Below are 143,788 nucleotides of genomic sequence, written 5' to 3' on the forward strand. Positions count from 1 at the left end.
TCTTCCTGAAGTCCACGATCAGTTCCTTGGTCTTTGCCACGTTGAGCTGCAGATGATTCTGCTCACACCACGTGACAAAGGAGTCGACCACAGCCCGGTACTCTGTCTCATCATCCCTGCTGATGCATCCAACCACCGCAGAGTCATCAGAAAACTGAAGATGGCAGGTCTCTGTGCAGTGGCTGAAGTCTGTGGTGTAGAGGGTGAAGAGGAAGGGGGAGAGGACAGTCCCCTGTGGTGCCCCCTGTGTTGCTGATCACCTTGTCAGACACACACTGTGGGAGACGTACATATTGTTCTTAATGGATGGTCGTCAGAATTTACACCCTTTTATGGTCCTCGGGACCCAAAATGGTCCCCATCCAAAAGGTGATATAGCAATGGATTTTATGAATTTTTTTTCATTTTTTTTCACATCAGATCTTTTAAACAACTTCAGACCTATCCACTGATATAAAGTTTTTCATAATTTTCTTTATATTTTTTAGGTTTTTATGGCTTTATTGTCATAAAGACCCCTGTTTATTTTTTATTTATTTATTTTTTTTTGGGGGGGAAACCCGTAATATATATTATAAATATATTCTCAATCACATTCACACCACTCTCTTATATCAGTTCCACTACATCGAGACTATTTTATGGTGGTCAGCTGTTTTATTGTCATGCATTTTGCATAATAAGATAACCATGTCCTGCATTCAAAACCACTGAAAATGTCTATGGTGGTGCTGTACCTAATATTGTGCTCATTGGATCCAAAACATATTTTTCCTTTATTTTGAAGCCTGAGGCTTAGATCCATTAGGTATTCACGAGAAAAAAATTATCACATGTCAGGATTACAGTATATCGAAAATATGTGATTATAATGGGAGTCAATGGGACCCAAAATGGTACGAGGACCACAGATGGTAACACTTATGTGAATCTCCTTTACTATACACAACACCATAGAGAGGATCAATGAATTTTAAAAATAATGCTAAAATGCACATCCTAGCCAAGTTTCATGCAACTAGTCTTTAAAATGACTGATATATTGAGAATCAAAAATCCAAGGGGACCCAAAAGGGTCCCTTTTTTGACTATGACCATCTGAGGGTTTTAAATGTTCTTATATCGAATATGAATGTTAATATTATTTCATATGCTGTAAAAACACAATTACAGTCTAAACAAATTATACTGTACACAATTACAGTGTTATACCATAAACCACATTTGCAGTACAGTGATACTATAAAACTTAATCACGGTAAGTCTTTCTAACTGTAAACCACATTTACAGTAAAGCTGTTGTTATACTGTAATATATGTTTACAGTAAAGTGGTTGAACTGTAAAACATCACAACAGTAAAGATACTGTAGATCAGTAATTCCAGTAACTTACTGGCAATAGTGAGGCCCCCCCGTGTGGTTCTGGGATCTTTGCTCACCGTTCTCATGATCATTTTGACCCCACGGTCAAAAGACCATCAGTGGTCTTGTATGTCTTCCATTTTCTGATGATTGCTCCCACAGTTGATTTTTTTCACACCAAGCTGCTTGCCTATTGTAGATTCACTCTTCCCAGTCTGGTGTAGGTCTACAATACTTTTCCTGGTGTCCTTCGAAAGCTCTTTGGTCTTGGTCATGGCGGAGTTTGGAGTCGTCCCCGACCTGCAGTTCCAACCTTCCCGACCTGCAGTTCCAACCTTCCCGACCTACAGTTCCAACGTTCCCGACCTGCAGTTCCAACGTTCCCGACCTGCAGTATGTTAGTTTCTATGTGCAATATTAGTTCTTGTCAATCCTTGTCACTACTGTATGTGTTGACATTGCAATCACCATTTGTCAAATAAAACAAAAGAAATATACAAAGGGGTTACCGCGTATCAGCTTGACTGTGTCATCGGCTATGTGTGAGTACGTGTGCTGTGTAATACCAAAACGTTCACAGACTCGGTTTATAGTACGTACAAGACAAACTTTATTTGGTTTCATGTACAGTCTGGGGTAACAACAGATGTGATCTTTCCGTGACCAACAGTGTACAATTATGTTCGGGAGATCACATTGACAAAATGGAGACATTCACTCAAACACAACCACCGTTCTGACTCCAGGGCTCTCCTGATCGGTGCTAGTACCAACGTGCACCCACACAGGTCCGTTAAGGTGAACCATGCCTGTTGCCGTTATGAAGACAGATGCATCTCCTCTGCATATCGTCAGCCCCCCACGGACCTGATCGGGGCTTCCCGCCCTGCGCGTCTTCACATTAGCTGGAGGTTGAAACCATTGTTTGCTCACAGGGTTAAGAGAAAACCAAAACTTGTCATATTGTAAATCCGGGGCGATGGGGCGTATGTAAAAGTCCACTATCATGGAGCCATCTACCTCATTGTTCACCCCAGTCTGTGGTTCGAGTTTCGTGTACCCAGGCCTTTCCATCACCTCTAGTTCTTCGGCCACCAATCTACCATTCGGTTCTATGAAGTTAGAGGCGATAATGCATATGCCGTGGTCGCGCCGATCGGGGTCCGCGCCGGCAGTGTAGACGACACAGGAGCGTTCGTCCTTGTTAAGGTGCACTCGCAGTTCATCACGTTTAGCTGGGCCTTTTGCAAGCGAGTCCAGGTTGTCGTTCACCACAACGTCGCCTTTTGCCGTAATGTGGTACGTGTCTCCCAAACGCACACTCCCACTGCATGTGGACACTACAATGTCGGTCGGCAATGAGGTGAGGTCACACCCGAGTGAACATGGGTAGGCTTCCGATTTACAGAGGTCGAGGTGGATTCCAAGCTCCACGCGTCCCTTGACGTTAATGTCATCTATAGGAGTATTGCAACCCGTACCTCTCGGGCATACTTTAACGAGGAACACATCACCATCGTATGTCTTGACAGGTACCGCGACCTTCGTGCCCATGGTTTCAGAACAATAGCAGCACTCACACAAGTCAGCAGCTGTTATATTCTTCATCGGCAACACGGCTGTGGGTCGGCGAGAACCGTGTTGTGGGTCGGCGAGGACCGTGCTGTGGGTCGGCGAGGACCAGATTTGCTGTGTGTGTGTGTGTGTGTGTGTGTGTGTGTGTGTGTGTGTGTGTGTGTGTGTGTGTGTGTGTGTAACATTGGCATTTGTTTACTCAGATCCAAGGCAGGCCAAATGTCTGTGATACAACCTACACGCAAAGGACACACATTCACAATATACGGGTACACACGTCTGTTTTATTTCCAAGTGTTTCAGACTTTACAGCGTTTGCAGACCCAGTATCCATCATCCCTGCATTTGGCACAGGTGAATTTCTGACATGTTCTCTTGCACCTGCATGACACAATGGAAGATCTGTGCTGAGAGTCGAGGAAGGTGTGAATGTGTGTCTTTTATATGTACAGGTCAGTCGATGTGTGGCATATAGATACGGCAGGCATTTCTGAAAGTTTTAACACAGAGGTTTGGCCTGCCTTGGATCTGAGCAACTCCGAGTGAGCAAATGTAAATGTGCCAGGCCTCAAGGATAATGGGTGGTTTGCACAACAAAAAACCGGAGGAGAAACAAGCTGACGACCTGTGAAAATCTCAGCATGGGTGATTAACACTTCGGGACTTGCACCAGAAAATAAAAAAGCCAGTAATTCTAGGGGGTGTTGGGTTTAGGGAAGTTACGCAAATTTGCGCAGGTTAGTAAACCTAGTGTTGAAGCAGACCGTGTAATTGATTGTGATTTTTTTCTCGAATATACACACAGGAGACCGCTTCGTCCAGTTCACACCAGTTCACACCAGTTCAAGCCCAGGATTCCGCTTCAGTTCCGTTCAACACACAGGTAAGAGTGTTACCTTTCCCACGTTGTCAATCCGTAATGCAGCCAACACGTCTCTCCAGTTGTAATAGAATGTAGGTTTGAAGCAGCACGCCGTGCCTTTAAAGCACACTGTGTAATTGTGATATTCTCCAATGTCGACTTGTGGTATTCCAAGGTCAGGTGACAACTTTATGTTGAAATAGTACACGGGTCCAGCTGGCGGTGGCTCTAGGTACAGTGATTCTGAGCTCAGCATGCGTGACACAGAGCTAGACTGGTTGAACAGCAAACACAATATGCAAGCCGTAGGGCTTGCTCCATATGTGTTCGCGGTGTCGTTGTCACACCTCGCGACGTCGGCGTACGCTTGAGGTGATATCAACGCTCTCAGCGGCCGGCGTTTGCCGTCGGCTGCGCTGACCAGCATGCCTTTGCAGTTATGTGCGTTTGAACAAAATGGCAAACGTTGATCGTTTAACATTTGCAGTAACAGGTCTCTATTGTACGTGTGTCGAACGAGGGCTCTACCCGGTATAGCTCTCTCTGCGAGAGACGCCATCAGGGGCTTGGGGTTCTTAGCCAGCAGTTCCATTATGGTCAGCACCGGAGTGCAGCTTGTGCACAGAGCCGATCCCTGAGTGGAATCACACGCACACGGCTCGGACGCGGCGTGCGTGTCATGAAACAATACTTTGATGTCAGATGGAGAAATGTGTCTGCTTTGCGACACTTTGCGCAGTACACGATGTCTGATCTCCTGTCTATAACGGTCCACTTTGCTCACGTCGCAAACGCGCCGTGTGTCATCCGCCGGGCAGTCCGCCGCAGATCTCGTCTTTGGCCACAACGTGCACATTTCACGACGCTTGCCGCGTGTAGTCTCTCGTGAACATTTGACACAAGGCTCGCCCGCGCTACGCCCGGCCGAGCATCCGGCACAGAGCCAAAGACAGCACACTTTTTCCACAGCATCCTGAAAGGTCGAGCATATCCCGCACACAAAGCGCGACATGACCTCACACGACGTGAAGTGCGGCTGACTTAAGTACCATGTAGGATTGCCTCCTAAACACATGCTGCAAACTCTCACGTTGCAGGGACACCGAAGCTTGACGCCTGCTCTGTGTCTGTCTTTGCTGCTTTTCACCAAGGTCACCCGACACACTAGGCACTTCGAGTCATTGCTGTTGTGTTTTTTGTGTCCGGGTTTACCCAGTCGGCCGCTCCGCGTGTCTTTGTAGCTCGTCGTAGATACGCGCCTGTACAGGTTCGTAGCTTTGCACACAGACCTGACCAGAGCGTCTTTGCGTTTCGTCTCGCAATCTCTCAGCAGCTCTTCTGGAACCCGAGTCGCGGACAACGAAGCGTTTTCGATGGCGAACCGAGGGCTTTGCTGTGCTCTATTCAAAGCACTGTCGCTGGAGCCCATGCCTGTGATAGATGACATGGTCTACGTCCCCGGGGCGGAAGGCTTCCGTCTGACTGAAATGATGTCGGCGGCCCCGTGTTCAGATCACAGGTTCAACTTTGCTCACAGCGTACACGTACTGCTGCAGCGGACCTCCGGTTCGGCAAAGGTACGCTGTCCTTGTGATCAGCGTACAGACGGCAAAGCCGGTGATATAGTGCGACGAGTCGATCACGTGAGACACGACCGGGTCTCCGCGAGAGCAGCAGCATATCGAGCGCGATCCGGAGGCAGGCCGCTGTGGGCCTTCGAGATGAGCCAAGTCGTCACAGCGTACAGATGGATATTGAACCATCGCAGCACGGACTACACCAAGTGTTGCGACGCTGTGGTTGTGTATCAGATACAGAGATCCAAGTGGCTGCCTCCGGGGCTTTACGTGTACAGAAGAAGGCCTACGCACTTTGGCTGCACAGTGGACAGACCCGTAGCTGTGATTGAACAATTCAACCTTAACCGAACAGCCGTCGACCCCGAGCTGCCGAACGCCATAACGATTGACATGTTCCCGGGCTGCGATAACTACAGCGCCATGTACATTGTGACGCGCAAACAGAGTAGGCTCACGCCCGAGTACGGCAATAGGATATTCGGAGAGGCCGCAGCGTTGGGTATCGTGGAGTCGGCGCATCCACCCGGATACATGTCAGCCTCCGAGCGTTACGAAGTGGCCATCAGGACAGAGAGGATGTATGTGTTAGACCTACGGTGGAAGGCGTTCGACACCAGAACGAGATGCGTCCACGCCATACCCAGGATCAAAGGCATGAAAGCCATCTTATGGTCTAACCACAACGGCGATGTACAGAACACAGAATGCAAAGTGTTGAGTTGGCTCTTTGGCCACTCCAACGAATTGCCCTCGGACGTGCAGATGGTAGACTACACTGCCGAAACTCTCGGAGTCCGGTATATACTAGTGGACATGGACACATTCACCGGCGTTTTACCGCAGCCTCCTCGCGCCGGCATGTCGTTTTTCACACACACACATTTCACCGGCGATTTAGCCACAGCTACGGCCGCAATCGGCCACGTTACGGGCCCTAGAAGCAGGATGGGCTCGCCTTGTCAAGGTAAACCGCTCGACGTCTGGTACACGTTACCCTCAATGGGTTCGTGCCATCCAACGCCTTACACTTGTGGCGATAGATACGCAGACGTGAACATAACAGATGAGATGAAGGCAGACTTGATCGAATGGACACTCAAAACAGACGCCGCTGACTGTCAAGGCCTTGCCGTTCAGCACACACTGTATTACCACTGGGAGACCGCTCAGTACAAGATGATGTTGTGTCACACTGTACCAGACGCAGACACTTCGCTTAACATGTTCAGGCTTTGATCGTCGTATTGTGCGATACTCTAAGCTGTCTCCTTCGTTTGGAAATTTGTGTGTGTGTGTGTGTGTGTATGTGTGTGTGTGTGTGTGAATAAATTGCCACTGCTGGGGCTACCATCAGACAAAGACTGAGGTAGTACACCATCAGGCAAAGACTGGGGTAGCACTATACACTATTTATAAAGCACACTATCATCTAGTCCATACTGTTTCATGCTTTGTATTTCAGGACAGTGTCATGGCTCAACAGGATTATGGTGTTACAGAGTGGAAGCGCATTGCCAAAGCGCTGCATTCTGGAGCCTTGCACAACGACGTGACTTTCGAAACGACCCAAGACGCTCTCAACCATCTGTACTATTACCAGGAGTCATACATCGCCGCGGTCAGCGGCCATGACCATGGACAGTATCGTGATTTCTGCTACATTCATAAAGACAAACCGTGTCGCACTCATCAATGTCAACTTAAATTGAGTGTGTTTTTTCCCGGGGTAGCCACTGACAATCGATGCGCATTGTGCAATGGCGTGACAATGGCCCCGACCGCCGACGGAACCGTCGCCTACGGGATCGAGAACAGAAGACCGTGGTGTGAGATGTCGGATTTGGAACAGTTGTCTCTGAAACACTTGGAACACTTAGCTGTGTACCACACGCCATATTTTGTGATGTTGTTTCTGGGGTCAGTGAAGAACAAACGACACGTGTTACACAGCGATCAGGCGAGCAGGCAGGAACTGGTGCTTGTCATCTACAGCAAGTACGGGCACGGAGAGACGCCATTGACCTTTCACGATAGACAGAATAAGGATATCACTTTCCTAAAGCTGTGGTGGAGATACACGAACCGACAAAGCTCTAAGGTACTGAATCTCAAGATCCCTTATTATCTTGAAATGCCCAACACCACAACCCACGGCACGTGGAACCCTGTACACGACAAATTTGCAGATAGAACACCGGAGCCCCTCTACTCGTTTGTCAAGAGTGCGTGCATATGCCGCGACGTGTGGTGCGAGGACGACGCGTACAACGCTCCGCTATGTTCGTCTCCGACATTACAAAGCGTCGCACGTGCAAACGACAACTCTGTCGTGTATTCGCTACAGACACCCGTGCCTAAGCTTCACATCAATACAGTCTTGGACGCCACTGTGACAACGTACAACACCAGAGATTGGGAGTCCTTAGGTATGTCGCTGCCGTGTTGCAAACCGCTCGCCCCCAGGCTGGACTCGCTGGTGTTGGAGGAGTCTGTGGACTGCACCGTGCTGTCGCTGCGTGCAATTGTATCACTACACGAGATCTGGATTCCTCTCGAGTCGTGGCTGTCGCCGGAACACTGTAACGACAATCCCATTCTACCCGTGACCAGGCACAGGGTTGCCGCGGGCGTGTTGGGCTGCTTCAGAGATATCTACGAGAAAAACACAGTGCCTCCCAGGCAACTGTATGCTACCCACCGAGACTTGATCAAGACGTTGCTAGTGAACACGCGCACGTGGGACGTCGTGTCTCTATTACCCTATGTCTGTATGAATAAGATGTACAGGGCAGTAAACAGTGCGGCGGACGAGACGAGCCTGAGGAAGGCCTGTTGTGGGATAATGGTGCAGATATTGCTACCCCTCACCGGTGATGTCGAGAGTGCAGTGGACAGTTGGTGGAGTAGTGACGCGTCGGACAGTGCCGATACTATCGAGTCGCAGTTCTTACTCTTGTGCAAAGAAGGCTTCCGTGATCTGAGCACTTGGGACGCGTTACAACCCGAATCGTTTGGCGTCCGATGCATGTCGATAGTGGACGGCGGCTATGTCTGGCTGGGCGACAGCGTGACGGACGACAGCGTTATGAGAGATCGGCTGTCGGAGATCGGCCTGACCGAACCTGTCCGCGTCACCGTCATCGAGATACCACCGAAGCAAACCGTGCCATCTGAAGGATCTCTCACCGCGCCGATCCACAGGCCTGGCACAAGAGTGCTAGAATGTTTCAGAGGACTGGCAAGTGTACTCACAGTGAATGCTATGTGTGTGTCTATGCCCAACGACATGATAATACGCCGACATGAATTCCGTCGTAGCCAAGCTAGTAATAATGCCTACCACGGACCCGGTAAGAGGCCCTTGGCTCCTGACAGCGGCAGCGATCCGCAGGACAACGGCAGCGCTCGACCTAAAATGTCTTATGTTGAAACGCACACCGATGAGCCCATCATCATAGAGCTAATGAACTTTCCCCATAACAACGACACCCACAACATCACATTTCCAAGTATAGGGGACAACGTTGTCCCGAGCGAGCCATGCCATTCCATCAGCTTTTCATTCGACAGCCGCTTGTTCGACACTGGGACCTCGCTGGCGGACGTCGATGATTTAAACGCTGGATATCCGCTGATGGCACACATCGAGGATCTCGATACTATAGACGCTTCCGCGCTGATGCTGCACAACGCCACAAATCATTCCTACGACATCGTTGCTCCAATGCTGAACATGGAGGTAGACGGCGAGGAGGTAGACGGCGAGGAGGTAGACAGCGAGGAGGTAGACGGCGAGGAGGTAGACCCCTACGATGTAACCTCTTTTGATGTCAACACCATGATCTCGAGCTTGTTTCCCAATGTAGCGGCCGACAAAATGCATGTTAGAAATGGCGAAGACTGTGACATATTGGCTTTGAGTAACACAGACAAACGCAAGAAGCAAACGGTGGCGCCACAGTGTGAGCAGATGGGTGGTTGCGATGACACGCCAGCGGGTCCGAGTCATGGAGACGACCAGCCAACCCAGGCCGTACATGACGTCCGACTCGAGAGCCCTGTGAGCGGTGACAGTGCACGGCGCGCCCAAAGAAATCCACTGCCGACAGACGACGCATCGGCGATCGAACTACCTGACAGTGTCCTGTACCCAAGCGAATACACATCGGACGAGCCAGAAGTACTGCGTGCTACAACCGAAGCCGATCTGAGGTTCTTAGATAAAGTGCCAAAATGGAGGTCTAACGGAGTGCAGTACAGTCACCTGAACGATGCACGCTACGGGACGACGCACTCGCCCTACTTCACAATGGCTTTCACGACAGCCTTCGAGATCCAGAAACACAAAGGCTATGCCACTAAGCTAATGCTAAGGAAAACCCCCGACACGCCTCAAACCAACCCCACCGTGGGCTTAGAGAAAGTCGTTTGCACGCACGGTTGCGATGTCAACGCTCAGCAGGCGTCCGATGTTTACAGAACAGCTGTCGAGGATATCAACTCGAACTACATTATGGGCATATACGTATGTTCTAGACTGACGAGAAAATTTACCCGTCCGAAGGAATTCACCTACACACGATCGGATATACCATCGGTGACAATAAACTGCAAGACGGGCGCTAGGGTATACTACGCAGTAGATCTATCGAAGCCACCCGAGCGGGGGTTTCGCTACGTGTGTCTACACGTCAACGAATTCCCGATCGGCATGAGAATAGATTCCATTCTCGACATCAAGAGCACAGAAGCCTTGTACTTGGGCCACGTACTGACTACACAGAACGTGGCCGGGCTTTTGATCCACAGGATTTTCTCCGAAGACGCAGAGTTATTGGAGACTGTACTGGACATGCACACGCGGTTGCAGATACACCCGTTTGTGGCAAGGACATTCGCCTTGCACCTCATGAAGATGCCCTTCACGGACACAGGCGTCACCGGGGCCTTTGTCGGGGAGCATGTGGGCGAATGGAATTTAGGGAGTCCAGACGGATTGGCAAATATGACCGACAGCCAAAAGTGTACGCTGGCGTACCACGTCACCACTTGTCTTATCAAAGCACAAATCCTCACAATGAGTATACTCGGGTTTCCCCTGTTGAGACTACACCCTGGTAGGATATGGAGAGACGGCGCGCGCTTCAAAGTGGATTTGCTGGCATGTCTGCTCGATCACATCACGTCCAAACTGATTTCGCAGGTCTGCGTGCGCAAGAACGCGAAAGAGGACTTTGACAGTCCCATTGCGCCAGTGCCGGGTGGTGTGCGTGCCATCACCGACACGCTCAGAACGTTAGACCTCGACCGATTTGTACCTCAGTGGGAAAACCTGCCCGACGATTACGAAAACGACGTTCCCGATGGCGACATAGAGGTTTTCTATAGTATGTATGAGCAGTTAACACAGCAAGACGTGCGGGACGTGCACATATTGTCTCTCCTGGGTGAATGCGAAACATATCAGCCTTTCACTGTACCGACGGCAAACTGCCGGTCTGCACCGTTTGCGCCGTTTCATGTGCAAATACACAATCAGTACGTCAAGTGGAACAAGGTCATAATAGTCGAACCGGTACAGGCAGCGGACGCTCTGCCACTGCCTACGTTGATCCCACAACGTTCATCGAAAAATAAACAACATTCTTCTTTGACCACACGGCGTCGTTCTTCGACCACAACGAGGATTCCTGCACGTGAGCCCAACGAAACCGCTCCTGCTCAAAGACAGCTTCCTGCGCCAAGACCATCCAAAAGCAGAGCCCCCCGCAGGTCAATTTCTACACCGACCCCAGCCGTGTCACAAGCACGAGCATCCCGCCAGAGAGCAGATGCCGTGTCGCTACCACGAACACCACCTTCCCTCGAAACAGAGCAACCTCCCCAACCCGCATCGCCCGTCCCTGACACTGAGCGCAATCATAGCTACGTGCACGCATTGAACTGCGGTGTTGACTATATGAACACACGTCACAGTGTTTATTACGACTGATTTGTCTCCCTGTTCACTTTGACCAGTACATGTATATATGAATGCCAATTTATGCGCGTGCACGCCTGTGTGTTTGCTTTAATGCTTTAATGAGTGCCTCACAGTGTTTATTACGACTGATTTGTCTCCCTGTTCACTTTGACCAGTACATGTATATGCCAATTTATGCGCGTGCACGCCTGTGTGTTTGCTTTAATGCTTTAATGAGTGCCACAACTAGTCCCTGCTGCACTGGGTTTCATTTGCTATATATATATATATATATCCACAAGTGATTTTTATTCTTGTCAATGTGAAAATGAACATGTTCATCTCTGTACATAGGGCAAGGGTTCTTTATTATACACACACAGATTACATTTGCTGTATGTCTACGAGTGCTTGGTTTTATTTTTTATTGTACATTCAAGGACCGCTCAGGGCATTGTTGCCCTAATAATAGGTTGGAAATGATTATTGTCAATGTGGAAATAAACATGTTCATCGCTGTACAGAGGGTATGAGTTCTTTGTTATGAACAGAGAGTTTTTCCCGTGGGCTAATAAGATGAATTGTACTTCTTCCACCGAAAGCCATCTCTCCGGTGTCATAAGCAGAGTGTACAAAGCGTTTTCACCGTCGACTTTATTGTCATTAAGGTACACTGTAAATTCTCGGTTCTGCGCTCTTTGCGCAAAGATATGAGCCGCCGTTTTTCGTACCAATATATCTCGTGCCTCGAATGAACATTCTTGCCCCAGGTCCAATAACACCGAAGCGGTGTGAAATCCACAGTACCCGTCGCTTTTCACCGGTTTCACTGCAATGTCATTCAAGCGAAGATATTCCTTCAAGGTGTCACCCACGGGTATCGATCCCCGTGGTGTAGGTTGATCGCTGATGACACACCAACCGCGCTGGGTCAAATGCAACGCACCGTGGGGCCGGTTTACATAGTGCGGATTGAACACGTTGTATTCGCTTCCGTGCGCGATCACTTGGATGTTCAGCCCAAACATACCTCCGACTATAGCCGTTATAGGGACAAACTCACGCTCTCTGTCGCAGATTTCACGCAGTTGCACAATATCGTTGCACACCGAAAGCGTACTGTGTTGACTTGGGAGTCTTTTCACTATCAAATGTACCATAACTGCGAGCGTTTCTGGTGTCCTGGGCTCGCTAGTAACATGGGACCGTTTAGTCGTGAGCACCCATAACGCTTGTATCAACCATGGATAAATGTTGTCGGCGTTCACGTCGTGGTGGTCCTTGGACCCCCGTACACTGTATGATGTCCGACCTATGTTTGTCATGCAGGGATTGTTTATCACGGGATCGTCATTTACTGTGTACTCCTCTTTGTTCGCAGGGGCCAGCTTCGCCAAGAACGCGTCCTCCTCGTCAAACCCCAGATTCTCGACGCTGTCGACCACAAGTCCCTTGCATACACAGTGTTGTCTTGGTACGACGCCCTGGGACACACTAAGGTTAGCTACACCCATTGTCAACATGTCCACCTCGACGTCAACATCGTGTTGACGTGTAGTCTCCTCACCGGTGGTTGTATTTGAATTTGTCGTCTCGTCGATCGGCTTGTCCGGTGTCGACACGAGACCCTCGTCGACTGATTCTGCAACATCCGTGAAAGTAGTGTCACCGTCCTCCAGTGTGCCACGGAGCGATTCTTCTGTGTCACCGTGGTCCGTACTACTACTGTACACGAATAGCGAATCGCACCACAAATCAAAGTCTCGGACGGTGCCGTCCACCAGCGACGTCGCCACGGGTCTAATTGTGTCTGCGCTCAGTTTGCCCTTAATGCTGCTGTGAAGACCGTACGCTATGTTACCCAGGTACTCGAACTTAGGCCCCGTAGTAGCATCGGCCTCGCGTCGACTGGCTCGACCGTGATGTTCGGCGAACCAACGGTCTCTGCTTTCTATAGCCATCTTCACGGTTGCCGGTAGCAGGGCCGTGCGACGTACGTAAGGCAGCTGTGTCAGCATCTCGGGCACGTAAAGCTGCACCAGTCTGAGGCGGGTGTGTTCGGCGAGCATGTCCCGAAACACCAAGCGCGTGGCCTTTGACATTTCCCCGCTCCTGTACTCCACGACTGAGTCGGCCGCGTCGGAAATGTCAAACGTGCGACACAGGCACTTGTCGGCGTCGGACCCCGACTGTAACAACTTGCTCCGTAACGTCGGGTGAGCGTATATAGCCGATAGATACACCATGAGATACCAAGCCGCGAAATATAACAGTCCTCCCGAAGTAACGCAGACCAAGTCGCACGCAAGAGCCGAGGCGACGGCCTGGCTAGACCGAGACAGCGCCGTGACCCCGCACGCGGCAAAGCTCAGCGCTAAAGTCGAGCTCAAGAGGCGATCGCACGAGCTATCGCCTCGACCTGCAAAGCAGGGCACGAGTCCGCGGTGAAGCGCTTCGACGATCGCCCCTCTGTCGCTCTCCGTCATCACCCCCAACGACACGAGATTCCCCAGTGGACCTAAGAAGTAAACGTCGTAGTGTTTGCGATCCACGTGCCAACACGGGCCTGCTGTCATGGGCAGGAACCGTTGCAGCGTGCGTTCGGGTAGGCCTCTCCAGCCCCTGGCCAACAGTTCAAGTAAGTACGCCGGGCTCGGGGCGACCGGAATGGCCAGCGCTCTAAATAACTGGTAACAAGCCCTGGTGGAATTCACAAACACGGGCCACAACTCCGTCGTGTAGCATTTTCTCCCAGGCGGCTCGAACGTCAGTTGATCTATCGCGTTTTCCGCGACTCTGGGGAAACACAACAGAATGGCTAAAGTCACGTCCTCCGGGTCTTGCGCTCTGGCTTCCATGGCAATCGGAGCCACGTCCATCACATCCACTGCAGTGGATATGTCGGCGTATAACTCTTCCGTTACCTTATCTGTGCGACGCGACAGCTTCTCGCCAGTGGAGTATCTAGCGTTTGCGCGTATTTTACTCTCGAGCTCGTGGTCGGGTTCGTACGCTTGACTGGACGACGACGGCGGCGGCGGCAGCGGCGATTCGTCGGACATCTCGCGTGCTCTTGTAGATACGTGGTCATTTGCGAACATAACCACCAGGGCCTCTGCGTCCTGTTGCTCTCGAGGCTTGTACACATGGTATCCCACGGAATGCGCCACCGTAGCCAGGGCCCAGTTTTTTAAGTTTTCATCATCGGACCCGGGGCACTCTCCAAAGTTTATGCCGTACAGAATCCAACATAATTCTATCACGGCTTCGTTTCGCACAAGCCAATCGCCTTCCCCAGACGCTTCTACGGCGGCACACTCTATTAGAAACGCACAGGAGGCCAGAAGACGAGCTCTGCACAGTCGACACTTTACCTTCGCTATAGCAACCTCTGCTACGCGGACAGCATGCACAGCGGACCAAGGCGTGTAACCCGACAGTCTCATTGAGCGGAGCACGAGGCGTGTGATCGCCGTGTGCTCGTTGCCGCACGCGTCTCCACAATCACGCAGATGCGTGAACATCGGGCATCCTCTGGCGTCTTTGGCAACGCATTTGTAGTCGTAGAATTCTTGCGCCCAACCTAACTTGAGATCGTTGTTAGTGTCCAGTGTGTCCTTGCGTTCCTTCACCCAGCTCGATCGCAAGATCACATGCAGCACGGGAGCCAGCATGGCATCGCATGCGAACGCACCGAACAAATCCACGGCCCAGGATAAATTGTCAGTGTCCGCCAAGTAGTCGCGAATCAAGCCTAGCAATCCGTCGTCGTTCTTCTGCTCTATCACCATTCTGTTAAGCTCGGGCAGAGCGATGCATGCCAAATACGCGCCCCGTAGCCGTAGAATCGAACGCAAGCATTCCTCGGGCGATGACAACCAGGTGCCGTTGGGTGGTATGTCTTGTAGATGTATGTCCCCTTTCAATTCAACCACAGTGCTGTCCGCCACGTACCACACGGCCGTGGTGGATGACTTCGCCACTGCCTCACCAGAAGCGTGCTCGCTGATCCCCGCATCTACGTAGGGTACCATGGCTCCGGCTGTGGCTTGGTCCAACGACACGCATATCGCCCCACCTTTCCATTCGTAAAACCCTTGTCGTATCGGTTCTTTGCATACTTCACAATCCACATCATCATCATCATCATCCTCCTTTGGCCCTTTAGGTATATCCAACACCAAGTAGTCACACTGACTGTCCATGATATCGTTGCCTTAAACAATCACATATACAACAGAGGGGTTATTAGTACATGTCGGTAACGTGATCTCCAGTACCGCTCGCACTTCCACTCACAGGGCGCGTTTCCACTGCGGCATTTCGGTCAGTGGAATTGAACGCAACCCTGAGTTTTCACCAATTTGCGTATCTGACACACAAGCAAATGTCTCTCGTGTAACAGCGTCTTGGCAGAGAGCGATCCCACACCAACTAACGTGTCTAGTACAGCGAGGTCGCTCCGAACGTCCAAGTACAGGTCAGACATGTGAGAATCCGAGGCGCATTGTTTCGCATCCAGGTCCAGTCTCTGTCGCATGTCTTCCAGCAGTACTTCGAGATCCTCTTTGTGAACACCCTGGTCCCGGGGAACGCGTGTCAATTTGAGGTTCAGAGCGTTCAGTTTCTCAGCGCAGTAATCAGCCACAGAGCGCGGCGCCAGGCGCTTCGACCTGTCGATTATGCGGCGTATGTACGCTCTGGCTTCACACCAGGGTTCTCCGTGTTCAACACCGGGTCTTCCCTCGGTGTAATTCAACAGTTCCATCACCGTGATGTCTTTGGACACCTTCGCGCACATTTCGCGCCAAACTTGTATGTATCGCACATACAGATCAGCGTATCTGTCTAATATCAACCTGAGCGCATCTGCGTCGTTGTAGCAGATGTTCAGGGCATCGTGTACCGCGGCGATGTCAGCCGTCGTAGACTCGCCGTAGGACTTTGGCGAGCAGGCAGCTCTCGTCGCGGATAAGCGTACCATTTCTCGAACTAGGTTATTGCGACCTAAGGCCGCCTGCACCATGTAGTACAGACGCTCATCGCTACAGTCTACTTTGAGCTCGGGGTATCTCTCCAAGACTTTCTTGAAACCCGCCATGAGTTCCGAAACGGTTTTCGTGTAGTTGTCTAACGTCCTCCTGTACTTTTCAGCCGATGATTTGCAGTGAGCATCGTAGGCCTTACACCGGTGGCACGCTACTTCGTCGTTTGACTTGCGCTCTCTGTGGTAGCTAGAGGTGTTATGTAAATCGGCTGGTGGCCACTTAGCAGGCTGCCACGCGATCTCAACGTCCCGATCCACACTTTTGTCCGGCTGATGATGCAGTTCGGATGGCGAGATGGTCATGGTTACGTCGCTGTCGCTGTCATCAAAATTGAGAAACGGTCCGCTTGCGTTTGGCTGCCCGTGTGATTCAGCTGAACTCATATCATCATCGTCATCATAATCATAATCACAATCATCACCAACATCAACATCATGAGCAGACCCTTGGTTGCTAAATGTCATAGACTCTTCGCATTCCGGCGATTGTCCGTCTGTTATTGACACTGCAGTTTCCTCAACCGCCAATTTGTATTTATGAAACACAGCATCAATTGCACTAGACAGCAAGGGTCGCAGCGACCCGGAGTAGTCGAAATCAGCATGTCGCTTCCAAAGACAAGCGGAGACGCCAGGTTCGGTCATGATGGTAGCGATAACCTGCCGGAGGACAGGAAACACAACTCTGTGATCATTCACAACGGCAGACCCCACAAACGGCCGCCTCGTATGCATGATAAATACATAACGTATGTGTACACGTGCCTAAAGCGAGGCAAGCTACAGCTTGTCGACAAAGAGTTGTCACATTTGTTTGGACCAAATAACACCGTGTACCCTAAGCTAGATCCCATCTGGATGGCGAGGTTTCTAACTAGATGCAAAATATTTTACGATGACTATGTCAGCAAACACATACGCTCGTCTAGCTCCGTGCTCTCTAGCGACGGATTGCTGCTGTACGAAGCGAGAACGGCCCGCAGCACCCACACCGTGGCGGATGACCGCGGGCGCATTGTGCGACTTCACAACTTTGCAGATCCTTACGAAACCAGAGAATTATCGTGTGAAGAATGCGCTCGTTTTGAGGAGAGCACAGTCCTGTTTGACAATGCGGCGTTTGTGAAGCGTGCCGATCGAGCGGTTTTGTCTCTGGTCCTATGTGACGGCTCGCATCGGTCCCTTCACGAGCCGTCTGTCGGTATCTCGTGGGATGCGCATTTCACAGTGAAGGAAAAAGACATACGTGGATTGGAAATGGATTCTGAGTTCGTGTACACCGCAGACGGCGTGTGTCTGTATATGATGGTGGCCTCGTGGAACACGTCGGTGTGTTTGGTGTTTGACAGCTCTTGTCGAACCGATACAATTCGGACACTGTGCGCTTTGGCCCTAGGCGATCCGGAGCTCGGGAGCGCTTTCACGCTGCGGTGCAACATACCAGAAGGAGTACGAGATTTGGACCTGAGAAGCATACAACCGTTGCGGGCTGCCGACAACACCCTAGTTAAGCCAAACATAGGGCACGTCGATCAATGTCGGCGTGGGGATGCGTCGAGTGTACAGAGAGGCCTTATGTGTTTAGAGGAAATGGTCAGGGTGCCGGCGGGATTCTCGATCGTAGCCGAAAACGAGCTAGTTGTAGTGTTGAGACACATACTACGAGACGCTGTCATCGTCGTGCCCAAGGACACTTGTTTGGAAACGAACCGGACCGCAGACTGCCCTGATTCTGTCGTACCCGAGGGTTGTGTAACGGAATGGTTTTCGTGCAATTACTCTTCGTTTGTGATACGCAGAGGAGTCACGGGCGTGCCTCCGCTTGCTATATCCACTGCGCAGATGAGCGGTGACGCTCCCACGTGTACCAACGGCACATCGGCTAAAGTGGCAACGCTACGCGTGTTCCCAGCTACACCTTCCAATCGTGTAGCACCAACAACACGCCGTGGGTTTCACGGTTATGCGTTTGACCACGCGGTGTGCCTGTTGCCAGGCTCTATGTCAATTGTAATCCAGAAACGATTGGAGATTCCCAGTTGCATTGCTATCATGTATTCAATTCTTGCGTTCAGAGGCCTGACTCTGAACGACAACACAGAGTTGTCAAACACTCCGACTGGTCTTCTCTTTGCCTGGAATGTAGAGTTAGACGAAGCTAAAGTTATCACGGCGACTTATCTGTCGTTATCCGACTCGTTTGTCCTGCCTACCGACAGTACGTTTGAACTAAGGGTGGAATCGCACGGGAGCTTGATGAAACTACGCAAGATGCTATCCGCTAACCCCAGGCCTTTGGTTTCGACCGTGAGACTGCATGTGCCGGGTACCGAAAGACCAATGGCACCTGACATAGAGCAAGGTTTGCTCGACGCACAAGAAGCACTGTACTTTGAAGGCAAAGAAAACGGAGACGCTACTACTACTACTACTACTACTACTACTACTACTACTACTACTACTACTACTGATGCCACTGCTGCTGCTGCTATAACGGCCGAACACGCTCAGGGGGCAACGGATCGCGATGAGGACAGAGCGTCGGATCGCGTTCTGCCTTTGACAACAACAAAGCTGAGATTTGGATCGCACATGATTCCGACGGGACACTGTGTGTTATTTGGCCATGGTGTTGATGACAGCAAGTGCTTTGCACGTGTGACCGTTGGTGTACGCACATTGGGTCTTTTGAACGTAAAGATATTGAGAGCGTGTGGGGTGTTTCACAAGAAGCACGGGAGCGGGAGAGCTGTGCTCCACATACCTCGGACAAAGGGGGTCGTTCCAAGACCCAAATGGCTGGGTGAAGACACGGTGTTAAGCGACGACCTGTGTGTGATCGAACTCAACGGGAGTCGCGCCGACGGCCTACCGGCTCCGTTGATGGAGCAAACGGGTTTCTTCTTTCAACTAAATTATTCCCCGTCATCCCCGTACGAGCGGGCGCAACAGACCGCATCGGAATGCCCGGAGGTGACGATGTCCAGGATCGAACAAGCTATATGCAGCGACACCGCCAGAGGCTACGAGGAACAAAGACTCGTACGCCTATTCAAGTCTGCGCACGCGAAATACGAACAATGTCTATTTGACGTAGAGACGGAAGAATGCGACGATACGTCGGCGTGTCGACGAGAGACGATGTCATGGATCGTGGCGGCTAAGAGACGAAAACCTCCGGGGGTGCGCGAGGAGAAAGCCGTCATAGGAGACGGTGAGTTTTTCCCTTTGATCCACGTCGCCGTGGACTCGGACCGCGACAGGATCGAGGAAGAGGAGCTGCTATCGTCTCCTCTAGCCGAATACAAACTCCACCTGTCCCGTAAGTCCCAACCGGGACGGCACGCGATGGCCCGAGCCGACAGATCCGTGGGCGAGTGCGGTTGCGCGTACGAGGCCTGTTTGGACGAGGCCGTGTTACTCGGACACTGCGTCAGGGTGACCGAAACGGCGGGCGCTAAAAGGAACTTCGACGTCAGTGCGTGTTTGACGTGTTTCTACAGATCGGTGCATCCCTGCGTGCCCGACATGAAAGTAGGGGACATCGTGCTCGATTACGAATTCGTGGTGCACGGTAGAGGCCGGCTTCATCCAGTGTATGCGCTTCTTAGTCATTTGGCTCAGAGTTGCAGGGTCAACTGCCTTCCCTCGTATAGACTGATAATCCTGAGTAGGCACAGGGGGGCGTCGGTATGGACCAGGGGCACGGACGAGACAAACTCTCGCATGTTGCGAGCCAACACGGTGGGCGCTTTCCTATGCGCCCAAGATCACAGATTGGCCACGTTACTCGCGAGATGTTGCAACCCGACGCCTTTGCTCTGCTCGGAATTCTACAACGGCTGCGGCCTATTGCCTCGCGGGGACGAAGAAGAGCTGCTTCGGGCAGCGTATTCCAGAACCCTAGGACCGGTGTTTGAATTTGAACAGGTCGACGCTTTCCCGGGGAAAGTCACCACTAGCTTGGGCGCGTGGCGTTTTCTGCGACTGACGACGAAATCCTCAGATGTCAAGCGGTTCCCGGGTATAACTGTTGTGGACGGCCACACCGTGGCGTTCGCCTCGGAGTCGCCGTTGTTCTACCTCAAAGGCGAGGGTCCTTTGGTGCAACACTTGGAATCGGTCGCGGTGATAGTGGACAGTAGCTCGCAGTACAGGACGGACGTACTGAGAAACGAGACACCCGACTGGCCAGATCCTACTGTCATACAAGACCCCATAAGACGTAGGCCTAAACACGCCGTCCTCGACGAGATGTTCATGCGGAACGGTTACAGGGACCCGTTGGAGGTATCTAGTGTGGAGCGAAGAGCGTGGTCTTCGCTCGTATGCGCGCAATGGACTTTTGTCAAGCGCCGCGACCGCGGCGGTGTGGAACGCGACTGGGAAAACGAGTATCCTGTATCTCAGAGCCTAGTCAGCGTAGGACCTAAGGACTCAGGTGTTGCTGCTATCAGATGGCTATGCGGAGCGCCACCTGAGCGTTTTTGCAACGGAGTGGCAGCGTTGCAATCCGAGGGCAGCGCGCTGGATCGCATCGAGTTACATTCCGAGATGGCTCGGCTCAAAGACCCGCTCGTGTGGCGAGGCTTCGACATCTTGTGTTCGCGCGTGATGGCCTGTCCTGCCGAAAAGCTGTGGTCCACGGGTCTCTGTACAGTATCGAACCACGCGCTGGATGCGTTCGACGAAAGATCCACGGTTCCCGCGGCGCACCTCGTAACGATAGTACACTCGAACGAATGGTACGCCCGTCCTTTGGGCACCGGCGACACGGCCGTCGAGTCTAGCCTTCTGTTTTCTGACGCGCAGGTTTGTTCAGCCGCGGAATTCGTTCACGCTTTGGCTCGTGTGATGCTTTCCGGGACCGTGCACGAAGAACTGGAGATTAGGTGCTTTCGCCAGGGAGTTTACGCGTACATTCAACGCTCTGTGGCTTGGTTCGCCAGAGCCGCGGGGCCGTTTAGGTCCCGTAACGTGACCGTGTTTACACCAGAAGCCGAGCGTGACACCAAGCCGTGGACGCATACCCTCCCCGCGGCGGTGGATGTTTTGAAGTCCAGCAGAAGCAGTTACATCGTATCTTGTACGTCTCAGTGCGCCGAGAGATCGGACGTGAAAGCGATGCTCGCTAACGGTGTGGCAACCGAGAGGGTGAACAGCTTCGGTAACCTAGTGTTGCACGCGGATCGCAAAAGCGTACAGCTCTCACGGCAACAGAGAGAAGCCGGACTGCATGTAGCTGTCGAGACTCTCTACTGTGACAACGCATCGCACGGCGCCGAAACCGGCGACGACTTGGACCGAGTGTACATTTACTGCGATCGTTCACTAAAGCGTTTTTGTGAATTCCACAATGTGCCTAAGGGGATACGGGGACCTGAACTGTGGGCCAGACCTATACCCTGGTCTAAGACCAACCCGTCGGCTTTTTGTTTCAAAGTATCTCAGTTGAAATACAGATGGGAGTCTGGGCTCGATGAGCCCACGCAGGTTCCCGTTCGCGACGCCGGCGCTGTCCATTCTCAGTACGAGACGCAAATACACAGGTGGCAACGGTGCGCCTCGGACGGCATGCTCGTCCCCAAAAAAGCTAGGTTTTGGTATTCGGTAGATCACAAAAGATCTTTCGCGAGAACGACTGAGCGCTCTTCGGTCAGCGAAGGCGAATCGTGTGAAAGCGAGAACTCCGACGGTCGCCCTCGGGCAGACCCGAGGCCCGAGGACTCGGATTCGGTGACGTTGGGCTGCGAGTGGTACGACGAGGCTGCAGCTGGTGTGCTGGTACTCAATTCTCACATTGCCATCGAGTTTACATACGCTACCCCTGCCACCGAGGGACACGTGTTCTTCGACCCCGTCCACAACAAGGATTACGCCGGAGTAGTGCAGTTGCAGGAGGACGGGAAGTTGATCAAGTTCTACAAGCCGTACAACTACAGATCTCTCACCTGCGACTTGTACACCGTTCTGATGTACGGATGCGGGCTAACGCCGGTGTTTGCGAAGGAGAGTGGGATCGCGCACTCGGATGCCGCGGCTGACAATGTGCTGAATCTAGCCCTGTGCGCCGTGGCGGTATCCCATCACATAACACCAATGGCCCGCACCCCGTGCAGAACCGTCGCAGTTGTTACGCCGGGAGGTCGCGAGCAAGCCCTAGCAATCGCCAGAGACATTAACCGTGTCGTCGTGGTGACAACGCCTCGTATTAAGCGAAGGGGAATAATAATTGCGGCGTACTCCTTCAAGCGGCTACCCGAAACGCTAGAGACTGAATTCAGAAACGTGGCTCTCCCTAGGGCTATAACGGCAAGGTTCAGCAACTGTCCGTGCCCCACGGATTTCCTATGCCGTGTCGGCGTGTCTCTGTACAGCAAACTGATGCAACATTGGCCGCATCTCGCCAAACGAGGTGACGTGAAACACCCTACGAGTTCGCGAGACCCGAGATGGATGGGCCTGAGTTTGTGTCTCGCCGAGTGGGAGAGGAAACTGTCGATAGCGGACAAGTTGGCTCCGGGGGCGATAGAGTGTGCGCTTCGAACGCTCCGTCGACCACGCTAGAGCTTTACGACATGGCCTGTCGAGGCAGAATAACGGGAACGATCGACCCCAGGCTGATAGATTTCACCTCGTCCTACAGCGAACCCAAGTCCTCCGCGCGTACTCCGGAGCAACCGACGGATAAACAAGTCGGCGAGTACACGCTGTGGCTTACGATCCAAGCGCTAGAGAGATCTCACTTCATGCTGTCGAATCAAGCTCAACCGATCACGTTGTCGGCGGCCGTGGACGTCTACAGAGCTTTACTGCGGGACTTTGTGACTTGCTCTATAGAGGAGACCGTGGCAACGCTGGACCTGTTACAGGGCTTTTTCATAATAATGCTACGGTATCCGTTCATGCCAGAACTGTCGGTGGACACCAAAGAGTGCCCCGAGTGCTATTTTGAAACCGAGATCACGATGGACTCGTGGGAGCAAGTCAGGAGGCAGATTTCCTGTTGTCACTTCACGCTCAGACACGAACACATACCTTACGCGCGGGACGAGGCGCGACAAGCGAACGTGAATTTTCACATCGACGGAAACGGCGAAATGTGCCGCCTGGGACCTCGTAGAACCATGTTCATAAATCAGGGAGCCGACGAGACGAATGAGGGCGAGCGCGTCGCGAACCCGGGCAAGTTCGTCGAGCAGATAGCGATGCTTAAGAGACGAGACGAAACGATTAAACAGAAGACGATGGGCAAAGAAATATTCCATCAGCTTTGCTTGCACACTCGAACTCTCCGGGAACTCGAGACGCCTCGGTATCTGAGCGCCTATCCCATCGCGTCGCTGTACAGGTTTTACGGCTCGCTGAACAGAAGCAGACAGAGAGCGCAGCTGCTCTCGGACCACTACGCACTGACACCCGTGGACAGGACCGCGGTGTCCGTGAAAACGGAGGACCTACGCATGAATCTAAAGTCCATCTCGACGACCGGCAACAACGACAAGCTACTGTCGTACGTGTGCATGGCGATGATAGGACCCCTGCGTAGATACAACCCCAGGTACGGATGCGTGGCCGACAGAGTCGTGCTATTCAAACACCTGACGGCGTCCGGCTTTCCCGTGGAAAGCGCCTCGATGCTGGTGAAGAACGTGCTATCGGTGAAGCGCTCGCTCATGGTCGAGTCGACCCTGGACGCGGCCCTGGAGTTGCAATTGCGAAAAACGCTAAATCCTACAAACTATAACAGAAAGGTGTCGGCTCTGATCTGGTTATTCTCGCACATCGCGGCGTATTGCACGCTTCGTCAGCTGGACCATGGACACGTGCGCATGGGGGACTCGCCCGACGAGATGGACGCCGACGGAATCTACGTGTTCGACCAAGACCACGTCGGGATTAGAGTGTCCGGCGGAACGCCGGCCGCAGCAGCAGGCGATCGACGCTCAGTGCCCTGGGCCTCGGCCTACATGCCCTTCTCACGCATTCTGGAACTGCTTGCGTTGCGGGATTGCGCTAAAGAAAGACTTTGTTGACAAGATATCGATGTCAGAACCCGAACATTGTTACGATACACTCGTTCAATGCGGCTACATGCCTCTGACCGTTTTGGTGAACATGAGATGGAAACGAGACGTGTTGGAGAAACACAACGCGGCGCTGGCGGAAGACCACGCCGTTCACATCGAAGACCTTAGGCGCGAGTACGAAGAATCGAGACAGTCGAGACGGAGGCGCAAACCTTCGACTGAGCGAATGAAAAACACCGTGAAGTGGAAAAGGCCGGTGTCGGCTGCCAAAACGCCTAGAAGACGGCCAAAGAAGAGGACGGGCCGATGCGGCCCGTGAGCCCCACGGATTTTGCCGTTGTGCATACCACCCCAATATGTATACATACTGTGTGCATGTCTAAGGGTGGAATTGTTGTTTGTTGTACTGTATAACATGTATATGAACATGTATATGAATCTAATGGTGATGACAATAAAGACAACAAAGAAAGTAAAAGACACCAGTCTGTGTTCATGACACGATGCTTTATTTTTTTTTGTCTTTTTTTTTTTGCTCACTCGCTCACACATCGGGTAAACATCATAACGTAACATGACATTACATAACATACGGCGTGAACTCTAACACGGCGTGTGTAGGTCGAGCATCCGACGCGTAACTGTCACTTTCTGTCCAACTCGCTCGCCCTCGTCCTCGTAGTATCCTCCGTAACACGGGCCTTTTCGTTTTCTCGACGAGAGCCTTTTGGTTTGCCGCTCGGTAGCACGGTCGGAGACGGATCCTTTCTCCGCGGTCTCCTCCGTGTGCTGTGAGCGTGGGTCGTCGCATTGTCCGCCATCTGCGAGGTCTCTGTCGTCCATCTCTTGCTGTAATACTGCGTTTGAAATGTACGTATCCAAGATCGCGCTGACCGCGGTAGGTAGCCTCTTTCGCTTGTCCGGGTTCGTCAGATGCACTCTCTTGGCGAACGCCGCGTCGTTGGCGTGACGATGCACGTGCGTGGATAAAGTGGACCACTGATTGTGCTTAGTTGTAGTTTTGTCAAAGAACATGATCACCAGATTTCTGTTGTCGAACATAGTACCCAATACACGATGCTTTAAATACGGGAAAAGGCAGAGGGAGACCATGGCCACCATCGTGTAGAACCCGGTGCGACTTGCGTGCTTGTCATTGTATTTGCCGGCCAGTTTTCTCATGAACCGGTTGATTTTACCCTCTTTGCAATCGAAGAGAGTCGACACGGCCACGGCGTTGCCGAACGCCGCGTCGCGAATTACGCTCAGATGTTCCCTCGAGCACCTCAGCGGAAAGGCAGACCTAAATGCTACCTCTTTGGCAAGGGACAGGGTAATGGCCATCCAGGGCGAGCACAACACTCCGATAGAGGTGCTGGTTGACCCTCTATCGTAATGTACATGGCGGTACTCGTCGGAAAACTCCCGGGTCAATAGCGTGGCGAAAAGCGCCACCGTCACCGGCAACGAAGCCGTCAAAATCATCTGGTTCAGGTCCGTGTTACGAGGCGGCGCTGTGTTCTGTCCGGACGTGTACTCCAGGCCTCCGTATCCCAATTCCAGGCTGAGGTCCCTGGACGGCATGTGGTACGAGGCTCTGAATTCCACTTGCGGTTTGCGGAACACCAGCAGTTGTTCGACTGGGCACTCTGGCGGAGGCAACCTCTTACGTTTCGTCCAGTCCACCATGTCGCGCACCAAGGTACACCCCGGGCCGGAGCACACGTGTCTACTACAGTGATCGTGACACACGTGTCCTAGGGCCTCGCTGCTGCTGAACGTGCATGCGTTTTCGACGCAATAGCTCACCCACTGGGGATCGTCTATTAACCCCATAGGTAGGAGATTCGCACCCGGATCCCTCGATCCCATCGCCGTCTTCTGTGTGTCTGCCCTTCTTTTCCTGTCCTTTTTTTCCTCCTGTCTTGTGTGTCACGATTCCTCTGTGACCGTTGCATGCACGTTCGCCGCGATTGCGATGACGCGCAGTTGGTTCTGATCGCACTTTGTCCGTGTGTTTTTGTGCTTTCGTTACAGGCGAGTAGGGGCCAGAGCGCCGATCTGATCTTGGTAGACGAGGTGGGATTCGTCAGCTCCAAAGTGCTACTAGCCGTTCTCCCCAATATAGCGTTCAGGGGACGTAAACAAGTGCACATCACCAGTCACGTCAACAACACCCCTTGGTTGAATAAAGTAGCAGACATCCGAGGGGACGACGGGGAACCCGCCTATCACGTTGTATCGCAGAGCTTCAAATGTAAACACCACGCCAGGGACCCGGACTCCACCTGCGTTTGCATGGGAATCTACTGTCCACAGCACATTTCCGTAGACAGCCATCTGAAGCAACTGATGAACATAATTGTGCCTAGGGGCTTCGAGAGCGAGGTGACGGGTAGCAGCAGCACGTCCTCTTCGGACACCAAGAGCGACACGACTACTCCGTTCGAGGCTTGTATCATAAACAAGTTCCTATCCAGCAACTGCGTGGAGTTGGAACGCATGGTCCAGAGTAGCGTGGCCAGGGCCTACATATGCATGGACCCCACGTTCGGCGGAGGCTCCAAGTCCTGCGCCGGAGTGTGCTGCGCCGTGGAGCTAAGCGGCGGACAATTGGCGGTGAGTGCGGTCGTCTGCTGACAAGCCCGACACGAGCAGTTCGTCGAACACGTAGTCGTAATCCACCTTAGCCCGTTGTTGTTGTCGTCGTCGCGAGTCTCCCTGTGTGTCGCCCTGAGGCAAGTCGTCCGCGTGGAGGTCTAGCAGTGTACAAATGTAAGCGGTCACCCTGGCCTCCGATTGTAACGTCAGCGAGGTTTCGGTATCCGCAGTAGAGCACGACACCATGTCCATCACCTGAGCCCACGTTCCGCACGTACACTCTAAACCTGCCAATCTCATCATCCACCCCGTGATGGCGGTGGAAATGATTACGTGCAGATCGCGTCGCCCCCGCTCTCCCTGACTTTGTAACACAGCCATGTATCTCAGAGCACCGCCGCGGATGCCTTCTACGGACGCGAAAGACGCCAATGTCATATTGTCGTAACTGAGAAAATTACATTGGGCTATGCAAACGTGCACGAACCGCTTAGGCACTCTGTTGCCCAACGCCAGGGTTATAACGTCCGACAGCGTACAAGGCACGGTGGGCCTGACGAGCTCCGCGGCGTGACGGTGCTGCGCCTTGTACGTAGACGCCAATTTGTCGATCACTAGGATCCTGGCAGGGGAGTACGAGACCAGTTGAGCATACATGGTCTTAAGTTGTCCCAAGTCCATGTTAGAGTAGAACGTCATGTTGCGGCGGTAGGCGGTGAACACGATCATGAATTCGTAGTGCGATATCACATAGTCCCACGGAGCAGCGAGCAACTGGCGGATGTCTCTTCTGCACATCTCACACGTATCGCAAAACATTGTGTGTCCGCAATCTACTCAGACCGACAATGATGTGTGTGTTGATGTCCTTTTCTTTTTTTTTTCTTTGCCCTTACAGGTGGTGGGCTTAGAGGAGTTGGAAATAGCGGACCTGGATCAAGTGACTCGCGTGTACTCGGCTCTGCTGTGCGCTCACGTCAGGCTATTGAAGGTGCTCATGCCCAGAGTCATGTGGAAGGAAGTTCCTGTGGTTATAGTATTCGAACAAAACACGTACGTCAACGCACTCGTGGACGTGAAGAACCTGATGGAACAATCGCTGTTGGGTTCGGGGTCTTTGATCAAATTCTACAGCAAATGGTCTCACGTCAACAACAAATACATGCTCGGGAAACACGTCAGCGCCAAGACCAAACTCGACATGGTGCTCAGCGCGGTCTCCGGCATATGCAAGGGTGCGCTTTGTTACTGCGACACCGTGATGTCTCTAGGCTGGGCCGTGCTTTCCGAGGCCACGAAGAAGACCAACGCTGTAGAAATGACTATGGGCTACACCAAGGGTGCCGGTTCCAGCAACCGAATGGGTTCGACTATGAACGTGGGCATGTACAAGCGATCTCGCAGGGGTGGCAATCTCCCCACAGCTATCACCTCGAGCGTGCTGGAGTCGCACGATGTGATATCGTTACCGGATCACAGGTTGACGGACAAAATGCACGCGGAGCAGGGCAAGTTGCTACTGGGTAAACTGAGAGAGGAAATGTCCATGGTCACCATAACAAAATCACAGAAGGGCTTGGATGTCGTGAGCACGGGCGGAAAAAGGTCCGTGGACGGTCAGTACACCAGAGACGACATGATTTCAGCTTTCCTTTTGTTGTGTCACACCAGAGAAGAGTTACAACAAGGGGGCGAAATGGTCCGTGTGCAGGGCGAAGTGTATTACAGGTGAACGATAGACTGTGTGAACCTTTTGTTGTTGTAGAGTATAGGAATCACACTGCCTAATTCATATGTCACATCGAAATAAAACGCTCGTTGAGCACATCGGTCGGTCTTGTTGTGTGGTTTGTTTTTTTTTGTTTGTTTGTTTTTTTGCTTGTGTGTCTGACTGTAGGTCGGGGATCCGAACTACCCCAACCCCGAACTACCTAGGTCGGGGTTGGGGAGGGGAGGGGGAGTATTTTATTAAGACTCATATATTCCGAACGGCAAAGACAGTAATAGGAGCCACAAGTATCACACGTTAACAATAACCTCGGTGAATCGACAGCGAACGATATGACAACGTTACGCCTTTCGTGTTTTTGCCGTGTTGCGATGTTACTGTGCGCCTTGTCCCTAGCTACGGCTCTCATTACAAGAGGTATGTAGTCACTTGCAATGTTTAAGTGCAATGGCCTGTATTGCACACTCTTGCCTTTGCTTTGCTTGAACGCTGTCCATTGCACGCCAAAAGTAAGGTTGTCACCTTTCGATCGTACCCCGCTGTGTGACTACTCAAATGTTTTTTCTTGCCATCAGATCCCAAACACGTAAGCGCGACGAGCGGACAAGATGTCGCTCTTCACTGTGAGGGTCTGAGGCGTACCAACGGCAACCTGATCGCATTGTGGACAAAGGAAGGACACGCCGCTGACAGTTACGTGTTTCACGTTTGGAATAAGCGTTTAAGGGAGACCAATCAACACGCAGACTTCCACGGCAGAGTGCGGCTGATGGACCCATCCATGAACAACGGAAACGTTTCTGTGATTGTAAGGAACGTCAGTGTGGCTGACACAGGGTTGTACTCGTGTATGGTTCTGACAGGTGAACTCAGAGACCCCACAGAGCTTGAATGCCTTGTCACCCTCACAGTCACAGAACACGGCGAGTCCGCAATGGATGAAGAGCTCACGATCTCAACAGAGATCCCGCTCCATTTCGACCCCACGACCGAAGGACACGGCGAGTCCACAATGCACGGAGAGCTCACGGTCTCAACAGAGATCCCGCGTCATGTCATGCCCACAACAGCAGCACACGGCGTGTCCGCAATGCACGGAGAGCTCACGGTCTCAACAGAGATCCCGCGCCATTTCGACCCCACGACCGAAGGACACGGCGAGTCCACAATGCACGGAGAGCTCACGGTCTCAACAGAGATCCCGCGCCATTTCGACCCCACGACCGAAGGACACGGCGAGTCCACAATGCACGGAGAGCTCACGGTCTCAACAGAGATCCCGCGCCATTTCGACCCCACGACCGAAGGACACGGCGAGTCCACAATGCACGGAGAGCTCACGGTCTCAACAGAGATCCCGCGCCATTTCGACCCCACGACCGAAGGACACGGCGAGTCCACAATGCACGGAGAACGCACAGAGATCCCGCGTCATGTCATCCCCACAACCGCAGGACACAGCGAGTCCGCAATGCACGGAGATGGTGCATATTCGCGTTCTACGCTATCCACACGAGGCTCCGTTGTGATAGCCTCCCTGAGCATGTTGGCGTTCATCCTGGCGGTCTAATGTTTTTGCAAATGTAACATAATATAGGCTTGCTACAGGAGCAGCTTGCTTGAAAGTATGGCAATTGTGTTATCACCAACCGCAGGACACAGCGAGTCCGCAATGCTTTCCTTTTGTTGTGTCACACCAGAGAAGAGTTACAACAAGGGGGCGAAATGGTCCGTGTGTAGGGCGAAGTGTATTACAGGTGAACGATAGACTGTGTGAACCTTTTGTTGTTGTAGAGTATAGGAACCACACTGCCTAATTCATATGTCACATCGAAATAAAACGCTCGTTGAGCACATCGGTCGGTCTTGTTGTGTGGTTTTTTTTTTGTTTTGTTTTTTTTTTGCTTGTGTGTCTGACTGTAGGTCGGGGATCCGACTCACCTAGGTCGGGGATCCGAACTACCTAGGTCGGGGTTGGGGAGGGGAGGGGGGGAGTATTTTATTAAGACTCATATAGTCCGAACGGCACAGACAGTAATAGGAGCCACAAGTATCACACGTTAACAATAACCTCGGTGAATCGACAGCGAACGATATGGCAACGTTATGCCTTTCGTGCTTTTGGATGTTGCTGTGCGCCTTGTCCCTAGCTACGGCTCTCAACACAACAGGTATGTAGTCACTTGCAACGTTTAATGGCCTGCATTGCACACTCTTGCCTTTGCTTTACGTGAACACTGTCCATTGCACGCCCAAAGTAACACCTTTCGATCGTACCCCGCTGTGTGACTACTCGAATGTTTTTTTTTCTTGCCATCAGATCCCAAAAACGTAAGCGCGACGAGCGGACAAGATGTCGCTCTTCACTGTGAGAGTCTACTCGAATGTTTTTTTTTCTTGCCATCAGATCCCAAAAACATAAGCGCGACGAGCGGACAAGATGTCGCTCTTCACTGTGAGAGTCTGAGGCGTACCAACGACAACCTGATCGCATTGTGGACGAAGGAAGGATACACCGATGACAGATACGTGTTTCACGTTTGGAATAAGCGTTTAAATGAGACCAAGCAACACGCAAAGGAGACCAAGCAACACGCAGACTTCCACGGCAGAGTGCGGCTGATGGACCCATCCATGAACAACGGAAACGTTTCTGTGATTGTAAGGAACGTCAGTGTGGCTGACACAGGGTTGTACTCGTGTACGGTTCGGACAGGTGAATCCAGAGACCCCACAGAGCTTGAATGCCTTATCGTCCTCACAGTCACAGAACACGGCGAGTCCACAATGGACGAAGAGCTCACGGTCTCAACAGAGATCCCGTGGTATTTCGACACCACGACCGCAGCACACGGCGAGACCACAATGCACGGAGATGGTGCATATTCGCGTTCTACGCTATCCACACGAGGCTCCGTTGTGATAGCCTCCCTGAGCATGTTGGCGTTCATCCTGGCGGTCTAATGTTTTTGCAAATGTAACATAATATAGGCTTGCTACAGGAGCAGCTTGCTTGAAAGTATGACAATTGTGTTATCACCATTCATTCTGTATCATGTGTTTAACGCATACTATTTGGAAATAAACAGTATTATGTGTTTTTTGTGCTCCCACGATCACTGTGTTCTGTGTCAGTCGGTCGACGTACCCCCTTATTCTCACAAACACACTGGGGGGAGGGGGGGGTCCATAGCTACATTACCCGGCCGACCTGGCTACATTACTCGGCCGACCTGGCTACATTACCCGGCCGACCCGGAGTATAAGACAATCCACCCAAGAAACAAAGTCTCATCCAACACAGCTTCTCGAGTTACACCTCGTACACAAGCTATGGCTGTGCACCATTACCTGACCATCTGGAACCTTGGACATTTGTGCGATCGGTTTAAAAACACGTCTTTCGCGACCTTCTTGGGCATGACGCGTCACCACGCTCTGCATCAATACGGTGAAGAATTTGCCGATCGCCATCAAAGATTGTGTAACCAACTTAGAAGCGTGTTGTATTCAAAACGACTTATGGATACAACGCACGAGAACTCTTTGCAAGCGTGGAACAAAGTCCAGGGCCGGACGACTGAGGCTACCTGCATTGAGACTACGTCTGCACTGGCTCAAGGGACAGGGGGCTATCCCACAGAAGGGGTCGTTTCACCCATGGCGCAGCTTGCCGTGTCGCCAGTGCCACCCAGAGCTCCGGTTAAAAGTCGTCTCGGGCTGAGACGTCGAGACCGGTCCGATTTGAAGCGTGCGGGCGGCAAGGACCGTATTCGCAGAAACCTGTCGTACGAGTTTGAAGCTGTGAATATGTACTATACGCCACGCAGGAATAAGCAGTACACCTCGAAGGGGACTCGGGTTCCTGTCAAAGCCAGACTGGCAGCCCCAGTGAAACTTCGTGAACCAAGTATGTCTCACCGATGTGTGAGACGAAGACTTGAGTTGAGAAGAAGACTGGACTTTACTTGTACAATGCAAGACAACTAATGTATGAAGATATTGTAACAAGTGCATATGACAGTTATTTGACTGACAACAAATGTACGACGATATTGTACCAACTGCGGCACGTAATAAAAAATTTTTATTGTCAACATTTAAACAGCAGTGCGATTCTGTTTGTTAATGTTCGAGTAAACATTGGGTCAAATGATTCACACATACACAAAGAAAAGATTTTATATATTTTATTCAGCAATACCATCAAAAATAGTGACTGTTAAACAGAGACGCGTAGATACATGCAGCAGGTACAAATGGGAGGCATCGAGATACCAAACGCAGCCTCAACGCACGACCCCGAGACAAGCACAGTAGTATTATTATGAATCACAGCATCTCCAAATAGGACGCTTGCAGTCCCTTGCAGGCCGTGTAACACTGTCTACAGTCACTTCTCTGCGCTGGCTGTGTCGATCCGCTAGTAAAACAGTGGTCTGTTGTTGGGCGATCCTGCACTGTGCTTGTAGAAACAGTCCGGCCCAAACACACAGTTGCCTTTGAGAAAATATTTGCATGTTATTTTGGACAGAATACTCGTCTTGTAGAGGCTGATGATCTCGTTCTTTTCGTCCTGATCTGTCACCCAGCATTTAGACGGTATGAAGTAAAAGGACACAGTCCGACATTCAGGGCATCCCTTCGCCGCGTTGTATGACACAACATCTGTCTTTCTTCTCCAGGTTCGTATACAGTGCAGGCAGAAGCAATGTTGGCAGTTTGGTAAGATGGCAAAGACGCGCTCCGAGGGATTCTGTTTGGTAAGTATGACGTCCATGCACACACCACATGTTCTGGCCAGGCTTTCGTGTACGTGGTGCTCAGACTTGACATACATTCCTTCACTGAAACGACCAACCTCGACCTTATTTCCTTGCAAAGCCATAGTTGTTTGACATTAGAGCTGCTTCTGTATGTGTGTGTGTGTGTGTGTGTGTGTGTGTGTGTGTTTGTTATACTGTTCTCTCTGTGTGTGTGTGTGTGCGTGTGTGTGCGTGAGGTAGAGAGAGCTCTAATCGTCATCGCTCTCCGCGGCGGACCGATAAGCTCCTCCGGAGCGACGCTGCACGTGGGGTCGTTTCCCAACAATAGCACAGGGCTTCTTTGGTGGGATCTCAGGGTTGACCTTGTGTGTCGAGGTGAGTTGTCTGTTACGTTCGGCTGCTGTTTGTTCGTGTGCTAGAGTATGCCGAAGTGGGACGTCGCCGGGGTTATAGAGTTGCTGCTGTCGATGATGTTGTTGCGGTGTAATATCACGGAGCGTCAAGTGTTCCTGAGCATGTGTAGCGGTATACCTCTGTTCGTGTTGATGGGTACTATTCACCTGTGTCATTCCACTAGGTTGAGGCTGTTGCTGCTGGCGCACGCCGGGAACGCTCTGGTGTGCGATCATCATCGGAGGAGCGGAGGGAAAATTCGTGGATGTCACAGATTGCATCCAAGACGTTGGGATGTCCGTAAGATGCAGCGTGTGCTCTTTGTGAACTCTGCCAGCCGAACCGTGCTCCGCTGCGCTGACACAGTAACGGAAAAGGAGATATATGTAATATCTAGCCAGTTTCCTCGCGTCTACTGCAATACACTGAGGGATATCCGGAGGGTGGGATCCAGCGCTCTTATATTCCATCGCATGCAGGGATTCTAAGTCGGATTTCGGGACGTACAACCCATCTACCTTTGTCCACATGTCCCTTAGAAGCTGTAGGCCCATCTGAAGTGTCCTCACATCCCTGAACGAGGCGGCGTGCAGGTAGCCCGTGGCAGGCGAGCCGCTCATCACCAAACACTCAAACAGGTTGGCTGTCGCTGTACCCGAAAACGTGATCTCTCTGCGAGAGTTCATATTTATTTACCTGTCGAGAGAGAGAAAGGACGGAAGATTAATCTGAATTCGCTGTATTTCAACGTCCGACCCGCAGCTCTGCCAATGGCCGCCCCTGCGCGCTCCGGCAGGGGCAAACGATACTGCGACTTGCTTTTGGATCTGGTCGAAAAATACAGTCCGTTTCACGTGAGGACGTTTCGTTATAATGATCTACAAGGGATACTGTCTGTCGTCTCGGAGACCGGCCGAAGCGGATTCGTGCCAGGTCCCAGTTGCGACACGGTGGCCGAACTGGAAAGATATATACGAGAGGAAGATCGGAGCGATGTGCAGCTGTTAGCCATACAGGAGATAGCCGTACAGGAAGAGGTTAAAATCAGCAAGCAAACAAAATACCTCCTGGTGTACATAATAAATGCGATATCCAGTAAGTACAACTCTGTGGTGGTGTTTCTCATGACTAACCCTAAGATTACGGCCCCGTACTCTAAGAATGTCAGCGACCTACTGGACAATACAAACCGGCTGATCAAAACAAACACCAGACGCACTTCGTTCCTACCCACGTTCACCGCGCAACCATACCAACAGATACATCCGAGGATCCAGGGCGATCACCCGATACTCCACGTGCATCGACCACAAAGCTACAGTTCACCCGCGAAAGAAAGAAAGCGCTCCAGCTCGCTAGACAGTTTCCATAGAGAGTACGTCGACGTTGCTGACTGTGAAGCTACTACGGTAAACCCTTGGTCCGTGTACAGCGGACTACCCAGTAACCTGCAGTGTTCCATTGACATTCAGCAGTCAATGCAAGATCCCAGTATGCTGTTGGGCCGAGGCGGGTTCGGCATCATCGTGGAAACCTCCAACGTGCAAGTTGCAAAAGTTAACATGTTCCCAGAAATGGCAGACTGGAGCCTGCCGTTTATAGAGGATCAGTTTTACCGATACGCGCACATCGCCACTCAAGTGGAAGAAATCGCCATAGGCGTTTCGATGAAGCACCCAAACATACTACGTACCTTTGGAGGATATTGGTGCGACATACCGCAGTATCCGTTAGGCGGCAGGGCCGTGATCGTGATGGAGAGAGCCCTATTCTCCTTACAGGAATTCATGGCCAGGATGACCAACCTGCAGAGGCCCGAATCGAGCACCTCCACCGACAGCGCCGTGCACCTGGCGCTGATACCCATTGTGGAATTGGATACATTGAGAGGACTGGAGTACCTACACGCGAGACATGTTCAACACCGAGACCTGACGTACAGAAATATCCTCGTGTGCCATCAACCCAATAGAAAACCGGTGGAGCTGTCGTTTAAGATCAGCGACTTCGGCACAGCCTGCAACTACTCGACTCCAGACCAGCAACGGGGCAATCGAGTGCACACGGCCCCCGAAGTGCTTTGGTGCCTAAATTCCACCACGGCCAGCGATGTGTTCAGCTGGTATTGTGTCATGTGGGAACTGTACACGGGATCCCCGTTGATAGAATACAGGCGTGCTCAGACGCCGTCCGAATTCTGTAAGAAGACCTACGGGGATAGCCTCTCTAAACTCGTCGGCGTGTACACGCCTTCAGACCCCACGACTGCATTTCAAAGCAACTACATGAAAGCGTACGACGGCGCGACGCTGTACGGCAAGTACGGACACTCTAGGCCCACCACCGCAACCATTGGGCGTACGCTGGGTGAAATGGGCCGCAATATTCGAGACAAAGCTTTCGTTAACATAGGCGTGCTTTGCATCACCTTGTTTCCCCAAGAACGTAGCACGCCCGGCGAGTTGTTGAAATTGAACCGTTACACGTATTTGAACGATGACGTATCACACGCCACCTCGCCGGTTCACGTAATCCCCAGTAATATGCAGGTCGGCCAGTACAGAGCGACGGATGCCATCGTAGCAAACGACTGTGTCCCCGACCAGTTCCGCATACTAGTGCAAGAAAAGAAGCTTGGGGTGTATACACACACGAGCAAAAGGTACTACGGCATAGACTTGATACGCTTATCGCCGGATTTACAACCCAGTCCGTGGTATAGAGAAAAAGAAACAGCGCTGTCCGATTGTGTCAGAAAGGCATGCTCCGAAAAGCGTAGAGCTGGCGAATCGCTGGAAAGTACTCTGGGGACGCTCTGTGCTGCAGATGCCGACCGCGTAGGGGCGTTTCGTCCGTGTGCAAAACGAACACAGGCCGCCGCGCAGCCGGGTGCGGTGCCCGGCTTTCACAATGTCACGGCGGACGCTGCCCTTAGCGGCCAACAGCCGAGCGATGAAACGGGGGGGCGAGCGCCTACGGGTGTCGTTGCCGCGGAGGACACGCTTACCCGGGCACCCTTGGTCCCACAGGTGCCAGCTGCGTACAATGTAGCCGCTGCGGGAAACCGTCAGTCGACTAGGCCGTCTCTCAGTCAACCCAGTCGCGTCAAATGCCTTGTTCGTACTAAGCAGACCAAAGGCGAGTCCGACGTCACCATGGTCATTGTCACGAACCCCACGGAGGACGACGTTGCGTGTTTCCAACGCGACGTCGTGGAAAGAGCATGTCGGCTGACAAAAGAACATCCCTCATTGTTTGCCGGACCTAGGGAATCTGTGTACAAGCAAGCTAAGGCTCATGGGCTATACGTGTTTCAATACGGTCAGTTCTTCAGATCCACCAAGATGATCAACTGGGTGTTGCAACAGGGAGAATCCTTTTATCCGTGCTTGATGCAAGTTCTCTTGACATTGAAAGCTGCCGCCGAGAACAACGTGCTACCTACGAACATGGCAACCGAGCACCTACTACTCGGCCGAGGGGCTGTGATGATCGACATAGTGGGTTATTTGAGCGCTCACTTTCCCCAGCCGGACCATCAACAGTTGCTAGGTGCCCACAGCCGGAGAATTACATCTGTGTGTTTGGAACTACTTAGTAAGCACGAGCCGGGATCTCCCGCTGTGCCATTTCTAGAGAAATGTCAGTCTTCTTGTTCAAATAGCCAAGACATAGAGCGTTTGGTCACAGAGTTGAGCCAGCGGAATGTTGCCAGCGCTATCACAAGAGTTCAGCCCGTTGTGTCATCGCTAGCGCACACGCACTTTACGTTCAGAGAATATTTGTCCGACGTACCAAATTGGGTAGGCTCGAGGGTCGGCGAGGCCAACTTGAATAAATGTACAGCTAAGGTTCTGGTGTGCGGAAACCCGACCCGTCTTCCGTTCACGAGGTTTTCTAAGACCGCGTGCCGGCCGGACTCGGCCCCCGGCGCGGCTGATGCGACACTTCACCACAGCGGACTCGTCAAAGACCTTGTGCGAAACATTGTCTTGAGAGTAAAGGCTAAGGCGCTATGGGATAACGCGCTCGCAGTTACCACTCTGGACTGCACTCAGGGTCTTACTAAGATCACACTAAGACCTAGTGCACTTTCAGGAGTGCCAAGCTTGGACGAGCTGAGGCGAGATATGTTTGAGTCCCTCGATCTACTATGCCTGTACACTCACGACAGGGCAGCGCTATTGGATTGGGCTCCCGTTATGAAAATCACAAAACATGTCACGTTGACTCCCCTGTCAAACTTCAGCTCGTATCACTTCAAGATAATTATACTACTAGTGCATATTGATGCAAAGGAGACTACCAAAGGAGCAATCAAGACACTGGACGAACTGTTTAGGGGTGTGCCACTTTACTGTACGACGGACTATTGAGCATTGTCTGCCGCGCGCAGCACGCAGGATAAACAACATGAGAGGGCTGATCAACGTTGGGTCTCACTGCGCCGTAAACAGTGTATTGCAGTGTCTGTATGTCACAGATGACTTTAGGATCACGCTGACCAGATCTGATGACGACGATGATGATGTTGTTGTTGTCGATGATGTCGACGACGCCGACTGCGATAGAGCCAGCTACAGCACCGTGACGAGCGAACTGACGAGTGTCTTACGGGACATGGACCGTAACACTCCGGGAATGCCGCCGTGCGATCCGAATTCACTTGTGGACGCGCTAATTCGATACAGTGGCATGACATACGAGGTTCAACAAGATGCCGATTCGGTGTTTAAGTGCGTGCTAAACGCACTGGCGGACGACGGCGACCCTCGATGCAAACAAGCATCTGACCTGTGGACTATACGGAAACGACAATCGGCAAAGTGTTCAACGTGTAACGCGGAATGCGTCTCGCACCATGCGGCGAACAACGTGATTGTATATATTGGGGAAAACGAGCCAAGTAAGCTACAGGACTACATGGACGACTACTCTGAGTCCTTTAGAGTGTCCGACTACCACTGTGGCACCTGTCAAGAGGAGACGGAGCTGAACGTCAATACGGATATCACAGAGCTACCCGCGGTCCTGTGTTTCACCCTTGCCAGAGGGCAGCGGTGTGTGCAACACGGAGAGCTTATGGTCAACGCCAGTGCGATCGACGTACCAGAAGAACTAGACTGTAGCAGGATGTCTGCAACTTCACAGCCTACAAAGTACGAACTGTACGGTATGATAACTCACACAGGCCCCTATGAGTTCGGTCATTACGCAGCCTTTGTGAAAAAGATGTCCAAGTGGTATTTTGTTGACGGCGATGTTGTGAAACAGTGCCCTGTATTACCCTTATCGTACTACAACCTGCCTGCTAATTTGTATATGTTAATGTACAGAAGAATCTAAGTGCACCCCAGCGGGTTGTTGGTTTGTGATTGTACAGTCTGTATGTGTTCACTTTGACGAGATGTATGTCTGTCATGTATATTATTGAATGTGTTATACGGATGCAAAATAAACATGCGATAAAACAAGACAGCGTGTGTAATGTTTATTTGCAACTACAGTCAACAGGCGAAATCCAAACGTATTTATTTTGTATCCACCACAGTTAGGTCAGTCACATGAAAACTCTTACTGTCGGCCCAGTGTTACACGTTGGACAAACCCTGGTAGAACAACCGCAGGTTGCATGGCCACATATCATTATGTACACCCTAGGCTTATTGCACTCTACGCAGACAATGTCCGGCTGGACACTGCTCGTGTCCACCGCACGACAAAAAGTCCATTCCGCTTTGCACAGAAAACACGAGCGCTTCTTCGTCACCCTGACGCCCTGGTCGATGCATGCCGAGCAGCACATGTGTCCGCAGCTCAACATGCACATTGGCTTCCTTTCGTAACAGCAACAACACGCCGGCAGATCAGCCCCGCGAGATCCTGCAGCCGCATCCGAGTCCGAGTCCGAGCGTTCTCCAGCGTCTGCGCCAACAATTACACCCGGCGGACCACCAGGCCCGTTCGCTTGCAAGCGACCTGGATCCTGGGTAACAAATGTCAACCGGCGTTCATGTTCAAGGTCCGGCGAGGCGAAGCCCTCCCATGGTGATCGATGATGCGGCTCCCGGACTACAGGTTGCATTCGGCCCACACCCACGCTGGGAGCTCCCCTGCATCGAGCCATCTCTTCTGCGGTCAAGGCGTCAGTGTACTTAGGTTGTGTTTTCATAGAGTCCCACACCCACCACGGTACATGCGCCTCCTCGTACCTTACAATACGTGCACCGAATGTAATAGCGGAGTCACTTAAGAGTTCTCCACGGCTGACAAAATAGGGCCAGTTATTGTCAGATACGTCCTGGGCGAAGGCGCTTGCAAGTGATGTCGTTGCGATCGGCTCGTTCGGGGCGTGAGATGTTATCCAGCCTTCAAAACGTGCCTTTAGTCGCAACGAGTATTGCTCGAATTTATCTGCAGGGATCACCGCATGTATCAGAGTTAAAGTCGTTTCAATGATCCTACGATCCAGGGTACGCAGACGCCATTTGCTCACGCGATAACGTCGCACGTATGAACTAACAGGAGGCGCTTGTCTCACATCAGGCCTCCCTCTGCGGACAACGCCGGCGATTATGTGGATCTCTACAGAAGACATGGCTGTATCTGGGATGCCAGCTTCAGCGATACCTTTACCGGCAATGTCAAACACCCCAAAGCAAGCGTTTGTGTGGCCTCTCAGGTTGTGTCGTATAAACCACGGGACAGTTGTATTGTAGGTTTGCGGCCCGTGCCGTAGGTCGGCCGGTGCCGTAGGTCGGGCGGTGCCGTAGCCAGGTCGGCGAGCTTGACACCCCGAGGCACAGTTTAAGTGGACTTCACGCATGAGCACAAATACAGCTACACCGTAGGCTTGAGTTTGACAAGATGGAGCCGATTGCTAACATTTCACACCGTACCATCGTGCGGTACAATGAGACAATCAGGCCTCTGCTCAGCCGTACACATAGCTGTGACCGAAACGCAGCATACAACAGCAGTGCCGTGTACGTGCCTGTTATCCATGGGGTGGTGATGTTACTGGGCTTGTTTGCGAACTCGTACATGTTGCTGATACTTCATTCGAGAAATGGAAGGAGGAAGAGGCCTGCTAACATCGATGTGTATTTTACCCAATTGGGGATCTGTGACATATGCACTCTGCTCACTCTGCCTGTGTGGCTTACCCAAAGTGTGTTACACGGCCGCTGGATATTCGGATACGCAATGTGTAAAGTCTTTAAAGGCCTGACCACGGTATGTGCTAACATCGTAGCTACTACAGTACGTTTGACGTGACACCGTGACTTGGACATGTGTAACACTCACTGTGTTTTCATTTTTTTTTTTGCCCACAGCTCTTTTTCCAGTACGGGGTGTGCCTGTTGGTCTTCGTGAACGTCAACAGATATATGAAGATTGTACACAATAGAGGAATGAGCGCGTCCCGCAGAAGCAGAAGCCTAGTGAGTGCTATATGCGGATGCATACCCGCTGTATCTGCTACGGTGGACATGTTTTACTGGCAGACTATTCGGTTATCCCCAACGTCTCCCATAATGTTTTGTTACAACGCCATGCCACCTATGATGAAGGACCTCAGTTTTTGGCTTAGGATGACCGTGTCTTTTCTTTTGCCTACAGTTGCTATCATATACTGTAACAGCATGATTGTACACACTGTAAAGAATCACATACAAAATACCGTGCTGGGCAAGCGCGTAACACGCACATACAGAAGGGCGAAGATATTGCCGATGGTCACTGTTGCATCGTTCGTGTGCTGTTGGACACCGTGGCTCGTCAGTGTGCTGTACTTTCGTTCACATAGACATTGCAACGTAGCTACAGTGTTGAACATTTGCACGGGTGTCGGTCATTTATATTGCCTGTCAAACCCTGTGTTGTATATATTCGTCAAGCGAAGGTCCAACGGTACTCTGCGTGCTATGAGCAAAAGTACCAGTTTCTAGCTACCAGGGAAGCGGTGTAAATGTGTATATATTTGTGTAAATAAATTCACAGAAAGCTTTATTCTGACTTTTGTCTTGAATCTAATTGCTTTTGAGGTATGTTGGTCTTCTACACATTCCTGTCCTTCTTCTTTGTCCTGCACCGCACACTAGCTAAAAAGAAACAAACTAGATGTGTATAGTAAGGAAGCAGCGACACTTTATTTCATGGAAAGTATATACAACGACAACAACAAGACACTTTATTTCATGGAAAGTATATACAACAACAACATGTACGTGCACAGACACATTCTAATCACAAGATCTGTGTTTCTTGGACGATCCCCGTTTCGATCCGTGAGATCTCTCCCGTTGCGAAGAGTGGTGCGATGGCGTCTGTTTTCTTTTTTGTGAACGTTTACCCTGTGGTGCAGCATGCGAACATTGCGTTGGGTCACTACAATCCTCTCTCTGTCCACCGTGTGTAAGAGGTGTGTGTCTCCGCAACGCAAGCGCCGTTCTACCGTCGTCTGGGTCCCCACGACAAGGCCCCGAGCGGCGATAATCGCTGACCATTGTGATCATGGTCGCAGCGTAATCTCGTTTCAACATGTCGACCGTAAAAATGTCATCTTTGAAAACGTGATTGAACACATCACACGCATCCTTCCACTCCCAATCTTCTTCCAATTCGAAGAGGTAGTCCCTGTCCACTGTATCGTTCGTCAGAAGCACTTGATCCTGATGATACGTAGTCCTAGTTTTGCAAAACGAACTCATGTTCTTAACCGGTACACCCGCGTAGTCTCCGGAATACACCGTCAACCTCGGTCCGTGGAACGTGTGCCGCGGGCCCACGTTGGCTTCTTTGAGGTGGCTTTCGTTGTAAGCCAGATGGGGAGCCTCCTCGCCCAGCGCTTCGAGTAAAACAGCTCCGTAATACAAAGGCGCCGAGCACTGAAACGTCTCGCCGCCCAGCACACATCTGTGGAAGGTTAGCTCGTCCAATGCCTTCACACCGGCTGTAGCTTCCAACACCAGCGAGCGAAGCGGGTCCTCTGTGAAGTCTAGCGTGAATGACAACCTAGGACACTGCGGAGGTCGCTCGTTCGCGTTCTCGTAACACTGACCCATAGCATTCTCCCATTCCTCCTCGTCGGCGCTCTGCTCGTAAGACTCCACCATACCCGATGTGACTTGAGACCAGAATCCAGCATGAGAATCGGGGGCGTAGGTCGCTAACATGTCATACAGCATTTCAAGGGACAACGTGACAGTGCTCACTTTTTTATTCACCTTCGCCCGACCTCTCTTCACGTGCGAGGGAAGCTGGCTATGGGACAATCTGTACGTGCACAATTTACGCGTCTTCACCTCGCTGTCGACAGCAGACCTAGCCGGCACTTTACACGTCGAACACAACATGAGCATCTCGTGCGCAGTGCCATTGTCGTCCTTGTTGTGCTCCGCCGAGAAAAACATGTCCTCTATCCCCGAAACAGACAGGCTGCCGTTTTTGATAGTCGTCTTGAGTTTCTGTTCGTACACCTGTGTTAAAACGTATCCCAACACCTTACACGCAAACCTTCCCTGCGAGTCGAGGGCGCGAGGACATATATCCGGCAGACAGGCCGCCGTGCACAGTTTGTACACGGCGTTGGTCTCTAAGCATATTTGTCCGAAGGACAGCTTGTTCAGCGCTCGCAGTCTGTTTTCGTTCAGCGTCCTTGTGAACGATTCGCAATCCGGGTAGTCGGCCTTATCGGGAATACGAGTCCAGGGAGGGATCCAAATGTCAAACACAAAATGACAGGCCAGCTTCATCGCCTCCGCGAACACCAGCTGGTTTATGCAGAAAGCAACCCTCCGGCCCACCATCCCCGCGCACTCGATGTGCGTCTCGTAAAACGCGGCGACGCACGCGTCTCTAGCGCTGTCAAACCGGACTCCGAATTGCACGACCTCGGAGTCCGCGATCATCGTAGCAGACTGTATTAGATTCTGTCTGTATAGGCAAAGCGCTGCGATGCGATCCATCTTCCGCTTCTCCACCACATCCCTAATTTGTACAGTGCTTCGAGTGCGACTGACCTCTTTAGGATGTTCAGATTCCATTATCAGACACCTGTCCGCCCAGGCGTCGCTCATGAACCCCATGGTGTTTGTGTTCCACACAAACCCGCAGTTGTGAACAGCTTGGAACTTCACTGTGGCAATTTTGCCTGTCATGGGGTCTTTGGTCACGACGTCGCTTTCTAGGGTGCTGGTGTCCAACAGATTTTTGAACGTGTTGGGGATGACGTTTGATTCTCTGTCGATCGATTTGGTGTTTTTCTCGTGTGTTATGTGAGCGTCGTCTATCATCACCACACAAGCGTTCCTCTTCTGCTTGTACTTGAAGGCCTGCATCGTGAACGAAGTTAGCCTCTCGATGCAATTCCTCACCGCGCGAAATTGATGCTCCAGCACGTTGTTAGCGTAACTTTTACCTTCCCCGGGACCGGTGATGTTCAACAGCATGATACGTTCGATGGTGTATCTGGGTGCGGTGTTTGTTATGATGTAATTAAAGGTGGTCGACGCTTGAAACAGTCTAGTTATTGCCAAGGTGTCACAGAACAGGTGTTTAACCACTGCCGCGTCGTACACCTTTACGCTGGCGTACTCCCGTTGGCCGTCGTCGCAGACTGTCCTGCATAGCTGTGAATGTATGTCCGGCAGGTGGTGTCCGAGAGACAAAGATGCGTTGCCTCGACTCCCATCTACAACTTCGTGTAAACCCATGTATATTGCATCTCGTTCGCCAAAGTGCCGTCTTGTCAAGATTGTAAAGACCATATCCGCTATGAGCTCAAACTGATCCCTGCCACCGTACTCCTGTTTCATTTCTTTGCTCATACGCTCGACTTTACCCAACTGTGGGAACAAGTGTGCAAAACAGTAGCTGTGATCGTTTTTGCTTGTGACAAATGGGTGCGTTTCTGCGTGATTGTAGTAGCAGGCATACGCCGCGTAACATTGTCCTCGGCACGGCATGTTGTCGCCACTCCCGCGGCTACAGTCGCAGCGTCCGCTGTCTAACATGCGCGCGAGATGTAGAGTTCTGCGCTGGGTGCGTATTTTGCGCAACCCGACATCCACGACACTCCTGTTCACCGGTACGTGTTTGTGAAGCATGCTTCGAGTGAACAAGTCTGGGGTGTCAGAATCTATGAGGCTGTCCAGGGTGTATCTAAACACAATCAGTCCTCGCGAGTCGACTCGCGATTGCGATCCCCGCGCCAGATCGCGGGTGAAGGCCTTGAGTTTCTCCACATGTGTCACATCGCCAGGCACATCTGGATTATATGTTGACATGACGCTTTGTTCGAGCCACCGCGTTGGTCCTAAACTAGCCATCAGTGCTCTGAACAACGTCTGGCCTTCGCCTCGCAGGCAAATGTCCGTCATCGTAGATATCGATGTCTCGAGGGTCTTAAGCTTCAAACGAGTTATGCTCTGCGGCAACACCACTGCAGTTTTCCCAGACTGACACACCGGTGTGTACAAAGATCCCTGTAATTCTTTAACTGTTTTCTTGTCCAACTGTTTAGAGTTCAACGCGTCCGAGACAATGTCCACCCAATGGAATATGGCTGACAATTCAGCTTTCTCATCCTTCATCGCTACCATTGCATTGTTTAGCGAGGAGAGTTTCTTCCTGACCAGCTGCAGTCTCATGAAGGCGCTGAAGGCTTGTTTGTGCAGCTCCTCGTCGTCGTCGTCCTCGTCGTCCTCGTCGTCCGATTGCACATCGGCCACGTCGTCCTGGCCAAACACGTCTATACCAGCGTCCATGTCAAGTAGATCCAGTAGATAATTACTAGGTGTGTATCCCACCTGCGAGGAGTCGGGTTGCACTTGCGTACTGCCGTCTCCACTTGATACTTCGTTGTCATTGTCCATATTTAGAATAAAACAAAACAATCTTCCGTGAGCGTTATCCTCTCGGATAGGTGGCGACATGGACACGAAGTCCGGGTCCTCTAGTGTGACTTGAAGCACTGTACCTTTGCAACAATACGTGAGATATAGAAGCAGTTGGAACGTAGCTCTATCGGCGGTGGACAACGCAGAGAAGGACAGTTCGTCCGACGGACTGTCGTGTACGACATCATTGGAAACCGATAGAAATAAAGCTTTCCTTTTCCGGGGCACAGTGACATTGTCAATCACAGCAGTGTCCCTGTCAATATCAGGCAGGTAACATTGTCCAGTACTAAGCACGACCTTGGGCCTGTCGACCATGATATCGGAATGTACCGATAAAACTAACTAACTAGCTGCTGCTACTACTACTACTACTACTACTACTACTACTACTACTACTACTACTACTACTACTACACAGTATGGACCATTGCCATCTTGTAAATATTACTCGTAGTCCTGGCTGCGTGCAGTAGCTAGGAACTTCACCAGTAAGATGCGTGAGTGACTAGATTTTGTGGCTTCACAGCTATGATTCTATCAGTCATGTTCTTGGTTGTCTACGAGGTTTATTGGTCTAACAGGGTATTGGTTAACAGAATTATACAACAACACAACGGGTTGGGAAGGTTGTGCTACAGGTCGGGGGCTTTGGTGCTACAGGTCGGGAAGGTTGGAACTGTAGGTCGGGAAGGTTGGAACTGTAGGTCGGGAACGATGGAACTGCAGGTCGGGAACGATGGAACTACAGGTCGGGAGCTTTGGAACTACAGGTCGGGAACGATGGAACTACAGGTCGGGAGCTTTGGAACTACAGGTCGGGAGCTTTGGAACTGCAGGTCGGGAACGATGGAACTGCAGGTCGGGAACGATGGAACTGCAGGTCGGGAACGATGGAACTGCAGGTCGGGAACGATGGAACTGCAGGTCGGGAGCTTTGGAACTACAGGTCGGGAACGATGGAACTACAGGTCGGGAGCTTTGGAACTACAGGTCGGGAGCTTTGGAACTACAGGTCGGGAACGATGGAACTACAGGTCGGGAACGATGGAACTACAGGTCGGGAACGATGGAACTACAGGTCGGGAGCTTTGGAACTACAGGTCGGGAGCTTTGGAACTGCAGGTCGGGAACGATGGAACTGCAGGTCGGGAACGATGGAACTGCAGGTCGGGAACGATGGAACTGCAGGTCGGGAACGATGGAACTGCAGGTCGGGAGCTTTGGAACTACAGGTCGGGAGCTTTGGAACTACAGGTCGGGAAGGTTGGAACTGCAGGTCGGGAACGATGGAACTGCAGGTCGGGAACGATGGAACTACAGGTCGGGAACGATGGAACTACAGGTCGGGAGCTTTGGAGGTCGGGAGCTTTGGAACTGCAGGTCGGGAACGATGGAACTGCAGGTCGGGAACGATGGAACTACAGGTCGGGAACGATGGAACTGCAGGTCGGGAGCTTTGGAACTACAGGTCGGGAACGATGGAACTGCAGGTCGGGAACGATGGAACTACAGGTCGGGAACGATGGAACTACAGGTCGGGAGCTTTGGAACTACAGGTCGGGAGCTTTGGAACTGCAGGTCGGGAACGATGGAACTGCAGGTCGGGAGCTTTGGAACTACAGGTCGGGAACGATGGAACTGCAGGTCGGGAGCTTTGGAACTACAGGTCGGGAGCTTTGGAACTACAGGTCGGGAGCTTTGGAACTGCAGGTCGGACACTTTGCAATTGGTGTACTGTGAACATAATACAACTTTCACAAGTAGTCGTCTCTTGTGTGTTTTACATAGTGTTATGGAATATAGTTCTCAGGGTAGGGTGTAACACTCGTGCATTTTGACCACCAGATTACTCTAAGCTATGTGTTGATGTTCCAGGAACAACATAATTTGGACCTGTGTATTCTCCGGAAGGCGTTGTGCATCCAAAGAGAAATACAGATCCTTAGTTTATGTGTGCACACCGTGCTTAAGAGGATCTCAGCTCGTTTTCACTAGGGAACATGGCAGAGTACTATGCACCATACCAATGGCGTCAAGAAAACGACAGCGAACGGTGTGGACCCGTACGACCACCAGGAATATCCTCTGTTTTTCGGAACGTGCAGCGGCGACGAGAATACGAGAATAATAAGACACATCGCATATACAACAATGAAAGCCGACCATGCGGTCCCACGAGCTCAGGTCATCGGGTGAGAGAATCGACAACTGTGAATCGCACCCATTCACGGCAGGAATATCCATTCTACACCCCAGCTAAACAGAGACGATACAACGTGGAAAGCAACCAAACCGTTTCGTCTAGATACCAAGGGCAACAACCACAAGAAAAGCACCGTCAGCGCCTTACGTCCCGGGATACCAATACCACACCTATGTCAAATTCTAGGACTGGGTATAAACAGAAGCGTCTGGATGTCACACCAAGTCGCTTAAACAATAAGCTCGCGGGACAAGACAGGAATCGGAGCAATAGGCAGAAGGACACCTCATACCTACCCGCTAAGGCTGCTCAACCACATCACGACAAACCAAAGCCTCTCCGGGTTAAAGGAAAGCCCATCACCTTACAACGTGCGCCTCTCAGTTCTACTGGGCGCGATGCACAAGACATCAGACGCCGCGCTATCGGCCAAGAGCAGCCTTGCAGTTCACACACTGTGCCCACCCAACCGTCTCAATCGACGAGACAACCGAGTCCGAAGCAAACGCCACCGCGAGTGAAAAGGAACAACAGTGTGAAAAGACCGTGGAGGAATGCTAAACTCACTCGCACCCCCGACTCAGAAGACTGCGACTCTGACGAAGACAACAATGCCGGGTTGACACGCAGCACGGAGTATAATTATGGAGCTGCGCCTCAGGAGGAAGAGAACACAGAGATCCAAAGACACTCTTTGACGAACGGCCAAGCACTCCAGGAGGGCAATGCCGATGATGCCTCATCATCCGATTCCAGTGCGAGTGATGCAGAATCGCATCACTCCGGGTCGTCCGGCTCGAGTTCATCTGGATCGAGCGCGACGCCGTCTGCTTCGTCGTCATCGGACTCATCGGACTCATCGGACTCGGAAGACGAGGTGGCATTACCCGAAGAACATAAATCAAACAGTCAGCGCGCAGCCTCCACGAAAAAGGCCAGTCTTACTACCGCCGCTGTTGCAGCCACCAAAGGGTCTTCTCCAACCGTGGCAACGACATCAAGACAGGTTCATGGTATTGGAAAAGGATCATCTGGGACACGTACGCGGGAGCATGTCGGCGTCTTGCCGCGTAAACAAATGTCTAATCAACGCAACACCCACCACAAGCCTCAAAGCGGCAGCAACAGCTCACTCGCTTCAGAGCAGAGCACACGGCCAACCATCACGACCCAAACTAAGGTCACATCTCCAGCAAAACCAGGTGAAACGCACAGCCGTTCCACTCCTCCTGGCCCTCGAACGGCGATGCAAACGCCGCACCACAAGCATAGGGCTCGCGGGCAGGCAGCGAGAACGACTCCTCAACGGAAACGCAAGCCTGGTGTCGTGAACGGTCAGGAAGTACCCAATGGTGAAAAACCCAAGCTTGATACACAACAAACAACGCCAGACCTTCGTGTTTTATCCAACAACCAGGCGCAAGATATTAAATGTCGGTGGGTCGCCTCAGTACAAGTAGAAGAATCCAGCCAAAAGGCCGCTGAGGCAGCCCTAAAGGAAATCAGTTCGAATCTGCGCTCCCCCGCCAAGCCTATGGAAGCGGAGCCCCTAGAAACAATCGAAACAATCGAAACAACCGACGCGTGCCGGCATCTGACATCCATTACCGAGCCTAGAGAAGAGGAAACAATCGAAACAATCGAAACAAGCGACGCGTGCCGGCATCTGGCATCCATTACCGAGCCTAGAGAAGAGGAGCCCCTATGCCCGACCGAAGCAAGCTCACAGTTGTTGTCCTTTGATGACTCCGATTCTACTGTGGCCGTGGTGAGCCTACAGTGTATGAGAGACATGTGTAACACTACTATAAAGAAGAACACAAGCGACGAGCCCGCAGAACAGCCGCCGCAAGACGAGGTGCCAAAATACCAAAACCACAGCGAGTTGCCTCACGAGTCGCCTGACGAAACCGTCGACGATATCCTTCGGTACCTAGATGTTGTACCGGCCCCAGCGACAGCAGACAATGTTGTTTTATATCAGGGTGCAATGCAACAACAACACAGCACCAGCCCAAGATTAATTGGCAGCAAGAGAAGCAGGGAGACAACCGAGGTTCCTGCGGCAAGGTAAGTGTACTATATCATCTACATGGCGAGGGTCCCACAGTCTGTGTGTACATCGCCAATCGTCTTTCTAAAGCACTCACATCTAATTTGTACACTGTGTTTGTGTACAAAATAGGTTCGCGGACATGGAGACAGCCCAAGAGTCTGCAGATTACGTGAATGCATTCAATGGTGACGACGACCTTGGGTTTGCCCCGGCGAGATTGTGGACGGACAATGGCAACAGAAGCAACAATGAGCAAAACGTACCAAATCCCAACTATGTGTTGTCATCGACATCATCACATAACGGAGAAGCCGTCACAGGCCATGGGTACTATAGCAACTCTAGTGTTTCAGATCGCAAAGACGATCTGAGCTATACCGAAGAACACGCGATGGTAGCACACGCAGCAGATACATTATCCTGCGAACGCGTGTCGCCTGTTAGTACGCCAGCTGTAGCTCCGCCGCAGCCGCCGACACTGCACGTAAACCCAGAAGACGGAGAATACCGCGAAGCACTCAAGTCTATACTAGAGATAGTTTCCAACGCTGTGAAATGTACAGTGTGTCAATGTGCATTTAACGCCACTGTGCTCTGTGTCGACTACACGATTAAGCTAAACAGACCCCTGCAGTGTGCCTGCGGGTGTGTCATATGCTCTGTGTGCTACACGAAACACAAAGGGTGTGCCATACACAAAGTGCAGTCGAGGCGCGCTATTGTCAATGTCACTGTCAACCAGCTAGCTAGCGTGGCACACGTGCAGTGGAATCTAGAGCTAGACCAAACGGCTGCTTTCAGGACCGAAGGGGACGAAGGTGTGCGTACGATCATGCATCTGCATTGCAGTGCTCCGACTGTGGACGAACTGAGAAATGGTTGGTTCTGCGCACACACACACACACACACACACACACACACACACACACACACACACACACACACACACACACACACACACACACTGCATGGTTTCACAAGAGCACACTACGCTCACTTGAACATTTTTTTTTTGTCTTCCAGCTTTCGAGAGATTAATCAACAACCGAGACGAGATGGCTTTCAAGTACTGGCTGAACTCGCCCATGCCGGAGGCGATGGCCTACAGATTTGTGTGCATGCCGCACATTCCGGGCTTTTGGGATCACATCGCCATGGGTTGCCACACGCCTAACACGCAACTCATGTTGTCGCCCGATGTGTACACGCCACAACTGTTCGATGTGAACATGGGCGGTCTGCATTTCCACTGGTGCTGTTTTGTGTTTGTTGACCAGACTATACTGGCCGTGTGGTGCTCAGGGCAAACCAACACTGGTTTGGCAGAAGTTCTGCCTATCACAGACAGAAGGGACCAGAGAGTACGCCAGTTGACGTCGTCTAATGCGTTCAACTCTATGCTATATTATCTACACAGATGGATCCGCGTACACTACGGTAAAGGTGATGCGGATGTCGTTGAGGTTGTGTTTGACTGTATGCCTTCCGAGAGCTCAACCTTTGCGCATTTCATCTCTATGCTGGCAGCTAAAAGTTTAGCCTTGTCCGTGTTCTCGCCTGCGATTACACAACGCAGGGCGCAGACAGATTTGCATTACACCATCGACCACAGATACCCAGAGCAACTATTCAGTCAACCTCCAAATGATTTTGACGGGGGTGTCAAAATTGACATCAGACAAGAGTTTGGATGTCACCACGACGTGGAAATACAATCGAAGCTTTACTTTACTTCTAACGACCACAGGGTATACACTTGACACTTTCGTGTAACATAAGTGTTGTAAAACCATGAAGCTAAGTCTTTCTCACTGTACTTTTATATTTATATTTATATTTATATATATATTTATTCGTGTTTTTATATGGTTTTTGATATACATGCACAACATGTGTTGTAAACCATAAAGTCTTTCTTACCAATGTGTATCTGGTATAATTGATGAAGACAAATGCTACACTGAAGGGAATGTTTCTCGCCATAAAGTCTTTCTTACCAATGTGTATCTGGTATAATTGATGAAGACAAATGCTACACTGAAGGGAATGTGTCTCGCCATAAAGTCTTTCTTACCAATGTGTATCTGGTATAATATATGAAGACAAATGCTACACTGAAGGGAATGTGTCTCGCCATAAAGTCTTTCTTACCAATGTGTATCTGGTATAATTGATGAAGACAAATGCTACACTGAAGGGAATGTGTCTCGCTTGGTGCCTAAAGCGTTATGTGCAAAAACGCGCATGCTACTGGTATTGTGTCTCTTATTGTAATCGCTGTTGTTTATATACACATGTATATAGTACATTCTGGTTTGCTGTGTAATCAAAGCGTAATCTACAAACGGGTGAGTTTGCCCATGGCAAGACAAATAAAATGACGATAATATCAATAAACAGTTACTCTGAACTTCAACAAAACATCACGTCTCCTGTCGTCTGTACAACAAGCAACTGCTGTAGCCCCGACAGCTCCGTGCTGCAGGTCGTCGGCGGGCTCTGTGCTACAGGTCGGCGGGCTCCGTGCTGCAGGTCGGCGGGCTCCGTGCTGCAGGTCGGCGGGCTCCGTGCTGTAGCCCGGACAGCTCAAAGCAGGCTTTATGTTGCATCTGAATTCAGTGTAGCTTCACAGCAGTCAGAACTCCTTCTCGTGTTCTGACATGGAACTATCATGGCATTTCCGCATATCTTATTACCTGAACAAAGAACCGTCCGCTTTTCAGTGGTTGGTGAAAACGCTCAGCGAAGACACTGAGTTCGTGTACGAAACCCGACAACATCAAGAGATCAAACGCGTCTTGGAGAAATACAACAAGACCGACGGGCACCCGGAGTGTCTGATCGTACTCCTTTGTCGGCATTTATGCTGCGATGTGACGAGAGAAACAATCGAAGCTTCGTTCCGAGCTATGAATCCCGACGCGCTGACAAACGACAAGCATTACAATGCGACATGTCCAACCCAACTGGTTCTGGAGGACGTCGACCACGTTCACGCCCAGCGCATGCTTTGCCAGTTGATGTGTGAACTCAGCGGCAGTGAAATCCGTAGGGTTAAAATGCTTCTTGCTTGGAACATTTTGGATAGTCGCGATTGTCTGCGCATTCCATATGGTTGGATGGAAGAAAAGAGCATCTACGAACTGGCCCCCAAGATTTTAAACTACTGTAAAAAATATTACAAGTGTGTCATGTTTACAATCCTGAACCTTTTGGACCGTAGGGATCTGCTGGTCTACCTGGGGATCTCTTCTGAAACGGTGTTGGCCTTGTGAAAAGGCACCACTGATTGTATGTTGTACCGCTCCTATGTATCTGTGCATACATCTCATTACTAATGATGCTTTTTAATAAAAACAAGCTCTTATACACATTGACGCTCCTTGTGCAAGACTGTGATTTTTGTCTAATACCACCACACATTACACGACCAACCATGAGCGGTCACAACGATTATAGCCCATATTGGTGGTGGACGGAGAACGAGGACTGGCTTAAGGTCACAGTTATAGCGGCTCCGGTCTTCATTGTCTTGGGGTTGGCACTGATCAGCTACAAACTGTACGAAAGACGAACCCCTTCGTACATTTACAAACCGGGGGATGGCACCGCAGTATACAACGCCGTGTACAAACCCACCACCTGTGCAATGGACGACGAGTGCTGTGACGGTGGGCACTTGGTCGTCGTTGGGCCACAGAGTCCATCGGTTATGACCGTGGTAACCGAGCAAGAGGAATCACTGCTGAAACATCATCATCATCGCAAGACGGTCCAAGACTGACACTGCTGGACAGTGTGTCTGTCGCCACACTTTTTGGTTAGAAGCAGCATTTGTGACACAGGAGGTCCGAGGAGCCCCGGGTCGCGGAACAAGCCTTCTTTGTACTTTTGTGTGGTTTTTTTTATTATGAGTATGTGCAAAAGAAGAAGACAACAATGTAATGTGAAAATGTTTTTGTCTTTATTTCATGTCTAACACAAAAATTATATACGAGTGCTATGAAACCTGACGATTCGCCTGTGTCTATTTCTTTCGACGCAAAGCGTACACATGCAGTACGCACCATACACAAGAAGTAGGACGGACACCATCATTACAAGTATCATAGACCATGTACACCACATATCCCGGCGATGAGTACACGTCGTACTGTTGTTCAGCATGGTGTATGCGGCTGGATTGCTAGATGAGCTTGTGTCTGTAAAGCCAAAGGAGAGTGTTCCCAGCCGACGCTTGTTTAGCCGCTCCTTTAGAGTCTCCCGTGCCTGTGGTGAGGAAACACAAAAGTTTCACAGAGAATTACTACACTTGTTACCGCCATTTATGTTATGGATATGACATGCAATCCCACGCCTGCCCACCGTGTTGCCCACCGTGTAGTCGTGTACGAACGCGATCAGACGTGGCATCTACTGCACAGTCGGCATCACTTGCGTGGACGTCCAAGGGTATAGTAAGTTGACATTGACATGCGTAGCGACGAGGACCCTCAGTGAAGACAAAGTTATATTTGGGCAATGGCCAATTGGTCTGCTGGCAGATTTCCTGTTGAAAGAGGCAATACGATGTGTTATATGTACAGCATATTTGCAATTGTAACGTTATGTGTGTAAATACACACAAGCAGCCTGACACACCTGCAGTTGTCCAATGTGATTATCAGACTGTTGAGGGTAGTGTTCCTTTGACCGAGGTGTCTCTGTGCAGTCGTCGGGGTCGGGTTGACTTTCTTCACACTCGGATGCTTCTAGGTCAGTCCGTTTTCGTTTATTATCGAGTACCGTGTACTCATGGAAGGGGTTGCTACACTTGCGTGCGTTGTCGTCGATTTGCTCTTGAAAAGGTTCGGTAGCCTTGGACGCCGTTTGCCGGTCGATCCTGTCCTGTAGTAACGCATAGAGCGCTTTAGCTGCTGTGCGTTTGGCCTCTTTCTTTCTCGAACCACGGCCCGTGGCCTTGAGATCTGCAGCGTTCTCCACGTGTACGTTGACAACGTGGACCAGTCTGTGTTTCACACCGGTCACGCTTTCCCTATACACAAGTTTAAGACGCATGCGAGCTGCCCGCATTTGTAATGTGGAAATCCAGTCGACGTCCATGATTCACAAAGGCCGTAGTTAATTAAATGTGTAGCACTGAGAAATTGCAAACGCTACAAGGAGCACGAGGCCTAGTTGAGCGGGTTGCGGTCTGGGAGTGACACACTAACTTGGTGACTTTTACTCTGCGCCCAGCAACAAAGCTGCTGTGAGCAAAACAAGAAGTGCTGTAGGTCGGGAACGTTGGAACTACAGGTCGGGAACGTTGGAACTACAGGTCGGGAACGTTGGAACTGCAGGTCGGGAACGTTGGAACTACAGGTCGGGAACGTTGGAACTGCAGGTCGGGGACGTTGGAACTACAGGTCGGGAACGTTGGAGCTGCAGGTCGGGGACGTTGGAACTACAGGTCGGGAACGTTGGAACTGCAGGTCGGGAACGTTGGAACTACAGGTCGGGAACGTTGGAACTGCAGGTCGGGGACGTTGGAACTACAGGTCGGGAACGTTGGAGCTGCAGGTCGGGGACGTTGGAACTACAGGTCGGGAACGTTGGACTGCAGGTCGGGAACGTTGGAGCTGCAGGTCGGGGACGTTGGAGCTGCAGGTCGGGAACGTTGGTGCTGTGGGTCGGACAGGCATTTCACGTCACCGTGTGGAGTGTTTTGTCGTGACTCAGAGACATTTCACAAGAGTTGAAGATAAGGAGAGAGCTTATCCCACACAGCAATTGGAAACATCTCGGTTGGAGCAAGAACATAAAGCAGGGGCATTGCTTTCCCTTGTACATCAGAGCACTCACACACGGGACGAATATGCAGTTCGTGGTGACCGACAAGCCTGCCTGGTACTCAGATGAACAAAAGGACAGTCGGGTGTTCACATGCACCGACACCGTTGGTTTATTCGACCAGGTAGCCGAAGCCATGACAGTGAAAGAGTCTATGTTATCCGAGAAAAGCAAAGCGTTTCAACACAAGACGACACGGAAAATCGTCAGAGACATGGTGATCGAAGACATCGGCCGTTTCAAACAAAACCCTTCCAAGTCGCTTTTGACTGCTTTGATGGATATTATGGACTTGCGAGCCGATGGCTTAGAATGTATGTCAACCGAAGACAGGGCCGGTATGAAACAGCTAATGTTGGCTTTGAAAAACTACACCCTCTTTTACATACCCTCTACAGCGTTGAAGTCCGTCGCAGAGGACCGCGTTGTCATACCGGTCGTGACAATGTGGTCCCAAATGGACAAGGAGTTAGAGCTACGGTTCTGTGACAAGCCCAGATCGATGTTGGGCACGTACACGGTGAATTTGATGAGCGGGAGCGCTGCTTATTTCATGCAGCAGGTCCTAATCGTGCCGGGTGTCCAAAGCTTAAACCTGTTAAAGGACATAACGGGCGATAGATATGAGTTCTGGGACATGTCTCTAGAAGTCCCCACTCATCCGGATGCTCTCACTCCATCGTTCAAGCACATACAACCGATGCAGTTGTTACGCAGCGGAGAGGACAATGACAGAACGTCTGCTACGCAGACGTATGGGGAAACCGGAGACACCATTGCTGATGTGGAACCCATGTGTTGTGTACTGGACACTGAGTCAGCTGACCTGCAAGTCAGTAAACGACCGGGAAGCGTGGACTGTTTCTCGGACGTGGACGTGATATGCGATCTGTCGAGATTCACGTGTCACGCCGGCGTGGCCAAAACTGTGTACTTCAGACGCACGGCACGCGTGGTGGGCCGTAAGCGAGGTAACATGACACCGGTGGTTTCGTTGCGCGACCAGCAGAAGGACAAGCGAACGTTATACATATCTACCACCGCACGCTTTTGCAGGGCCTTGAAACACTCCTGCATAAAAGGTAGCGGAGAGCTGCTGCAGTGTTGCTACACACTGCTAAACGAGCTCAGCGGCAGAGAGACTTTCCTGGCCGGACCCGAGTTGCATCAGGACATAACCAATCCTGCGCTTACCGCGTTCCTAAAACGGGTGAGCCCTCCCGCCAGCAACTGGTGTAACTACACCCCAAAACACGTGGCCTGCGCGATCGAAGAGCCGATAATGTGCGAGATAGTGGATCTGGGCATCAAGCTAATGGACGACAGGGTGCCCAATGCGTTTGCTGTTGCAGAGCTGTTACTGTGTAATACGCAAAAAGCCAATCAGTACGTTCGAGCCTACGAGTGCTACAACGAAGACGGCGCGTATCGCGCGCAGATTCATAGGAACAACATTGCTTTACTGCAGCAACAGTTCAAGGAAGACTGGCGCGCCCTGGCCAGCATCGACAGGCGGATTAGAGCGTCGAACAGCGGTGTCATCAACAAAGTGCAAAGGCATGCAACGAGAGACCTGTTCAGGAACTTGGGCACCCACAACATAAACGACACCTTTAAGAAGTGGCAACAGCTGATAAAAGACACACCGGCTCCGAAAGACACTGCTAGAGGCAGAGATTATAGCAACATGAAAGTGCTCTTCCACAACCTGAGGGTGTACCACAACAAAATTAACAAGCTGAAGAAGAACACCAAGACCGCCGACGATATCGACGACGACGACAACGACGACAACAGCAACACGCCGCCGGACGACGGTAACTCCAACCGCAAAGCGTCGAACGTCTCAGTCGGATCTGCCTCGCCTAGGTCAGAAAAAGCGTCGAGACGCGACGTCGACGTCGCAACCGGACCGGTATCACCGTCCCAAAAACCCTGGTGCTTTTCTATGATCGTGCCTGACAACCCCCCTTTGGGCACGTGGGTCAGAAACATAGGGACTCTATTACAAAGCGCAGCTTGGTTGTACGCAGATAACACAAGACGAGAAGCTGTGTGCAGCGTTCTCGGCTTGGAGAAAACGCTGCTGCACGAGAAATACAGTTCGGTGTTGGAACAATGGGTGTCTAGCAATCCCATCGTGGTAGAACAGCTGAACGCCCACGGTTTACAAGATAAACTGAGTTTGGCTCTGATCGACCGCTTGGGCGCCATATCGACCAAAAACTGGATAAGCAAAATCAAACGAGCTTTCACGCGTGCACCCGCAACAAAGGCCACAATTTCATCCGAGGCAAGAAAAGGCAAACGAGCTTTTGCGCGTACGCTCGCAACAAAGACCACGCTGGTGGACCGTGATCAGTGCAACAAGAAAAGCAGAGCCAACAAAACGTCCCGCTCCAACGCTGACAGAGAAGAATTGCTTTGCCAGGAAGCAATGAGCTGCGAGGATGACGCCGATGAGGAATCTGGCCAGGACGAAGAAGAAGGGGAGTACGATTACACAGCGGCCCAAGGCGAAGAGTTGCTGGCCACGGAGGAGTATGACAAGGATGAATTGTCGGGCAGATACGATGATGACAAGCGTCTAGATCAATACGACTTGGAGGACGACTTCATTGACGACAGGAGCGAGGACGATTACAGCATCGTAGAGAGTGACTCTGACGCTTGCGGCCCTGTGAAACAGATAGCCTTCGGTCGAATTGACCGCCGCCGTCGCGCTGACGACTCTGACGCTGAGTCGGACCACATCCCCGAACACTCTGGTGTGCATAAAGGCGCGTTATTTTCCTCTGACTCCGAGGAGGAGGAGGAACCCGCCCCGGCGAGAATAGAAAAACGACGACGCAAACACCACGGCGATGAAGATGACACTGATGGTGACGATCGACCGACGACAAGTGCAAAGTTCACTAGCAAGTCGCCCGCAAAGTCTCCTACAAAGTCACCACCTAGAAAGGTAAAGGAAACGCCGATTGATCGCTTAAGCCGTAAGACAACAACCAGCAGGAAGAAGCAGCACAAGGGCGATCGAGCGAAAGGTCCAGGCAAGCGTCGGAGAAAGTCACCTTCTTTTCATTCGGATTCGGACGCCAGTAATCCCGAGAGCAAGTGCAAGTCTCCAAAGATTAAACGCCCAAGACTGAGCTCAAGCACGGACGACGGGTCCAGTGCGTGTAAGTCTCCAGAGATTAAACGCCGAAGAACGAGCGCCCCTACAGAATACGAGTACATCGAAGACGAGTACATCGACCACGCTGCTGTGGATTCACATCGCCCTGCGGAAGACCCAGTGGCACCCGTAGAGTCCGACGGTGATCTAGAGGACAGCGTGGACTTTTGTGGACACATCGTTGCTATGTGAGCCGGGTCGAGGTGTGTAACTACAAACGCCGATTGCCCCTGTGACACCGTGGCCACTATGTCAGCCGTGCGCAGAAAAGAAAAACCGTGCCCTGGTCCTCAAAGTAGCGTCATGATCAAATATTTAGAGTCGCTGGCAAAAGCAATCGATGTCAGCCAAACACTGCAACCTTGCTCTGACCGACCACCCCTCGCAACACATTCTGATCATGGCGAGCCCGCCGCGAAACGTACCCGTGTGAGCAATAGCAAAGGTACACTGTTGAAATATTTTGACAAGAAATGACATTCGTTTGTAGGCCATGTTATGTATTCAACACACGTGGATCATTGTACCGCTGTGAAACTGTGTATGTTTGTTGCCATGTCACAATGCTCTTTGCTCTTTGTGTGTATTTGAAACAATGAAAAAATAATAAACGAACACGATCACTTTGCTCAGTGTGATATGTTATTTATTATACATATAACCACTATATGTTACACCTAAAGCACTATATGTTACACCTAAAGCCCCCACTCCTACTCCAAAATAACAAGGTGGCCGACCTACGGCACCGGCCGACTTAGTCAGCCGACCTGGATACATTATGCAGCCTACCCAGCCACATTATTCAGCCACATTATTCAGCCTACCCGGCTACATTATCCAGCCGACCAGGCTACATTACCCGGCCGACCAGGCTACATTACCCAGCCGACCAGGCTACATTACCCAGCTGACCTGGCTACATTACCCAGCCGACCTGGCTACATTACCCAGCCGACCTGGCTACAGCGACCGACTGGGATTTACACACAAGTTGCTCCATAATCCAGATATACCAGCGGCTAGTAGACGGCATCATCAGCCTTATACAGCCGTCGCACGAGTAGCCGATTGAGATAAGTAGCCAGCTGAGACACAGTAGCCGACCGGGAACGAGTAGTCATCACAAGCTTTCTAAGGCTAAGCTTGGATCGCGAACATGAGCCTAGAGAAACTCGAAGCGTACAGGCACGACATAGCCGAGTGCTACGAATCGTTATCCGACATAGTTGAGGACGCCTCGGAAGCGTTCCAAGGCTACCGCTTGGAGTGCAAGTTACTCTCCACCCCGAACCTAGTGAGGAAAACCCGTACGATCATCGATCACTGTTTGGAGAACGAAGAGCGGGCCGCTAAGTTTCTTCGTATAGTGCAGACTAACAACAAGGAGTTGTACGAGAGCATGGAAAAGCACGGGACAAAAGGTCCCCCAGGTACTATAACTCGCAAGATGACACGTTACACGCTGACTTTTAAACGTTAAATGCTAAGTCGCCCTGTCTGTTGCTTTCCACTAGAGCGAACCAAAGCCACTCACACCTTAACGGAGGACGCGCAGTCAGCGCTTGGAAGCGGACTCGACCGAGTATCGAAAGCCCTCGCCGACTACAGCTTCTTACCCAAAGTCACCGAGATCCTGGCAGCCGTGGACCACATGTTCGCAGAACGCGTGATACTGACAGAAGAATACGAAGACTTTCACGTCGTGTTCCGCAGGGGCAATTCACGGCTGCTGGATATTCAGTTTACGTGCTACAAGTGGCAGACAGTTTATCAACATGATAGAGAATACATAATTGATGCGTGTGAAAATGCAATGCTGGACATGATTCGCATGCTGCTCCATAATCCGGATATACCAGCGGTTACTAAACACAGCATTAGCCTTATACTGCTCTCACACAACATGCACATATACGGCCTGGATGACTGGGAGGCGAGCACGGTTTGCATGCGGATCGACTGACTGCTGAATAAGAGTACGGAAAACGTGACCCTGAAAGTGTGTGTGATGTTTGCTGTTATTAGCTGCCTTTGTAAAGCATTTCGAGTGTTGTACGTTGGAATTGATGATTGTGAAATAAACAGAAATTACACACACACAAGTCATAGGCTCGGTTTATTCCCAATTTTATTAGCACACAGATACATACCACCCCCCCCCCCATGTACATAAACACACAACTTTCATACGTAGCACAACGCAGCCACCCCAAAACTTACGCCGTTTCGGCAAAAGTCATAACACTGTTCTCGTCTACACGGAAACCATAAGCTTCGCTTCCTTTTGGATGCGTCAAGCTCCACAGGTCGTACACATATTTCATGGTTCTGAACGTCAGCGACGATCGCGTCGGAGTCCAACTGGCTTGCGTTTTGTCAGGGATCTTAGCCATGAAAGCCAATGTCTTATAAAGAACGTGGTACTGTTCCAAAGATGCGGCGCGATCGTCGTTATCCCACGCAGCCTTTAGATCGTCACACCAGCTCGCGAACCGATCGTTCGCACCAACCTTTAGAAGCCCCTTGGGTCCGAGTCCTCGGAACGTGCGGGTGTAATCCGTACCGAACAGGATAAGAAGGACGAGGAGTTTATGTTTTAGCCGCCGGTACTTCGCGACGTCTTGCTTGACGCGAACGTACAGATGAGAGCCCATTTTGGTCAGTCGCAGGTACCTGCCGTGACTGAAGCGAGGCACCTTGCCTTCCATGTACAGCTTGCTAAGTTTGTTCATGCGTTCGAGTAGTCGCTTTGAGCTCGCGACACACGCGTCGTCCTCCGCAGTGAGCTCTCCCCCACATCGTTTGTTATTCACAGCAGAGCCCTCAGAGGCCACGGCGTCGTGACATGCGGGTAACAACTCAAAAGTGTCAACGAATGCCGATTTCGATTTCAACCCCCGCGGACCCACCACGGCAAGGCGTGCTAGTATCTTGCGCGCAACTTCGGCTTTATCCGTTGCATTTAACTTGAACACTCTGGTGAGAAATTCGCCGTACACGGAGCCTCGTATTCCACTCAGATAGAAATACCTAGCTAATCGTTGCGGCAACGTGGAGTCTTGGTCTTTGTCCGCCACGAGACTTTCCCACTCTCCGTGCAGGAGCTCGAGCTCTTCTTCCCCGAGGTGATCGTCGTCTTCCGCAATGTCGTACAGCGTACGGAATCTGGGCCTGCGGGCTTCGAAGTCCGCGTCAGTTGTCCGTAAACCGCCAACCGTGGGCGCCTCCGCGAGCAGGTCGCCAAACGCGGAGCTGTGCATCGGTCGATTGCTGTCGTAGCTCGTGTTGGCCAACCGCAGTGTGAGCCCTTCGCGCCCGCAAGCCGTGAGCACGGCTATCACGTCTGAGTCTGCCGTGCATACCAGAACAGTGCCCGGAAGAGCGTTGGCCAGTTCTACCATCAGAGTATCGGCCTCTGTGCTCGAGCTCTTCCGGCACGCGCCGTCCAGAAACACGAGGTGTCCCTCCAGAGGTCGATTCGCAAACGACGCCACGTACGCCCCGTGGACTCCGGGCGGTCTGGCTACGGTTCCGATGCCGTCGACTTCATTTTTCAGATGCAACACCACGTCTTCGTTGTTAGATTCACACAAGATGTCACGGGAAGAACCCCAGTCCCGTCCGGTGACCAGAAACACTGCCTTTTTTGCCACGTTGGTGTCGCGTAGCAGTTTCAAGGTGAGATAGTCTATAGCGTCCGCGTTTCGTCTACAGAAATCCAGGTGGGGCGCAAGCGGGTAGCGGTCTCTGGTTTCTCTAACCGCCGGCTTTTGCGCTCCCCGTCCGTCCTTTACCAGAATCAGACACTCTGACGTCCATCTGTCTCGATTGTAATGTTCCGCCAGTGTTCTTGCCATGTTTTCGATGGACGCTAGCCGATCTCCTTCCACGTAGTCGCTAGCCTTGACCTTAAATCTCATTATCAAATGGTCGATTAACATCCAGTCGTATCGTTCCGTGGGTCGCTCTATCACATCGAACGGCGATAGATGGGGATTCGCGAGCATAACGTGCAGCGCCTGGTTCTTCAGTCCCATTGTCAGACGTCGTCCTATCAACTCGTCGCGGCCTGACTGGCGTTATTATAGCAGCCGCACTCACGGGCACACACACGGGCACACACACACACACACACACACTTCAGTGATCAGGCACGCGTTGTGTCGGCTGCTGCGGAGGCTGTTGGTCGGAGTGCACTTTGTCGCGTTTAAGTTTCTTCTTTTCTTCGTTGAAACATATGTTCCTGTGGCTTAGATCTCCCGGGTTGACTTGTGAGCAAAGGTCCTCCGTGTACATAGTATCGCTTCTGTTATATGACCTCATGTGCACACAAGTAGGAGCTAGACAGTTGAGAACCTGTGTGCAGAAACATGTCAGCCAAGGGAAATTACGCCTCATGCTTTTCGATACGGTGGGCTTGGTACAGCTCCGTATTCTAACCAAATTCGTCCCGGGTCTCACTATGACCAAGTGGGCGCCGGAGCGCTGAGCCGCGCTGGGGTAGGTGACGGAAAACATCACCCACGTCAGCCACAGCTGGGTGTTATAACGCCATAGCGTCGCTTTATCTAGAACGTCGCTATGCCTGGTCTTGAGCTCTAGCAACGCCACTGTGTTTGTGACCGTGTCGTACGCAACCATGTCGATTTCGGTGTAGAACCCCCAGTCTGGCTGTATGCCCTTACACCCGGCTACACAGCGGTTATGGTACGTGTACCGCTTTTTTGCACCCGAGCAGCGGTCGGGGGATGGTATGCCGGCCACTCGTAAGCCTCCGCAAATCGGACGCAGGTGCAAGGCCTCTAGTTGCGTGAGGATAAGTTGGGAAACTGGACCGACCTGGGGTTTGGTTTTTTTCCCGTTGAATACATCTTTGCAATCTGCGTCCACCGCCACTCCGATGTGCGTTGACATACGTGTTTTATCCCACACCCGTCTACACGCCGCTACGCTAGGGACTTTGCTATACGTAAATATCCGCAGCACACCAGCCTGAAACTCTGAAGCCTTGCTCTCGGAGACGTTCAGTTGTTTGATGTAGTCGACGACCCAGTCCAACTTACTTTCGGGGTTGCTGTGTCGGTCTTGCAGCGCTCGTGTGAACACGTCCATGTTTATCAGGTTATGGTTTCCTCGCCTTCTATGCTGAGCCATAGAGTCCAGCGTTCTCGTTATGCCTTGCACTTTGTACCACCGATGGTCATTCGTCGACTTCGCGTGCAGGCAGCCTGACACGGTCTTGAATTCGATCGTCGCGTTTCCTAACATCGTCGCGCAGAGCAAAACTAACAGCGGCCAGTTCGGCAAAGCGTTGCGTATCGGCCGACATGGTGTACTAATAGTCAGTAGATACTAAAAAAAAAAACCCCGCACGTTCGCCAGACACGTTACACGCAACGACGATGAACCGCAAGAGAATGCCCGCGTTAAAGTCGCTCGTGTCGAACGGCAAAGACATGTTCGCGGCAAAATTTGCGCCCGTGTCGGGCGCCGCAGCCTCGTCCATGGCGCGATTCACAGGCCGCCTCGGAAGCTCGATTGCTGTCATAACATCTCTCATCGTGGGTTTCCTGACGCTACCAAATAACATCATGTATTTCCTCGACCATAAGCATTCGTCCAAGCTGACGTACGACAACGACGACGACAGTAACCAAGAGCACAGATACGCTTACATTCACGCTGGGATTGCTCTGGTCGTCCTAGGGTGCCTTGCCATGGTGGTGAGCATAGTGCTAAGTTACTTCGCCGCAATCAGCAAACGGAAGGTCGACGCTTCGGCCGCCACTTCTACCAACCCTGTCACACGGAGCACCATGACTGTGTACGCGTGCTTGGCGATGATGAACGTGGAACTGTTTATGGCCGTGATCGCCGGGTGCATGGAGTTGCTATATCGTCCCCTCACCAGTAACGAGCATAGGTCGCATAACGTCGAATGTGCTATTGCGGTGTTCAACATCATCATATACGCGATGTACGTGGTCACCATGATACTTACGGCGTCCGTACTGCGAGGGAAACACGAAAAAGAACACAGTGACTCTGACCCCTCGGATATGACGGACGTTGTGACCAACATGGCAGTGCCGCGGGAATATGTCACCAGAAATTCAAACCTGTACAATTCACCAACTGGTTATATGATGTAGTGCTATTCTGTTGTTGTTGTTGTTGTAGTGTGCAAAAAAAAAAACAGCAATAAAGATTCACGCCTGTGTAGGATACCAAAGTCTCTTTTTATTGTTGTTGGTTTAATATCAATCACAGTGTTGTAGATCAAGTTCAAATTGTAAAATGTCCAAAGACACACCAAAGACAAAGATCACATCTGTTGTTACTACCGCAGACTGTACATAAAACCAAATAAAGTTTGTCTTGTACGTACTATAAACTGAGTCTGTGAACGTTTTGGTATTACACAGCACACGTACTCATACATAGCCGATGACACCTTTGTGGGTTTTTTGGGTTTTTTTTTGTTTTATTTGACAAATGGTGATTACAATGTCAACACATACATGTACAAACATCACAATGCAAGCAAACACACGCCCATTCTCTTGCTAAAACGTTGTAGAGTACAGGTGCGCAAGACTATGTCTAAGCGTGACACATGTTACACTTAAAGATACAACCTGACCGTTTCTCCGCGTACACATTCTGAACAAACAGGATTAGGACATTCGCAGCTAGCGTGACCGCAAGGCTTGATGTACATCTTAGCCTTAGCACAATCCGAACAGATTACATCCTGTGACACGCTACTCATACGGACGAACCGGTACCACGTCCACCGGCTTTTACAGTAGAAACACCTTCGCAACCCTGACACTGTCACGCTTTTCAGGATGCAATTCTCACATGCAACGTGTCCACAGTTAAACACACACATGTGTGTCCGTTCGTAACAACAGGGACACGTGTATAGGTCCGTAGGTCTTCCGATTGACACAGAAGGCGTAGAGGACGTTGACCGTTGGGGTTCGTTGAAAGATGCGTCGATTGTCGCCTGCAACGCGGACGGTCCGTCCACGTCGATTGCCTCCTGCACGGATGGTCTGTCCACGTCGATTATTACCTCCTGCGACACGGACGGCCCATCCGCCCTGTAGCTCCCAGGCCCAGCTCTTTGTGCCGCGGCGGGCACTGTAGCAGAAGACACAAGGCGGGGAGGTAGCCCCATTTCACGTCGGGTGTGATCGTCCATGACAGGTGCACGCGTGGTCTCCCACGAGTTAGGACGTCCAGTGGGCACGGTTCCATTGTAGCTTTGGATCTGTAAGCCGAATGTAGGCTCGGTGCAAGACCTTTCGGCGTAATCCCTATCACTCGGATCGGGGCCGGTGAAGTCTACGGTGTTGATAAAGTAAACGGCCCCGCAATCGAGTTCGCAGTCCAGAATGTCTTGAAGCGATAACTTTGAACACAAATTCTTGTTGTACGGTGGTAACCAGGAGAGGAAGGTTCTTTGTACCCTTTGGCAGTAAGCAAATAGCTTCCTTTCGGGCACCAATGCGTGCACCACCGCCAGCGTCTTGGTTTGCTGATCCTGTACGCATTTCCATTTGCTTACATGGAAACGCTTCATGTACACGGCCCGCGGTAGTGCCCGCTTGGCGTCCGGGGTTGTGGGGCGTACAATGCCGGCTATGATGTGCTTATTTGCCAAGGACATGACTGTAGACACAGCACAAGTCTGCTACCCTGTGCTGTTCTGTTAAATAAGCTCTTGTTCTGGGTAGGCCAGCCCAGAGTTACAGGTTGCCTGGAACCCTGGGTCGGCTGGAAAATGTAGCCAGGTCGGCTGGAAAGTGTAGCCAGGTCGGCTGGATACTGTAGCCAGGTCGGCTGGATACTGTAGCCAGGTCGGCTGGAAAGTGTAGCCAGGTCGGCTGGAAAATGTAGCCAGGTCGGCTGGATAGTGTAGCCAGGTCGGCTGGAAAGTGTAGCCAGGTCGGCTGGAAAATGTAACCAGGTCGGCTGGATAGTGTAGCCAGGTCGGCTGGAAAATGTAGCCAGGTCGGCTGGATAGTGTAGCCAGGTCGGCTGGAAAGTGTAGCCAGGTCGGCTGGATAGTGTAGCCAGGTCGGCTGGATACTGTAGCCAGGTCGGCTGGAAAATGTAGCCAGGTTGGCTGGATAGTGTAGCCAGGTCAGCTGGATAGTGTAGCCAGCTATTGCTATATCTCTCGAATAACCATCCGCGTATACAGATACACTGCCACCCCACGTAGGATACAGTTATGGCTGTGGAACAACTCAGGCTGTGGAAGCATGACATTGCGGAGCGGTGCACTCACCTAACCGAAAGTATTTTTGACAGATACACGGACGAGGACGATGCCTTAGACGCAACTGGTATAACGGAAATACCAAACCATGTGCATCGCCTACGTGCCCTAGTCGAATACAGCTTGCAAGACGAGGTGCGAGCCAAACTGTTACTGTCATTGCTTTGTGAAATCAATCCCTACATTTACAAGGACCTGGTGCAGCAGGGACCAAAGGGAAAGACAGGTACTGTATCTTCTTTTCGTTGCAATAATCATCGTGTTTGACGGACACCTTGTTGTTTGTATATTTATGTCTATTTCTCCGCAGAACGAAAACTGACACAGTTCAAGTTAACCCATGCGGCCAAGCGCATGCTCGACTCCACGCTGCCCACGTTTATGTTCCATAGTGTCCTCAGGAACCGCAGCCTGCTGGACATCATCACGACTGTCGACGAGCCTCTCGACATCATGGTCCGGCAAGAGCTGATCTTACCCGAGGAACAATATATGCTATATCACATGTTCAAATCCACCGAGGGGAAGGCTCGTGCGCTCGGATACCTCTTTGGATGCCCTACGGTGCCCGACGAGACCAAGGCCAGCATTTTGCTGATTCTGGCCGTGTACAATCTACACGTCTTCGGCATCTCCCCCGACGACCCTTATAGCTTGTTGGAGATTGATTGTAACTCCTAAAGCTAGGGCTTTGGCTGTGTAGACATGTGGTGTATTAGCATGGGTGTAAAGCGTGGTGTTTGACTGTATGTGACAATAAAATGACAACCATTACACATTGCAGTACTTTATTTGCCATTGGCGGTGTTTTCCTTTTTGATACATGATACCAACACGCACATATACACAAACCTTGACACCGATACATTTTCATTACGTGGTCAGACTCATACATTGGAACACGTTTCACCCTCAGGGGTCTTGCGTTTTTGGTTTGTGCGGATCCACACTACAACACACAACACGGCGATGGCGATCAGCAACAGGATCAGGGTGGCTATTACACCGGGGCGGCCTCTAGGTTGTGGAGAGTGCGAAAAAGGAGCCTTTGTGCACTCTGAGACTGTGAGGTTGACACGGCCCACAGTTGTTGTGCTTGTGGCTGTAAGCTCACACAAATATAGCCCAGTGTCGGCTACACTGACATTCCTTAGAATCACAGACCAGTTCACATTACTCATGGACGGGTGGAGCAATTGCACTCGGTCTGTAAACATGTCACATTGGTAGTTGTTGTAAGAACGTCCATGTTGAAAGAAGTAGAGGTAACAATCACGTAAGGGTGGTTTCCGCCACTCCACCAGGGTAATTGGACCCACTGCAGTATTCTCACAGTGAAGAACCACATCTTGTTCACATATCGCGGTTACGTCTGTGTCAGCTAAACGAGAGAACACATTTGGTTAGTTATTCAAATAAAGGTTACAACACTATGTTTGATGTACAATGGACAGTGTTTCCAGCAAGGAAACAAACAACATTCAAGCGGCTTGGGAGAAATGCATGTACACAATCGTGTTTTGGGAGTGACTACGAACCATTTGTGATGACAGACAAAGACAGGAATGTAGAGCACATCAACAACCACAAGGACAACCAGCTTAACGTGGCCATATTTTTCAATGCTCCACCGAGAATGGCCCATGCGAACATTACATGCACTTCACCACAAGTTGGAACCTCCGACCGAGAGCGACAGTAGCCAGGTCGGCGGCTCCCGACCTACAGGTCGGCCAGCTTTGCGCTGCAGGTCGGCGGCTCCCGACCTACAGGTCGGCCAGTTTTGCGCTGCAGGTCGGCAGCTCCCGACCTACAGGTCGGCCAGCTTTGCGCTGCAGGTCGGCGGCTCCCGACCTACAGGTCGGCCAGTTTTGCGCTGCAGGTCGGCGGCTCCCGACCTACAGGTCGGCCACTGTGTGAATCTGTTGGGAACCTGTTCGTTTGTCAGATAAAGCTACCCTAAAGTCGTACGAGTAATCGACAGTAGCTATTGTTATAGGAACACGGTACCGTTATTATGGCTGTAGAACAACTCAGGTCGTGTCAACATGACATTGCAGAGCGGTGCACTCACATAACCGAAAGTATTTTTGACAGATACACCGACGGGGACCAGGACCTAGATGCAACTGCTATGACGAAAATACCAAACCATGTGCATCGCCTACGTGCCCTTGTCGAATACAGCTTGCAGGATGAGGTCCGAGCCAAAGTGTTACTGTCAGCGGTCCATGAACTCAATCCCTACTTTTACCAGGACTTGGTGGACCGGGGACCGCAGGGAAAGACAGGTACTGTATTTCTTTTCGTTGCAAATAAAAAAAAAAAACATTGTGTTGAACGAACACCTTGTTGCTTGTATACTTATGTCTATATCTCCGCAGAACGAAAACTGACACAGTTCAAGTTAACCGGCGCTGTCGAGCAGATGATCGGCTCGTCGCTGCCGAGGTTCCGACGTGCAGTCAGAGAACGCAGCTTCCTGGACAAAATCACGACTGTAGATGACGCAGTCGACCTCATGGTTCAAGAACAGCTGATCTTACCCGATGAAGAATATATGCTATATCACATGTATGAAACCACCGAGGGGAAGGTGGGTGCGCTCAGATGCCTCTTTGAATGCCCACAACTACCCGACGAGGCGAAGGCCAGCATATCGTTGATTCTGGCCGTGTACAACCTACACGCCTTCGGTATCTTCCCAGAACGCTGGTTGGAGACTGTAACCCCCCAAGCGGGGGCTTTGGTTGTGTAGACATGTGGTGTGTCAGCACGAGTGTGAAGCGTGGTGTTTGACTGTATTTGACAAATAAAATAACAACCATTACACATTGCAGCACAGTGTCTTTATTTTTTTTTATACATGATACCAACAAGTACCTCTGCAAAACCCTTGGTACAGATACATTTCATTACGTGGTCAGACTCATACATTGGAACACGTTTCGCCCTCAGGGGTCTTGTGTTTTTGGTTTGCGCGGATCCACACTACACCACACAACACGGCGATGACGGTCAGCAACAGGATCAGGGCTGCTATTATACCAGGGCGGCCTCTAGGTTGTGGAGAGTGTGAAAAAGGAGCCGTTGTGAGCTCTGAGACTGTGAGGTTGACACGTCCCTCGGACTCTACGTCAATCTGGCCAGTTGTTGTGTTTTTGGCTGTAAGCTCACACGTATATAGCCCTGTGTCGGCTACACTGACGTTCCTTAGAATCACAGACCAGTTTGCGTTTCCCACGGACGGCTCGAGCAGCTTCACTCGGCCTTTAAACATGTCACATTGGTAGTCGTCGTACAAACGTAGATTTCGAAAGAAGTACAGGTAACAACTGGATACGGTTGATTTCCGCCACTCCACCAGGGTAACTGGACTCGCTGTAGTATCCTGACAGCGAAGAACCACGTCTTGTCCACATATCGCTGTTACGTATGTGTCAGCTAAACGAGAGAAACGCATTTGGTTAGTTATTCGCATAAAGGTTACAACACTACGTTCGTTCTATGTACAATGTACAATGTCTTTCATCCAGGAAACAAACGGCGTTCAAGCGAGTTCACAAACATGCACGTCAACAATAGTGTTTTAGGAGTGACTACAAACCTTTTGAGTCAAGAGACAAAGACATTATTGGAGTGCACAACACACACAAGGACAACCAGCTTAACATGGCCATATTTTCTCAGTGATCCACCGAGAATGTCCAATGCGATCATCACACGTTCTTCACAATGAGATTATACCCCAGGTCGGCTGGATAGTGCAGCCAGGTCGGCTGGAAAATGCAGCCAGGTCGGCTGGATAGTGCAGCCAGGTCGGCTGGATATAGCCAGGTCGGCTGGAAAATGCAGCCAGGTCGGCTGGAAAATGCAGCCAGGTCGGCTGGATAGTGCAGCCAGGTCGGCTGGAAAATGCAGCCAGGTCGGCTGGATAGTGCAGCCAGGTCGGCTGGATAGTGCAGCCAGGTCGGCTGGATAGTGTAGCCAGGTCGGCTGGATAGTGCAGCCAGGTCGGCTGGATAGTGTAGCCAGGTCGGCTGGATAGTGTAGCCAGGTCGGCTGGATAGTGTAGCCAGGTCGGCTGGATAGTGCAGCCAGGTCGGCTGGATAGTGTAGCCAGGTCGGCTGGATAGTGTAGCCAGGTCGGCTGGATAGTGTAGCCAGGTCGGCTGGATAGTGTAGCCAGGTCGGCTGGAAAATGCAGCCAGGTCGGCTGGATAGTGCAGCCAGGTCGGCTGGATAGTGCAGCCAGGTCGGCTGGATAGTGCAGCCAGGTCGGCTGGATAGTGCAGCCAGGTCGGCTGGATAGTGCAGCCAGGTCGGCTGGATAGTGCAGCCAGGTCGGCTGGATAGTGTAGCCAGGTCGGCTGGATAGTGCAGCCAGGTCGGCTGGACCCGTGCTAATATAACCAGATCGCTTGGAGTCTGCTCAACCCCAGATACATTTAAGTTTCGTAGCTTAGAGGTAACACAGTGTGTTTTCAGCTAGACTCTTTTGTAGTGCAACAAACCCAAACACCACAGTGTAGCCAGGTCGGCTGGATAGTGTAGCCAGGTCGGCTGGATAGTGTAGCCAGGTCGGCTGGATAGTGTAGCCAGGTCGGCTGGATAGTGTAGCCAGGTCGGCTGGATCCCTGCTAATATAACCAGATCGCTTGGAGTCTGCTCAACCCCAGATACATTTAAGTTTCGTAGCTTAGAGGTAACACAGTGTGTTTTCAGCTAGACTCTTTTGTAGTGCAACAAACCCAAACACTACCACAGGCTGTTTCCCCACTTATAGCTGGCTGACAACCATGGAGTACATAACGTTGGCCATTCGATGGTGCTGGGAACCTAAAGCTCACATTAATGTGTGGTCGCCCGAGGATTCAGGTGTTAGAAAGTGGAGCCTGACAAGATGGGAAGCAGAAGCCTATCAACTGCCAACTCAACATTTGACGATAGTGTGCATGCAAATCGACACCCTGTCGGCTAATGCCATCAAGAAACAACTGCTACGCCGAGCAAAAAATCTGTGGGTAGACCCTAGTTGTGTCGTTATGACGGAGGGTTGGTTTGATACAATCCTCGACTCCTATGTAGACGCAAGCAAAACAGTGTCACATACCTACACTACACTGACGACTCCGTGCTCCGGCTCGTCGTTCTACAGACACGTGAATGACTGCAATGCCCTTGTCGCTGCTAAGGGTTGGAAGAAGGATGCCAAAACAACCGCCTGTGATTCTCACACTATCTTCCAGCTGCATTGTAAACATGTAAGGTGGTTTTATTTTGTGTCGTGGTGCTGTTGACCCACTGTAAGCTATGTGTGTCTACATAATAACAACAATGATGATAATGATAATAATAATAATAATAATAATAATAATAATAATAATAATTACAATGTATCCCCCTGTGCAGGAGCCCCATAGCGTGACTCTTCTCGTCAAAAGCCACTCGGGCGATACTAAGTTGCTGCAAATCCGATGCGATGAACCTATGTGCATCCGAGACCTGCTGAAGAGATACGACATACATTGTGATACGGTGTGGAACGACACCATGTCCCTGTCATCCAACTCTCCCTGTATAGCCTTGACTGACCATGGCATGGACCTCATCTACACGGAGGCCACTCCAGGTATGATAACTGGCCGGTTCACAGCGGGGGCTAAGGACACGTTCGATCATCGCATGAAACACCTGAAAGTTCGCACAAAGCACCGCACCATGAAAAACAAGCCGTACTCTATACATACGACACCGCAGAATGTACCGAGAGGCGCGTCGCTCCTGGACGATGGTCTAACCCAAGAGGACTCCAACCCAACCTTACCCACCGTGTTATATTACAGCGACCCGCTGTCCACGATCGCCGATGTGCTGAGGAACGACGGTCGGTTTCTCGCTGATTGTCGACTCGCCGCATCTTACGATGACGGCCATAACGTGCACGCAGCTGATGTCGCCATTTCGGGAGAGTCGCCCATTTGTCAGTGGCAGCACAATCAGCTGTGCATTGTGGGTAAGACACTGTGTGTGTGTGTGTGTGTGTGTGTCTGTGTGTGTGTGTGTGTCTGTGTCATAGTCGCTTACAGTTGTTTCGTGTGCTCGGTAGGTACAACAACTCCCCCACCTGATGAGGATCACGTGTTCACATACCCTTACGAATGCACGGTCTGCCGAGAGGAAAGCGACGTCTACCTAGAGTGTGGCCACCTTTGTTGCCAAGCGTGCATAACCTCTTTGGGAAACAAAGAGGCCATGCTGATTACATGTCCTCTTTGCAAGCAACACGTTGGCAAAAAAACCATTACAACCGCAGGCGTAACCTCCAGGACTTGCACATCGTGTGGAAAGGACAAGTGTTGGCTGTCGGATTGCGGTCATGTGTGCTGTGTTTCTTGTGATACTACCTGTAAAGTCTGTGCCCGCTGTGTTAAAAAAGTTCTCAGAATGTACATGTAGCATTGCTTGCTTGGATGATCCGGTTATCGGTTATTGCCCACACAGAGTTGTACGTGGATCGCCGTGGAAGGTACTCACAGCAAAGAAGCCTTGGTGTACGTGTATCAGGTGATGATTTATTCAGCAATAGACCAACCATGTGTACATACAAACTGTCTGCGTGTATTTCATTCACATCAATCCAACAACAGTGTACGTGTATCAGGTGATGTTTTATTCAGCAATAGACCAACCATGTGTACATACAAACTGTCTGCGTGCATTTCATTCACATCAATCCAACAACAGTGTACGTGTATCAGGTAATGTTTTATTCAGCAATAAACCAACCATGTGTACATACAAACTGTCTGCGTGCATTTCATTCACATCAATCCAACAACAGTGTACGTGTACCACCCCCATGCTAAATAATACCGTGCTGTCCAAGCTATCGGTGTGTGTTTTTGAGCGTAGAATAAATGACACGAATAACACAATAGAGATTTACACTTTTATTGTAGACACAACACATGTATACTGCTGCGTTATATAGCGTTATACAGTAGAGGTAAAACACAAGTGGATCAGTTGGATCATCTTCCACATCTGGTTGTTATAGGAATCCAAGTTGCATAATCGCTCCAGTTACTCCAGAACTTTCCAGGTTCACGCTGTGCTCCTCTCTTTCTATGTAGTGGCTAACACACTTAAGTCTCAATATAACAACCACTGAGAAAGACGAATCGTCCCCACGGGGGACGTGGGGTCGGCGCCTGCCGACCTGTGAGTCGGCGCTTGCCGACCTGTGGGTTCGACACCACCGACCTGTGAGTCGGCGCCTGCCGACCTGTGAGTCGGCGCTTGCCGACCTGTGGGTTCGACACCACCGACCTGTGAGTCGGCGCTTCCCGACCTGTGGGTCGGCGCCTGCCGACCTGTGAGTCGGCGCCTGCCGACCTGTGGGTTCGACACCACCGACCTGTGAGTCGGCGCTTGCCGACCTGTGGGTTCGACACCACCGACCTGTGAGTCGGCGCTTCCCGACCTGTGGGTCGGAGCTTGCCGACCTGTGAGTCGGAGCTTGCCGACCTGTGAGTCGGAGCCTGCCGACCCGTGGGTCGGCGCTTCCCGACCTGTGGGTCGGCGCTTGCCGACCTGTGGTTTCACTGTCTTTTATTTCGCAGCGTGGTTTCTAAATTCACACATACATTATATTAATGGCTCGGACACAGCAATTCAAACAGCACTAAATACAATCCCTGCTAGCACATCATATAGTCACAAAACGCAATTGAGCTGTGATACGTTCATTCAGAGTGCTTAGGTGGACCGACCAAAAGGACCTATAGATAGAGCAGGCAACTGAAGCGACCATGTCTTTGAATATCGCAAACCGTAAGCGCGCAAACGCGCAGCCCGTGGACGACATGACCGGGAGTCTGTTGCCACCCAAGAAAAAGTGGCGAAGAGCGACGTTGGGCAGACGGGATTGGGACACTGGAAATGCCTTTACTATCACTTACGATGTCACGAGAGGTCTCCCCTGTGTGACTTTCATGAGTACATGGCCAACCGTGAAGTCTGACCATAAGGTTCTACTCACGGTTGACAGCGCTGGTGAGCAGCTGTTTGCCGATAAAGTGGTCATCCCGCTCAGGGTCTTTCTGGATTTACTGCATATGCATCTCACGCATAATGAAGACAAATATCTGTACTTGTACACCGATGCCTTTCCTAGTACGGAAAACCCCGACGAAGTTGTAAAGAACATGCCTGCTGCTATATATAAAGATGCAGGTTGTTACCACACGGTGGTAATAAATGGTCCTGCTGAGGACGACGAGGAGGATGAGGAGGAGGATGAGCACGACGATGAGGAGGAAGAAGACCCCGACGGCAACATCGCCGATCGCATACGCATGCCTCAGGATGAAGAGGGGAATGACAACAACTGGCCCAAGATCCCCGAAGTGTCAAAGGAACACTTAAGATACACCGGTGTTCCAGGCGTATGTTGCACTATAGTCAGACAACCTAAAGGTCCACTCTTTCTCACCACCAGTCGCTGGCACATTCGAACCGAGGATGGAGAGAAAACAACCATGATGCCCGGGGACTGCGAGGAGACCGAGTATGTGTTTCCGTTATGCCACACGGAACAACTACCTGGGCTGGTGGCTGTTGTTCACAAGTGGTTGGAAACAGACTACCAGAAACTGGGCCTATTAGTCACATGCAACGTGCCGAGCCACATGACGCTAATACCCACGCCCATTGAAGCGCTGGATTATCAGTATACCCTCGCCAGCATGGACCAGTACTGGCCCCTTCTCTCCAACCCAAAGGATATGTGGCACACCTCGTACGAGGATACAGTTGTGTCCGTGGAACCACAGTACGGTATATGCCGAAACGCAATGATCGAGTGTCCTCACAGCAAGAGACATTGTCCCAACAAGAAGCGTCCGCGTCCTTGAACATAGGAGATATTGAAATGCGATGCCGGTGTCGGCAACAATAAGAGCTGTGTATTAGGAATACTCATCACCGCTTCAATGTTTACGCTGTTTTTCTGTATGTAAAAATAAAATAAAACACATTCAACTCTACACTGTTTCTTTGTGTTACCTTGTCATACGCGCGGTCTAAGTTTATTATATATATATGTCAAAGCGTTCTTTCTGAAAACACACAGACACACACACGGCTAACACACTTAAGTCTCAATATAAACAACCACTGAGAAAGACGAATCATCCCCACGGGGGACGTGGGGTCGGCGCCTGCCGACCTGTGGGTCGGAGCTTGCCGACCTGTGGGTCGGCGCCTGCCGACCTGTGGGTCGGCGCTTCCCGACCTGTGAGTCGGCGCCTGCCGACCTGTGGGTCGGCGCTTGCCGACCTGTGGTTTCACTGTCTTTTATTTCGTAGCGTGGTTTCTAAATACACACATACACTATATTAATTGCTCGGACACAGCAATTCAAGCAGCACTAAATACAATCCCTGCTAGCACATCATATAGTCACAAAAACGCAATTGAGCTGTGATATGTTCATTCAGAGTGCTTAGGTGGACCAAAAGGACCTATAGATCGAGCAGGCTACTGAAGCGACCATGTCTTTGAATATGGCAAACCGTAAGCGCGCAAATGCGCAGCCCGTGGACGACATGACCGGGGGCCCGTTGCCGCCCAAGAAAACCTTGCGAACAGCAACGTTAGGTCGACGGGATTGGGACACGGGAAACGCCTTTACTATCAATTATGATGTCACACACGATCTTCCTTGTGTGGTGCTGGTGAGTACACATCCAACAGTGAAGCCAGGACAGAAAGTTAAGCTTACGGATAATACCCAGAACAACCAAGTGTTCGCCGACCGAATAGTCATTCCGCTCAGGGTCTTTCTGGATTTAGTGCACATGGTTCTCACGCACAATGAAGATAAATACCAGGACCTTTACTCGGATGTGTTTCCTAGCAAAGAGGACCCCGGAGAAGTGGTAAAGGGTATGCCTGCTGCTTTGTGTGCAGATGCAGGGTGTTACCACACGTTGCTGGTATTCGAGGACGGTGATGCTGCCCCCAAGCTTCAGGATGCCACCGGTAACAATAACACATCGCCTAAGATCCCAGAAGTGTCCAAGGAGCACTTACGGTTCACTGGGACTCCAGGTATAGATTGTACCATAGTCAGACAACCCGAAGGTCCAATCTTTATTTCTACCAGTGGCTGGGGCATCGAAACTGACGACGGAGAGAAGACAACCGTGATGGCCACAGAGTATGTTGAGCTGGAGTATGTGTTTCCGTTATGCCACACGGAACAACTACCTGGGCTGGTGGCTGTTGTTCACAAGTGGTTGGAAACAGACTACCAGAAACTGGGCCTATTAGTCACATGCAACGTGCCGAGCAACATGACGCTAATACCCACGCCCATTGAAGCGCTGGGTTATCGGTATACCCTCGCCAGCATGGACCAGTACTGGCCCCTTCTCTCCAACCCAAAGGATATGTGGCACACCTCGTACGAGGATACAGTTGTGTCCGTGGAACCACAGTACGGTATATGCCGAAACGCAATGATCGAGTGTCCTCACAGCAAGAGACATTGTCCGCGTCCTTGAACATAGGAGATATTGAAATGAAATGCGATGCCGGTGTCGGCAACAATAAGAGCTGTGTATTAGGAATACTCATCACCGCTTCAATGTTTACACTGTTTTTTTTCTGTATCTAAAAAATGAAATAAAACACATTCAACTCTACACTGTTTCTTTGTGTTACCTTGTCATACGAGCGGTCTAAGTTTATTATATATATGTCAAAGCGTTCTTTCTGAAAACACACACACACACACACACACACACACACACACACACACACACACACACACACGGATATCTATCTGCACATACAACAGAGATTACCACCAGACCGCACTAGAGGTTCGACATGGCGACATTAAAACGCACCATCGACGACGAGGTGCCCTCATCGGTTATCGCAGCTCCGAAACGACAGAAAACACAGCAAGATCCCCCGGAGACCGTCGACCGGCACCCGTGGGTATATGTCGATATAGGACCGAGGGAGTGGAAGATCGGACATTCTTTCACCGTTCAGTACATCACACCGACAATTGGTGTGCCGTGTCTGAAATTCACCTCCCTCACGGAGTCCGTCTCGGAGAGTTGGCCTTGCAAAGTGCACGCCGAGGCGCCCCTGGGGTATTTTGCAAAAGTGCTATGCATGCCCCTGAGAGGTGTGTTGGATTTACTACATGTGCTCCTAACAGGGAATATAGAGTTGGTCGACTGCGTTGGTTACGACGCCGCTTTCCCTAAACCCGATATGCACAGTGACGGATGTTACTTTAACCTAGCGGCAATTGCCTGTAGGTTAACTGGTATGATGGTCCCGGAGCACATGAACATCTCGGCGAGACACGGCGATATCTCACGGAGTGTAACCGGATACTGGGGCGTGTACAAGCAACCTAAAGGCCCGGTGTTCATCAGCAGTGACACATGGGTTGACCGGGAGGACGAGTCGCTAGAGTACGGGGAGAATGCTGCAATCGAAGATCCAGTGCTAAAGCCGCTCGTGGGTGACGCTCAGGCCTGCGAAGACTCTGGGTTTTTTGAGGAAGACCGTTGTGAACTGATAGCCGAGCGCGACTGCGATCTTGAATGCGGCGATGCAGACCGTTGTGGCATGCAGTACGACGAAGAAGACGACAGTGACATACGGTACGACGAAGAAGACGACAGTGGCATACAGTACGGTGAAGAAGAAGAAGAAGAAGAAGTAGAGGACTATGACATTCAGTCCGATGACACAGGGGACGACGATCCCACCGATGAGTCTGTGTTTCCCTTGTGTCACAGCGAGCAACTACCAACACTGATAACCGTTATACACACGTGGTTGGAAGACATGGACCACAAAGCGCAAGGTCTTGTGGTGCGCTGTAAAGTACCTGATCGTATAACACTCGTTCCACAGCCCACAAAGGAAGCTGGTTACGAATACACACAGTTCAATTGTGCTGTACACTGGGTACATTTGACGGACGACGAAGTTGCGGCCATGAATACGGTCACCTACAGCGGTATGTGACAGAGCAACGGCTCACTTGTAAAATGTGATGTTGATGACGATGATGATGATGATGATAATGATGATGATTTCAATTTACTTGCTTGGCCATACTAGTGTTCACTTAACAGTGTTTCAGTGTCTTTTTTGTGTGTGTAATTGGGTAACCGGATAAATAAAGAGAATGTGTGCAACATCGCATCGTCTCCTATCTCCTGCTTGCTAATATCATTCAATGTAATAACTGCTAGAATCACAGACACATAAACAAAAAACTTGGGCAGAAATCAGAGTTGACATTAAAGTTTATTGGGGTTTGCTGTTGCCGTTGCATACACAATTTTGTAGCATACATTCAGAAAAAGCAAGCTGTCAAATACAGTCAGACTAGATCACCAGCATCGTACGCCACAGGCGAGATGCGGGCGCTGTGTAACGAGGATCGTTGGTGTCACACCAGAGCATGCATTCTTCGTGCTGTAACTGGGCACGATACACATCGCCCAGAGCGGGTAGTTTGCCCAAATGACCCTCTATGACATTGTCAAACTCCTCCGGGTGTTTACGGATCAGTTGCACCCTGCTATCCTCGAACTCCCGGTCCTCGTACAGTCGTGTCACATCGTACGCCGCGGTCTTTGTGACGCCTCGGGGTAACCAGCTGCGACCAAAGTAGTCCTTGTAGGCTCGCCACAAGGTCTCCACGAAACGCTCCGCGTCGACCTCGGTCTTGTCGGCATCTGCCAGCATCACGTGGAGCCGCCAACAGCTATTGGGACCTCGGTCCACCTGCATATACCACCGGCCCCAATCCGGAGTGCAGCTGATGCGATTGTTCATCCAGAACTCCGCCATGTGGAACCCGAGCAGGCTCTCGGTGTTCAAATCGGCCACGTCCAAAACGTAGTCAATGTAATGACCTCCTTGGCAAAAGCGTAGCTCCTCACCCGTGAATTTCTCTCTGATCTCGGTGTGTAAAACGTGTAATGCCATTATGTCGTCTGACCCTTTGTTTGTGAATCGAGATACGGTGTCCACCTTTCCAGGCCATACGGCCTCCGGGTGGGAGAGTGTAATGTGGTAAGCTGAGGGCATTGTGTTCTGGTGGATCGAATGGATCTGTGAGTCTCCTTTCTAAACAAGTTGAGCTTTTATAGTATCTGACAGCCCAGGTGTGTGTCGGTAGCCTTCCGATGGTGCGTCTCCCGTGTCACCGCCGGATTTCAAATGTGTTGTTTATGTTTCCTGCGAGGTATATATATACACAGACACTGTCACCACACACATCGCACTACATGCATACCGTCGTTACAATGCCAGGTACTCATCGACTCACCGTACGCCATCCCAGGGTGGCGTTCCCCGACTCTAAGATCGACAAACTCTCTAGACTCTACAGCCCCAGGCTAGACAAAATTATGAAAAGGCACGTGCTCTCGAGCTCAATGACGACCAAGATGACCGCGGACGAGAAGCCTAAACTGCACACGTTACTGCCGTATATAAAGCTTTTGGAGGTGGAAGACCTGGGTGCGCTGAGCACGGACGGGTTTCAGCTGTGTCAGTTTTGGTCGAGATATTACACGAACAGGGATTACGTGTGCTGGCCGTGGTACGTGCAAGTGGATCGCACCGCTGACTTAGGGTGGACGTTGACCCTTTTGATGGAAGACGACACGATGGATATAGAGCGCTTCACTGAGCAGTTGTGGAAAGCTTACAAAGAATACTTCACGCTCAGCTGGATACCAGGAGAGGCAGATCGACACACCGACTGCCGGTTTGAAGACAACCGCTGGAAACTCGTAAGCGCGGCGATCGACAAAGACCTACGGGAGTTGGTGGATGACCGCTTTAGTGTGGTGCCTCGTTTAGGTGATGTTTTCCGTGAGACGGAATCGCAGCAAGCTACTTGCCTGCTGTGGTGTGACACCAACCAAGACGCCTTGAAGTGGAACACCTTTTTGTTTTGGTATCCAGAACGCCAGAGATGAAATGGGATTCAGTGAGGCGTGTCCACAATTGAGCTGTGCTGTGTGTAACATACAACAACGACAACACCGGCTACGGTGCTTGTGGAAGCGATGATAAACCTACTAAGAATGTCCTTTGTGTAACTAACATGCAGTGTACCTACATGACTTGTGAACATAAACATCGGACCACACTAATAAAAAGAAACCACACAAACCCTGTGTGTGTCACCTTGATTTTATTTGCTGTTGCCAACATTCACATTCACAATAACATCGGGAGCGACACATATACATTTCACTGGTTACGGTGCGCAGTCTACGAGTCTGTAGCTCGAAACACTTTATAGCCTTTCCATTCGTCCGTCAGTCCGTATATGTGCATGTTATGTGACATGAGTATCAGGCCAATACTGTGCTTTGTAGCAACTGGTATGTCTGGATCACTAAGCATCTTGCGAATTGTGTTTTCCTGACACGACATCTTGGTTGCGAGAACAAGCTCTTCGTATTCCTCGGTCAGGATCACGCCTTCTGCCCACATGTCCTCAACGGCGTCCTGGATTGTGGTGACTCTGGATAACAACTGGTGTAGTTCCATGTCCTCCATTAGTTCGGCGCCGTTGAGTCCCTTCCCTTTCCACCCCAAGGCAAGCATCGCTGCAGGGGTCAAGGTGTGAGTGGTTTTGGTTCGCTCTAGTGAAAAACAAAACAAAACAAAAATAAAACGTAAGACGACATGATACAAAATGAAACACATACGACACCAACAGACCGTCTCCAGTTTCTTTAAGTTGTGCGTTTGTCAATGGTACCTAGGGGGCCTTTCGGGCCGTTTTCTTCTAGCCAGGCGTATAAATGCTTGCAGTGAGTCCGTACTATACGAAGCAACGCCTCGGCGTGCTCATCGTTGTCCAGACAGTAGTCCACGAGTGTCCGGATTCGCCTCATGGCGTTCGGGGTCTCGAGGGCCATGAATAGCTCGGTGTCCGGGTAACGATAAAAGAACTCCTTGTATATTACAGGTTCATAGCACCAGCAACCTTCGATGATGTCGTGCCTGTACGATTGCAGTTTGTACACGCTCATTGTCATCAACCCGAATGTGGATACGCTTTAGAATGCTAGGTTTGCTATGTTATTACATGCGGGGTCCTATGCTTCTAGCAAGGCATACAAATGCATGCAGTGAGTCTGTAGTATACTAAGCAACGCCTCGGCACGCTCATCGTTGTCAAGACAGTAATCCACAAGTACCCGGATTCGCGTTACGGGGTCCGTGGTCTCGAGGGACCTGGATAGCTCGGTGTCCGGGTAACGACGAATGAACTCCTTGTATATTACAGGTTCAAAGCAGCAACTGTCGATGATGCTGTGCCTGTGCGCTTGCAGTTTGTCCACGCTCATTGCTACCAACCCAAATGTGGATACGCTTTAGAATGCTAGGTTTGCTCTATTATTGCGCGGTGTACTTATGGGAGAGCAGTTGTCAGTTGGACACTCTCGTGGCTATGTCGGCTGCTCCGTGCTGCAGGTCGGGAGCTTTGGAACTGCAGGTCGGGAACGTTGGAACTACAGGTCGGGAACGTTGGAACTGCAGGTCGGGGGCTTTGGAACTGCAGGTCGGGAGCGTTGGAACTGCAGGTCGGGAACGTTGGAACTACAGGTCGGGAACGTTGGAACTGCAGGTCGGGGGCTTTGGAACTGCAGGTCGGGAGCGTTGGAACTGCAGGTCGGGAACGTTGGAACTGTAGGTCGGGGGCTTTGGAACTGCAGGTCGGGGGCTTTGGAACTGCAGGTCGGGAGCTTTGGAACTGCAGGTCGGGAACGTTGGAACTACAGGTCGGGAACGTTGGAACTGCAGGTCGGGGGCTTTGGAACTGCAGGTCGGGAACGTTGGAACTGCAGGTCGGGAACGTTGGAACTACAGGTCGGGAACGTTGGAACTGCAGGTCGGGGGCTTTGGAACTGCAGGTCGGGGGCTTTGGAACTGCAGGTCGGGGGCTTTGGAACTGCAGGTCGGGAGTTTTGGAACTGCAGGTCGGCTGGCTCCTGCGTCTAGGTCGGCCACTGTGTGGATCTGGTTATAACCCCTTTCATTGTCGGATAAAGCTGTCCTAAAGTTGTACGAGTAATCGAGAACAGCTATTGATATAGTCATCCCATTACCACTCACGTATAAACACTCCTATCGCCACATAAGGTACCGTTATGGCTGTGGAACGACTGAAGTCGTGGCAACATGACATTGCAGAGCGGTGCGTTTACCTAACCGAAAGTATTTTCGAAAGATACACGAGGGAGCTCCCAGACACACCAGATATGACGGATATACCAAACTACGTGCATCGCCTCCAAGCCCTAGTCGAATACTGCATGGAGGATGAGGTCCGAGCCAAAGTGTTACTGTCATTGGTCGGTCACATTGATCCCCGCCTGTACCAGGACTTGGCGGAACGGGGACCAAGGGGGAAGACAGGTACTGTACTTCTTTTCAAAGTACCATCGTGTCCGACAAAACACTTTTTTTTTTTTTTGCTCGTATACTCATGTGTATATCTCCGCAGAATGAAAACTGACACAATTGAAGTTAACCGACGCTGCAGAGCGCATGATCGGCTCGACGTTGCCGAGCTTCCGGCGTGCAGTCAGAGAAGGTAGCTTCCTGGACAAAATCACGACTGTTGACGACGCAGTCGAGATCATGGTTGAGGAACGGCTGATCTTACCCGATGAACAATATATGCTATATCACATATATAAAACCACCGCGGGGAAGGTGCGTGCACTCAGATACCTCTTTGGATGCCCCACGGTACCCGACGACACCAAGGCCAGCATCTCGCTGATTCTGGCCGTGTACAACCTGGACGTCTTTGGCATCTTCACCGACGACCCTTATAGCTTGTTGGAGATTGTGTCTATTCCCTCAGTGGGGGCTTCGGTTGTGTAGACATGAGGTTTAACATTATGACTGTGTATAAAGAGTGATGTGTGATTACCTGTATTTCACAATAAACAAAAACACCATTATACATTTCTGTGCAGCGTCTTTATTTTGATACATGATACCAACGAGTACCTCGGCGTAAACCTTGGTACAGTCCCCGGGTATGCTGATATGGTGCACGGCCGGCAGAGGCCGCCCTTACATCCCACGGTATGTTGACTGAATGTACACACTAACACAACGTACACAGAAGAAGGGACTAATGCTGCATGCTTCTGTTCATGATTGTTTTATTGTTGACAATAAACAAAGACTGCAACATTGTATGTGGGTTGTTTGTACGCTCGGTGAACAAGGTTATGCTAGAGAGGAGGTTAATGCAGAGCGCCGCGTCTCGCTTTAGCCGGCGTTCTGAGGACTTTGCGATTCCTCAGCTGCAATACGTTGATGTCGTCGGGTTCAGCGGGCGTTCTGAGGACTTTGCGATTCCTCAGCTGCAATACGTTGATGTCGTCGGGTTCAGCGACGACGGCTGGCTTGTCAGCAGTAACGGTGCTCTGAGAGGCAGCTTGGTTCAGCTGCAATGCGTTGGTGTCGTCGGGCTCGGCGATGGCCGGGTCGCCTGCGGCGCCCGTGCTCCGGGAGGCAGCTTGATTCTCAGCATTGTCGGCCGAATCGGAGGCCATTAGCTCTGCGCCCAGAGCGTATAGGCAGATATAGCCCGTTACCTCCGCCATGATATTCCAGACCGGGTCGATGTCCACAACGCCTCGTCTCAAGACGCGAGCGGTCTCGCTGGGACACTTAGCAGTAGGCTCGACCTTGACTCTCACCGTGAAGTCGTGGTCCATTTCAAGAGTGAACCACATTTCGTAATCGTCCTCGGACAAGCCCACATTGTTGTCGTGGCCTGCGCATTTGGGATCGCCCGAAGCCTCGTGTAACTTGTCCACAAACCTTGCTATTGTCCTGGCGGTGACATACAAATCCTTGACGTAATCGGCGTGGTCGACGGGGTGTTCGTGCACGTGACGGAGCATAGCCAGACACCAGCTGTTGTTCCCCGTAGCACTCAGCGAGTGTCTATACAGAGACATGTTAGACATCATGACCTTGAATGTTAAAGTAAATGGCTCGACCGTCTTGGCGAACTCTGCAAACGTGTCCAAGTAGACCTGCCGTTTTGCGGTAGAAGTCGCAGACGATTGCGCACCGTCCAAGAGCACTAGCTGGGCGGTCGGGTTCATCTCGGTGTATTTGTATTATGTTGCTATCCTCTGCAAAGTTCCTACGTCTTGGGTGACGGTGTGACTTGTTCGAATGCCGGTGAACATAGAAGCAGGGGTTCGGTTTTATGTATTCTGTTTAACCATCGGGTAGTTGTAGGGGTAGGGGTAGGTGGGGGTGGTTTACGGATTGGCTGTGCGTGCAGGCACTCCAACTTGCGACTCTCGTTTCTGTTTATGCTGCAAACAAGCGGTGAAAAGGAACGTTATCACATATGAACGGCCCATAATATAATCATTCTACCAATATGTTTTTTTTTTTGTTTTGCACATCGGACCAACTCACGAGATGTTCAGCGTGTGCGCCTACAGTAGCTCACCTTTCCCAGCACGATAATATCCGCTTGCCTCTAACCCCCCCTCAGTGGACATGCACAACAGCTGGGCAGAATGGTCAGGGTTTATTATCCTGGTGACGCTGAGGCAAGAAACGTATAATATCATGTGGAGCGGTCGTACAGGACAAGGTGTCTCTTACACTTTGTCTTTTTACTACCAGCAGACATGCAGCAGACATGCATCACACAGTGGCGAGCGATAGAGCACGTGGAAACAATGTTTCTTCAAGAGAGGATACATGCAGCAACCCAGGACAGAGCACCTTAGATGGTGGACATAACATGGGGAAAACACCGCGTATTAGATACACACGTGCACCGAGCGTATCTCGGTGCAAAGCGCGTGTCTTACCCAGAAAATGGCAGAAGTCTAAAAATTAACAGTGCCGGGGAGTCTGTGTCACACATTGATTGTCATGATGATTATCAGTGGTGATGAGAGTTAGGCAAAAATGATACAAGCGACAGCTACGTTTGTGATTCTCGAGTCCCAGGGAGGGGTTTCGTACATTACAACGCGCACATAGTTGCAAAAGAGCCCTCTCTACAGACTCCGTGCATATACGCGGACTTGACATGGATTGGTACGACGGGGTGCATTTGAAAGACAGGACTTTTACGGCGCACGAAAGGGACTCACTCGAACGGCACGCTCGTGTGTCGAGTGTAAAAACTAAAAATGGAGAGACGATGGGAGTAAAAGGAACCGTTGTCAAGAGGCCAATGGACTTGAAGTTAACACATTATCATCACATGAATGCCTTGGTGGCTTTACTCTCCTGTCACACGGACCAGAGTTGCGAGTCTATCATTTGTTACCCCGGACGAGAAATACGGAGCGGTAACCCAAAATGACACGGAAGACCACACGTGTACCAACTGTACCTCCATCGTCATTCCTGTCAGATACACGCAGAGGGAACTGCTGATGTAAAAGAACAACAACTTGCCGTTTTACGAGAAGACAAGACTAAGAACTTCTTTGAACGATTTGATGTGTCACCGTGACTTTTTGTGCCGCTGAATAGTAGTAATAATGCGATGAATCTTAATGTCCTTTCCTTTTGTCTTTGCGCGGTGTTAGATAAAATTCGAACATATTGCTTGATGTTGTCAACTGCTATGCCTGAGTTCCAGTGTCTGTGACATTTTCACATTTCACGAGTACTTGTCTGTCTGACATGAAAGACCCCAATAAACGTTATGGCTTTCTCCACTTTGGCGATGTTGGTGCTTTTTGTTTTTTTTTTTTACAACTTTACAACAGTGACAAATGTTGAACTATGCCTGAGTTCCAGTGTGTGTGTGTGTGTGTGTGTGTGTGTGTGTGTGTGTGTGTGTGTGACATTTTCAGATTCTATGACAACTTTTCTGTCTGACATGAAAGACTTCAATGAACTTTACGGCTTTCTCGACTTTCGCGGAGTTGGTGCTATTTGTTCATAGAACTCTACGCCAGCGAAAATGTTCAACTTGCGATTCATACATTTTAGATATACTCAATGTCCAAACCTAAAGGCCTCTGGGTGTGATTTATTTTTATTATTATTATTATTATTACTGTGATTGTGCAGCTTTACGCAGCGCATGTCGGTTTCGAGGCCTTTCGTCACCATTACCAACATCGAAACCGAGAATGTCCGTAAGGCGAAGTCGAGCTTTATGCGGGCCGCCAGGACAGCGGGAAGACGACTCGAGCGAGAAGAGCGATCGGTGTCACACGCGGGTAATCAACAGCCTGAAACGTGAACTGCTAGAGCTTCAAAACACCTTGGAGTTGGAGCGTACGCAACGCCGGGAGCGAGATGCGCGCGAGTCCGAGTCAACGTCAAACAGACCCAATGTGCCGCACCAATCCCACCGACTGGCAGCCGACCTTGAATTGTGTAAGAAGGAACTAGCGGCAACCAGGCAAGCTTTAGACGAGGCGTGCGAAGAACGGGAGGCCCTTAGGGTCCAACTGTCGACAGTTCAAACGGCATCATCGTCGGCTACCGAAGACGCCGAAAACAAAGCGGACCTCGAAGCCCTGCTTCGCTTGGACTGGGTAGGCAGCCATTATCTAGCGGTGACTCTTCCCGAAGACCACATGTTCAAACCGGGAGAGCCCGTTACTCCGGCGGGGGTCTTGCACAAACTGTACGAGATAAGAATGGGTAGTAGACTGGCCACCGGGTTCACCGTGCTGCTGGAAAATATAAACATTATGCTCTCGCACACGGACCCGCAGTGGTACGCGAAACACTTTGGTTTTCGCTCCGGAACCCGCACCCACGGAAACGACTACATCTCCGCGGACAGGATAGACGCGGACGAATTCGCCTGGCTGCTGTTTGAGTACGGGGCACACGCCCCGCTCGTCGAAGTGTTAGCCGGGCTTCAGACTGTGTTGAGCAGCACAGGTAAAGGCGGCGTGACAACCGCGGCTCTGTGCACAGGCAAGTCCATGTACACGGCGTACGTCGTCTTGTTCCGCGACACCGTGTCTAAGGCCTTTGAGCGATTCGAGCGCGTGCGAGACAGGGCTTACAAGGTTCGAAAGGAGCAAGGTGTGTTGTACATGTCTCTGACTGCAGGATTGGGCCGCGATCTCGACGCGCAGTCGTCATCCTCGCAGGTCGTCCGTAGTAGGGCCTTGCGATCGGTCATCGAAGGCATAGAGGCCCCTTCTCACGTGAACAACCCCGCTGCGGATGGTGTAAAACACGCAGACGACCCCTTCAGAGTAGGTGACTCGCTGTCGGATTTTCTCAGACGCAAGAGCCGGGTGAACGACCAAGGCAAAGCAGGGCGGGTCCCTGCATTTACCAGCCAACAAGCTCTCGCATATAAGTCTCAACAGGAAAGTGCGGCCAGAGTACACAAACGGGTGGTGTTCGATTCGCCGTGGCCGTAATCGCAACAAATAGCATGGCCGACAATCGACCCGCGGGCAACGCTGCAGGCGAGCCGTCTCGGAAAAGACAACGCGTGGAATCGGAGCAAAGTGATGTGGATAATAACAGACGCGCGGCCATGTTAGCGCTTTCTAGATATTGCCAAGAACAATGGGTCAGGGCTATGACACGCTTGCACATGTGTCGAGGACGCGCGCTGACAGTGGCGTTGCTCAGCGGTGACGCCGGGTGTGGCAAATCGTATGCAATTTCGCTGCTGATCGCGCAGCTGAACAAGATGAACGTGAGCGTGGCCGTTAGCGCCCTGACGAACAAGGCCGCGGGAACCCTAGGGGAAATGTGTTCTATCAAGGACGTGTATACGTTACACAAGCTCATGGGATTTCGAAAAGGACTACTGGATAACAACCTGTCGCTGGAGCGGTTCACCGAGACGTACCGGGAACTGCACTGCGTCGCACTAGCAAAGTTTACGAAAGTGTACCGCTCTAAGCTAATGGAAGACAAACACCTGAACGAACGACACTCGTGCGTCACAGCGAGCCCCGAATCGTGTGCGACCTGCAGTGCTTTGTTTCAAAAACTAAGGGTGTCGACCAAGCCTTCTGAGCAGGCTCCCATGCAAGACGCCCCTCCGTTTCTCGGTGTCAATGTTATCGTGGTGGACGAATACGGCCTGATGACCGCGGACCTGTTGGAACGTACGTTACGTTGCATGGAGTTGTTTTACGGACCGGGAAAGGGACCGTTGGTTATTTTCTCGGGTAGCGTTTCGCAGCTACAGCCGGTGGGTTCTTCTACACGGATATGGGAAGACGGCCGATTCGAGACGTTGTTAGCGCACCGCACGCCGCTGTTTGTCAACAGGAGGCAGTTCCAAGACCCCGAGTACGCCGAGGCTGTGACATATCTTCAATTCAACACTGTGACAGAGCAATCCAAACGGATATTCGCTAGCCAAGCGACTGTCAGCGAACGAGACACGATGGACCCCACGTACCACCCGGACAGGCTGCGTGTATTTCATCAGGATAAACAGCAGAGGGAGTACACGGCGGCGTACATCAAGCATTACACGAAAGACGTACGTACCGGAGACAGGTTTCTCAAGGTTACACGTTGCGGCGCCTCGCGCGAAGGCCCAAGAGCCTGGTACGACGTTCTGAAACAGGCCGCTCAGGCACTGCCGAAACTGTTCTCGCTACCGCCGTACCGCCCGGGTGTTCGGCCCACGGAGAGGGATTATCTCACCGTGGATCGACTCTGGATCGGCTGTAGAGTGAGGCTGATATGGCACATGGATTCGAACGGGATACAAATAGCAAGTGGCCGAAGGCCCAGCTCTCTTCTGCCTTCCAAAGAGTCTCTGCGACAGGCGAACGAGGCAAAAGCCAGCGACACCGAGGGCGTGATAGTCGACATTAAATTAAAAACGAGTGAGGGATTCAACGTGTTTCACGTGAGGGGAACACAGAGCGGCACGGTCTACAGAGTGAGTCCCTCCGAGTGGCGCTGTCACAACTGGGTGGTGGCCACCCACCCGCTGGCGTGTTTGTTGGCCATGAACACATACGACTGTCAAGGCTGTACAGTTCACGGTCAGGTGCTGTACCACCCCCCTAAGTACTTTGCGAGTTCACCTATTAAACCCTCGGTGTATGTGGTGTTGACCAGGGTGGTGAACCGAGAAAACCTACGGATGACAAACTGTAACTTTGCTAACAAGGTGGGACGTGTTGATTTTTATAACGACAACCTGGTGATGTATCGTAAGAGAGTGGAGATGAACTACTCGTGCTGAAAGGGTGCTTGTGTGGGGGTTTTTTGGTTTTTTTTTTTTACAAGGCCGAGATGGATGGAGATTGTTGGCACAGACTGACGTTGGAAGAAATGATACTCCTGACATGTTCGACCGGCTCGCGGGGAAACACTGGCGCCGATAACACGGTTCACACCGACCGGCTCTTCGCGGCTAACAACACACCACCTAAGCGGTTGGCACAAGATGACTTGGAGACGTACATAGTTGCTCGTTGGTGCCCTTGGTTCTCTCGGTCGTTTGGACCTCTGTCTGATTGTGACATGAACACGCTCGCGGTCAAATTGCTCAGATCGTCAAAGTGTCGCAACAGTACGACTGCACTAGAAATACTTACTGCGGTGGCAATCGTATTGACTCGGCCTAACCTTACACAGCGACCGCACAGCTGCGATCGCACTCTGGCTAAGAGGTTGCTATTCAAAGATTGAAGTGTCCACGAATAAGCGCTAGCAAGCCATGTCGTCCACGCGAGTACATCGACCTATACGGATCTACACGCACGGTCTCACTGAGCGGAAAAACCCCTCCAAGGATGTTCCTTTCGGCAGTTACAAATACAATTCAGCAAACAACGACTTGCCCGGGGGGTTATTCCACTTTGTTCGCGACGGAGACCTATATGTGCCTACGCTACACGGACTGAACGCGGAATACATTCAAACTCTAAAGGATGTGGCCGTGTGCTCCGCCAACAGTTCCATGGCCAGTAGGCCGTTTCTCAACGCTCCTCACATGTACGAAGTCGAACTGATCAACACGGGCCACGAGCAATTGCAACAAGGCGACCGATTCACCGTTCAGCTACCAAACCAACGCGACAGGGCCGCTCAGTTAGAAGCGCCCTTGGACCCCGGGTATGATCTGCACGTCAATAAGGGCATATGGGGAGGATTGCTGGCCACTAGGCGGGTGAACACCGAAACCGGAGGAGACTGCGTCGAAGAGTTGCTACGCGCTATAAAGGACGACGAGGCGTTCGACGTGTTCGAGCTCATGTCGCCTTACACGCCAAATAGCACGCTATCGATGCTTACCCTGGTAGCCAACGGAGGTGGCTACCAGCGTGTACCAGACCTGTGTCGTGCGAATGCAGCGGACGCCGCGAACGGAGAACTCAACCAGACGAACGTTGAAGCAGTTATCGACGACGGTCACGTAAAACAATATCTGAGAACTGTGATACGCCATGCCCTGACCATAGTGGAAAGCGTCCAGGGGTTTGCCTGCGGACAAGTTATTAGAGCTTGTAAAGGATACACAACTAGTCCTATTCATACCGGGGAGAGGTTCTGCGCACAGCTGAATGTAAACCGTTGGCTTTCGTGACAAACGCGTTTGTGCAGTACCAATATAAATGTATGTATGTGTGTGTGCGTGTGTGTGTGTGTGTTGATCTCAAGAATAAACGACATGAAAACAACCCACATGTGTTGAGTGTACTTTATTCACATTGCGAGATACACCATCCACTTAGCGTGGCAAGTCATTTGAACTGTGCGAGTACTTCTTGACGTAAGTTGGGTCGAGTCGATAAGGATGACCGTGAGACAGCCGATCAGCTTGTAGGGTTTTGCGATGGCTTTTCAATTTCTGTTTCAGGCGGTGTTCCACAGACCTGTCCTTTGTCACCACCGTTTGCTCTGGGGGTTCTCGGCGCTCCGAGTCGCCTGGGGTATCCTCTTCGATTGTGTTCTTTGGCCCGCCGAGTTCGGAATCCTCTGAGGGTTCTCTGCCGCTGCTGCTACTGCTGCTCCGCAGATCCCCTCGACGGCCTTTTGTGTCCTCTGTGTGTAACGCTTGTAACCATCGAGATGTCGGCGGTTGCGTCGCGAAACCCCGGCGGTGTAATCGCACTTTGTCTTTCGGGGTCTTAGAATACCAGGGATTTAGGTCCCAGGGTACGGTTTCGTCGTTGTCGTCCAATATGGTGGGCCTGCATCGTAGTCCAGTGAATGCGCCGCAGTTGCGGCAGGGGGAAGTGATGCCCAGGCGCCACCTGCCTTTCTGCGCGCCACCGGTCATGACGCTGGTGTCGCTCTGAACGCACGTACGTACAGATAGCACTTACCGAACCACAGCATAGTATTCGCCAATACCAGGGCACGCAGAGTTAATGCTACCAAATCCAACAGGGTCTCCTTGTTGCACTTTCGAATGCCACTGGCCATGGTGCCGGGCGGCGATCTGTAAGCACGTACTCGCAGAAAAAGTACTCGACGCCCACACCAGGGGCCCGCAGAGTTAATGTAGTGTAATCCAAGAGCTGCTCCGCGGTCCTCGTGAGCGCAGGCTTCAGATCACACGTTATCCGGGCGGTTTCATTGTAGTAGTAGTACTATCTGCGTGAATCTGATGAGCACCACGTACATAGCAATCGCTGGGATCCCGAACAACAGGGCGGATGAATCTGTCACTGGATTAAACGCCAGATGAGCCGTATTGTAAAGCAGTAGGAGCAGCGATAGGATAACCCAACCGAGAGGGGCCTGATTGTGCTGGTGTCGATTTATTATCGGTATCTCCTTTTGTCTACCAAATGCGTCGTGCTCACGTCGGTCGTCGAAAGTGGTGTGCAATGCACGAGCTTCTCTGCAAAGTGCTAACACCTCCGCGTTGCCCGTCGTCGCTACGGCAGAGTACTGCAATTGCCTGAGCGTCTCGCTTAGCACCTTGAGTTCCACGGTGCAGTAGGACCACACGGCTTTCAGTTCCGCTAGAAGAAATAGTATCCTATATCCGTAGTACCAGTCGTCCAATGCTGGAGCGGTTGCCAATGTCCACAAGGCATGCAGGCTGCATAATCCGATGGCGCACATTTGCATTTTTACCTTAACTCCCATTATCGTGCTCTCTTGTCGTTTTTCTGTGCGTAACGCACGTTATATGTGCCTAAACAGCCGGACGAAGCCAACCGCGTTAATCCACACAAACACGCCGATCGTCCACGCGTACAGGTGTGACTCCGCTGCGTCTGCGGGAGTAGATTCGCCTTCGTGGCGGGTCCTCGAATGCAGCCACGTGCACATGTAGGCCACCATCAATTGAAAGCACAGTGCAAACGAAGATGTCTTAGATACGCCGAAATCGGGATACAAGCGGCCTTTACTGTGGTCGTAGTCGGTTCGTCTCGAGGCGCACGTGGCACCGATGTACAAACCCCAAATCAGGGTCGTGCACACCGATAGCGACCAGATGGCAGCTACTCCGCTCAGCGACTCCCAACTGTACAAACGCAGAGCGTGGGCCACTGTAGTGATAAGAATAAGACATGTCGAAAGTAACCGTAAGGCCATGTACAACTTCAGCTTCCAAAAGCGGACCTGTTCGTGCGTGTTATTTATCCAACACACCACGGGAGGGAGGTATAACGGATGAATGGCCGAAGTCGTCATGTTTTTATTCAGTACGACAGATAGCACTAACTCCTGATCGGGCAAATGCGCTCTGGGAAGCATGGTCGTTCTCGCAATGTACGTTTTTTTTTTTTGGCGGCGTTATCACCGTGAATTAATACCGCGTTGACCGCAATCAACAGGCATGCCTTAAGAGTCTAGCGGAATCTGCTGTGTTGCCGGATAACTCAGAGTCCTGGCAGCGGGATACCGCAGTATCAGCTACAGCGACCATCGTCTGGAATCCTACGTGATCTGAGTAACGCCACACGCAAGATCCGTTGCATCGGAAGGTATGGCCGTGTTCGGTCCCGATGTGCACGTAGTAGCATCGTCCGCTATCTCGAAGGTAATCGCAAAGGAGTTCGTCCTCGTCTACTGCCCACACGAGAGCGAGGGTGACACCCGCGTGGTCTTCTAGGAGAACGCGCTTCCCCGAAGAAGACGATTTGGCCACCAGGTACAATTTTACAGCCGACGGAGCGCCCTTGTCGCGGGGCACGGTCGTAGCCTGAACCTCGCCCGTGTGACACATATCGCCGAGGACGGATCCGATCGAACCTACCAGCTGTAGCACCTCTTTCACCAAATGCGGCCTAGCTACAATACAGTGTATTGCAAACCAAAGGTGCTCGCTTGACACCGGAACGTTTTTGTATGCCATGCTCATCACGTTACGCATCACCGCAGCTCTGCGGATTTCCAGAGAGCGAGCTGAGCGGGAAGCGTCGTCGCATCTGATCATTTCGTGGAAGCGACCCAACGATTTGTTCCATTCTGACACCAGCAAGTGTATCGGCATAGCGGGAATGTACAGCTCTTCCATACCGACGTACCCGCTCATCAACCTTTTTGCCATCACGCTGCTGGGTTCCGCGACGTTACTGTTGTACAGGTCCACGATACCGCAGTGCCGCCCGTCCCCGGGTGTGACCGGCATGAACCTCACACACACGTCTCCAACCTTGGGCCGCGAGGAAACGCCGTCCATGATCTGGGACGCGACGTGCTTGAAATGGATGGTCCCCATAGCCAAGTTGTTACAGCCACCGCGTAAACTCACGGTCGGACATATCACGTCGTCATGCCAGTCGTCCTGCGGAGTCCTCATGACTCGGCCATTGTTCGACGCCGCGCGATGAACACCGGGGGTTTTCAGTAGAAAACAAAGCGACTTTACGGCCATGTCTCTCTATTCTGTTGTGCATATGGTCTGTGCGCACAGACTACTACTGTGGCTTCGCCCTAATGCGTAAACAGTGCAGATCATCGTACACTGTTGTAGTACGTGTAGTTAGTTATTTGCAGTTCTTCTACCACCGCACCCACGCGTCGTGGAAATGAACCTGTGAATGCATGTTGTTGTACGATATGCTGTATAATCAACTGGTTGTTATGTCAAATAAACACACACAAACAACAATACACAAAGGAGTCGTGTTCTTTTGAGTTTTATTCTGCAATCTGTCTCGCGACATACACGGCGTTAGAATGTTAGCCGTTTGGGCCCATTGATATGACACAAAGATTACATTTTACATTTGCCTCACACTCAACAAGGAGCCGGACTGCCAGCAGTGTGTGCTCTCACGCTCAAACGTTGGCCGACCTGGCCCCCAAAAGCCTACCGACTTGCAGACAAACGTTGGCCGACCTGGGCCGAAAGTTTATTAGGCTGCGTGCTTATAACTTTCGGCGAACACAAGCAAGCAAGCAAGCGACAATGGCACATGCTGGATTTGCAGCGGCAGTTCTGATCATCGCCCTTTCAGCGGCATATGCAAGCGTAGCGATCCGGGGCCCCTTACAAGATGCCCTAGTCGATACTCTGCAAAAGCACCCAAGTGTGCGTAAGGTCACTATCGGTTCACCGGAGCTGCGCAGGGGTGTTCGATCGAAACATGTACCTGGCCGGAAAAAGCCTTCGCGTCGCAGAAGCTGTAGATGGACCATGAGAGCTCTGGTCGTTGGGGACTACGACGCCGACAACAGCTTTGTGCACATGACAACCGATGACTGCGGCCGGTACAACGAGTCCGACTGGGCTGAGACATTCCCATGTGTGTTTGACAGAGAAACTCTGACTACCACATGCAACGGCCCGCTACCACGGGGCACGAGTCAGCAGCAATGGCAAGTCGGAGCCCTTATCGTAGAACCCCAAAACATCAAGGTCCCCCGTAGCCCCGCGCCATCGCCGAGACCCATCGTGGCAACCCCCTTCACAGCAGAGCCGACGCTCGACAGTCTAGGCGGGCTGGGTTTAGCTAAAACAATACAGTGCACCGGGGTGTACTCTGGGTCTGTCAAACTAGAGTCGAGTTGGTACGGCGGTGACGTTCACGTCGGCGGCGAGTGTCCGGAGCTTTACTTTGGCATGGACTTTGCGTTCGATAACGCATTTACAGCTAACGGATCTCAGGAGACTCGCTTGTCATGGTACGCTTGGGTCCAGGGCGACAAATTGATAGTGGACATGCTGTACGTCGACAAAGTTGCCGTCGTACCTACCCCGCCTGACACACAAGCCGCAGACGCAATGCGTGGCACTCGCAAAAGCGTAAGCTACAGCGCAAACGATCTGACGTCCTCAGACATCACAATAGACGGTAACGTCTACAAGTACAGGTCTAACGAACACGGACGATCGTCTGCCATGGAGCCTCGACTGTGTCCGGTTCTCACGCTGGCCACGGCGTGCAGCATCGCTAGCAATTTGGCCGAGACAGACAAGGAGCGGCTCGGTAACATAACAGGCTTTTACCTCACGTCTGCTAATAGGGATTCTGATCACTTCTACATTGCCGGGAATGTACTGGGGACCAAAGGACTGCTGAATGTAAACTACAGAGCCTCTGTACTCGATCGCAACGATCCGGCGTGGGTCGAACTGCCTATGTACACACTATCACAATGCGCACAGAGGGTCTACGATGCTGAAGAGTGTCTAGAAAGTCCCGCGTCCGACGGACCTCAGGTCGGTCCTCTGGTTTACGCGCAAAGCTACGACTTGGAGGGTCAACTACACGACATCCGTCCTGTGTTTATTGCATTTTAAGGGCTGGTGGTAATTCACATGTGTGTAACCTTATATCGATGCATATTTGCAGTGTTAAATCAAAAATCCTGCAGTAGCTACATCACTGTGTACCTACACCAACCATAAATGTGTTTTTGTGTATCTTGAAATAAAAAGGAAATCGTAAGCAATCTGCCACGCTGTTGTTCTTTTTTTTTTTTCCTTTGTGCTACCCACCACCTGTACGCGTTATACCAGCAACTAACTGGTTCGACTTGCATTGTTATGTTTACCACTGCCTTTCGTGTCCACAAAGTCCATGAAATGTCGAATGAACAAAGTTCAGGAACACATAACACGTACACACACAAGTGGATATACAACACCGTGTTTAATCACAGATATATATACAACATTTGATTTAGCTCTACATGGTCAGTTTGCAATAACGCAGCTTCATCAGTACGCAATCCTTGATCTCATTGCAATTAATCCTATGTTGTTGGTTCGAGGTGTAGTGTGCCCCGTAGTCAGCGGTCGCTGCACAAATGACACAGCGATAACGGCCGTTTAGTTCGACGAAACCGTAGCTGTTCTTAGCCAGTGCCTCAGGGAACGCGATCTGGCCTCTCCTGTAACGCTCGTAGCCTAGGATGAGACGTAGGTTGGCCCACTTCCCTCGGAATCTATCCTCGATGTAAGGACAAGAACCGCTCTCGTTGTACACATGGTAGATGTGCTCGCCTAGCAGCGTGTCGTTTTCAACAAAGTCCTTTACTAGTATGCCGCACGCGTCGCACTGGCGATCTTCCACGGTGCCCGATACGTGACGCATATTGGCGGGGTCCGCCTGGAACACGCAGTCCGTCCAGGATGCAGATTCACGCGTGGGTTTAAATTCCCCGGTTCGCGTGTGACGGAACACGGGGCCGTCGGTGCCGGATGCATCGAGAGCTAAAGTTTTAGCCTTTCGGGTCATCATCTCGGCCAGGGTGCTGCAATTTAAGAAATGTCCGTTCCCAAAGGTATACTTGGTCGTTTCGGCCATCGAACATATTACGCAGTGCCTGCGACCGGCAACGGTGACATAGCCCTGGTTCGAGCACAGGAGATATTGCGGCAGTGCCACGAGACCCTTGTTGAATCGCACACCTCCGTGCAAGTCGATCAAGTGGTTCTCTCGACCTCTGAATTTAGCTTTAATGTATCGACACCGAGCGGACCCCTTCCATATGTGCTCTTCCAAATTCACTGCGCCACTCTTGTATCCTGCGAGAATCACATCACAGTCATTACATTTGTACGTGTCGTAGCTGTGGGGCACCGGTGTCATTATGGCACCGTCCGCCAGTATCTGTTCCTCCGATGGATTGTTGTACCACCGGTTACTATCCGTGTGCGTTACCACAACGGGTTCCCCTTGTATTATTTGAACGCGAGGCGCATGTGGAGCGTTGGCAGCGTACGCGCGCTCTCCGGCCCGTTTCTGGGCAATCTCCTGCGCGGACAACCCTCGTTCGTCCCAGCCGAGGCCAAACGTGTCTTTGTGGAATGCGCAGGCGAACAACGTTGGGCCGAACGTTGGTTGTGACACAAGGGGTTCCGTTTGAGACTCCAGGCCTGGGATTTCCCTTTCCAGTTGATGCACAGTCGCGATTGCCATAGTCGCACCACTCTCGCCAAGCACTGCGTGTGACTCAGCCTAACCGCCGACCAAACAACTAGTACTTAGAGACCTTGTCGTGCTTACAACACTGAGATACCAAAATCTGTTTAGTAGCGTGTTGCTGTCAGTCTAGAAATGAGGACCTCCGATCGCTGGAGCCGTGATGTCGATGCCGGTGATGGCATCGGTATCCAGAAAACAGCTAACACCACTTTGTTGTTTTTTTTTTACACACCGCTAGTGACCTCCGATATTGCATACATACACAGGCGGTGGCTGAGACCCGAGTGTCCACACGCAAGAGCCTTTGACGCATTTGAATCAAAATAAACCAATTGAGCTTGTAGACACTAAAAAAAAAAAGATCAACACACAATGGAAATATATGAAGCGATGAGACTTTTTATTCACTGCATAACTTGCACACTGTACAACTGGAAAACATGTAGGGTGACAAGAGTAAAGCAACAATGACACACAACACAGCCAACACATCGTGTGTCATGTTCCCGCATTTGAATCAAAATAAACCAATTGAGCTTGTAGACACTAAAAAAAAAAGATCAACACACAATGGAAATATATGAAGCGATGAGACTTTTTATTCACTGCATAACTTGCACACTGTACAACTGGAAAACATGTAGGGTGACAAGAGTAAAGCAACAATGACACACAACACAGCCAACACATCGTGTGTCATGTTCCCGAGTCCGCGACTCGGTGATTTTGTGTTTTGGAAAACAATATCGTGGGTTACACTCAACAACAAGATCGCGTAAAAACCTTCACATCTCAAATGATTATACAGCCTTGAAGGCGTAATAGAAGAAAACAGAACTCGGTGATTTTGTGTTTTGGAAAACAATATCGTGGGTTACACTCAACAACAAGATCGCGTAAAAACCTTCACATCTCAAATGATTATACAGCCTTGAAGGCGTAATAGAAGAAAACAGAAATGAACATACAGCCTTGATGGGCACAATGAAAGAAAATAAAAAAAATAATATCGTAGGTTGCACTCAACAACAAGATCGCGTAAAAATAAAAAAAAACAAACAAAACCTCCCAAATCGTGTGGGACGACACATTGGTTACAATCACATGGCCTTTATCGTTTTTTGCTGTTCACCGGCTCACACTGCAAGCTTACGAAGGCCTCTTGCGAGGGATTTCACGTCTGGGCAGCACGACGGTATAGCCCTATCCATGGTAATAGGCGCCCAGGCTACATATGTGCCCGTTAGAGCGTGGACGGCGCGGCGAAAGTCCATCAACAGCTTGAAGTCGGTATCGGTGATGTACTGTTTGAGAGCGTTGAGCACGCACCCTGCGAACGTGCGGTTGCTCTCACAGGGAAAACGGATGGTTTTGTACCTACCGAGCCAATCTACAGCAGTGTTGAGATCCTCTTGCTTTCCCCTTTCCAGTATACAGGCCAACCCGTCCACGACGGCCTCTATGACAGCCGGCTCGTTCATTTCCGCGCCGCCTTTGTGCTCTGGGTGATGAGGATTGCGAGCGTAGTGGTGATAGAATCCCTGGTTCGCCATTTTGGTGAGAACCGTTTTTTCGTCGACGTGGGCATGCTGGTCGCAACCCGCTTCCGCCTCCATAAAGTACGCCATGATACCCGAGTAGGCGGCGGATTCTATGCCGCTCGTCTTACTGGAGTCGTGAATCAGTAGGTCTCTCACGTAGTATCTGTCGGCCAGTAGATCCGACCAGGGACTGTCTGCGACGCCGACGCTGGCTTGCTCCAAGGCTCTGGCCACTATAGTTCCGACCATGGTCACGAACATGGTGTGCGTTAGGAGCGCCACATGATGTTCTCGTATAGGCAGACAGGCTTTCACGGCGTCTTCGCATTCATCCGCGCCGTGGCGCTTCTCGAGTAACCTGCATATGAGGGTTACTAAATTGGCGGTTTGGTAACCGCGCTCGTTCGTGACGGGTTCGAACTTCATACGGTGCGCCTTGGAGATCTGCAACAGCTTGTTGTAGTGCTCCTTCATAAGCGCCTGGTCGTAGACATACGCAAGCCTTTCGGGGATGAGGGGAGCTGGAAGTTGTCCAGCTCTGCCTCGCGTGGCTCCTTTCGCCTGGCTCGCCGGCGTCGGTGAGGGCTTATCGACCGGTGCCGTGGCGGCCGATGTACCTTTGGCTGTCCTGGGTCGCGGAGCGGTTGTTTTTCTTGACGACATGGCGTGTCCGGAGACAATGTGTTCTAGCTGCGCGCAACGGGCATTGATGTTGAGAGTATAGTATGGGTTACATGTTAATAGTTAATATTGGCGATGATAACACAGTGTATCGTCCACGGAGGAAGGCGACTTGGTATGGCCGCGGGACGGTCGGTTTGGCGACACCACGGGTTGTCCACAATACAATATTGCCAGTGGCGTACAGTGCAACAGAGACAGAGTGTGCGTCGCGTTACATGTTGATAATTAAGGTGGTAATGGACATTAACCACGCCAGACCACAAGCTGTGAAAGAAGGCGACTTGTTGCTAGATTCAATCGTTGTTACAGTAGACCTCGGCGACGTGCACCGGCACGGGGAGGATGGGGACATTTCCACAGTACAGTTCTTTATTTTAAAGAGCCAACATTGGTTCTGCCGGCCGACCTTCGCCCAGCGTCGACACACATAGACCCGGTCCTGTGAGCACGCCTCACGCTCAGTTACACTGAAAGCAGTGCTATTTGTGATATTGTACATCCCCGCTAGCGAATGACGTGTGGAATATGTAGCCAGGTTTCCGCCGTTGTCAATGCGATAGATCCCTCGCAACACATCGTTGTTCGAGCATGTATACCAAGAAGTAGTCGCGAAATGGTCCGCGTTGTCGGTAGGACACGCCAGCCGTACCCATGTAGCATTGTCTCTCGCCTGAGTTGGCTGTCCGTAATCGATGGTCGCGACCTCCTCGTCGCCAGCGCTGGCAGGCCGGGACGTGACCGCTGTAGTCAGCGCGAGCTCCTCGTCGCCAGCGCTGGCAGGCCGGGACGTGACCGCTGTAGTCAGCGCGAGCTCCTCGTCGCCAGCGCTGGCAGGCCGGGACGTGACCGCTGTTGTCAGCGCGAGCTCCTCGTCGCCAGCGCTTGCAGCCCGGGACGTGACCGCTGTTGTCAGCGCGAGCTCCTCTTTTCCAGAAACAACGGACTCGAGGGTGTTAGCCGTTACGTTGGCCGAAGGTCTACGTGATTCCAAGGGCGAGCCTCGACACAGCGTGAGGTCGAGAAACAGCACAACCGCCAGTGTGTTCAGCACAACGCTTGCCATGGTAACCCTCGCTGGTCGTGAGATTGTGATTCATTCGTCCAACGGTATGCGAGGCTAATATATAGAGTGCTGGGTGGGTGTGAAGCAATAGTCGTGCACGCGCATACGTGTGCACGTTACAGCAGCGGGAATTCCGCGATATCCCTGCGTCTCGTGATGGTAAGTTCGACCGAGGACCTCATTCTTGTGCAAATGAGAATCAACAACGGACATGTCAGAATTGACAATGCGACAGATAGAGAAGCCATAACGTTCAGACGTGCGAAGGACTGCTGGTAATCGACTGTCAGCTGTTCGCAGTGAGACCGCATAGCTCGGTCCACTTTGTCCATATACTTGAGGCTTTGAGTTTTTGTGTCTTCGATAAGACCGTGCACATCCTGAGCTCGCTGCCACAGACTCGACGTGTCCACTGTTATGTCGTGGATGTAGGCGAGGGTCTGGCGTAGGTCTGCGTTCGAAAGGGAGTGCGCTCGGGTGAGCAATCTGGGCTTTGCGGTGCGACTGAAGCCGTGCTCGGAGGCTGACGTTTCCTGGGATGTAAGAAGACTGTACGTCTCCGTGTGCGTATCGTAACACACCGGTCCGTTGCAACGTGCTCCGCATTGTATCGGACACAGCAAATCTAGCGTACCGGCGACAGAGACCTCACACGAGGGGATCGTGGTCTCGTCAAGTTGCAACGGGTCGCACAATCCCCTCGAATCGCAGTAAGGCATTTTGTAGTTTTTGCTGCCGTCCGTAATCACGGAACTAGTCAACCAACACACTCTGTTGTTTTGCGAGGTGTCAACGAACGACATGTACCACCTGGATAACGACAAAGGCTCCCAGGTTTCCCGGTGTGTGACCAAAGTCAGTTTGGACGCAGACACCGATTTGCTCGCCACCGGAGTGTCCGTGTGAAACTTTACGCTCAGGTTCGGCTCACAGCCGGTCATATCCGATCGCACTACGCCTTCGGCGCACAGTATCAGCCGCCGTTCGGCCGCTTGGATGATTGTGACCATGGTGGTCAGCTGCGTGGAAAGCGTGTACACTCCGATCTTCCACGTTTCCAACATGTGTGACAGGCGAGTACTGTTGTTGCTGAAACGCGACGCCGTGTCGGTTTGCTTTGCAGGTAGAACTTTGGCGATCTCGCTCAGGCCTCCTTGTATCGCGGCCCTGTAATATTCCAAGACATCTATGATTCTCGGTGAGTTGTACTGCTGCGAGCCTACGGCGGCGTGCGTTCGCGACTCGGCCGTGTGATCCGGCATCCTGTTCACGATGTGAGTATCCAGTATCGCGGCTAGGTCATTGTAACTGGCGTCCAAGGACTCTACCGCGCGGTCGTATCCAAGGAGCGCGGTCCGGAGAAGCGCGTCGACCTGATTCCAGGTTCCACTCAAACACAACGAGTTGCATCCCGTGTGATATTCGACAAGTCCTTCGCACGCGATCTGTGCACACGAAGGGTGTGCGATTCGCGACTTTGAGAGATCCGCCGGACCCAAATCGAAGTTGTACGTTACGTATATAGGCGGGTCGCTTCTTCGTATCTTCCACTGAGCGGGAGTCAATACGACCCTGTGCTCCTCCTCATCCGTAGTTGTGTGAGCATCGGTTGTGGCGTTGGGTGCGATTCCGCCGGTGCCGCTGCAGCAAACGCGCACCAGCGCGCAGAAGCATAGTAAGGCGATTGCATCGTTCGCCGTCATTGTAATTTTCTATATCGGTGTTCTCTGGATCGAGGGCCCGAGTACACACAATATAGCATCACGATGCACACCACGTTGATTAATAAAGCCAGTACAGTAGCAACCAAAGAGAGCGCTGCGACGCGACTCTTGGCGGCAGCCACACGAGGCACGTTGCTTCGTAAGCGCGCCTCAGCCTCGTACGAAACTTTACCAAAGGCCACCACCGTGGCGTTCGCCTCAGCGGCGAGCCGTTCCGTTGCAGAAACACAGTCCTTCGCCCACATCGCATAACCCCCACGAGATCCGTCATCATCGCCACACGTCTCATTGTGACACAACCCTTCTGTAATGACGCGTGAAACGCGTGTGTTGATCGATTGTATCTTTCCGATCTCGGATGCGACCCGATCGAGCAACGGTCTGCGTTCGCGTCGGTAGTATCCGCTCGCTTGTCTGTTGACCCTGGTGTCGTGAGAACCGAAGGCGAACGGCTTCAGGTCGCAGGACAAAGTAACTGTGAGCGCTCCGTGGTTCGCGACGACGATCATTTTTAGCACCACTCCCGCTTCCACCTCAAACCCCCGAACGTCTACGGGGTACCCGGTTCCACCTTGAGGCCAACCGTTCTCGACCACGTTAGCCAGCGCGAGGCACGAGCTGGAGCGCTGCAGACATTGAAGGACGAGGGAAATCGCGTGCGTTTCCGCCACCGCACCAGCCTCTCGCTTTGACTCGACAGAGCTGCGCTGCTGTTCAATGTCGGCCGCGTGAGACAACCACATCGTGTCTTCGAGCGACAAAACGGGCTCGCTCATCGATCGGCGTATAAGCCGTATGTTTTCAAGTAGCGTCTCTTTCTCCGTTTCGGTCCGCGCGGGCAATGTCACCGCGAGCCTAGTGTGCCGACGGTCGCCGGGTACGCTTTGAACGCACCCGACGCCCAGTAGATTGCGCTCCGCGTGTTTGACGGCGACGCCAAAGGGCAACGTTCGAAGCGCTGCCCCCGGTGTTGTCGGTGGTGGAACGTGGTAACATATGACATCCCTGTCTGTGTCCACAAACACGACAACTCCGCTCCGATTCACAAGGACCGTCTTTGCCCCGTACGGTATGTAGCTCATTTCTCGTGCGGCGCTGGCCATTGCGAGTTTGCTGATAGGCAAAGTGGAGCCTACGTTCATATCGGAAGACAGCCCGAATTCCAACTCGGGCACACCGGGCATCGACACGAAGCTTTTCACTCGAGGACTTTTGTCCGATACGCGTCTAAAAAACATTCCTGCCTCTAGCTTGTACACGCCGTTGACTTCTACGGACGAAAACCCCCCGTCGCCAAACGCGAGGTTCCTCGTGTAGCGGTAGTGTAACGTCCTGAAACGGGTGGCGGCTACCTCGACCGCGTTGGCCAGCACGGTGAACAGCGGCACGCTACTAGCCCTAGCGAACGTATAGTCGAGGTAGCCTAAGCCATACCGAGAGACACCCCATCTGGCCATGTCTAGTGCGAGCACAGAGAGTTCTTGTTCGCTGTACATCAACGCGTTCGCCGAGCGTGCGTTGTATCTGTTTGTCGGATTCGGCGGTTCTACGCAATCGGGTCCCAGTTCGTACGCAGAAGACGGCAGAGATACTATTATGCCGCCTCGATTGTTCGAGCGTCTGCTCAGCTCGTCGAAGACATAGAGGCCCGACAGTTGCAGACGCCTAACGTCCGACACGTCGACGATGAGCTCGTGCTCGTCGGAATACCCTTCGGCTCGCCATATCTGGGGATTGAGCGTATCGCAGCAGCGCTTTTCGAATGGGACGCGCACGTTGGTCAGATCTAAAAACGCACCGTGTCGGGACACCACACGTCCCAGCGTCCGTAACGTGTTTTCCGCGGAGGTCTGCCTGGGCGTCAGTCCTGCGAGCAGTTCGGCGTGAATACCCCTGGCGAGCATTAGCTCTGCCAATGCGCTAGAGGTCAATCCCGGTTTCACGTCAAACCTAGATCCGTACGTTGTGCTGACGAGATCCAAGTCGAGAAGCGCGCCTTCCTCCAAGCTCGCGTCGATCACGACAATCTGAACGTCGCTCCTCGAGAGCGCCAGCCAGTCTAGCGCACCGGACAGTTCTTCCTGGGTTGGGGTCGTCAGAGCGTTACTGCCGTTGTGAAATCGGAGTTTCACTCCGATTTCAGTCCTCCACCTTTGGCGATCGATGATCGCAATAGCGTGCTTAACCGCGCTAGGAACACACAGCTCGCCGTTCGCCAGAGCCCCCTCGAGCGACCTCACCGGTACACGGGTGCACTTAGATGATGCCCTCGCAACGCTGTCTTGGTCCGTGGGCAGCACGGTCGCGTCCCCCCCGATTGTGAGAATGTTAAATTCTAGCAGCGTGACATCGCATCGCATCAAGTCCAAGGGAGCGGAGGGTGCTTCTGCGGTCGGTCCTTGCCAAGATGAAAAAACCGCCGGTGTCACGACGCAGAAGATCTCGGTGTTTGGTTTGACGGATCCGTGTACGACTCTGCTCCGTCCCAGCGTAGATTCTGCACGATTGTAAAAAACCTCTAGCTTCCAATCGTTGTTGGTGCCGGGCAGGCCTGAGATCACGCGCGAGAACGGCACACAGCTGGGTGAACAAGGCCCGTCGCGGTCCGTGTAGTCCGCCGTGTTCGCGCAATGGCAATCGGCGTGCCGTTTGTGTTTCCAAACATATTTCAGATGTATTCCTCGTGTGATTACACTTTCTGTAACGTTGCCGTCAGGGCCAACCCGGTCGTACCACAACTCCACTTCCAAGTGTCTAAATACGTGGAGAGACGGAGACTTGACGATCAACGAAATGTCAAACGCGTAGACAAAGAAGCCCCGCGCGTAGTCCTTATTCCACTCGGCACCCTTGGCGATATCACATCTGCGATCCACGCGGTTTACGGTCGAGTCGGTCGCGGACACCAATAGAGGGGCTGTCGTTTTCATAGGCGAGACACGTTGCACTCCGTACCACATGACGTCCGCGGATCTGAAAATGCGCTCACCGCCCAGCGGTACGGTTGCGCGGGCCTGTACGATTAGCGTGTCGCCGGAAACGTCCACCGCTAAAGGGTCTTCGTGTGTCGATTCAATTTTAACTCCGGTAGGATCCAGTCCGGGTGACATAAACGGTTTCAATATGTCTTTGTGCATTCTAGCTGCCGCGTCGAGCAAAGACAATGCGTTTAGGGCAGAGTACAGATGTTCGGCGACCCTCGACCCATCGGCAAACAAACGGTCCGCGACGATCTTGTCGGATATCGTAGACGGTGAAAAGTACTTGCGTAGTTTCATAAACTCTTCCTCGGTCAGACCCGCCATCCAGAGTTTAGTCAGCTCGTTCAAGGTGTCGACTAATGCCGTCGACGCGGGGGGTTCGACTAACGTGCGCATAGGTGTGTAATCGTCCGGCTGGCCGCATATCGTATCGTGCCAGAGGGAACCGGGAAGGATGACTTGCTGGTTCGAAGGACACGTTTTGTGCAGGGCGCATGTTTGGATGAGGGTATCTTGGCGGTCGGCCGCCCTAACGTGATAACCGTTAGGGCACGCGTCCCCACATCCCTCAAGCAGAAGAGGTCGCCCCAGCGGACACCGATATCTGCAGATCGGCCTCCTGGTGTTGTCGCAGTGGAGTATGACATGCGTCGGGTTTGGACAGCCGACGGCGTTATGCGTACAGGTGCTCAAATTAGACGCAGCGGGTACTACATACGCAGCTCTCTCGTGGGCCGTCGACAGTACGGCCAACATGGTCAAGCGGACGACGAACGCGAGCGAGAACAGAGCCATCGCCGTGCACTTTCACTCACGCACCACGACAAATCGTTTGGTTAACGTAAACGGATTAGTAAAAAAGACAATGTCTACTCCACAATGCCTAGCGTTTCCCCTCGTCGGACACTGTTGAGTCTGTTCGATGGCACTGGTAGTATATGTAAACCGTTCGTGGATAACGGGTGGCTGGTGCGGAGGCTAGACGTCGACGGTCGACACGGCGCTGACATCGTTGTGGATATCTTGGACTGGGATCCGTCCAAGGACTGGTCCGGACCACCTCCCGATGTGATATTCGCAGGTCCGCCGTGCGAGCAATACAGCATGGCCAGAAGTACGGCTAAGACGCCGCGGAATCTGACGTTGGCCGATTCGCTGGTGGCTAAAACCACGGAGATAATCGACTATTTCCACAAAAGAAACCGCTCGCTACAGTACTTTGTGGAGAACCCTGACTCGAGCATGGTGTGGAAACGATGGGTCTCTCACAGGCTGTACCATGACGTGGGCAAACACCCAAAGAGCGTGACCGCTGCAATGCTCCGCAAGAACAGGAAAGTCAGTCAGTGGAAGCTGACAGCTAATGTTGCGAAGGTGTCTCGTGGAGACAAACATGTGATGCGGCTTGATTATTGTCAGTACAAGGCCAAGTACAGGAAGCGAACGAGACTGATGACCAACAACCCCTTCGCGGGCTTGATGTGCAACGGGAGGTGTGCTAGCATGGTGGGAGGAAGACATGTAGAAGTGGCCCAGAGAGGCCCGAGGGCTCATACTAAAGCGTCGCCTGGTGCACCTGGAAAACGGTACCATACTCGCGATCAGCTCCACGCTTATCCTGCGGATTTGGTCGAGGTTATTTTCCGACACGTCGACTCTTCGCCCTCACGCACTAGGGACGGCGTACACAAGGCGAAAGCGGAGCCAAAGTGGGATACTGTGAATGGACGATAGATGCAATAGATGCAACCCTTTGTCTCGTACGTCTGTGTATCGTTGTCTTTTTTTTATTTCATGTTGAGCTGTGTATTGTGCATGTAAAAAAAAAAAAAACAAATAAAGAACCTTTGAGGCATGGTGAGTTGTAAGTGAAAGTTGTCTTTATTTTTATTCATTTGTTGAAAGACACCACAATTACACAGCGTGATTTATTGTAACACTACACACAGCTCTTCTGTGTAATCGTTAGGTTGGCCAACCCGCAGGTTTGGAACCGCCGACCTACGGGTTTGGAGCCGCCGACCTGCGGGTTTGGAGCCGCCGACCTACGGGTTTGGAGCCGCCGACCTGTGGGTTTGGAGCCGCCGACCTACGGGTTTGGAGCCGCCGACCTACGGGTTTGGAGCCGCCGACCTGTGGGTTTGGAGCCGCCGACCTGCGGGTTTGGAGCCGCCGACCTGCGGGTTTGGAGCCACCGACCTGTGGGTTTGGAGCCGCCGACCTGCGGGTTTGGAGCCGCCGACCTGTGGGTTTGGAGCCGCCGACCTACAGCACAAACCTAGCCACCACAGGCTGTAGATCCCCCCCCCCCCCCCAGCTGCGGTATAGATAAACCCTTCCCAACCGAGGCGAAAACACTTCAGGGTCAATTCACAGGCTACCTAGGGGGATAAGCGCACAAGGTTTTGATTAGGACCACTCGAACACAGATGGCACGCTTACACTTTACCGTAGCGCTTCTTGCGCTTGCCATCGCCGGAGCATGTGGCGGGATCGTCGACCGAGGATCCCTGCACGCCGCCATGCTCGAAGGTCTGAACTCACACCCTACCATGCGACAGGTGACAGTGTACGATCCACACAAGTCGATCGTTAGGTGGCGTTTGGGGCCTAGTCCTCCGAGATGCGACTGGAGGATGACAGCCCATATCGTAGGTGATTACGCCGTGGACGAGACTCAGATCTCCATGAAATCGGACAACTGCTCGGAGTACACCACTCAGCATTGGTCGGGTACATTTCCCTGCGTATTCAACAGAGGAGATTTAACCACCACGTGCAAAGGCCCTCTCCCCGTAGGAGCGGAGAACGGAACGTGGCTCTTAGGCTACACGATTGTCGATCCCGAAAACACCGTGCTTCCACAGAAACCCCCACCGTTCAGCAGAAACGTCACGGCGACACCTTTCGCAGCAGAGCCAACTCTACTAAGCCTGGCGGGCTTAGGGTTAGCGAAAGCCGTACAGATGTCCGGGGAGTACTCCGGGTCTGGCGTGATTGCATCGTCTTGGTACGACGACGTGTTGTACGTTACCCTAAATTCTAAAGATGTAATGTTTTCGTTGGATTTGAAGATAGACGTCTCAGAAGCGGAAAAGTACAGGGACGTCAACGTATCCTGGTGCGCTTGGACTGCGGGCAATAGACTGATTGTGGACATGCACGCGTCCTGGTACAACGTAAGCCTACAACACCCGTCGGAGACCGATGACTACGACTACATCGCCGAGGCCGACGCGCCGTCAAAACGCACGGATAGGAAGAAACGTTCCCCGGGCTTGGCTGCGATAACATCCACATTAGGTCTAGATTTGCACACTTTAACCCTAGTTGCCAAAGTGGAAGAGCAAATTAATCGAACGAAGACCAACTTGGTTGCAATTGCCAATGACACAGCAGAAGTCAGCAGGGAACTTCGCGACATCATCGCGGCAACGGAAAACAGCTTGGTTGCAATTGCCAATGACACAGCAGAAGTCAGCAGGGAACTTCGCGACATCATCGCGGCAACGGAAAACAGCTTGGTTGCAATTGCCAATGACACAGCAGAGGTCAGCAAGGGCCTTCGCGATATCATCGCGCGCTACAACGCTAGCCGCGACGACACAGAGAGTGCCGCAGTGTCCCACGTCGATGTAATCGACAGACCGCCGCCGCCCGACGCCCCGGTGAAACACACGGCGCGCGCCATTGTGAGTTACAGTAGAAACGACATAGAGTCTTCCGACGTTACCGTGGCTGGCGAGGTACACAGGTTACATTACGCTGCGTTGTTGAAGTCTGCAGAGCACGAACCCAGACTGTGTCCCGTGATCACCCTAACAAGTGCCTGCGCTATCATGAATGTCATTGTGACAGACGAAACCCAGCTGCGGAAACTCGGCGGCAATCTCACTGCGTTCTATCTCCGTGATTTGAATAGATGTGGGCGTAAAGGACAGAAGTACATTTGCACCACAGGCAACGTGCGTGGGACAAAGGGACTGCTTATCGACGTAAAATACAGAAGTCCCATGTTGAACTCCGACGATCCGGCGTGGATGGAGTTACCCATCGGACCTCTGGCGCGTTGTGCCGAGAGGGTCTACCATTTCACTGAATGCGAAACGCCCCAGCCGCCGGCTCGATTCACCGGACCGCCACAGAACATCAGGCGTGGCAAGATGCACAAGTTCTAACGGCCGTTTCGTTCATGTAATGGTCGTTTATGTGTATCGTGAGGGGCCTGATCTAATGTTGTGTGTCCGCGGTGTTCTGTGCACTCCGTCTGAATGCTGTAGTACATCTTGATATTGTGTTTTCCACATGTGAACCAAATAAAAAAGAAACCTGTACTCATTGAGCGTGGTCTTCTTCTTTATTGTGAAGCAGCGACAACAAGCGAATGCTGGTTGATCAACGGCATTTTTTTATTCATTCACGACAACACAAAGCGTGTGTTATAATATCAGGACCCCGGTTATGTCTACAATGTCGCTAAACGTAACCTTGCGAAGACTTAAACACAGGGGAGCTGTGTAGCTGTTAGTTTACGGTGTATGCTTTTCTGTCTCTGTCCAGGTGAGATTCTGGTGGTTGGTTCGAATCCCACCGTAGCCGCTCTGGGTGACACCGTGGTGCTGCCGTGTCACCTGGAGCCCGCGTTCGACGTCCGGGGTTTGACGGTGGAGTGGTCCAGACCCGACCTCAAACCTGACCCGTCCGACCGGCTCAGCCGAGTGGGGTACGTTCACCTATACAGAGACAAGAACGATGTTCCCGACATGAAGATCGCGTCGTACCTCAAGAGGACGCAGTTGTTCGCGGACGCCATGAAACACGGGAACATTTCCCTCCAGATCACGAATGTGTCCGAGGGAGACGCAGGCAGATACCGCTGTTTTGTACCAAAGCTACAGAGTCGGGTGAAATTTGCGATCGTCGAACTTGTAGTCGGTGAGAGCAAATGTTTTTTTTTTGTTGTTGTTGTTGTTGGTGGTGAAGAAGGTGTTGTGTGGTGCCAAGCTCACTCACACAGGCTACAGTGTGATGACGAGCGTTGACTCTTTGTTTTTTTTTTGTCGTTTAGATTTGACGTTTGTCAGAAACTCGACAACAGAGGCACCGCTGACGTTTGTCAGAAACTCGACAACAGAGGCACCGCTGCAAACTCTAACAACTGCAGATCATCGAGACACTACTCCAACAAACGGTGAGAACACTCAGAAAAGAACAACACTCAGACCTTTCTGTGTACAATTCACAGTTGGTCGCTTTGTGTGTGTGTGTGTGTGTGTGTTTGCGGTGACCTTGTTGCTTTTTCTACATCAGCAGATGGAGCCAGGATCTACGCGATCGTAGCTGTCGTCGTCGGCCTACTACTTCTGCCTGTTGTCGGCTTTGTTGTATATCGTCATCGTCCCATTTGCTCATGTTACACCGACGTTAGACTCATTAGGGCTTTAATGCCACATCTTCCTCGTACTGCTTGAGTATGCGGTTACGACGATAGCATCGGCCCTGTCACTTACCGTGTTACTTATTTTGTTTTATGATCTGTGCTGAGAGCATATTTTCTAATGTCAATGATGTACTTTGTGATCAATGTATGCGTGTACCTTTGTTGTGTTTCCTGAATTGAATAAACTGTATATTTTGTAGTAATATCACGGTGTGTCTCTCTTACTTATTATTGCTTTCAGACACGTACTCAATAACAGCAAACACGAGTGTTTCCACAGTGGATTCTTTATTTGTTGTACATACATAACAAACACCAAACGCATTATTACTGTTAAGTGACAAAACATTTGTGTTTGGTTTGTGTAGCAAACACGAGAGCGCTGAGTTTAGAGGTAGAGTGCACTCTGTTATGTTTGGGGCACGGGTACGTCGTCGACTTCTCCGTGGCTTGCACGCAGAACAACCCCGTTCCAGTTTGCCTAACAGTCACAGGCACCCCCCACAAATCCATAAGTCGTTTAGCCTCATTCTCCACCCGTTCGCCGTCGGGGCTGTCTTCTTCGGCGTCGAATTGGATTGCAGGCAACCCCTGGCGTTCTTTCAGTAAGTCCGCGAATCGGTCACCCAGAAACGTGACGTCGTCGGCGATGGGATTGGAGGAAAGTCCCACAGAAAGAGAAAGATGATGGTCGAACCCGGACCCGGGGAGATTGATCTGATCGTTGAACGTTTCTACGTATTCGAATCCGGTGCCCTGTTTGTAACAGTTGGGCAATCGCACTGATTTTCTGAAGGCATACGGAGCCTTGTCGATGGCCGAACGCCTTGTCGTTTTGCGAGGCGCGTCTGCGCTCAGTCGCAAACAGCGAACGTCGTTCTTTGAGGCGCTCTGCGATATCGCCTTGCTCAGATCGCACAGGCTGCAGGCCCGTGTCTCCTCTGGGTACGAAAGCAACAGGTAGCGCAGAGAAACCTTCTCCATTTCTTGCAATAACGGCCTGTACGCCTCTATGCCACGGACACTGCACAGTTCCACGGGCAGATACCACAGCATCCTAAGGCTCAACTTAGATTGCACGGACGACGATCTGATGTACACGGCCACTTTACCGATTGCTCTCGTGAGCTCCTTCAGGCTTACGCCATCAGGGGGGCTATTGGGCCGTTGGGCCCTTTGCGCCGTTGGCGTTGCGTTCACCATGGACAGTAACGACTCGGCTACCACCAACAACAAACTACTCGCCATCGCTCGGCTAACCTTGCGTCTCGTCGCGCAGTTGGCCTTCACCGTGTACCGTGCGTGACACGACGCGCAGCACTTCATGTCCACATCGAGATTCAACCGAGTCACTGGTCTTCCGGGCAGAAAGACCTCATTGTAACAAGGCCGAGTCGTCAGCTCGCTGAGGTGTCCTCTGGATGTTACGACGTAAGAATGCGCAGTCTTCCCGGTAGCAGGATCGACATTGTCCTCCATAAGCAGCACTGGGTTCACAGAGCCCCATTCTCTACGCGACGGCAGCGATCCAATCTGAGCCTGAGGTTCTCGCGTCACGCAGTACTGGATCAGATCGTTGAACGTGACACCTTGTCCCACGTGCACGGCGAACATGCAAGGGAACGCCGCGGGTCTGTCCGTCAAAGTCCCCGGGTGGTTATTGAACCAGTGTATCGTGCCGTCGTGTTCCACCCGCTGCTGCGAAGGCGCGGTGTGAGAGGGCGCGTGCGTCGTTAGAAACGGTGAACCGGGGGTTGTGGGGCGTTGGTGTACCCCATCGGTCGGTTTGACTTCCCGTTCCATCACCGAATCTCTGTTCACAAAGGTGCGGTCGGACGTAAGCGACTCGGACTTGGGATCGGACTGCAGTTCGAACTTTAGCTCCGGTGTAATAACCTGAGCCGGTTCAGCTGGTTCGTCTTCGCCACAGGTCACGTCTAGCGAGTTGTCCTTCACGTAAGGGTAATTCCAACGTTTGAAGGCTAGGTGGTCCAGGCCCGTGACCGAAAGTCCGTGTAAGGACTCGTGTTCACCAACACTCTTGTCCAACAGCCCTCCGTGGTCGATTACATCTTGAAGCGAAGGGGGGGCTGTGGTGTCCTTCTCCACATAGTACATGCTCATCATCCGGTTGAAAAGTGGGTAATGGTGCATAATATCGTACTTCCTGGTCAGCATTTCTCGTGTCGCGCAAACAAACAGCGAATGCATGCGTTCGCCCAGGTCAAGTTCCTCGGTGTCAGCGCGTTTAACGTAATGCTCCAGGAACGCAGCACATTTTATTCCCTTCGACATACACATTCGTACCAGCTCGCTGTCAGCGGCAGCAAGCGAGACATCGGCGAGAGGTTCTTGGAGCTCTATGTCATGGCCTGCCACACACCGACGATCCTTCAACCCGGGCACCGCCACGTCTCGCACGATACGTAGTTGACAGAACGTGGTACGTTCCATGTCCGACCTCACCGCGTGGACGCGGGCGATGTCGTCTTTGCGTAAGGCTAAGGCCGAACGAGACGAATTCCACAGGTGCCACACATCGGCCTCCGCTCCTCTTGTCAAGAAGCAGTGTTCCTGTAGACTAGGTGTCGTCTGGTTCGCAACAGCGGGCTCGGCGTCCATGTCCATCGGTGCGCTGGAAGGTTATGTTTGTGCAGAAACTGTAGCAACATATAGCACTTACCGTGTGTACGCCACTTACCCGGTTTTTTATACATATATGCACGTGTGGGTGTGTGAAGAAGAAGAATTAGAAGAAGAAGAACAAGAAGAAGAACAAGAAAAAAAGCTTTAAGAAACAGAAAACGAGGTCAAGTTGACAAGACGTCGAAACCAACACGGCGATACGTACGTCGTTACTAGAAGCGAGGAAGTGGATAAAAGCCGAGCCCTTGTATCCATCGCGAAATCTGTAGATCCTATTCTCGGGACTGCCGTACACGCCGACTGGTTTCTCTTCCTCCTTGAACGACGGCAACCTCTGCAGTTCTTCCATGGCAGATTCTACACCCAATCTCAACGTAGTGCACATGTGGTTATTTTGAGCCTGGACCATAACGTTGATGTCCAAGTGCAACAACACAGACGCTAGGAGCAGTCTCATCATCAGACTCTTGCCGCACTGCCTCGGCGCTAGGCAAAGCGTGTACGGATTTGCGTAACGCCGAAAGTCCTTCTCTATGTGATACCAGTGACTTTGCGTGGGTTTCGCGTGGTCGTACGCCTCGGATCCCAGGGGAGCCAGTCCGAGTTTGGACAGTAATGCGTGTTTGTACTTGTAGAGATTGTCGCCCAGTTGGGTGAGCGTAACACCTAACACCACACCTCGCAGGAGTTCAATTTGAAAGGGTTCCAATCTCATGTCTTTGACTCGGAAATATTCAAACACCCGGTCGATCATGCGGCCGAATCTGCACATGACAGAATGCGAGTCCTGTTTACTAAGGGCGTCGGTCGTTTGCAAAGTCCGCATCCTCGCCCGAGCTCCTTCTAAGCCGAGCCGCTGTATCAAAAGGGCTTGCGCTGTGCGGTTCGTGAGCAACTGCGTGTACTCGGCCATCGTTTCAGTGTGTTCCCTGTCCTTCTCGCTGTCTCTCGTCATCTTGGACAGTCTGATTCGGATACAGTCCACCGACACCCCGATCGGAGCCACTTGAGATGTAACGATGGGATCCCTGGTGAACTCTGTCAACAGCCACTGGGTATCCTCCGCGCACGGGGACAGCGCACCGCGGTGCAACATCGCCACAGCCGGAGAGTGTCGAGCGGACGGAAGCGACAATTATTTCGTCCACGGCGACGGCACGGAACTCTGTCCCGCTCGACTTCTCGCAAATAGTCCTGCGTTGTGTCACACGGAAAAAGAACTGAGGTGTCCCACCAAGGCCTCTCTGATGCAGTTTGTCCTTCCGAATAAAATATACTTCAGATACTGCTGGTTGTTTTCGGGTACACCTACCGACAACGGCTACATTTTCACCAACGGAGGGGATGCATTAACCGATAGAGATTTGGTCGAACGAAACAGACTTATGATGACGAGCGAGCTGCCCAACGACGTGGATCTCGAACGCCGGTGCGATCGGCGACACGAGGCGCTCAGGGCCTTTTGGTTAACAAGCGAAGGCAATTTGGTGTACGTGACAAGTAGTTCGGAGGACATGAAATTCCGGTCGATCAGAGCTAGAAACCGCAGCGTGGCACTATCGCTGTGGACCAGCAATCCGGAGCTGTGTGGTCAAACGATGAGGGAGTCCGCGTCGGCCTATTCTAACCTCATCCGCATATGCGAACGCGCTAGCGTGTCTAGCAACGGGAGGTTCTATAATCTGTATGCCAACTACCCGCTGCCCGTGCAGGGTGAACCGGACGAACTCGCTGGCTGCGAGCTACACGTGTGTGAGGAAAGGGACGTGTGCGGCATTGAGATTCGCGACGGGGATCAGCTGTTGGTGTACCTCAGTCCGATCTATGAGAAATACTTTGACTTTATAACGGACCAGAACAACGCCGTTGACCTACGGGATCGAGTGGAGTCGCTTGGGGCTCGATGGTTGGTGGAACACGATCGCAACGAAACGCTGTTCACCTTGCGTGTAAAACACAACTGGTTCACAAGAATGTGCATCAGAGTCACGATGTTAATGTCCGCCATGTAGGCTAGACCGCACGTACCGATGAAACAGTACTAACACTCATCGGACAACTAGTCGTGCACATCCTACAAACTCAGTGTATCCACGGTGGACATATATATAATATATATATATCTCTAGCTTCACACCATGGCGGAGCAGCTTAACCGAAAAGGAGCCTTGAGGATTGAGATGCGAGAACGTGACAGGTGCGTCTTTGCCACTTGGCGAAGTGCCGTCGTTGCCGGTGCGACTCCCTACTTCCCAAGCAGAACCCAATGCTTTTCTGCGATGTCTAAGCCGGGACCGGGGTATGTTGCCCTGACGCACGGCCCCGACGGCGACCTAGCCACGTTCGAGTTGTTCACTAAAGGCAAGGGGTGCATCTGGAAATACACAGTCGGCCCAGACGAGACGTGCACGGAGTACGTCTTGTCTTCTGGCAGTGGGTCCACCGCTCGGATTGTGTTTCGAGATCCAGACGGAAAATGCGTGGAGTATGTCTTGTCTTCTGGCATCGAACCCCCCGATCGCTTTGTGTTTCCGAACATGGAGTCGCTCACGCTGTATTGCAGAAAGCAGGCGACCGAGCGCGCGGTAGATAAAGATCACTACGACATGATCAGAGGCTTGGAAACGGCCGACCGAGAGGCCTCGTATCCTCAAGGAATCTGCGATATGATGGGAGACTTACGAGTAACGTCAGACCGCGAGGCTGCTTCCTACGACGGCGGACGACCTTTGGTGTTGCCGCCACCGCCTCCTGTCAACAGGAACACTAAACCCGGCGTGAACCGGGTCGCGCGCGAGACGCACGGGGATCGTCCCGTTGTTCGCAGAGAGTTAAAGCCCCCGACAGGTACTCGTGAACTAGAGGAAGGCTATCCTTATCCGCCACCGAGACGGTCTGCCGGAGAACGTGGGGTATCAAGGCCCGAGTGGACTGGCAGCGACGAGTACGAGTGGTTGGCGGCGTATCGCGACTGAGGAAAAAGTGCCGCGGTGAGATCACACCGCAGGGCTCCCCAAGTTGGGGAGACACGAAAGCCATTCCGAAGAAGACCGCAAACTGTCCTCCAAATAAATGCCAAACGGAACCCGTCTAGTGTGTCTCGCAAGTGATTATGTGTGTCGATGATTCTGTGCTGACACTGACCTGCGAACGATGAAATTTGCATGCTTTGTGTTTTTGTATCACATTTGATAATAAACGACCACCGTGGTGGATGCATGCTTTGTGTTTTTGTATCACATTTGATAATAAACGACCACCGTGGAACAACGTGTGGAATGTCTGTCCCATCTTTATTTATTCGTGTGCTGTTCAAACCACACGCGTCTGGTAACTGACGTGTGACTCGTACATTATGTGACAGCTAGATGTTAGGTTAAGCACGAGTACTTGGGTGCTTGTCTACATTTGTCCACCTGCAAAAGTATAACCATATCATCACGACTCAATGTATCAAAGTCAAAATGAAAATAAGGCCTGAAACAATGACACGGTCCACATTGTACACACATCTCAACGGCTTTATTCGAGAGGTTACACGTAACAACGTATTATAGCACAGAGAAACATGTGACATTCTGCGGTCCGCCAGCAACAGAGGCACACAACTCTTAACGGAGGGACTTAGTGTAGTTTCCTTCTCGTGTAAAGCACCAGATGCCCTGGGTGCGATGTCCCACGCCAGCCTGCGAAGCTGACACGTATGAGCTCGGTGAAACACCAGGTGATTTGTTTCAGCAGCTCAGTTGGAGTCGTCGCGTGTCCGGTGAAATGCAAGTCGCCCGTGTAAATTATATAGTCTCCGCGAAACCTGGCGATCAGACCTTCGTACTCATCCGACATGATGCTAGGGTACGTGAACATGAGACCCGATGCACCCTTGTAGCGAAGAACCGCATCGCGACAAGACAGTGCTTCGACCAAATCGTTGGAAGGTTTCGCATCTGTGAGATGCACCACCTTTGCGGCAAATAGCTTGTGTGCTATGTAGTAATCCGTTACGCCGGAACGGCTTTCCACCGACAGTATCTCAGGTATGGTGGGGAATCTGATCCCCTTGGCCTCGGTGATCAAGCTAGACAGGCAGCCGGCTCCGTGTTCGAAACGCACCGGGGTGGTTCTCAGCAAAGCTGCTACGCTACCGCATATTCTCTTCCACCGATTAGAAGGATGCTTCTCATCGGGGTATTTGCGGCTGATTGCAATGCCGTCGCAAAGCGACACATGGTCACCGTGAGCACATTGTGTAGGTGAAACCCAAACCGACCGGGTGTCATTCTTCTCCATAGTTGCGAGCTGGGTCTCGGAGCAAGTGCACCGTAAGTCGTCCTCGTGTTCCATACGTGCAGCCAGCATATTCCTAGGTCGGCCAGTCTTCCGGCGTCTAGGTCGGCCGCTCCCGACGTGTAGGTCGGCCGCTCCCGACGTCTAGGTCGGCCGCCCCCTACGTCTAGGTCGGTCGCTCCCGACGTCTAGGTCGGCCGCTCCCGACGTGTAGGTCGGCCGCTCCCGACGTCTAGGTCGGCCGCTCCCGACGTGTAGGTCGGCCGCCCCCTACGTCTAGGTCGGTCGCTCCCGACGTCTAGGTCGGTCGCCCCCGACGTCTAGGTCGGCCAGTCTTACGGCCGTCTGTAAAAACATGGTACACAAAAACACACACAAGCATCAGTGTACCGACCAACATATGTACCACTTGATGTATAAAGTACGCAGCATACACAAAATGCATATACTATACACCATGTTCAGTGGGAAAAAAAAAACAGAACGGTGTGTACCGAACAAAAACTCTGTCTCTGTCAGCATTCTAGGTCGGCGGTTGCTCGTTCTCAGTCGGTCCGACTCACACTCACCGAACCCTTTCACAAGAGTATAAAGCCCCAAGACTACCGGTGTGTTCGTCGATTGCAAGTGGGTTTGCTGGAAAACATGTGGCAGTCAAAAGCTTGCGTTCGAGTGCTAGTCAGCCTGCTAGCACTTTGGCTGGAGTGTTGCAACCAAAGTGCGATTGGCTACGCTGGCCAAGAACAAGTAGCTGTATTTGGGAAACTGTCTTATTCGCTCTCATTACCTGGCTATTTGGAAAGTCCTACTTCTGTCTTTCGAAAAAACGGTCAGGTCGTCAGGCCAGCTAGCCACCATCTGTATGAAGTGACACACACTAGATTGGGGTACCAGGTCACCATTCGATTTCTTACTTGCAATGACGAAGGGCAATATGTGTTAGGCGGGGCGAGATTCACTGTCATCGCAAACCCAATCGATCGAGGTATATATTATTACACGTCAAAGGCGCGCTGTGGAACGGGAAGGACGCCGTGTAGCGTAACAGACAGCACAGCAGTTATCGCTCCGCTAGATGGAGTCGGCGCAATTTACAAGTTTCACGTTGAGACTCCCGACATCTGGCGTGTAATAGAGATATGGAACCACACTATGAGCCCAACACAAAGGCTGACCGGTGGCTGTTTTATAACCCCAAACGGTACGACGTTTGTGGGGCGCGGCAATGTAAACTACAAGTATTTCATTTACACACGGCAAAGTGCTGAAGCGGATCAGTCCTGTTCACAAGTCAGTCGGTCTCTCGACGGTAATCCGGACGACGCTGATTCAATCGATGATCCTGCCACTGGGAGCACGGCAGAGGAACCCGAGCACATGACACCGCAGACTACCACTCGCTGTACGTAGTAAGCACATATTCCCCCCCCCCCCCCCCCTGCGATATCACGATATCGACACGGTTGTTGGATGGGGTGTCGAGTAAAAAAAAAAAATAACAATGCACTCTTTTCATCCTTAGTGTGCACAGACGACTGCCGCATTGCCATACCCAAATTGGTCCCCCTGCAGCCCGTGGACACCACCAAGGTGCAGCTGTATGCCATTTTAGCCAAACGTAAGCCCGCCGAATGCCACACGTGTGTATGTTTGTGTAATATATAAACTACGTGTTAATTACCATGGTATATGTTCACAGTTGACAGGATAGAAGCCACGATCAACAAAGTCAACGTTTGCCGTTCCGACGCCAGCCGCAACGGAGGACTCGACGCAAAAGTGTTCCTCCTGCCACTGTTTGCGCGTCTCTACATATGAACAACGACGCTGTTGGGGTCTGCTCAGTGTCAACATGTGGTATTATATGGACTCTGGTTGTATGCATAACAATCTTGTCTTCCACGCAAATAAAACAAACATGACAGCACAATGACAAAGGGAGTGAGATGCTTTATTGTATGAATGCACAAACATACACATACACATACATATGAGCACACTAGTGTGATTTACAGGCTGTGCGCTGAATGCCAGCGTAACGTTTCACACGGTCAATATCAACATCGGTGATCGCGGCGGCGATCCGTTTCCATCTACTGTCATCCAGTAACATCCGCGCAGTGAGTCTGCGCTTCGGGTCGTACTGAAGCAATGCCAACGCGATTCTCTTCACCTCTGTACACCGCATCAGGGTGGGCATTACACACATGGGATTCCAGATGCTTTCGTCGTCGTGGTCGTCGCGACCGAGAGTTTCATTGATGATTTTATACGTTGGAAAGTTTTTACTGTGAAAGGTCATCGTCGCCTCCATGGCATCTACTATCAGCACGCCCAGGCTCCACATGTCGATAGCGCAGGTGTACTGCGCGATACCCTCCTTCTTTGTGTCAAATAATTCCGGGGCTCTGTAGGACTCCGTTACCAACCCAGAACTCATGGACTTCGCAGCATACCTAGAAAGGCCCATATCTGCCACCTTCACGGTTAGCGTGTCCGCTGTGAGCAACACATTAGCGGGTGTCAGATCTCTGTGTATCATGTTAAGCCCGTGCATGTAAGCCAGAGCGTCGGCGATCTCCAGAGAGAAACGGCCGATAAACGTAATCGGCAACAGGCCCGAGTGATAGCGACCCTGGTAGATCACCTCAAACAGCGTTAAAGGGAGGTAGGGCATGAGCGTTGCTATCTCGCCATCGTGAAGAAAACAGTCCAGCGTCTCCACTATATTAGGATGGCCTCTCAAAGCCGATAGACAAGACAGTTCCCGGACGGTGGAGTCCGTCATAGTGCCGTTTTCGTAATTGCGGTGGCACTTCAACGCATAGCGTTGATCGGTAACGCGACACTTAACGTGGTACACAACACCATATGCCCCTTCGCCTACCTGTGCAACAATCTCGTACTTGTCCATGGCGGTCACGCGAGACGCATGTAATCCGCTACAGTGACAAAAGAGCGATGGCGGTGGTACAACCGCAGAAGCACTTCGCAGGTGTTGATGTTTAACAGAGCCTTGGTGGTTTCGCACGTGTTGATGTCGGCCGAGGTAATGGGCTGTAATTCGGTGGCACGCTTACGGCGTGCCAACCAGTTAATTTCTCTGCAAAACACACTGTTCCATCGACGACTGTTGGAATTGGAACTGCGGCGGACCGCTGATCGTTTAGCTCTTCTTGTAGCCGTTGCGCGGCGAGCTAGAGTGCTCGCCGATACAGGTTCGGCTTTCTGAGTCTCGGAAATCACAGCGAGCAACTGCGACTCTGGTTGCTCGAGTATCGGTGTGCCTGCTGGCGGATCGCGTATAACAATGACATCAGAACACCCGGGTTTGTTTTCCACCTGATATCTTCGAACCAGCAACTTAGACTCCCCCGTCGAAGTGGAGCTGTGTGTCGGAGCGATTACGTTGTTCACGTCGTCCGTTCTTTGGTCTTTCGCACATAGAACGGCAGCGTTTCCGTTGGACACTATAGACTTGTAGAAGTCAATGGCGTCCCCGTCAGTTGTGCCCGCGTCGACTGGGTCGATAATCAGGTTGCCGCTTAATGATTTCCTAATGAGCCGCGAGCACTTGGCATCTTTCGCATGTATGAACCCACACACGGTACTATCTTCCTGCAATAATACTATGCACGACACGTAGTTGGATGTCTCCAGGTCGGCCACCAGACACGATAGATCCGTGGAAGTGTAGCCTGTTGCGGCAAACGTATACCTTGTCACCGCTCTGATATCGAATTCCTCTCCGTGTTGCTGTTCGAGCACACCGCCGCCGTGCTGCACAAGCGCGGAGTACTCCCGGATCAAGGTGTTGGCGGACTCACGCTGAGGAATTGGTGTTACTTCTACTCGGCAGTTTGATGCTATGCTATTTAAGTACGTGTCCACACTGTTGATAGTACCTTGCGTTCTTAAATAAACAAAACCACTAAGCGTCTGGTCGCCCGTAGATCTGATCACCGTGGAATACGAAACCAACGCCTTGTCCCTGAGTCGTTCCAATAAGTCCTTTGTGAAGCTCTCTGAGTATATAGGTGTAGTGAATCTAAAGCGGTTTAGGTAGTATCTCATCGTTTGTAGGGTAATGTAACCCTCATGCCGTCCCTGTGTATGATCAACAAACACAAGGCAACACAGCACAGCACGTTACTGCCCGCCGTCCCCACAGGTCGACGATATATAATGCCCGCCGGCTTGCCTGCTGGACACTTATTGGCTGTGTACTGCCTTTTTATTGCGTCTGTGTGTAATGTAACAATAACCGAAACCCTGATATGACAAAAAGAAATACAAATGACATTGGGTTCATTGTGACATTGAAGACTTTATTGTTATTCATATGTACACAATTTTTTGATTACATTATTCAAATAAAAGACAACCATCGCCACCTTCAGCCTAGAGACCAGGTGATAGTGTCACTCCAGTCGCTCCAGTATTTCTGAACTGCCATTGGGATCCCGGGTGTCCATCTAGCTCTCGCGGTCACGGTTCCATCTTCGTACGAGGCAGGAACCTTTAGTTGACAGCTCTTGTTCCTGAAACACCTTCGAATCTCTCTGAAAAGATAGAGCGTTTTCGTCGTTCCGCCACTCTACGTCCACGTACATGCTGCAGTTCCAACGCCCCCGACCTGCAGTTCCAAAGCCCCCGACCTGCAGTTCCAAAGCCCCCGACCTGCAGTTCCAAAGCTCCCGACCTGCAGTTCCAAAGCCCCCCGACCTGCAGTTCCAAAGCCCCCCGACCTGCAGTTCCAAAGCTCCCGACCTGCAGTTCCAAAGCCCCCGACCTGCAGTTCCAAAGCCCCCGACCTGCAGTTCCAACTCTCCCGACCTACAGCGACCGTTTTGTATTGAGTTGAGGTTGAGCACATTGATGTGGTGCATGTTGTGAGCTTTCTATTGACCTATGCTGTTACTTTTTGTTACAATGGATCGCAACAAAGGGCCCCCAGAGCGGGTTGTGGGACTGTTGTCCAGAAAGAGGAAACTAGGTTCTTGCGCCCCTGTAAATCAACCAGCTGACACATGTGTTCTTCGTGGCAACTCCGACTGTGCGGCGAACACCGACGACCAACTTGTCATTCCCACGCCAGACATGGAATTAGGCTTACAGTCGATGACTAAGGAGGATCTGAACAAGGCCGACTGTGCGGCGAACACCGACGACCAACTTGTCATTCCCACGCCAGACATGGAATTCGGCTTACAGTCGATGACCATGGAGGATGTGAAGAAGGCCGCCGTGAGCCAAGTTCGTCTACACCGTGTCCACGCACCAGCGGCTTTGGTGCACGCCCAAGGCCTGCATGGCATAAACCTGGAGAGGTACAACAATTACAGACTGGCCGCGGTGTCGTGGTTTGCATACATCGTACCACTCTGCACATCCGCGGATGTGCACACGGTGGTTTCGGCCACACTCGATCTGTTGGACAGACATGTGGTAACGTCACTGCAAAACGGCATCGAGCTCCAGGACCTGTTGCGCGAGATTAGATCTACACGTGCGGCATGCTTGATGCTTTCGTGTCACATGCACTGCGTTTTCAGGACCGTGGGGTTGCAGCATGTGTGTCTCGCGTATCGCTGGCCTGTGAAAGCGGTTACCGCGGACCCCAACTGTGACGAGGACGACGAGCAATGTACTACAGTGGACGGTGTACGGCGAAAACTGCAAGAGATAACAGTGACACTAAAAGGCAGCCTATTCCCCACGCACACAGAGACTGCGATCAGCGTGCTTTGCAAGTACATGCTTCTAGAGCATGTGGGTGAGACGGCGAATCGAGATGCATTCGCAACGGAGCCGCGTATACGGTCTTTAGCCATGAAATTGTACGCACGACGAGCCCTGGCCGTAGAACTGCTTAAATATAAGCCTGTCCGCTGCATGGCAGCGTGTTGCCTAATGGCCATGACCAAGACGTTAGACATTGCACCCGTCAACGCAAAAACATTACGGCTGACTGTGATAGATCTGCTTCTGGACATGAACTGTCAGGGCGTGAGTGAACAAGAGCTAAATGACATGGCTAGTCTACTGGCGCCGGAGGACTGCGTGGTGTGCACCGGTCCATTTGTGACGACCGCTTGTGCAGAGAGAGCATTGCGAACATTGTCGGCTTCATCCTGCTGCGGTTGTAAAGAACTGGTCGGATGACATTGCTGTACAAAGCGTTTGTGTCATGTATACACATTGTGAAAACAAATAAACAAACGCATTTGATATATCAGACTGTATGTTTTCTTTATTTGTGGTTGGAACATAAACACATTTTCCTTGTTACATTCACACATTATGCACATGGATGAACAAGCAAAAAAAAAAGATCGTTCGAATGGCACGTTCATCACTAACTACATCCATAGTCGTTGGCGTGTAACACAAGAGGAATCGTGCCGACTTCGTTGCCTCGCCCGTCTCTTGTAGGTTCCACGTCCCGTATTTGCCCGGTGCCGCTACGATCCCGGACGGCTTCTTTGATTCTGCTGTCACAACACCAGGCTTCAGTCGGTGAGGCCCACGCTAGTATCACCGCGGGGGTCTCGTTTGTGCACAGCCATACCCTCGAGACCGATCCTGGGTTCGTAGTATATGTCACCTCGATGTGTTCTCCAATGCAATACACGCGAAGAGGTCGAGCTAGGATCCCCGCTTTAATCAGCGCATCTAGGCCGGTCGAGATATTTGTTTCGAAAATAGCCCCTTTTAAGTCGAAGAAACGTTTGGGGCACAAGCACCTGCCCAACGGGTTTTGATCGGGGCGCCTACGGCGGTCCCGCGTGTACACACGGGTTTTGACGATCGTCTGTGTGACCACCAGCTCGGTTTCACCATTGTTCGCTCGTAGTTCCACGGCGGTATTCATATTTGGGGTTTTTTGTTGTTGTTGTTGTTGTGTAATTTACACAGAGTAGATGAAAGACCACAGGTTTGCTCCTTGTCCACTCCCAGCGATCGACAACAAGTGTCGTGTGGTTGTGCTGCAAAGGGTTGTTACCGGCTTTGTGTGAACCTCGGCGAATGAACGCTCTGAGTCGGCGGGCGGACTTATGCTCTGGGAAGGCGGACGAATGGTTCGAGTCGGTGGATGAATCCTCTTGGTCGGCGGACGAATCCTCTGGGTCGGCGGACGAATCCTGTGGGTCGGCAGACTAATGCTCTGGGTCGGCGGACGAATGAGCTGAGTAGGCGGACGATTGCTCTGCGTCGGCGGACGAATGCGCTGAGTCGGCGCACGAACGCTCTGAGTCGGCGGACGAATGCTCCGGGTTGGCGGACGAATGCTCTGAGCCGGCGGACGAATGCCCTGAGTCGCTGTGAATGGACATCGCGGTGAATGGCATTGCGCATCACTGTGAATGGCATTGTGCATCACTGTGAATGACAACAAACTGTGAAATGCCAGATACCGGTTTATTATAAACTCTGTGGAGTGCACTCTCAGCTGAACACAAACGGTCGGCGATGACAACCAAAGACACTGATTAACACCCAGGAATTCATCGCTTACAACCGCTAGAACACCATGGCCAGTAACTCAAGAGACCTTGATGAGATGCCACAACCGCGGACCTCAGAGCGCGTGGTGAGACCGTGCTGGCTGAACATAGACGCATCGGGTCCACGTGTTATCGTCTCTGACGGGTTGAGCCAAAGTGTCCGGCATCTCAACGACCCCCCCACCTTCGGATCCGGTTGGATGGCAGACGCCACGGGCATGATTCACATCGCAGGGTCGTACGACACGTACAAATGCGTAGACTGCAACATAGTCTTGTCGGGATACAAAAAGGCCGACAGAAGCCTAAACGAGCACGTCCTTCGTAACGCTGCCACAGGGCACCGATGCCGTTACCTAAAGGCTAAGTTCAAACGACGCGAGAACGAACTGCGGCTGTTGGAAGGCCTGCTACGCTTCCAGGAAGGTCGAGTTGCTTTCCCGTTGCACCTGCTGCTCGCAAAAGAGCAGTACATGATACTGGCGGGGTGCTGGTATTGCGTGCTGTGCTCGCAGAAAAGGGGAGACGTTCACCATCCAGCATGTGCCGACATGGCGTCGGAGTTGAAACAGTTTCTCATCAAGACAACTCTGGCGACAAGGCCCGCGGGAGCGCCGTTGTTCACCAAAGCGGCGGTTCCTGGGACCGTAGACTATTATGCACTGGGCGATATATGGGAATCCGACGCATCCGCCATTCGCACCGTTTGCGATTTCTCGGAGTTAGGCGATAAGGCGAACATGGAACATCTGCCATGGACTCGGGACAAACACCAATGCGCTGCTTGTGATTTGTTTCTCCACAGCTTTGTGGTAGGAGACACCTTTGTGGGCGAGCACATCTATTACATATACAACGAAGGTAAGCGTTGTCCGTATATCGACGCGAGATACAGCAGAGACGAGATACTCTACGAACTCGGACGGCAACGTTCCCGGAGAGGACTACTCGCCTTCCCGAGTCGCGTACTCACAGCCGAGCGGGGCTACAGCTCCGTGGCCGATCTGGAACGATGCCTAGTGTGTGGAGTTACCACTTTACAGGAAAAGTATCTGCCTTCGCTTGGTCATGATGCCTGGTGCTGTGATATGAAAAAGGCCTTGGAGAATAAACTGGAAAATCTGCGACTCGTGTAAATCCTAAAGACAACACGGTTCATTTTCTTCCTCTACAATTTGATATATGTCTGTGCGCTTCGCACCTCATATGTTACACAAGTTGATATCACCCCCCCCTCCCTATGTTTTCATGTGCTCTCGTTTAGCTCTCGATAGAGTGTAGCGGATTGTTGTACTAAGGGACCGTGTTCACAATAAACAATCTTTCTGTGGAAAACCTAGTATTGTTTTTGTTTCTGTTTCTGCCTCTTCTTTTTCCACCACCACTCACACTACTGTAGCGCAGGGTTGCAGACGCCATGACAGAACACAACCCCTCGGTTGCTTATCAAGATAGCGTAGACACGCTGCTCTTGACCGTAATAGATGGAACGATAACACACCGTACCCAGCAGTGTGTCGCTAATAAAGGGCGAGCATTTAGGGTGTTGAAACGTGCAGTCCGTGATGTGTTGTGGACGCAAAGAACGGAATACTGCGGTAAGTGTTGGGTGTTTCTCCACGACGACTATCTGCAATAGTGTCGTTGGCGGACAGCAACGTAGTGTACTTTGAAAAACTTGCAATTGTAATAACCACACGCACGTCCACACAGGCATGCTCTCACTGCAGACCACCGCCGCCGAAGTGCCAATGGTCACACGTGTGGCACGCACCTTGTTTTCAGACGGCATTATAAACTGGGGACGCATAGTAAGCCTTGTGGCTTACGGCACAGTGTTACTGCAAGCGTCGAAGTCAACCTTGGGACCCGAGTGCGCTTACGCGATCGGCGTGTCGATAGCGGCTTACATTACAGACAATCACATGGATTGGCTCGCTGGCACCGATGGTTGGGTATGTTCTTTCTTTACTGTTTTTTTTCGTCACTTTTGCCTAGTAGACACTTTTAAGCATTTACAATGATGGACACAACAACCCTCACATCTGTTGTCACGTGTTGCTCTTTTCAGGACGGATTCGTGGACACCTTCGACCGAGTACACCAACGGCCGTGGCTGTCAACGGAAGGAAAGCTGCTTTTGCTTGGTGTGGGATTCGGTTTATTGTCAGTTTTACTGTGATACAAGATAATAAATACAATTTACACACACACACACACACACACACTTGGTACATGTCTTCTTTCCATGCTTACACTGCGCAATGTACATGGGGAACATGCACCATCACCATCACAACCTACAAACATATCACATCTCAGCCCCAAACCCCGTGACTTCGAACGGTTCCAGTTCCAGTGTGAGGTCGAAAGTCGACGTTTGGTCTCCGGAATAGGGTTCTTCTAGGTTAGACGAAAGCCAACTTGTCAACACATCCCATTCGTCGTAGACACACTCGTGACCCGTGTGCACATTTACACTGTCCAACATAGGGTCTGAGTCCAGTAATACATCCTCTGGTACAGCTGACGTGACGTGAAGCGCACCACCGGAGCTCGTGCGCTTCTTGGGCGTAGCGTTCCTTCTCTCCCCGGCGTTTGCGGCTGCAATAATCACTTGACGATGAATTAACATCGTGCGATCCACCTCTCCCCAGTACTCACACAGGCGGCCCCACCAATAAGCTGCGCTTTCGTCGAGCCAGGGTGTCAGAACGTAGCGTCTTATGTCATGGTACACCAGACCGATTGCGTGTAACACATTTAAAATATCGTACACCCTTCTTTCTTTGACGTTCAGTGTCACGGAGAGACTCCTAGGGACATAGGGTCCGGGATTACTGTGCACGTGCCGATACACCACCTCGGTGTAGTGCAGCAGACGACAATCTCGGTTTTTCTTGTGTCGGTTACATATCTCCATCACAGGCACGACTTTGAGGGCCTGCAGGACGTGCAGCGCGTCGTAGAATCTGCGCACCGAGGTCTGAGTGTCATGTTGAGCCCGCAACCCCTTCAAGGCGCCTTGAACATGTTCCGGTTCAGTGTGGCGCATTATCGTCAGCATTTTGGTAACGTGGATCTGCAGACGAGTTTCGCTCCCACGCCTCCGAGGTGCCATGGTGACAGTGTGTAGCATTGGCGCTCCACCGCCGCTGCTTTTGTACTGCCCTTCGCAGGGTCCGGTCGGTGGGTCGGTCGGGTCTTTCTCCGACCGACCCACCGACCGGGCGCAGTGTTGTAACACTTACTTAAGGTATACAGAAGACAACACAAAATGGGTCTAGCGCGATAGCTTTCGCATGAGGCGAGGCAAACTATTAAAGGTTGAAGTAGTACACTACGGCAACCGAGGACTGTGCTAGAATGTCGCGGGTTAACGCCCGCACAGGGCGCCCGGTGGTCGATCAGACAGTTTACAAGTTGGTCAGTGGTTGGTTGGGTGATGTTCCGGAAAGTTTGAACGTGAGACTACGTGAACTTCTCAAGATGAGTCAAAGTGAAGCAAACAGATACGGAAATGTGTTCGCCAGACGCCATCGGCTCCTCGTCAACTACATTCTGGACCACTATGCGGACTCACGGGACTTAATTGACAAGGGCGAGGACGACGACGACGACGACGGTGTCGTTGGTGATGGTGATGATGATGATGATGATGATGATGATGATGATGGCAACGAGGACGAGGGGGCTAACAGCATCACGCCACACGAGTTAAGGCAAGGGAGTGCGGAGGACCGGCTCTATGAAGACGATGACACTATACCCTACGTGTTACGCAACACTAACAACGTGTTCAGCTCCGGCGATGAGACTACATTTCACGCGTTGTACTTCGGCTCCGGCGATGAGACTACATTTCACGCGTTCGGCGAAGCTAGTGAAATGATGTACTTCAACTCAGACACTTGTGACGCTTTAATCGGAAGGAGTCCGACGAACCCACCCGAAGCTAGTGAAATGTACTTCAACTCTGACACTTGTGACGCTTTAATCGGAAGGAGTCAGACGAACCCACCGCACAACCACGTCGATTACGCTACATCTCAGGCGTCAGGGGAAGAAGGCATGTGGATGGGACAGTAGGACGATGAAGACGACACGATACTAGGTGTCACGCGTTACTGGACGAGAGTCAGCTGCTACTACATTAAAAAAACGCATGTAGGGTATTAGTGGATGGTGTCCACTCACATACTAACCATCCACCCCAAGCTATAAAAATACGCTTTACACCTTTTCATACCAGGCGCGTCGAAATGGCGACCGAGTCAATGTCACACTTCATCCGAACCTTCCTAGACAAACACAAGTGCTACGCTCTGGCCGAACACTTGCAGGGCATGTCATACAATGCCTTTCTTCAGACATCAGCTTGGACATTGTCGCAGTGGGGCGCATCTTGGGATTGCATTTTCGATCACACAAAGTTGGTGTACAACACCTACCGCGCTCGCACCTGCATTAAGGGCCTGCGCGAGGTGCCGCCCGGGACAACGCCAGAGGCGACGCACAAGGACTTTTCCCGGGGCCGCGGCCGAACAAACGACCGGGGCGCGCCTAAAGTCTTAAGGGCCATGACGACCGAGGAACCCGTGATGAGAAGTCGAGCACAAACAATGGGGGATCGGTGCTGCGGCCAGCGCGCAACGTACCAGAAGGCTGTCGACCCGGAGTCAGGCGAACGTGCCACGGTTCGCCGAGCTAGTCCCGACCACTACCGCACCAAACCGCAGCTGTTTTAACGAACGCCACAGGCTTGCGTGGCAATAATTTGGTCTACGAGGTCCTGGGATGACATCGCTCGGAATCTTACACACACACACACACACACACACACACACACACACACACACACACACACACACACACACACACACACACAGAGGGCGCTTCGTTCGAACACTCCTAAAAACACAAGGCGGAGTTCTGGTGGGCATGTGTGTATAAATGAGACCGCCTGGCTTCGTGCATACCACCAACGCTCCACACAGCATATGCGTCTAACACGAATAGAATGTCTCACTACGGCCATCCGAATATGTCGCTTTCCACATCAACCCTGACGACCGACACCAAGACGTACGTCTCGACGAGTCTAAGCGGTGAGCCGCAAGTCACGTGGTGTCAAGTAGGCCACGGTGGAGGTTCGCCTTCTGCGCAAATAGACGAGCGCGCCCCCGAAGCCACATCGCTTCGATCGAACTCCGGGTCTTTGTGCGAGTCTGACACAGATGAAAATTATGTGCACGAAGAGGGTTGTTCTTGTGGCGACGACACCAGTGACTCCGACGACGCGTGTGAGAGCGACGACGCGAGTGAGACCGATGCCGACAGTCACGACGAAGGCCAGTGTAACGACCCGTTCTGCTGCGATCCGGCTCTGATGTACTACTCCGAGGACGAGGTCTCGTACTACCGGAACAGAGGCATGGCCTTCGAGGACCAGGGTGACGGTACCGGCTTTTGGTACGACCCTGGGCCTTGGATGTCGTTTGGAAAAGCGACCGGTGTTGTGTTTGAAGACTAACGTCGGTCTCCACCACCACCACCACCACCAACAACAACAACCCAGGATTTCATTGTTTATTGCTTTGTTGTATATGTTACCCACGGCCACGTAATACTCGTGTGTGTATCGTTTTTTTACCTACAGTATATCTCAAGTTGTGCCCCTATGTTGTGTGTATGTTCTCATCCTAAGACCTCAAATGAGCCTTAATTAAAATAAATGCAGTTGACAGAGCGATTTGGGATCTTTCTTTTTATTGAGTCTGCTTTCTCTCCTCTTTCACATCATACAAAGACACACCACAGTATAGCACATTGTGCACCACGTTTAGTGTGCGCATTTCCAATAATCACAATTCTCCTCACATAAAAAAAAACACACAATCTTCAATGGTAGTGTTTGTGTGCGTAGGTTGGTTGGTTACGGTCGATCCGGCTTGTTCTGGGACTGTGGATGCTCTGGAAAAAAAACAAACAGACACCGCCGAATCAGAGCATTTTGTCGGCCGACTCAGAGCATTTTGTCAGCCGTGCCGACCCAGCGCAAAAAGCTCCCTGACCTGGAACACTCACCGACCCAGCGCACGGTCGCAGAATGCGCATAAAACACAGCCGACCTGGCTACATTACCCGGCCGACCCGCGGGTCGGGAGCCGCCGACCTGGCTACATTACCCGGCCGACCCGGGGGTCGGGAGCCGCCGACCTGGCTACATTACCCGGCCGACCCGCGGGTCGGGAGCCGCCGACCTGGCTACATTACCCGGCCGACCCGCGGGTCGGGAGCCGCCGACCTGGTTACCCGGCCGACCTGCAGCATGGAGCCAGCCGACCTGTAGGTCGGGACTCGCTGGCCTCGAACTCAACTCGTGTGCATATGCATAAATAGCAGTGTTGTTAACTGGTTGACTTTCACAAAGTCTTAGTGCTTGAGACCCATTCGACATGATGCCTGGCCTCATGTGGGTTCTCAGGATCGCAACTGCCCTGTTGTGCACCTCAGCTATAGAGGGAGCTGCTATAGCGGGATCAGCTGCTCTAGAGGACCCACCACCTTTAGAGGGAGGAATTAACAAGGACTATGTTGTGCGACTGGGCCTCTGGGCAGCGAGGCAAGCCGTAGCCCTGAATCCTCAAAAAGTCCTGAATGCTCAGAAACCTGAAACCCCTGCGACTCCAGGACCCATTCCTGTCCCTGCGCCTGCTCAGAAACCTGAAACCCCTGCAACTCCAGGACCCATTCCTGTCCCTGCGCCTCCAAGACCTCTGAAGTCAGCAGACGTAACTAGGAAAGTGACTGTGCAGCGCGATGCGTACGTCGAGTTACAGTGTCCAATTGAGGGGTCTCCTGTGACATGGACCGTGGTTTCTGGTCAGGCTAACGTCATAATGACGGCTCGTCTGTTGGTGTTTCCTCGCATGGGTGGTGCCGCCGCACAGGAGTACCGTTGTGAAGTCTCCAACAGAACAGCCGCTCTCCTGCTCAGTGTCATCGATGAAATTCCGGCTGATCAGAAGGATGGTGATATAAACTATTGCCGACACGGCACACTATGTTTGGTTCCCTGTGCGGATAAAGCTGAGTGGAAAGGTGTCAACTGCACCAAGGAACAATGGACCCCTTTGACTTGGACAACGGCTTACAAGGTAATATACCACCTTATGCATCGGCTTTGGTGACATTTACATTCCCGCTGCTGTGTGTGTAACATTGTCACTTGTTTGGGTTTGACCATTTACCTTTTTTTCTAGCCTGAACCATTCTTCGTTGGTAACGGAATTCTGGCAGCGGATGCAGTCACCAACCCATCCCGAATGGCGTGCAACTACAAGTGTTCTATAACAGAAGAGGGCGAGCGTGCATCTGGACTCCGCGTTGGCACTGAACTTGATGGTCAAAAGAAGGTGTATGGCATTTACATCAACCCACCAAAGCCAATGTTTATACGGCCAGTGTTGCGTTTTGAGCGTAGTACTGTCAGACAGCCCGTATGCGTTGGTAAGCCGACGACCATACTTTGTGACGGCCAGGTGTCTGGTATCATGGGGGAGGCATTTTGGTTGACACGGTTAGGCTCCAATGAACCAAAGTTCTTACCATGGAACGACTCATCCCTGTATGAGACAACTGTTCCGTCCTCAATCGCCAAATCCGCATTGGGCGTAGGTGTTGCCAGTATGCTAACAATCAACCCGGTAAAGAAAGAGCATTTGGGTACCCTTTTTGTGTGCAAACTGGCAAGCAGTGACGGGGCGGCATTTTTACCTGTTGAGCTCTATCCAAACAATGCTGTTTGTCAGTAAACGAATGTGTCTACTAACTTCAACCTGATGTGCCCACTAACTTCCCACTGTGGGTACTTATTTTGTTTTTCATGCGCCTACAACTCCCACAGAGGAGATAGTAGGTGCTTATTGCCTTACGTGCCGCAGTACGGGGTATGTTGACGTTTAGTCTATGTGTAATGCCATTGATGTTGTATTACATATTTGTTCACACGCATGGTCATTTATGTTGAATGCGGTCTTTTATATTACGCATACTACAATGCAGTGATTTTTTTTTATATTCCTTGGTATTGGTGTATGTTTTGTTTTCTGGGGTTGGTTTATGGGGGTTTCATTTATGGTGTATTTTTTTTTTGTTTTGTTGGGTTGGTTTATGTGTTGTATGTGGTTATATTACGCATACTACAATGCAGTGACTTTATATTCCTTGGTAGTGGTTTATGTTTTTGGTTTTTTTTGGGGGGGGGTTGGGGGTTTCAGAGTAGCTTTTGCATGCTGTCATGGATTGTGTATCTTGTATATGCGCATCTTATATATCTTGTATATGAGCATCGTCCTTTATCTTCTTGAACGTACTATTAATCATTCTTGTATGTACTATTAATCATTCTTGTATGTACTACTATTAATCATTCTTGTATGTACTATTAATCACGCATAATACAATAAAGTGATTTATACACCCCAAGAGAGTTTATTGGTTTCTTACACACAATAATAAAGTCCCACTCAGTATAATACAAAACACAAGACATCGAAAACTGTATACTACATTTCTAGACTGCCATTATAGTCACCAGCATGCACATTGAGGCTATTACACCAAGGCCTCCTCTATGTTGCGGGGAGTGTGACGAACGATGACCCTCTTTGGACACTTTGTCGCCAACGGACCCTTCGTAGTCCGCGGACCCCCGTCCCCGGACGGGTTGTTTGCCTACAACCAGAGGTGTATGGGTTGGATCCCAAATCTTTGGAATAAGGACTGTCAATTGGGGACTCTCGCTCTCGGTCAGGGGACTGAGAGCGAAAAACCCCCACACTCGTTCTAGTGGAGTGTCGTGTTTGATTTGATATTTTGGTTGTTGCCGTATGTTCGGTGTACTGTGCTTGTGATAAATAAAGACACGTTGAAAAAGAACAGGTTCCATCGAGTTTCTCTTTTTATTCAGGACATACACAATCATCATGTCACATACAGCATGTTGCAATATCCCACTATCGTTTAGTCGCTGCAATCTGTGACATTGCGGCCGCCACACGAGTGTTTGTTCTCAATAGCCGCTAGAGTCGGAACGTTCGAGCCTTTGGCGTGTTTCTCTCCAGAGCGTTTCGTTCCAGATGGCGAAACCGTACACATTAGCCGGTGTAGCGCTCAAGGTGCATATTTCCATGTAGTCTGACACATCATCTTTGTCGGAGGGCACGCCGTCCACTTTCACATACTTGAGTCTGAATGCCGATTGCGACGTCGTCGCTTTGCTCGAAGAAGCGGTGGGGGAATCGTTACGCTCGTTTGTTCTCCTGGCCGCTTCCATGACAGCGTACGCCAACATGTTGAAATATCCGGTCTCCATTTCTTTGGTATCGGAGTGGCTTTGTTTGTGTACAACTCCAACACATTGTTTCTTCAGGTTACACACCAAAGTTATGTCTGGAGCAAAATAAACATTGTCACAGCTCAGGTCAGGTTGCAAAAGCAGTAGATTTTCGTCGTCGAGATGGAATTCGTTCGGCGTGATCCCACCGGCCGTCCACACCTCCCTGAGAAGCGAAGCCATGAGTTTCACCCTCAGGTACGGCTTCACGTTACCGCACAGTTTCAGGGTCACTTTCGCGCACGATTCTAATCTTGCGGTGAGCTTGGACCACATCGCGACGGTTTTGAGGAAAATACCCTTCAGACGACCGAAGGACATCGGAATGTGAGCCAAAACCATCATCGCTCGGACGAGTTCCTTCAACAACCGCGACTTTGTGTATGGCTGAACCGAAATTGCGTCGACGATCTTGCGGGCGGCGGGCATTTTCTCATTCTCTGTTCCAAAGTAGAATGTGCGACACAACGTGTACGTCTCCTTCATCTGACACGTCTCGCGGGTAAGCCAGTCTACCGTCTGGCGCTCAGCTCGCTCGGGGAAACATTCGCACACATACGTACGGCACGCCTTTACGTCGGTGTCCGGAAATTTGTCAGCGTGTACCAACGATATTGCGGCTTTACAGGCGTCTCTGAAGTCGCCCCATACCCCGGCCGTTGTTAGCATGTCGCGAGCAGCGTTGTCGAACTCATTCGTAGAAGCTAGCAAACGTGGATAGCAGGCAGCGAACGTCAACGTGGTCTTCGTTCGATTCCACACAGTGCTTGCGCAGGGGTCGTCTGCGAGAGTACCGGGTAGATTGAGCGCCAGAGCGGCGCATTCTTCCGTGTACAACGTTTGAGGATCGGTGGAGAGCAAAGTTTCCATGGTCGATCACACGTGTAGGTTCCAGGTGATTCACAAAGAATTAATAATGATAGTGTACAGGGTAACTGCTTATATATCTCCGAGATGTGGTGCGCACATGCACACGCGCGCACGCAATCAGATTATGCGCAATGTGGACTTGATGCACATCACAACCGTCTCATGGGCGACGATGGACCGAGTAGCTGAGGGGACTGTGGTACACCTAAATGTAATAAACTCAATACTTCTCGGACACGAGTGTGCTTATTCACATCGCTCTCTCTCTCTCAAGCGTGAAGGAAATGAAGTGTGTTGAGATGCAACAGTTCTACCATGAGTACAATCCTACGATACGCACAGCCCAAAGTGTGCAGGTCCTCTCGCGTCGTAAAGATAAACTGTTGTTCCAGGCTGCCCAATGTACTGCCCAGATTCGAGTGCGACACCCTCGGTAGTCGCATCTTGGCGCGCGGGGTTATTCTGCTGTATTCCTCCAAGGCTCTGTGATAATCGGCCTCCTGACAAGGACTCAGGCTCAACTCCCCGTGTTGGACTCTGGACGCCACGAGCGGATTGAGTATCCCGGTGACGGAGACTAGCCGGTCGTGCTGCTGCTGGCCCGCTTGAGCACGCGTGAACTTACACACGGGCTTCTCGGACGGGTTCTGTTTAAGCGCGACGGGCGGATTGAACGCACATATGCCGTATATGTTCATGAAGTCGTAAGAGGCAGAGGGTGTGCTCATACGTTCTACGTATTCTCTCACCAACGTTCGCATATCCCCGAGCGCTCTAGTCCTTAGCTCATAATACACACGCCTGTATTCCGCGTCGAGAGCGGTGGTCCCGTCGCGCTTGGCCTGTGCGTTCGAGGGCAGAGCGTCCACCCTAGGTCGCTTGGCATCGTGTTCGGTCGGTCGTTCGAGCTCCACGCAATCTGACAATTTGCCGTAGCAAGCTTTAATGGCCGTGGCGACGAAGAACTGTTCGGGCGCACCTTTGTCGGATCCGGGCCGACGTCGGCCCGCAGGACACGTGAGCATTCTGAAATACGACGGCTTTCTGAGATACTTGGTGGACGAGCTGGAACGTGCGACCGAGCGTGAAATTCGCCTGTGCGACGAAGCCTTAATAGAATGTCTGGTAAAGCACAGGGAATTGACAAACGGTCCGTACGTGTGGTCGCCTCTAGCCCGATCGTACCTTCCTTTCCAAGAAGCTAGGCACGGGCACTTCTCCGCCCTAGTGCCAAAGGGCCCGTGTGTTGTCAAGTACGTCGACGCGTTGCTGCCGCTTTACTGTAAGCTGTGTTTCGCGGCCGACTGTCACGATCGAGCCGGCTCTACGGCCCGATCGCTGTTATCGCGCCTGCGACGCGTGGCTAGTTGCCCACCGGACCCCACGCTGGCGTACGAGCTCAGAGCGGCAGAATATTTGATCGACAACCTTTCGGCTTCCCCGCCTCGAGAATGGGGAGACGTAGCTAGGTCGCCCGACGTTTCGGTGGACACAAAGGTAGCGGTGGAATTACTTTGGTCTCATTTGGTCTTGGTGTACTCGGGGAATAGACGGCTTTTGCTGCACAACGTCGAACGATTCTTCACCACACCGCAAAACTCTTTCGCCCTGTGCCCCGTGGAACTGCGCGCGGCTCTATTCGCACACGGGCGACACGACCCCATCTCCAAGCGCCATGACCGATACCGCAGAGAACACGTATCGCGACGGACGACGTGTCCGGTGTCACCTCGGCAGACCGAGCACCACCGTAATAAGCGCAGCAGACAACATACGCTCAACAACAGCTTATACGAATCCCGATTATCGCGACTCTGCTGGCTCGGGGCCCTGTGGCTTTTGGACTTCGAGTGCAACGAGACCTTTTGCCGCTGGCTTCGCAAACCTGAGCCGTACAGAGCCCAGTCCGAACGCTCTGGCGACGACCCTCGAGGAACACTGTGAATGGCAAAACGTCTCTGCTGGCGACAGTCGTCTAAGCGAATGCGCCAACGCTACTCTGAGAACAACGGGGAGCTGCGTAGTACAATTGGCAAACGGGGTACTTCTGCACGTGTTACACGTCAACACCGTGGGCAATCAAAAGTTCAACGCCACGGTGTTCTCCGAGAGGCACAGACGATACGGACAATTGCAGTCTAACACCACGAAGACCAGGAGGCTCAGCAGGTTGCGCTTCGTCTCGGACAAGAAGAGATTGTCTTCTCAACACGGGTACAAAAACACCAGGATAGAGTTTTCGTCGAATCCGAGCCGAAGCGCCAACTACACGTCTAACGCAAAGTATCTGCTCCAGTCCTATTTCCGAGGCGTTTTCGATACCGTCTCGCTGATGCTGGGAACGTGCGTCACGTCGACCAAACCGTTCACGGTCAGCAACGAGAATCTGACTTGCTACATATACGGCGCGGCCAACCCGCTCACGGTGGTGATACGCATGAAAAACACAAAGACGCATTTCCACACGCCTTTCTTCTTCTCCTCCGTCAACGTGGCCGGCGAGAAAAACAGACATCAGCTGTTTTCCTCCATGTCTATCAATTCGCAGAAAGTCAAAGATGTGACCGAGGACCTGCCCCACGCGCTGGACACAGTGGCCAAACTGCTCGAGATCCACGTTCATCTCAACAGGCTGTGCTGCGAGCTATCCCAAGAGCGACGCGGAATGCTGACCGCTAAAGAGAAACTCTGTTTGGTGTACCTCACGGAATTGCATTTCGTCGACGTGACGGATCGCAGCCACCCGAGACACTGGAGCGAGTACAGGGCCTCGGTCAAGGGCGCCTTCGTCAAGCAACACCGGAGTAAACTGACCTCTTTCCAGGACAAGGTCCTGACCAATTATCATTTGAAAAACCCAGAATTCATCCACATTGTACCCTGGCTACTCGACAACCCTAGTCCACTGCACGCCAAGCTGTTAACGTCGCACGAAGCCTACCTCAGCCTCGAACGCAAAGTCACAGCGAGAGTGGAATTGATCGCCACGGTCGCTGTCGGTATCGAACGAAACCCCGGCAGACGCGCGCCCGAGGGATTCCCGTCTCTGCAGGACGTGGACTTCCGTGAATTGGGATACACGTCGCAAACTTTGATCAGGGCGATAAGAAACGCTAGACTGTCTAAAGTGATACGGCCCTACAACGAAACGGACCTGTAAAGAGCCGTCTTACGGTTACTAGCCCGTAAGGTTTATTGTGTGTGTGTGTGTGTGTGTGTGTGTGTGTGTGTGTGTGTGTGTGTGGGCGCTACGCTAACACCGAACATCGCTTCCCATGGCCGACCGATGCAACGCGACGAACCCCCCGCCGAGTGTCGCTTCTGACGACGTGCTAAAAGTGTGGGGCATGATCAATCGACACTTTGAATCGGCACTGGTTTCGGCTGGCAGATCGGACGCTGTGACTAGAGCGAAGACCGAGATAAAATCGCAAGTGGCCGATTTGCGAGACGTTGTCGAGAACTGTGTCAAACGCCTGAACGCGATAGAGGACTACATACACGAACTTCAGAGACTTGAAGGTCGCGACGCACAAGACCAACTGGCGTCTGCGTCTCGATGCGATGCGCTGACGGGGGACTGGCATTTTCTGTACTTGTCGACGGGGAATGTGTTTGGTTATCTGAAGATGATGCCCGAGAGCGTTACGGCTCACGAGGACCCGGACCCTGACACCGGTTCTCGTCGAGCGGCCGCGTTCACCGTTCCCCTAGACGTATTGGACGAGGCGGGGGCTGTCGATGGGGAGCCACACGTGCGAGCCGACGGCGGGTGTGCGTCGCTGTGCCCTTGCTGTCAGGTCTCTTTTGACAGTACCGTGTTTTGGAAGCACGCTCTTTTTGAGATCGCGTCCAGGGGGAACAGCGTTACGGCGTGGCAAGTGGTGGATCGCGACGACAATAAACCCAGATGGGTCGTGGATCGCGCTTCGGGTTGGAGGGACCCTATTTACAGACCCCGAGATGCGAGAGGCATGTGCGAGATCGGACAAAGCCTCGGCGAGTTAAACCTTCCGCACTTTCTATCGGATCGAGACTTCTCGTCCGCGTTGGACGCTACGTTCCAATACTTGGAGAAAGAATTGACGTCCTGAACATGCTCTCCTACACCTACAAACCACCAGCCCGAGGCACCGACCGGATAACCCCATCCGAGTCGGATAGATTTCTCGAGGCGATGGAAGACGACGTGGTCACGTTGGACTATTTGATAGGAGTGACGCAGATAAACGGAGCATACGCCTTCGTTCAATACAAGCCCACCGAGAAACACAAACGCTGCGCGGGGACTAAAATATCCCCCGTTCATCAGACAAACATGTTCATCCAAACCTTACGCGATAACGGCGTGTCGCTGGAAGCCGCTATATGCACCGTCGCGGAATCTAACCAGCGAACCTTATGGCTACGGATTCCTCTATCAGAGCTAAAGGAACTTAGCCTAGAACCTCTGTGGATGATAAGAGGGGTAGTCCAGCTATTCGGCAAACAGCAATGCATCGCCATCGCGATCGACGACAGAGCGCTGGCGAACACGACGCTGGATCCCGACACTGCGCTACTGGTCGACTCGTGCGCACGGGAGCAAACGGCGCAAACCCATCGCGACGACGAACCTTCCCGGCGACAGCAGGCGCCCAAAGGCTCGCCGCCGCGTTCGCCTCCAACTGAAACCCTCAAACGAAAGCGTACTCTCGCGTCACAAGACACGGACAGTGTCGCCGTCTGCAAAAAGCCCAAACCCCTTTGCTGTGACACACCGATACACGGAGAGAAGCAACACAGACGACGTGATGTTACGCCAAAGTTTAATGTGAAAAACAGAAATGTACACAGATACAAAACACGTAACAGGACAAGGATTGACACATCTGAGGTCTCGCTCGTCGCCTCCAGCGACATGGCACGACCGGAGACGCCTTCGGCCTTGCCGGCCGACACAGCGGACGATCCTGCGTGCGATGCGATCGTCACACAGGACGAGCCGTCTCGCGGAAGTTCCCCTTCCGTTCACCGTGTCGATCTCGGCGGAGACGTTCCCCGAGATCCCTCTTTTGTCTCGTTGGCGACCGTGACCGTGGATCGGCGTGCGCCTTTGCGAGACTCTCGGTCGCCGGTCCCCCCCGATGATCCCGCTGACGAACGAACCCAGCTTGCATCGCATCCGTCTCAGGGGATGCAGCGTAGGTGCCTGGTGATGTAAACAAGTCCAGGTTCTCGGGTGGGCTAACGTGATGTTCGCATCTCACGTCGGAAGGCCTCAGTCCCAGTTTGTTGGCCAACAATAGCCCATACGCTACGGGATGGAGCGAGTCCCGCGTGAGCATAACGTCGTTCACCGTGAGCGAAGAGTCAGGTTTTCGTCCGGACAAGCTGTCCGCAAACACTAAGCCGGACGTGTTCAAAAGCGTCACCAGCATCGAGTGGAAAGTGTGAACGGGGGACCCTGATTCCAACTCCCGAACCGTGTCTCTGTTATTGTACTGTATCGTGTTATGTCTTCTGCTGAATTGATTGAAGCCGGATAGTGCGCTCCGCCAGAAATTTGTCCACATACTCAACGTCTCCTCCAAGTGAGCGACGCTCACCGCGGACGGGTAGCTGCACACCAGTTTGACGTCCGACCCAAGCTCCGTGACGGGTCCCTGTTCCTGCTGCCCGTCGGCGTCACGCTCGAGCTTTCTCGCTATGAGATCGGCCGTTTGAAGCAACTTACTATTTTTACACACTTTTTTCAATTCGTCCACCGCCGCGCGAGGCCGCCGTGTCACTTCTTCCAAAAACTTTCTCACCACCAGAATCTCTTGTCCTTCGGAGATCATGGTCGCCATCATCTTACTCAAGCTGTGCGCCACGCTGGCTGACTTGTGTTCCGAGACCGTACCGCCGACTCCGGATCGCAGTAAGAAGTCGGGCAACTCGGACGCCGGTAACCCGAACATGTCCGTGCTGTTGTTGGCGGTCATGAAGCGAGACAAGTTGTCCAGGAGCGGTCTCCCCGATGCGTTTCCGTTGACGGAAACGCCCGTCGCCAGCGTCTGGTCTGCTCTACCTGAGAGAATGGCATCTGCCAAGTGTGTCAACGAAGATCGATCCGCTCCCCCGCTGGTATAAACCTGTCGGCCCGACGCCTTCATTAACCCGGCTATGATGTTGCGGAAAAGAGCGGCCCAACATTTGACCGTCTCGTGTACCCTTTTGGCTAGCGTGGAACCGTCCGCCCCGGCCGTCCAAGAGCTTTCCCACATCGGTATGTGCCGATACAAAATGCCGTCTACCGCAGCTGTGACGAGGCCGGTCTCGACGTCGAAGAAAGCCACGCACGACGAGGCCTTGCATTCGGGAACGACGGGACATCTACCGTGTTCGAACGTCTTCATCACACCCCACAGCCCGACGGTGGCCATCTTAAGCTCTGTTTCCTTTATGGGATTGAGTCTCAGCCCGGCGTCGCAATCTATCCAATCTCCTACGATTTTACACACCACCGACACTTGGGGCTGTGGAACGCAACTGCTCATTAGCAGCTCAAGGGCGGCGGTCAGTTTGTCGAGCGGCACGTGTAAAACGGAAGGCAGGGCTCGCTCGTGCGCACGGAGCTCTTGGACGGATTCGGCCACGGCCTCGCGGGGACTCAGCGTGTCGTACACGCTGGTGAAAAGGGACCTTTTGCAATGCCGCTTGTCCAGTCGCGGAGCACAGGAACAGTACCGGTCGGATTGCCGACGTCTGTTGAGCGTCCTCACGTCCGAGGACACCAAAGCATTCAGACTCGCTCTGCTCGAAGGTCCCACGCCTATCTTCCTTATCCTTTGCCACGGGACAAAAATGCACGGCACGAACCCCGCCAATACAGTCCAACGGATCATATTGCGCAACG

The 143,788-nt window shown here is 51.7% G+C and overlaps 11 protein-coding genes across 11 annotated transcripts; 9 read left to right on the plus strand and 2 right to left on the minus strand.

Moving 5' to 3' along the window:
- Positions 1 to 16,992: 16,992 nt before the first annotated feature.
- Positions 16,993 to 22,956, plus strand: LOC147326529 (uncharacterized). Its single transcript, XM_086297787.1, has 2 exons — positions 16,993 to 18,531; positions 19,090 to 22,956. The coding sequence occupies exons 1-2, from the start codon at positions 16,993 to 16,995 to the stop codon at positions 22,954 to 22,956; spliced, it is 5,406 nt and encodes a 1,801-aa protein (XP_086153913.1).
- Positions 22,957 to 26,702: 3,746 nt separating this feature from the next.
- LOC147326530 (uncharacterized) lies at positions 26,703 to 28,752 on the plus strand. Its single transcript, XM_086302613.1, has 2 exons — positions 26,703 to 27,038; positions 27,919 to 28,752. The coding sequence occupies exons 1-2, from the start codon at positions 26,718 to 26,720 to the stop codon at positions 28,750 to 28,752; spliced, it is 1,155 nt and encodes a 384-aa protein (XP_086158739.1). The 5' UTR covers positions 26,703 to 26,717.
- Positions 28,753 to 34,678: 5,926 nt separating this feature from the next.
- Positions 34,679 to 38,284, plus strand: LOC147326531 (uncharacterized). The gene has a single exon (XM_086302614.1). It carries the CDS (start codon positions 34,679 to 34,681, stop codon positions 38,282 to 38,284), a length of 3,606 nt encoding a protein of 1,201 aa, XP_086158740.1.
- Positions 38,285 to 38,321: 37 nt separating this feature from the next.
- Positions 38,322 to 39,254, plus strand: LOC147326532 (ubl carboxyl-terminal hydrolase 18-like). The gene has a single exon (XM_086297788.1). The coding sequence runs from the start codon at positions 38,322 to 38,324 to the stop codon at positions 39,252 to 39,254; it is 933 nt and encodes a 310-aa protein (XP_086153914.1).
- Positions 39,255 to 50,212: 10,958 nt separating this feature from the next.
- Positions 50,213 to 51,833, plus strand: LOC147326533 (uncharacterized). The gene is made up of 2 exons (XM_086302616.1): positions 50,213 to 50,951; positions 51,097 to 51,833. Exons 1-2 carry the CDS (start codon positions 50,213 to 50,215, stop codon positions 51,831 to 51,833), a joined length of 1,476 nt encoding a protein of 491 aa, XP_086158742.1.
- An 11,390-nt stretch (positions 51,834 to 63,223) lies between these two features.
- Positions 63,224 to 64,351, minus strand: LOC147326534 (uncharacterized). Its single transcript, XM_086297789.1, has one exon. The coding sequence runs from the start codon at positions 64,349 to 64,351 to the stop codon at positions 63,224 to 63,226; it is 1,128 nt and encodes a 375-aa protein (XP_086153915.1).
- Positions 64,352 to 67,328: 2,977 nt separating this feature from the next.
- LOC147326535 (uncharacterized) lies at positions 67,329 to 68,057 on the plus strand. The gene is made up of 2 exons (XM_086302617.1): positions 67,329 to 67,602; positions 67,687 to 68,057. Exons 1-2 carry the CDS (start codon positions 67,329 to 67,331, stop codon positions 68,055 to 68,057), a joined length of 645 nt encoding a protein of 214 aa, XP_086158743.1.
- A 1,336-nt stretch (positions 68,058 to 69,393) lies between these two features.
- Positions 69,394 to 70,134, plus strand: LOC147326536 (uncharacterized). Its single transcript, XM_086297790.1, has 2 exons — positions 69,394 to 69,667; positions 69,761 to 70,134. Exons 1-2 carry the CDS (start codon positions 69,394 to 69,396, stop codon positions 70,132 to 70,134), a joined length of 648 nt encoding a protein of 215 aa, XP_086153916.1.
- Positions 70,135 to 72,175: 2,041 nt separating this feature from the next.
- LOC147326537 (uncharacterized) lies at positions 72,176 to 73,835 on the plus strand. Its single transcript, XM_086302618.1, has 3 exons — positions 72,176 to 72,640; positions 72,789 to 73,392; positions 73,486 to 73,835. The coding sequence occupies exons 1-3, from the start codon at positions 72,176 to 72,178 to the stop codon at positions 73,833 to 73,835; spliced, it is 1,419 nt and encodes a 472-aa protein (XP_086158744.1).
- A 17,308-nt stretch (positions 73,836 to 91,143) lies between these two features.
- LOC147326538 (uncharacterized) lies at positions 91,144 to 92,013 on the plus strand. The gene has a single exon (XM_086302619.1). The coding sequence runs from the start codon at positions 91,144 to 91,146 to the stop codon at positions 92,011 to 92,013; it is 870 nt and encodes a 289-aa protein (XP_086158745.1).
- A 29,116-nt stretch (positions 92,014 to 121,129) lies between these two features.
- Positions 121,130 to 122,044, minus strand: LOC147326539 (cyclin-dependent kinase 2-like). The gene has a single exon (XM_086297791.1). The coding sequence runs from the start codon at positions 122,042 to 122,044 to the stop codon at positions 121,130 to 121,132; it is 915 nt and encodes a 304-aa protein (XP_086153917.1).
- Positions 122,045 to 143,788: the final 21,744 nt, after the last annotated feature.

Source organism: Aulonocara sp. 'chitande type north' Nkhata Bay, linkage group LG7 (genome assembly GCF_057382095.1).
Source record: "Aulonocara sp. 'chitande type north' Nkhata Bay isolate Kocher_YH1m ecotype deep benthic linkage group LG7, A_spYH_male_GT1.1, whole genome shotgun sequence".
Lineage (NCBI taxonomy): Eukaryota > Metazoa > Chordata > Actinopteri > Cichliformes > Cichlidae > Aulonocara > Aulonocara sp. 'chitande type north' Nkhata Bay.

Excerpts from the sequence above, each read along its gene's own strand:
- LOC147326537 (XM_086302618.1), top strand. The coding sequence starts at position 72,176 with ATGGAGTACATAACGTTGGCCATTCGATGGTGCTGGGAACCTAAAGCT. Across the intron at positions 72,641-72,788 it reads TCCAGCTGCATTGTAAACAT|GAGCCCCATAGCGTGACTCT; the intron begins GTAAGGTGGTTT and ends CCCCCTGTGCAG. Across the intron at positions 73,393-73,485 it reads CAATCAGCTGTGCATTGTGG|GTACAACAACTCCCCCACCT; the intron begins GTAAGACACTGT and ends TGTGCTCGGTAG.
- LOC147326532 (XM_086297788.1), top strand. The coding sequence starts at position 38,322 with ATGAGAGGGCTGATCAACGTTGGGTCTCACTGCGCCGTAAACAGTGTA.
- LOC147326533 (XM_086302616.1), top strand. The coding sequence starts at position 50,213 with ATGGAGACAGCCCAAGAGTCTGCAGATTACGTGAATGCATTCAATGGT. Across the intron at positions 50,952-51,096 it reads TGTGGACGAACTGAGAAATG|CTTTCGAGAGATTAATCAAC; the intron begins GTTGGTTCTGCG and ends TTTGTCTTCCAG.
- LOC147326530 (XM_086302613.1), top strand. The coding sequence starts at position 26,718 with ATGGGAATCTACTGTCCACAGCACATTTCCGTAGACAGCCATCTGAAG. Across the intron at positions 27,039-27,918 it reads TAAGCGGCGGACAATTGGCG|GTGGTGGGCTTAGAGGAGTT; the intron begins GTGAGTGCGGTC and ends TTGCCCTTACAG.
- LOC147326534 (XM_086297789.1), bottom strand. The coding sequence starts at position 64,351 with ATGTTAGGAAACGCGACGATCGAATTCAAGACCGTGTCAGGCTGCCTG.
- LOC147326531 (XM_086302614.1), top strand. The coding sequence starts at position 34,679 with ATGGCCGCCCCTGCGCGCTCCGGCAGGGGCAAACGATACTGCGACTTG.
- LOC147326539 (XM_086297791.1), bottom strand. The coding sequence starts at position 122,044 with ATGGACAAGTACGAGATTGTTGCACAGGTAGGCGAAGGGGCATATGGT.
- LOC147326535 (XM_086302617.1), top strand. The coding sequence starts at position 67,329 with ATGGCTGTGGAACAACTCAGGCTGTGGAAGCATGACATTGCGGAGCGG. Across the intron at positions 67,603-67,686 it reads GGGACCAAAGGGAAAGACAG|AACGAAAACTGACACAGTTC; the intron begins GTACTGTATCTT and ends ATTTCTCCGCAG.
- LOC147326536 (XM_086297790.1), top strand. The coding sequence starts at position 69,394 with ATGGCTGTAGAACAACTCAGGTCGTGTCAACATGACATTGCAGAGCGG. Across the intron at positions 69,668-69,760 it reads GGGACCGCAGGGAAAGACAG|AACGAAAACTGACACAGTTC; the intron begins GTACTGTATTTC and ends ATATCTCCGCAG.
- LOC147326538 (XM_086302619.1), top strand. The coding sequence starts at position 91,144 with ATGTCGTCCACGCGAGTACATCGACCTATACGGATCTACACGCACGGT.
- LOC147326529 (XM_086297787.1), top strand. The coding sequence starts at position 16,993 with ATGTCGCTTCCAAAGACAAGCGGAGACGCCAGGTTCGGTCATGATGGT. Across the intron at positions 18,532-19,089 it reads GTCTTCTCTTTGCCTGGAAT|ATATTGAGAGCGTGTGGGGT; the intron begins GTAGAGTTAGAC and ends TTGAACGTAAAG.